This window comes from Gopherus flavomarginatus, chromosome 1 (assembly GCF_025201925.1).
Source record: "Gopherus flavomarginatus isolate rGopFla2 chromosome 1, rGopFla2.mat.asm, whole genome shotgun sequence".
Taxonomy (NCBI): Eukaryota; Metazoa; Chordata; order Testudines; family Testudinidae; genus Gopherus; species Gopherus flavomarginatus.
The window spans coordinates 343,545,064-343,689,242 of NC_066617.1; the positions used below are offsets into that span (position 1 = coordinate 343,545,064).

The window sequence follows — 144,179 nt, forward strand, 5'->3', positions numbered from 1 at the left end:
AACTTCAATATAGTTATATTATTCCGATTATGAACATTGATAAGTTACAAGCTTACAACAGGGACCTTACATGTTATCATTTATGGACAAATAGCCTATAAGCAATGTATTTAATGCAGTGAGTTTGTCAGGTCTAAGAAGAGAGTTATTTCAAAGAATAGGGGACCCTTTGCCAAGGGGCCATTGTGTCACAGTCTCACATATCCCTGGTCTTCTAGCATGAAGATTTCAGCTGAGATGATTTATCTTAGATGGAGAATAACTGAGCAGTCCTTTCTGTGTTTGGCAGCCAAAGATGGCACCTTGAATGCCAAACATTCTGGTTCCAGATACAGGGCTACATGGTGGTTGGACATTAGCCCAAAAAGGTATGCAGTGTAGATCTGCTACTTCTCTCACATCCATGTCCAGGTCTGCACACTAGGATCAGTGACATTCAGATCTGAGTGGCAGGTAGAGGTGGAATAATTAGCGTTGCTCTATTTGGGTATGTCTACACAGAGATAAAAAAACCTATAGCTGGCACAAGTCAGCTGACTTGAGTTTACAAGGCTCGGGTTCCAGGGCTGAAAAATCACTGTGTAGTTCATGGAGGATAGGCCATCAATGGTTATCAGCCAGGATGACAGGGATGGTGTCCCTAGCCTCTGTTTGCCAAAAGCCAGGAATGGGTGACACGGGGTAAAGCACTTGGTGATTGCCTGTTCTGTTCATTCCCTCTGAGGCTCCCGGAGTTAGCTGCTGTCAGAGGACAGGATGCTGGGCTGGATGGACCTTTGGTCTGACCCAGTATGGCCGTTCTTATATTCTTATTCAGACTTGCACTGAAAACCAAGCTCAGAACATATAAGGGAGATGGGTGCCAGACTAAGGCTCCAGCCTGAGCCCAAATATCTACACAGCAATTTTTAGCCCGGCAACCCAAGCCCTGTGAACCCTAGTCAGCTGAGCCAGGCCAGCTTCAGCTGTGATGTGGGTCTTTTATCTCTGTGTAGACATACCCTTTGTGCACACTGATTCACAGCCACTCAGATCTGCTCCTTGGATCTTCATGACAGAGGACTTTGCCCTAACTGCACCTCCGAGAAACAAGTCTGCTAAGATGATAGCAGAAGTAGGATGTTCCAGTTCATTGGATCTCTATTATTTAGAGGAAGCCACCAAGTCCTACAGCAACAAATCTCTGATTTTGAAATGCCATTATGCCAGAGTAATAAAGCAGACTCCTGTGAGAGAGCCTATGCTATGACAAGCAAAGTGTTGGAAGAAAAAGGACTTAGGTCAAATAAATTCCCCAAATGGATAAAGAAATATTAACAGTACCTCAACACCACAGTACTGTCCATGCCTCATGATACAGTAGAGGTGCTACTTATCAATTGTCTCCTATACTGGGGGATGTCACTCATTTTAGTTCAAAAGTCATCCGTGTTCCACACCAATTTGTCATCCCCTCATTTTTACTGTTGAGAATTATTCACGTCAGAAATTAAAGATACCTGGAATCAAGAGATAGTTACTATAGGAGAATGAATCCCAAAGTATTTCAAGTTTCCTACATGAATAATTTTTTTTAGTTCCTCATTTTGGGGTCTTTGTCACACCTTGTATCTCACCTTTTGGCTTGGCAAGTTGAGAGGTTTGTTTGAGATAAACTTAGGCTATGTCCACGCTTGGAGCTAGGGGTGTGATTTCCAGCTTGTGCAGACACACTTGTGCTAGCGCTCTCATTGACGTGTGCTGAAAATATCAGTGTAGTCGAGGCAGCATGGGCTTGCCTCCCCGAGTACATTCCCATGTGGTCCAGGTGGGGTTGCTCTCAGCATGGGTAGCCCAGGCTGCTGCTGCTTGCCACTGCAGTGCAGTCACAGCTACACTACTGTTTTTAACAAGCTAGCTCGAGGAGAGCTAGCACAAGTATGTCTTCGCGAGCTGGAAATCACAGCCCTAGTTCTCAGTGTAGATGTTGCTGCAGAAGAGGTAAACACACCATATAAACCTAAATCAACAGAAATGACAATTTTCTTGCATGTGTGTCTTTGCAAATCCAACATCTTGATGCTTCAATGGACATGTATGTATATAAATGCCCAATTTACATGCTTAAATGTGCATCTGAGTGTCCAAGGGCAGGATTTGGATGTGTTTAAGGTCTAAGGTTAGAAGTTGCCCCTATCAGGCCATTCATTTTGTGCAGAAAAAATCTTTTTCATTATTGTCCTGTACATTCCTATCTGACTTACAATTTTTTTGGTTACTTTTGTATTTAGCTGCAAAAAAGTTTAAAAGTAAATAGCTTGCCACAGAAATTATTTAATTCATACAAGAAGAAAAATGATCTATTACAAAAATTAAGTTACGTGTGATAATCCCCACATCATCTGGGCTTTTCAGATTTTCGGTGACATCATGGAGCATCAAGTAACTGGTTATTTTGACTTTTTGTGCAGATTTTTGAAAATGTTAGGGGAAAACTTTAAGAATAAAATCTAGCGGATGGTGTAAGTGAAACACAGAGAGAGCAAGTGATGAAGGATTGCATGGTAGGGATGAATAGTATAGACCTCTTATTTGTACATTTCCAGACATTCTATTGTCTGTGGGGGGCAGGTTGTAAAGACAATGTACTACTGGGTTTGGGTGGTAGCTGGGCTCCACTGAAACACGCTTTCATCCTTAGCTGTTTCCTAACAAAGTTTTTCTGTTTGTGACTATGTATAACTGTTGCTGCTTGACTGCCACAAAGCACCATACCAGCTCTCTTCCCCTAGGTTCCTTTGTTTTGTTGCACTTTTGAAGCCAGAATTCTATTTGGATGGGGAATTCAGAACAAACAAACTGTTGTGGAAGATACAACTTTTAGTAAGCAAAAATCACTGCAAGTATATTTTCTATGGAATAAAGCACCTAATTAACTACCCATAGCAGGTGACAATAAATATTTTATTCCAAACACTGGCTGATGATAATGTTGAAAGGAACACTTTCACCTTTACCTCCAGACTCATGTTGTTCCCTGCGGTGAAGTGTATTATTTGTTTTGCTGACAACAAACACTCAGGCATCTGACATTAGATCACTTTCAATTAAGTGTGATAGAACTGCAGACAGAAACTCTGGGGAAGAGACATTTTGACTTAATGCCAGTTAAGTATAGTCTGTCCTTACCCAGAAAAACCCAGGTGATTACAAAAAGGTTGCTTAGAGAGTCTAGGTCTTTCCAAACCAAAATTGTTTAAATCAGGCATTTTTCTTTTGGACTTCTTTATTGTGATACATGATTTTCCTTTTCTATTCCAAATTCCACAGATACAAACAGCAGGCTGAAACTATCAGTTTCAGTCTTAAAAATCACATTTAAGCAAACCCCTTTCAAATCTGCACCTAGCGAAAACATCTTTATTATCATAGGCAAAAAAAGAATATTTAGTAAAGATTAAAAGTGTCTCCATAAGCAGTATGTAGGATAATGCTATTAAATGTATATAGATACTTACCACACTGAATATCTTCATGGAACACATCACTGTACAGATTTTTGAACAAGGCAGAGCATGTGAGTGATTTTTTGGACAGTATGTGCGTAACCTTTAAAACTTTACAGAACTGGATGAGATGAAAGGCTGGTAGTAGGATGCAGAGCCTTTAAAAATGCTGAGCACCCAATTTAAGTCAATGGGTGCTGCTGGCACTAAGTATTTTTGGAAACCATACGCTTCTACCTCTGCACCACTGGTCTGAAGTACCCAAAATAGTTGGAAAATTTAGGACATTTAATTGAAAAGTAGAAACCAGATTTTCTCTGTGGTTTTCTCCTATATTCTTACAAGTTCTGTTTTCATGTAATGTTTTTCTCTGACCTACAGGTTGGGGGCCACACTTCAGATCACTGCCTTTTCAGCAGGGGTATATCTCTCAAAACATAACCAGCCTCTGTCATGAAATGAATGGGAGTGTATGGAGCTACAGGGTTCAGGAATACCAGGACCAAATGCTGCAGTCTTAACTTGGGCCAACCTATCGTTGAAATTAATGGGTGTTTTGCAGAGTCGGGACTGCAGGATCTAACCCACTGGCAGTGCGGTGTTGGGGAGTTTATACACTTACTGCCTTACCCGTAATCTGTAAATAAGAGGATGCATTTGTTCCTCAGTGCTGCTAATCTGTTACTGTCATGACCACAAACAATTGCTATTAAGAACGGTGAGTGAAATCCTAGCCCCACTGAAGTCAACGGCCAAACTCCTATTGATTTCAAAGGGGTCAGTATTTCACCCAGCATCTTTATCAAGTTTCTTTTCTTTGTTTTTGTTTTTTTCTGTGTTGTGATATATAGGTTTGTTCTTAAAGCTGAAATTAAATTATTGTGCCACTTTGAGTGAATAGTATTCCGTGGATAATTTTCTGATTGTATTTTAAGTGCACAGATTGTAAAACTAAGCAAAAATCTGGATTTAATTACTCTTCTGCCGACAAATCTGGTTTGTGTGTTTTAAATGAACAATCAATAGAAAGAATTTTTTTTCCTTTTAATACAAGGGTGCAGCAGCTTTCTGAAAAAGACATTATGCCGAATTAGCCAATATTAATAAAATTAAAATGGAAAACATCAAGAATCTGGTTCTCCTACCACAAATTAGAGAAAACTGCAAGTCATCAACCTGCAATGGAGTATTTGAAAGGCAGAATCCTAGTATTAGCTGGAGAGGTACAAGTACAAAAGAGGATAGAGAATGGGAAAAGCAGGGAGTTCTGTCCCAGAAGAAGCAACATCAGGTAAAAATAATGATTGTACATTATATCTTTTTCACCTACCTTTTATCATTCCTTACTCTTTTGATCCTAAGTATCAGAGGAATAGTCGTGTTAGATCTGGATCTCTTTGTCGCTAGTTTGGTCCTGATTGTGCAAGGTCTTATGTAAATATCTATCGATCTAAGATTCCCCCATCACCATAGTATCTGGGCATCTCACAGTCTTTAATTTATTTATCCTGACAACACCCCTTTGGATCGTAGTGATGCATTTTTTCAGATGAGGAACCAAGGCCCAGAGGAAGTAGGGGCTAGATCTTTAAAGGTATTTGGGAACTAAAGATGCTTATAGGCACCAATTGGGATTTTCAAGAGCTAATGTGATGCTAGGATACATAAACAGAGGAATCTCAAGTAAGAAAAGAGAGGTCATTTTACATCTGTATTTAGCACTGGTATGACCGCTGCTAGAATACTGTGTCCAGTTCTACGGCCCACAATTCAGCAAGAATGTTGATAAATTGGAGAGTGTTCAGAGAAGAGCCATGGAAATGATTAAAGAATTAGATAGCATGCCTTATGGTGATAGACTCAAGGAGCTCAATCTATTTAGCTTAACAAAGAGAAGATTAAGGTTTTTCTAAAAGATATGCTCTAGGAATTATTTTGGGGACTTTCTATGGCTTGTACTATATGGAAGGTCAAACTAGATGATCATAATGCTCCCTTCTGGTCTTGGAATCTATAAAAAAGCATTTAAGATACCTAACACTTATTGATTTAATGGGAGTTGGGCACCCAGATGCTTTTTAAAATTATACTAGGTGATTATCCGCATATTTAGGCACCAATTACTAGAGCTGAGCAAAATTTGGAATTTCCATCCCCCAGGAAATTCCAAAAGTTCAACATTTGAACTGAAATGTCAAACAGGACAAAAAATTGAAATGTCAACATTTTCTACAGAAGATAAATTTAAAAGAAAAATTATTTGGAAATGTCAGAACATTTCATTTCAAGGTTTTTGATTGAAATTAAACATTTTGACATTCCCAAAATAGAAATGTTTGTTGCTTCAATCTGTTGAAGTGCATTTCAACATTAAACTGACTTTGCCAACTCCCAAATGGTAGCTGAGGTTCCAGGCCCCATTCTCGCCTATGAGCCATGCACCTATGAGCCATCTCCTGTAATGCATCCACAGTCAGTGACTCCCATAAGGTACCACACCGATAAAATGTATTATAAGAGATGTAGTCCTCCAGGGAGCCCATCCCTGGAGAGAATCGGTGCTGGAACTACAAATCCTGTAAGGATAAATAAATACAATTTTTTAACTGATTCAAAACTAAACATTTTGAGTCCATTCAAAAAATGAAAATCCAGTTCAGTTAGAAAGCTTGTCTCTTTTACCAAAATAAGTTGGTCCAATAAAAGATATTTCCTCACTCACCTTGTCTCCCCAAAATTAAATATTTCATTTCAATTTTTCCAACAGAAGATAGAAGTGTTTCAGCAAAATCGCAACCAGCTCTACTAAATACCCTTGAAAATTTGGCACTGAGTGACTTGCCTAAGGTCATACAGGAAGTCTGTGGTACAACAGGGACTCGCACCCAAGTCTTCCGAGTCGCAGGCTTGTATCCTAATTTACTTGATTTCAATAGGACTAGTCAAATGTTAAACACATGTGTAAGCCTTTGTAGTATCAAGGTCCATATTTGTACAGTACAAAGCACAACAAGGCCTTGATCCTGATCTGGAATAACAAAAATGAATTATATAAAGGCCAACAGCAATATCCTTACTCTTAACATATAGTGCTTTACTTCACAAGTATTACCACTGATGTCAGTAGGACTACTCATATTGTGAGGTACTATTCACTGTGAGTAAAAGTATCACAATCTGGCACAAGTATTGCAAAACCATGGAACAGTTTTTATTTTAAAGCTTGAATATAGGTAAGACTAAGGTTAATGCTGTCGCTGGGTAAAAGCTTTTCAGATTTGAAGGACCGTGGCAGTGTTTCAATTCAACTAGGTTTTCCTCTAAATCTTGAGGAAAAAATTCAAGGTTATCTTTTATAGTCCTGAAAATGCAATTACATTAACGTAAACATTTAATTGGATCAGCATAGACTGACAAAAGGAGACAATGTAAGAATTTAATGTTTCATAATCAAAAGAAATATTATTGAACCAATTAAAAAGGAGTTTCTTTGTTTTGTCACAAAATAACATTAAATTAATACTAATAATATTTCACCAGATAACTTTTTTCATCTCAAGCTCCTGAAGTATTTGCACTCTTTAATAATTTAAATTTCAAAGTTACAATCCCATGATGGTAGGTGGGTAATATTATCCATATTCTAAGGTGGGGGAGACACTTCTGCTTGCTCTCATCAAGGGGTGAATTTAACCCTATCTGATTTTGGGAACTCAGCGAGTCTCCATGAAGGCATAGGAGCATGCCAATGAACAACTGATTGCAAAACTGGGGCCACGTGCACAATTTAGACTTGCTCTTTCCCACTGTACAAGGGTGTAGTTCAGTCATGGATCAATCCCTAGTGCACAGGGTGCAAAGGGTCCTAAAATGTAGGACCCACATAGGGCAAGGTGGGAGGAAGTAGCTGCTACATTTCTTTCTGCACAGGGAATGGGTGTGACTGGGAGAAATCTTGGCTCCGCCTCAATGTCCTAGCTAGGAAATCAGAGCAAGTGCACAGGGGGAAGTTAATATATCAGCAAATGGGCACAAGTGGGAAGCAGAGTCCATATTATATAACTCGTAATCTGGCTTCTGCACTTCTCCTGGGACATTGCCTCTACAGATTGTCCCTTACTTGAACTGAATTATAGATTAAAATCTAGCCCTTACTGAGTCCTAAATCCTGGCCAAACCAGGAGTGGAACCGCATAACTTGACTCCTCCTCCCCTCCTCTCACCACTGAATAGAGCTCCCTCCCACCTTTTTCACAAAGCTTTTTAGAAATCTCGCTCTCTCTCTCTCACGTGTTCAACTACATTGCTTTGAAAAAAATGAAGGCGGGGAAGAAAAGCATACCCTTTGTTTAACCTTTGCTGAGAAGAAAGTGCTTCAAAGGTTTTTCCTTCTTTTTAAATCTGTAAACAATATCTGATCACTGAAAGGAAGAAAGGGGTCATGTGGCCAATTATCCTTGAATGAAAACGTGCTTTACCACTTGTTGTACGAATAACAACTCTGACATGTTAGCAAAAACCTTTTTCAGATAACTCTGGGGCTACCACACATATCTTAAAATAGTCACATGCAAACCCTTAAGTCTGCTCCCAAATGTTTTCTCAGGAGAAAAAGCCGTTGTATTTGTGCACCATTTAACAAAAAGTCATGGAAAACTCAAGAGACTATAGAGTTTGGGAAGAAATGGGCCCCAGTTCTGCAAAACCATTTAATCACATGCTTAACTTTAAGGGACTTCAGTATGTTTGTAAAATTAAGCACCTGGTTAAGCACTGTGATTAATCAGAGTTATAGTGCACACATTTGAAGTTTCATATCAGCAAAGGTTTTGACAAACTAAAATTATCTTGATGATACGTGGATGAAAATAATTCATTCTGCAATCAAACACACCTGATCTTATGTGTGTTTAACCATTTTTGTTTGTCAAAACTAAAATCTAAACACTTTCCTATTGATTCCTGTTAAAGTTATTTTGATTAAAATTCCAAATGTTTGTATATTTTTTAACTTTACATTTTCAGTACATGCCTTTTGAGCGTAGTAACTGCTGTTCAGCGTAGAAATCTGTCAAGTTTATCTCATCCACAACATTAATTGCCTAGTTTCTCCACAATATAATCAACATTTGGGCTATGATAAATCTGACTGATATAGCAAAAATAGCTTTACATTGTATTTCATAATCCAGCTCATAAATTTTTCAACTCTTTTTTCATTCAGTTAAGTGAAGCTTGACAGGTTTTGAGTATAGTTAGTGTAGAAACAATGTATTTCTTGTTTTACAGGGGATCTTTTCCAAACTCCTTCCCTGTTCTAAGCTTTTTTCTCAATAAGTGTGTCAGAGTAACATCTGAAGATGCACAAGGAACAGAAATGTTCAAACCAGAGCAACCCCCATTCTACTGGATTTCTCTTCAGTAACAATTCAGGCTCAGGTTTTCACTGAAAAACCTGGGACAAGAAATTCAGTAAACCAATAGAAATAACAACATGTTACATACAACTGAATAATAATCTAATCTGGCTAGGTTCTTAGACCTCTTTCCTTAGTTTAGTATCTGAGCAACTTCTAGTAGTGCATTAAGCGATGAGACTAACATCTGCCATGTGTGGTTTGTTCTTTCTCTTGTCTACTTGGCGGGGGAGAATTGTGTGTGGGTGTGGAGGGTAGTGTTTTGTTTGGTAGGGTTTTGTTTTGGGGGGATTTGTTTGTTTAAATGTATACATTACTGTGTGTTTGTCAGAGAAGGACAGGTTGAAAGAGTGCACCTCATACGTGTAACAGAAGGTGAGGAGGTTTGAGATGGATCTTAGTTCCTATGGGAATTCATTTTTCATATTAATTAGTATTTCTAGTAGCCCCTTCTGAGGCTCTTGAAGCACCTTATAAACATTAAAGCAGCTTCTGTCATCTGGTGGGGTAAATAAGTATTACACCCATTTCACTGGTAATCAAATAGGATAAGTGACTTTCCCAGTGCAAGGTACCAAGTGAGCGACCGAGCCTGTATCCAAACAGTGGAGTTCTGGGTCCCAGGCTGCTGCTTCAGTCACCAGACTACACTTCCTTTCAAACTCCTCTTCAATTAGAGCAACTGAAGGAAGGCCAAATGGTGCCTTTTAAAGACCCCCATAGTGGCACATATAGAAATCGAAGCAGAACGGAACATTTGTACCAAACTATAAAGAAAACAAAGATTCTGCGGTTTGCTTACAATTCTATTAGTATCTGAATTATATGATATTTTAATATTCTGTATTCAGAATGTGAGGAAACCTTGTCATAATACTAATATTTTGTCTCTACAGACTAACATACAAAGCACTTTGCAAAAATCAGTGACAACAAGTGTCATCAAAATAACATAAGATCATAAGAACAGCCATACTGGATCAGATCAATAGTCCATCTAGCCCAGTATCTTGTCTTCCGCCAGTGGCCAATGCCAGACGCTTCAGAGGGAATGAACAGAACATGCAATCATTGAATGATCCATCCCGTGTCATCCACTCCCAGCAAATAAATACCTATAAATAAAACAAATAAATGTTCACATCATACTGCAAGGTATGTTAGTATTATTGTGTCTATTTTATAGCCGGTAGGCCAGATCCTGATTTCTGTTACACTGTGTAAATTCAGAGAAAATCCACTGAAGTCAGTGAATTTATTATCAAATTATATCAGGCTAAAACAAAGCAGTGTTTAAAAAACAATAGGACTTTTCACATTAGTAAGTATAAGGGTTCCACAACCTGGTCCTCAGACTCTGAAAGCACTAGAAAACAATGCATAGGGATCAGCCCTGCACTGGAAGGGGAGTGGTTGGGTGATCTCATCGATCTTTTCCATCTCTAGTTTTTTTCATTTGCTCATGGGCACAGAAAGTGGTATTGTCAGAGAACTACATTCTGCGGTGTCTGGAAGTGACAGAGTAAATTATGCATCATCAAATCAGTGTACATAGATCTAAACTGGAATGTGTGTAAGGGTGAGTGAGTGTTACACGAGTGCCTGGGAGGAAAAAGGGCAGACTTGTAGCAAGAAAAACAAAGTAAAACAAAGATAAATGTCTTTTGGTTTACATATTTTAGCTTGCCAAAGCCCCGAGGCCCCAACTGAGTAGGGGCTGGAGCAGGTGATAACCCAGTACCTCTCCACCTCCCCTGCTCACAGTAACCGGACATTGGGTGTCCGGTCATTAGTCTGACTGGACATTGTCAAGTTCCCTTTTTGACGGGAAATTTTGGTCGAAAACTGGGCACCTGGCCACCCTGTTTATGACAGAGGTTCTCAACCAGGGGTATGTGGGTATGCAGAGGTCTTCCAGGAGGTACATCAACTTCTCTAGATTTTGCCTAGTTTTATAACAGCCCACATAAAAAGCATTAGTGAAATTAGTACAAACTAAAATTTAATACAATGACTTGTTTATACTTCTTTATATACTATACACTGAAATGTAAGCACAATATTTGTATTGCAATTGATTTATTTTATAATTATATGGTAAAAATGAGAAAGGAGGCAATTTTTCAGTAATAGTGCGCTGTGACACTTTTGTATTTTTATGTCTGATTTTGTGAGCAAGTAGTTTTAAAGTGAGGTGAAACTTGTGGGTACACAAGACAAATCAGACTCCTGAAAGGGTACAGTAGCCTGAAAGGTTGAAAGCCACTCCTTCATGGTATCTTAAAGTGACTAACACAGTCTTGGCACTATGCATGTAGGGCCAGATACTTAGCCCCTTACCCATCTTCAGCAGGACCTTACGCAAAGAGCAGCCCTATTGAAATGAATGGAACTAAATCTAGACCAACATACTACTTCTGATAAGAATGGTGGAAGAAGTGGTCTCTTTTCTTAAAAAAAATAAAACTCATCAACTTTTGTGTTGTTTGCAAATTGACTACACTGATCTTTGCAGAACATTACTGCTGCTTAATTATTTCTAGCCCACTGCAGCCAATTGAGATCTGTTGAGATCAGTTAGCTTCATGTGTCACCTTTAAACAACAGCAGCAGCAGAAACTGTGGTGTCTTTGTCTGTGGTGTAATTGTGATGTGGTTTTTCTGGGGTTTTCTTGGTTTTTTTTTTTTTGGCCTTGGAATATTAGAATTCACTTTAAATGTGCCCTGTTCACAGATGTGATTCTATAATGTTTTGCTCTCCCCAGCAGCCTGTCAGCATGTACTTGATGGGTTTTAATTGGTTATCTTCAAATCTGCACAAAGTGGGAAGGTTTCCAGGCTCTTCTATCTCACACCAAGCTTTTAATAGAACATACTTAGCAAAGGAATGAAAGCCACAAAGATCCTTTTCTCTGCATGTCAAGCCGATTTGTAGAGCAAAAAGCTCAGTGCAGGCCTTAATTATCGTCACTAGTTTTGTAGCAGTCACTGGCTGGAGCATGGAAATGTCTGTACAACACCAACCTACCCTCCGTGCGTGATGCAAAGATCAATTAGCTACTGTTTGTATAGTACATTAAAAATGCAACACTTCCATGAGTCTTTCAGATTTATTAGTAGTTTTGGAAACTTTTCTGAAGTTTAAAGTTGCAGCACATTGTCATAAACAGATAGCTAAGGGTTAATGTTCTTTTACCTGTAAAGGGGTAACACCAGTAACCTGAAACACCTGACCAGAGGACCAATCAGGAAACAAGACTTTTTCAAATCTGGGTGGAGGGAAGTTTGTGTGTGAGTTCTTTGTTCTTTGTCTTGTGTCTGACCCTCTCGGCTCTGAGAGTGATTTTTCTGTCTCCTAGCTTTCTAATCTCTGTTTCCAAGTTGTAAATACAAGAATAGTAAGACAATAATAGGTTTATATTGTTTTCTTTTGTATTTACATGTGTGTAGTTGCTGGAATGTTTAAATTGTATTCTTTTTTGGATAAGGCTGTTTATTCATTTTTTTTCTTTTAAGCAAATGACCCTGTATTTGTCACCTTAATACAGAGAGACCATTTTTATGTATTTTTCTTTCTTTTATAAAGCTTTCTTTTTAAGACCTGTTGGAGTTTTTCTTTAGTGGGGACTCCAGGGAATTGAGTCTGCAGCTCACCAGGGAATTGGTGGGAGGAAGAAGTCAGGGGGAAAATCTCTTTGTGTTAGATTTACTAAGCCTGACTTTGCATACCCTCTGGGTAAGGGGGAAGGGAGATTAGCTATCTCGGTACTTGTGTTTTCCAGGACCGGAAACCGAGAGGGTGGAGTCCCTCTGTTTAGATTCACGGAGCTTGCTTCTGTATATCTCTCCAGGAACCCAGGGAGAGAACACCTGGAGGGGAGGAAGGGGAAGGGAAATGGTTTATTCCCCTTTGTTGTGAGACTCAAGGAATCTGAGTCTGGGGGTCCCCCAGGGAAGGTTTTGGGGAGACCACAGTGCGCTAGGCACTGTATAGATTCCTGGCTGGTGGCAGCTTTACCAGGTCCAAGCTGGTAACTAAGCTTGGAAGTTTTCATACTAACATCCATATTTTGGACGCTAAGGTCCAGATCTGGGAAAAATGTTATGACACACATGTAATTGCAAAGCCTCCCTAGAAGCATTCAGTATGCCCATGCATTCTAGTTTGTCCTCAGAATTTAGACACCAACTGGGGTGTGAAATGGGTAAACAGATAATCCCAACTTGTCTATACATTTCTATATTCAGGACATCCACAGCAGGTAGTTTTAGAACTACAGTAGTTGATCTTGCTATGGTTTCACTGTAGATAGCAATCGTGAAGAAAAGATAGGCTGCTTCCTTACATGTCACTTCCCACAATGCATTTCCAATCCACAGCTGTTTCAGAGCTGTGTCAGCATCTAAGCGCTGGGAACAAACTGAAAGATTTGTGTTGTGCTTGCAGATGCTCTGAGTCTTTTTCTGACTTACTTGCAAGGCAGAACTGTGACAGGCTTCACCCTCTTTTAGAATCCTGCACTTCAGATATAAAAAAAATGCCTTAATCCCGTAGAAATTAGTGAGACTATTCGTACAGTAAAGTGCGACTCAAACCAAGTAATGGTATGAGAATCTAGCCCTTCAATTTTTTATTCTGAGCTGCAGATTATGCCCCTTTTTCTAAACACCTGAAAGAAAATAACTCTTCAGGGAGAATCAAATCCTACACTGCACTAACAATGACAGGAGAACAGTTTAACAACTAGAATCCTCCCTCCTTTTTTTTTTTTTTTTTTTTTTTTTGCATAGATATAGCTGTTTACATTCCTTGTTTACGTGAATGAGAAAAGGTGATTTGTCAGCATAAGATCCTGGATTTGGGCTCAGTTCACAGCTCGGCCACAGACCCGCTATCTGACCTTGAGGAAGTCACTGTTGCCTTGACTGCATTCGAGGTACTCCACTCAAACTAGCCACACGGCAAAGATTAATTTGAGCCATCCTTGAGTCACTGCATGTTCACTGCTGCAGCACTGGCTCAAGTGAAGGTACTTACCTTCTGGGGCATTGTCACAGGTTGGTCCCCCTGTGAGTCTCTCTCACCTTGGATACAGACCACGCTCACTCCAGGCAGCTTTTACTACCACTGTGCTGTGTTCTAGTGTTCTGTCAGGCTACTTCTGGTCATACTGTTTACATCTATACAAGTCCCAGTCAGCTCCCCTCTTACTTCTGGGGGGAAAAGAAGCAGTACTAGCAGCAATCAGCTCTGCCTTCTTTCAGGCTCTGCACCCCCATTTCCAGGGATTACTTTCTCTGTAGTTATCTCCTCCCAGCTCCTGGGGATGCTTCTCCCTCTAATTAGCCCTTCAACTGTGGCCCTACTTATTAATTGGTCTTCCCTTTAGAGCCCAATTAACCTATATTGGTGGGAATTGGAGTGATGGGTACTGAGTCAGTTCCTGACTCAGAACCTCTGTCACAGGCATAGCCCTTGGTTCCTAGGGCTCCGCTATTCTAAACTTCCTGAGCGTCTCTCAGGAAAACTTTTTTGTCTGTTCCAGTCATGTGAATGGAAGTGATGCTCTCCGAGTAACTCACTGCAGTACATCACTTCCACTTGTGTTCATTGTCTGCATGCTGGTGAAAGTCATGGCTCCTGCTGTGAATGATGAGCTTGGTGAAATGTGACATTAGTAAAGCTGTTATTTTGGAGACAGAAGCCATGTCCAGAGTCTGAGTCTTTCAGCAGTGACTTGCCACCCTGAGATGGCCACAACATGCTTCCCTGAAGAGATCACACCAGCTGCTTGCGGACATGTTGGAGTTGCACAATGCAGACATACATAGCTTTTCAAACTCCTGGAAGATCTGGAATAGGACACAAGCACTGAGTAGGATTGCTTTGTAATACAGACTTGAGATGAACAGCAGTGGGCCCAGAATTTCTGCATGAAGAAGGCCACCTTCCTGGAACTACACAATAAAGGTTCCTCAGCCTTTCAGCACTATGCCACACAGATGAGGCTCGCCCTATCAGTTCAGAAGTGGGTCACTGTTGTCATCCGGAAGCTGGGTAACTAACTGTTAAAGGTCAGTGGCTAGTCAGTTTGGAATCGGCACATCAACTGTAGGTGCTTGGTGATGGAGTGTACATGGCATTAATTACTGTGGCTCACCCACAGATAGTGAAGGTTACTAAGGTACTTGAGATGGTAGTGTATTATAAGTACATGGGCTTCCTGAACTATGCTGGGCTATTTGCAGCACATACTTGCCCCACCTACCCACTAGGAACACATGTTAATCACGAACGGTATGAATGACTCCATTGTCCTGCAGGTCTTGTTAGAACATGAAGGGTCACTGAGAACTTTCTGAGATGCTTAGGCAGAGTGCATGATGCCAAGGCTTTCTGAAAATCAGGCCTTTTTGAATTGGGACAAACAGAAACTTGATTCCCTGCCAATAATAATGCCCATTGCTATTTTGGAAGACCCAGCCTACCCTGTGCTGGTCAGGGTCATGAAGGTGTACCCTAAGCTGCCTACAGACCGGTTTGAACTGCAACCATCCATGGGGCATGCTGTGCTATCTGGCATGTGTGAGAAGGGGGAATATTTTGGACCAGAGTGGGGAGATGATGATGCTTTCTTTACAGACCCAGTTCAGGAAGCCAGAATGCCTTCCGGCTGCGGTGGGGTGCCTGAAGAGCTAAAATATTGAAAGGATGCCTTGCGTTCCTATACCCTTGCCTTGGAGGGAGAAATGAAGGAAGGGGAAAATGAAATTATCTGAGCAACCTATTGCTCCACAACAGTGTAACTACACAGGAAAACCTCCTCTGAATATGCATTTACTATGAAGGTGATGCTGAAGGAAAACGCTGTTTAGTTTTCCTCCCTCTCTTCTGCTGTTTGAGCAGATTACTGCTGGTGTGAAGGAGGGTCCAGCTTCCTGGAAGCTGGTCCTTTTCCCCTACTCAGCTCCTGGTGTCCCTACCAGGAGGCAGCTGCTGTGCTGTGTATCAGTGTTAACGATATCAGAAAGCCTTCTCTGACTGTGTTTTTGTTGTGATGGTGATGCTGAAATAAAATAGTGTTGTTTAGTTTCCCTCACTCTCTGTTTCAGTCAAAACAGTCAGAGAAACAAGGGGATTGAACAAAAAAGCATTTATTCCAAATAAATACCACTAACGGTGCAGCTGCTTTAAGTATTTAAACAGTAGGGTATGGCCCTGTCAGAACAGTTGGTTTAAGCAATTAGCAGTGCAACAGTGAACAGTCATAGCCATCCTGATTCTTTAATCATTTAACACTGACACAGTGAACAATAGTACCCGTCCAGCTGCTTAGCTAGGGCATAATACTGTGCCATATGTATGGGACGTGCACAGGGTCTGGGTACAAGTCAACACTCCACCATGCCAGCTAGGGATGGAGATCTAATCATGACATTTCCTTCCATGGACTAGCTAGCCCCCCATCCAGAGGTCATGGGCTGCAGCTCATGGTAGTGTGGAGGAGAGCTCATAGCTGCAGGATGAGGCTGGACCTGAACCTGGGCTAGTGCAGGGGGGCTGGCACCTGCTGGCTATATTGCCCAGAAGGCATTCAGACATAGCCGCATGCTGCTGGCTCTCCCCACACTGCTGTGGGCAGTCCTGTTCTTGCACAGCATAGTCATGGGTAAAGTACTCAGCCAAAGTCCCTATGCATCTCCACTAGACCCTGCCATGTCTCCTTCCTTCTCCTTCTCTGGGTCTGGGCTCTGGCACTGACTGTCAGTGGCCTTCTGGGCGAGTGCTTGGGATACACTTGTGCAGACGAACCTGTAAGCAAAGAAACAGTACGGATAGGTCCTACAAAGGCAATGACAGGCCCCTGATGCCACTTCCGCCTTAACCATAACAACAACAGTGACTGGAGTCCTCACCTGGCGATGGTGTTTCAGCTGCTGCTTCCTCCCTGTCCTTTTGCTCTCTGGTTTGTTGCTCAATCTCCTTCACAGAGTTCTAGGCAAGCAGTGGTGTAATCCCAAACAGCAAAGTCTGGAATGGGAGAGAGCCCTGCCTGCCTGGCCCTTTAACCCCACCCCCGCCACACTGCTCTCTATCCCCTCCCCTATGCTGTTCCCTAATCCTGCCCCCATGTACATGCAGCCAGATGCGGCCTTGAGCCAGAAGTGGTGAGCTGAGGAGGGCTGGGTGGGGCGGAGGGGGCATGCTGTGGAGGGCAGGGTGGGAGTTGAAGGCCAGGGGCCATGGCACGCAGCAGATAGCACCGGAACGGTGTTCTGAAGCATTCCAGCTCCACCACACCACTGTCAAGATGAGAGCAGAGTGGCTGTGGCCCCCAAAGCTCTGTCTCACAAAAGACCCCTGTGGCTGGCGAAGCCCCTGCCTTCGGATTGTCCTCAGGGTCCTCTGCTGGGGGTGGTGCACAGATTTCCCCAAGGACCCTTAATTTGCCCAGGGCATGGACAGAATCTGTACTGGGGGTGCTAGTGAGCAACCAGTTGTAGTATGGTGAGCTTGTCAGGGTTTCACCAAATGAGGGGTTGTGGACCTGTGCCAGGTGTTACAGCATCCTCAGGGATTTGAGCTTCTCCTGGTACTGGTGGCCAGTCCGGTGGGTCCCTTCCTCAGACAGTTTGGATGCTCTCTCATCCTAAGCCTGCTGATTTTGAGTCTTGGACATGAAATCATAAGTCCAACTGGCATCATAACACAATTGCACAAGCAGTTCAGTGTCAGCCTCATGCCAGCTAGCCACAGGCTGGGAGAACAGATTCCCCCCACTGAAGCTATCTGGCAGTACAAGCATACTACATATGCTATAGGTGCGAGTTCATCCATATTTCAGTGATAAGGATTTAAAACTACAGGCACATTAACTTACTTTGCTTAATAATATACAATTTAAAGAGTTACACCTGGACCAGCTAATTGTTTCTAGCTGATTACATACTTAATTGTCCATATATGGTAGGTTGAGGTTGGTTGACCTGTCTGCTTTTCCTTTTCCTGATGCTGAGGGGTTTCTTCACTGTGCACTAATATCTTCTGATGTCTTTGGTCTCTAGGCTGCACCCTTGAATAGCTTAAGTTGGTTAACATAATACTGTTTTTGCTTATTTGCTTTACATTTCTCATTTTCAGTAACCCAGATTTAACATACCAGTTAATTTGGTTTATTTTCACTGTAATGGGACCAAGTGTTTTTTAACACAAACTTATATTTTTGTTCTGATTTCCCCAGTTCTTTAGCACAAATATACCTATTGTAGATGCTCTTACAGTTGTTGCCTCGACATTCATTGTAATTAACATATATATTACTTATTTTATACTAAATATAGTGCTTAGCTGCTAAAATAGATGCTCACAATCTTCTGTGAGAAGGTGTATTGCTCTCACCTGCTGAGCACTCTATTTTAGCAAAAGAGTTAGTAACAGGATTTTTACACAAGCTTTAAGGTAATCTGGTTGTGATACCAATTCAACTTTTGTTAGCTGTATGAAAGCGCAAACTTTAACAACCAGTACTTCCTTTTAACATAACATAAAAGAAAATAGTATAAAAATTAAACCAAAATAAATTTTAAACACAAGTCTGTGCAAACATTTTGAGGATATTAAACTTTCATGACACATGGTGGTGTTTGGGAAACAGAATTGGAAACCTATTTAGATTATTTGGTTAGCTTTAACATTTTGCAGCATAACCAGACATAGTATATTTTGACATTTTTGCTATAACAATCATAACTATATTTTAATATTTAATAAAGGCACAAAGTTTATAACTACCCTCAAAAAAGAAACTAACATTTTGTTAATATTACTTTGGCATTAATGTTGAGGTTTCCCTGTCCACTTTTTCCTTTAAATAAAAAAATGTGGTTAATAAAAGACATTTTTTTTGTTTGCAATTGCATTATTTATTGAGGCAAAAAATTACATACCTATATTTATAACAGAGGTGTTTTTGAGCTTTGCAAAAAATTAATTGGCATTGTGGTGGTTATACCCCAACCATAATATTAAAATAGTGTGGTATCACTTATATTTTTAAAAGTATAAAATTGACTTTTGTTGCATCAAAATTAAAACAAAAAAGTAGTCACGTGACACACACAACACACGACACAGGACAACATACAAGACATACAGGATAAACTTACTATTAAAGATGATTGGTGCCAGAATTATATGTATAATTATACAAGATAAGGCATTAAGAGCTTAAAGATATTAAAGGAATGCATTTTAGAAAACAAACAGGTAACCAAAAGAGTTAAATATTTAAATAAGCAAGTTATTTCCTTTTCAAAACTTTTAATATTAAGTTTAACAATTAATATTTGCCTGCTTTGTTGTATTAATTTATCACTGCTGTTAATTTATCAATTTAGATCATTTCAGATTAATTGAATGCATTTAAATATTCACATAAATATTTCTTCTGCAACTTCATAATGGTAAAGCTCCTTTGTTATTTCATCAACAACCCAACCCCCAGACTTTCATTCCAAAGTGTATGCTAACATTAATAAGGGTTTCTGCTAGTTTGACAAACAAATGTGTTGGAGGACAAAATTTTTAGGAGTTCTGGTTGAAACACCTTAATAAGGTGTGATTGTCAGATCATGCTGATAATCTGCCCTCCGAAAAGCAGGACTTCATTGTAGCTACGCAGATTTGCACCAGCTGAGGGTATGGTCAGTTGCTTAGCAAGACAGTTTCCTGGGAAGGCTATTCCATAGTCTTATTCAGTAGATCTCACCATCAGGAAGATTTTCCTGAGTTATCCTTCCCTTGATTCCATACCATTACCTCTGGTTATACTGCCTTTGTTTCATGCTACACAGCTCATTTCCATCTTCATTATCTTTCAAGTAGTTGTAGATGATCATACCCCTCAGAAATTGCCTTACCAATCTATCAGGTCAAATCCTCTTCTGGAGGAAATCAAAGGAGCTGCTCTCATTTACAAAAATGGAAGATGTGGGCCACTTTGCTCTTTAAAATTTTCTCCATAGGTCAGTCTTTCTGCCCCCTTAATTACTGTGGTCACTCTTCTCTGAACTTCCTTCATCTTGCCTACATCTTTGTGTGCAGCATCGCCAGAGCCATGAAATCTGGGAAGTCAGGGTTTTGCATATAGACCTTCATTTTGTTTAGTAACTGCAGCTGATCTAAAAGTGTTCTTTTAATAAATTAGCATATTGCAGGAACAGATAATGAGACAAAACCTGATATCAGGATTTGATTCACTGTCCTATAAGGTCAAATATATAGAGCATCTTAAGAGAGACAGATCAGATTCTTAGACATTTTGGAGACTGTAGCTGCTCCTTTTAACATAATTTTTTGTTCAAGATGTGAGACAATCAATTGCAACGGAACCCAGTGAAGTCTGTTAGACAGCTATATGTTTCTTCTGTCATTTCAGGAATTTCTTCGGAGTATATATTTCTAACTATTGCAGTATCACACTAGTAAGGGGAATTTGCCATCACCTGCTGTGTGCCAGACTTCTTATATCCAAGCTATCACACATTCAAGGATTGTACACACTACCCTTACAATAGTATCATGCTGACCAGACACACTGACTTGCAGCAGCAATTGGGAACACAGAGCCTCTCCTATTGAGTAGACTTAGAGTGCTGCACAAAGAACGCTTAAAATCCTACAGGTTGGTCTATATGGAGGGCCGTGAATTATTGATGTGATTAAATGTGTGCATTTGCAAAGAGACTGTAAAGTACCCAAAATGTTTAAAAAGAGACTTCATCCATTTTACTCAGCCCAGCAGCCTGATCCTTCAGAGAAAAAAAGGAAAAATTTCCATCATAGAAAAACAACAAAGAGGGTTGGAGAACAAAGGGCTGAGTTTAGCCCTGCTTTAAGCAGCTGCCACTCCAGTCGATTTCCCCTAGGAGTCACCTAGGGCTGAGTTTAGTTCAGAGTTTTAAAACACAGTTGGTGTGTTTGATCCTATTCCTGGCCACAGCTATTACAATGAAGAGTGAAGTCATGCAACACGATCTGCCATGCCTCCACCTTTCCCTTCACCAAGCCCTTCTTTCAGCTCAAAGTTAGAAAACCTTGTCCACCCCTCAAAGAAGTGATAATAACATGGGAAAACTGCCAAGGTTTTCAAAGACACAAAGGGCACTTAAGGCATTCAGTTGGAGTTGGGCACCTGACCCTCTTGTTAGCACCTTTGTTAGCACTAACTTCACTGCTCAATCACTTGCTTTTTGCTAATCCTGTCCTCTCATCCCTTACATTTGTTGTCTTTTTACTGGATTGTAGGTCTTCAGGACAGGTTTGTCTGCAGCGTTCCCTGTGAACTGCCTGGTACACGTTAATTTAGGACCAGAAGAAAGCTATAAGCCCATCACATCTTGGAAAATTTGATAATGGCTCATCATTTTTTCCCCTCACAGAACAACTTCATTTAGTAGAGGGTCCTTATATAATCATGAATGAAATCTGCACATTGAAGCAATTATAGATTTCCATTATTATAAGCTGAGTTTATATTAGATTTAACTATACACAGGTTGTACTCTAATTTTCTACAGACAGAACTGAGTTTCCAGGCCTAGTAGACATCCAGTAGTCCTGTCCTTCCACATTACTATGTACAAGGGATATTGCAGCAGCTCTTGATTTTTCAAGTGTCCACGATCACTAGCAAGATGGTTTTCAACCTGTGTTTAGTACAGAGTAATGGCTACAGGCAGGACTGGTGCCAGGGTTTCTTGCACCCTAGGCACATGGCCATTTCGCCACCCCGCGCGCCTCTCCCGCAGCTCCGGTGGAGCTGCCGCAGCCACTTCTGCGGAGGGTCTATTGGTCCGCGGCTCCGGTGGAGCTGCTGCAGCCGTGCCTGCGGGAGGTCCACCGGAGCCGCGGGAGCAGCGGACCGTCCGCAGACACGATTGCGGCAGGTCCACCGGAGCCGCGGACCAACGGACCCTCCGCAGACACAACTGCGGCAGGTCCACTGGAGCCGCCTGCCACCCCCTCTGGTAAAATGCCGCCCCCTAATAATGCTGGCGCCCTAGGCGATTGCCTAAGCCGCCTAAATGCAAGCGCCAGCCCTGGCTACAGGTTAAGTGCCTATGGTGATTTTGCTAGATCCATCAGTAGACTTACTCCACAAGGTTTGGTTGATTCCAGGCATCCCTTCAGTAGGTTTACTGTTTTCTCTCTAAGTGATGGCCAGAAGATGATCCGCACAATACACTTCTTTTGGAACGTACATACTATAAAATACATAGGATGTGCATTGTAACTGATTTAGGTCATAATCCTGCAATCTGGTGTGTGGATGGAACCCTGTACACATAATGAGCCATTCTGATTTCATAGGCTCCACACAAGCCTAAGTGTCTGTCCATGCAGATCAGCTTGCAGGATCAGTATCCAAAAGCTGTTGTTGGAAACCTAACATTTACATTTCATGGATTTTTGTGATATTAATTGTGCAACTTTCACGTATAATTAACACCCAGGGAAAAAAACCATTAGTCCAGGCAGACAGTGAAGTGCAGTTTTAATAAATGATTTGTTTGTATTTCCATCATGCAAAAATTTTAAAAATATTTTTAATAATAATTGTGAATCTTTAGCTATCAGGACTTTATGATTTCAGTTATGAGATTTCATGTCTAGAAGAAGCTTTATCATTGCCAATGAAGGGGTTAAAATAATTGATATTGATGGGGTTCCAATCATTAATATATTTCGGTTTATTTTAAAGAGGCAAAATTCCCTCCAGAGCAAATTTTCAAAAGTCAGAAAATTATATTGTCTAAGAGCCAAATGGAGCATTTAGAAATATTTCTATGTAAAATTTCAATTTTTCAACCAGTGAACTGAAAGCCTCAGTCTCTTTAATGATACCTCCTCACATCTGTGCTCTCCTGCCATGCAACCCAGCATGGCTTCACAGTCTTAACTGAGTTATTACCATCACTTTCAGTTTTTAGTTACTAATTAGGTTCAGATTTCAGAGTGGTAGCTATGTTACTCTGAATCAGCAAAAACAATGAGGAGTCCTTGTGGCGCTTTAGAGACTAACACATTTATTTGGGCATAAGCTTTCATGGGCTAAAACCCACTTCATCAAATACATGGAGTAGAGCATACAGTATGGAGGTATAAATACACAGCATATGAAAAGATGGGAGTTGCCTTACCAAGTGGGAGGTCAGTGCTAAAAAGAAAACTCAATGTAAGCTGGAAGTAGGCAATTCTCAACAGTTGACAAGAAGGAGTGAAAATCCCTTCTGTAGTGTTAATGAGGCCAATTTAAACAAGGTGGTCCATTTCAAACAGTTGACAAGAAGGTGTGAGTATTTAGCATGCCCCTACTCTACTTGCACTACATTGATGACATCTTCATCATCTGGACCCATGGGAAGGAGGCCCTTGAGGAATTCCACCAGGATTTCAATAATTTCTACCCCACCATCAATCTCAGCCTGGACCAGTCCACACAAGAGATCCACTTCCTAGACACTACAGTGCTAATAAACGATGGTCACATAAACACCACCCTATTCCGGAAACCTACTGATCACTATACTTACCTACATGCCTCCAGCTTTCATCCAGACCACATCATGCGATCCATTGTCTACAGCCAAGCTCTAAGATACAACCGCATTTGCCCCAATCCCTCAGACAGAGAAAAACACCTACAGGATCTTTATCAAGTGTTCTTAAAACTACGATACCCACCTGGTGAAGTGAAGAAACAGATTGACAGAGCCAAAAGTGTACCCAGAAGTCACCTACAAGACAGGGCCAACAAAGAAAGTAACAGAATGCCACTAGCTGTCACCTACAACCCCCAACTAAAACTCTCCAGTGCATTATCAAGGATCTACAACCGATCCTGAAGGATGATCCTCGCTCTCACAGACCTTGGGAGACAGGCCAGTCCTCACTTACAGACAGCTCCCCAACCTGAAGGAAATACTCACCAGCAACTATACACCACGTAACAAAAACATTAACCTAGGAACCAAACCCTGCAACAAACCCCGGTGCCAACTATGTCCGCATATCTATTCAAGGGACACCATCATAGGACCTAACCACATCAGCCACACCATTGGGGCTTGTTCACCTGTACATCTACCAATGTGATATATGCCATCATGGGCCAGTAATGCCCCTCTGCCATGTACATTGGCCAAACCGGACAGTCTCTATGCAAAAGAATAAATAGACACAAATCTGACATCAGGAATTATAACATTCAAAAACCAGTAGGAGAACACTTCAATCTCTCTGGACACTCCATAACAGACTTAAAAGTGGCAGTTCTTCAACAAAAAAACTTCAAGAACAGACTCCAACAAGAAACCGCAGAACTGGAATTAATTTGCAAACTGGACACCATCAGATTAGGCCTGAATAGAGACTGGGAGTGGACGGGTGACTACAGAAACTAAAACAATTTGTTAGTCTCTAAGGCGCCACAAGTACTTCTCGTTGTTTTTACAAAAACTAATTTCCCCTTACTAAATACTCACACCTTCTTGTCAACTGTTTGAAATGGGCCACCTTGTTTAAACTGACCTCATTAACCCTACAAAAGTGATTTCTACTCCTTCTTGTCCACTGTTGAGGATTGCCTACTTCCAAATTAAATTGAATTGGCTCGTTAGCACTGACCCCCCCACACTTGGTAAGGCAACTCCCATCTTTTCATATGCTGTGTATTTATATCTCCCTATTGTATGTTCTACTCCATGCATCTGATGAAGTGGGTTTTAGCTTATGAAAGCTTATGCTCAAATAAATGTGTTAGTCTCTAAAGTGCCACAAGGACTCCTCGTTGTTTTTGCTAATTAGCTTCAGTGCATATTTAATTTCCTATTTTTGATGGAAGTTATCATTTTTATCCATTTCAGTTTATTTCTTTTTATTTAAAAATGATAATATAAAATAATAACTGAATAATTGAGATAGGGATGGATTAGATATTCTATAGTCAAGTGCACACAAGGATTTCTCTGACCCAAAACCTTAAAGTCCAATGTATTGGGGACCAGAAAGAGTTTTCCCAGCTGCTCTGCTGCAGAATCCAGTAAAAGTGTAGAACTGGGGGGAAAACAGGCTGCCTGCTCCTTAAGGATGCCTTAGACCAGCATGAAAGAGACCTACTCTCACAATCTTGAGGTTTATTTATGTAGGTATTACAGCATCAACCTTATATCAAAAGAATTTCATAGACAATATTCACTACACAATTAAGATCCTTGACAAACTTTTTAAGGTGCTAATGAACCAATGTTAATACAAACCCATCTGATCACCAGAATAATGAACCCAAGTCTAGCATCCCATAAGTTACGCATCAGTCTAGCCATCTGTCTCAGATTTACCAGGTCTGTACTAAGCCCTGGCCTTTAAACAGTCTCCTGGAAGTAACCCTTTTAGTGTGCCACTCCTCCCCCCATGATCCATACAGTTTCCAGGGCAGGTCATGTGCTCTCATAACACCATAACTCATCCTTCAAGCTCACATACCTCCTGTTTCTCACTGTGGCTCTCTGCTGCAACTGCAGCTGAAGTCAGGCTTTTGGGAGAGACTTTACCTTGTTAGGGAGCAATGCAAACAGTAAGTATCTGCAGAGCCATAGGGCAGCCTTTTAAAAGCAAGGTAGCATTTATTAGTCATGTGGAATACAGCACGAAAAGTTCCATAGGTTAGCATGGTAAAGCCAAGCTTAAATCAGAATGCATTGTGTCAGCAGCAATGGCCTCAGGATGTCATGGTCTTTTGAGATCCACAGTGGCTCACAATCTCTTTGTTTCTCTGTCTGTCTTGCACACTGTCTGCTCACAGCAGCGCCCTTTAACAACAGTCTCTTTACACCTGTCTTTTTTCTCTTGCTGGAGTCATGCTGTTGTTAGCGTTTCCCCGAGAGTTCTACTCGGTTCCCCAAAAACTTAGTTTGAATTCACTCTCGTCACTTAGATTCCTGTATTTGGCATACAGCAAAGCTACACTAAGGTGATCACACTCAACTGTACATGGTGGCTATAGGGCAGTGGTGGGCAACCTGCGGCCCGCATGCGGCCCATCAGGGTGACCTGATTGCAGGCTACGAGACATTTTGCTGACATTGACTGCATGCAGGCATGGCCCCCGCAGCTCCCAGTGGCCGTGGTTCACCGTTCCCAGCCAATGGGAGCTGCAAGAAGCAGTAGGTGCAGGAACATGCTGGTATAGGGCGTGCCATAGCAAATCTCTTCCTTTAGCTACAGCTACACATTACATTGCATTTACTATACATTGCATCACACATTTTGGAATTGGCTTGGTCATTCATAGTAACCAATTCCCATACAACCTGCACTGTCCATGCATGATTTACTCTTTACTTCATCTTATGTTTATTTTAAGATTATCTTATCCATTGTTATTTTGTCCATTCTAAATGGCTCCCTGGACATTTCCCCTTATCTTAGCTAGTACAGAGCGTCTGTGCCTAGCCTGTTGATCCATCTACCTCCCTAATCTTGTGTCCCGAGAAACGAGGCCTCACCCATCTCCAATTATTGAAGTCAAGCCAGTGTTGTTCACGTGTTCAGCCTGCTTTGGCTTTCCTGTCGTTAAATCCTAATGTACAGTCACTGGGGCTCCCATTCGATATCTTTGGGATTCACCATTCATACGTGCTAGTTCTTGTTAAAGTAATTGGTTTCCACCTGGCAGCATGTCTGCCATGTGGCGAGGCCTCATTCCTTTTTACATTCAGTTTATAGCAGTACATAGTGAGCAGGGTAAACTGAGGCACACGCGTGCCTCAGAAAAAATATTAATAGAAATTCCCATAGTTGTCACACCGTCCAGTGCACAGGGAAAGCTAGCAAACCCTGGCCACTCACAGACCAACAGAAGCATTCATGGAGAACATCCTGCTAAGAAGCCCCTTGCCATTTAAAACCATGAGGGCTCTAGCTTGAATGCTTCCACTGCCCACAATGGCAATCACTCTCTGTGCGGTGAGAGGGGCAGGATTTTTACCATTGGAAACCAATGCTCAGCTCTTTTAAAAACCAAACCAAAAACAAACCTGCTCTACAGTTTTTGCTTAAGTCTTTGATATAGACAGGCAGCAAGTAACTTGCATATTAGTTACCTAACAGGAATCACTGCACCAGATTATCCCCTGGCACCTAAAGAGAGGCCAATGCAAGGCTAATATAACTGAGACGAGTCTCAGGTCCTTTATCTTCTACTGCGGTAAATACAATCAAGCATTTATTTATACAGTAGACAGTTTAAAATATGAATTATTTACCTGATGGACCAAGATGGCTTCTGAGGAGCTATATTGTCTGTCATGCTAATACATTTTGATTGTATGTATAGTAAAAAAAAAAAGGCAGGAAAAAGAAAAAGCAGCTTATGAAATTTTTATACTGCCTATGCAAATTAGCTAATTTTCAAAGTAAAAATTTCCAGCCATTTTCCTCAAAATACCAAAATCCATTATACTCGCCCAGGGGCAATGTTACATGTCAAGTATCTGTTGACACTTATGTTTGAAACATACCGAAAGTCTCTTTTACATTCTATCCCCCACAGTAATGTTGTTCAAACAGTTTGAGCATGAACATTTCTAAAGTGTATATATTAACTTCCAGTATTTCCCGCATGTATAAGAAACTGAAGATGTTCTCACATAGTTTGATATCAACCTCTGCCAATTCTAACATTGTCTAAGACAGAAAACAGGTGATTAAAATTAATAAAGTCTTTACTCTAACATATGTGTTAACTGTTCGTTTTCACTGCGTTTTGCCACTAATTATAAGAAATCAATTGTGCTTTCACTTCAGTGTATATCATTAATCTAATTAGCTAAAAATAGACAAATTGGTATAATAATTAGCTTATTCAGTGCTACAACGCTGTATTTTGAAAAGTTAAGCGCCTACAAAACATCTTGTTAATTTGACACGTGAATGATTTAGAAATAATTGTACATACTTAAAATAATTAACCTTTTTTGAATTCAATCTTCAGGTTGGGATGAATCACAAATAGATTATTGAAGTTTGCCACTAGTTTGTTATAATAATATTTATGTGCAAAAGCAGAGTTTCAATAACATAAATGGGGAGTTTCAATAACATAAATATCTGATGGGAAAAGATAAGGATAAGGGTCCAGATTCCGTTCTCACTTACACTGTTTTTTTTTTTTTTACCTATATAACTGTATTGTCCTCAATGGAGTTATTCCCAATTCTGAGTGTGAAATCAGAATTAGGAATAAGAGCACCAAATGAAGCAGAATGATTTACTACTAAACAAAGAGATAAAGGGTGTTTGTAAACATAGCAAAGGATAACGTATCACAAGGGTAGTAAAAGAAATAGGTAGGAGATTGAATTAATGCAGACACAAAAATGGCTCAGATTCTGACCCCTTTAAAAAATCTCTCTTTAACAAGAGAACTTGTCTAGGCAATTACAAAATTAGTGAACTTTATAAAAATAGACAATGATAAAAAGCAAAGTAGGGAATTGTTGGAAAAGGTGACCATCAATGAATCGTTTGGCTCAGACTATATGGACCATTGGATATAACCTGGAGAGCTTGCTGAATCCCTATCACTGGAGATTTTTAAGAACATGTTAGACAAATGTCTGTGGGGGATGGTCTAGGTATATGTAATTCTGCCTCAGTGTAGGGGGATGGACTAGAGGACCTCTTGAGGTCCCTTTCAGACTTACATTTCTGAGTCAAGTTAGGGAATTAGCAAAAGAGCTTTCTGGCAATTTTAGAGAAGTCATTCCAAGAAAAAATTAACCCACTGTCCCAGGGCCGGCGTTTCCATTTAGGCGGCCTAGGCAATCGCCTAGGGCGCCAGGATTATTGGGGGGCAGCATTTTGCCGGGGGGGGCGGCAGGCGGCTCCGGTTGACCTGCTGCAGTCGTGCCTGCGGAGGGTCTGCTGGTCCCGCGGCTCCAGTGGAGCTGCCGCAGGCATTTCTGCGGACGGTCCAGTGCTCCCGCAGCTCCGGTGGACCTCCCGCAGGCACAACTGCGGCAGCTCCACCGGAGCCGCGGGACCAGCGCATGGGGCGGCGAAATGGCCATGCGCCTAGGGCGCTAAAAATACAAGCGCCGGTCGTGCACTGTCCAGGTTCTCTAAAGTGACTACTGATTTTGGATGCACAATTTGAGGCACCTTTATAAAACCAGATTACAAAAGGTGCTGAGCATCTACACTTTGAAAATCTAGCCCCAGTAAACTGTCTCAAGTTGGGCACTGAAAAATAGTGGCATCCAAAATCACTAATCACTTTTGAAAATCTTGGCTCAGACATATTACTGAATTTTTAAAAAGAGATTTGAGGGGGGCAGAAAGTGGGACCCTGATAATTACATTCTCATAAGTCTAACTTCTATCCCATATAAAATAATGGAATAATATTAGTAAAAGACAATCACTGACCATCTAGAAGATAACAGAACCGTAAACATTAAATAGCATGGTCTACAAAAACAAGACTAGGTCAAAGAGTAAGGCAAACCTGCAGATACAATATACTTGGATTTGAAACTTTTTTCTTTCAACCATCAAATCTGCCAATCTGTGACACAAGCAATCAAAATGTGTTACAAGTACCTGTTTTCTTGTGCATCGTGCCATGATTGGCAAATTATAATTTTTTTTAATTACACAACCTAAAATAAGAATATTCCGTCACTGTTTGACTAAAATATACCAATGGTATCTTTTTAAAGAAAACTGGAAAAAAATAATTTCCATCATGTGAATCCATAGGGAGTCCTTATCTGAATTCTCAGAAGAGCTGGCCGGGAAACTGAAGTACGGCTATGGAAAAATCTGAGTTATCAAAAAAAATTTCATCTTTAAAGCCAAAAAATTTCATGGAACATAAATCTCACAATATTTCATTTCTGAAACACAGCTGTCACTTTTTCACTCGCTGAACATCTTCACGGGATTGTTTGGCTAGCAGATACAGCTCATGAATATGCAATCTATTAATACATAGGTAGCAGGGTTACAAATGCTTTTGTCTTTATGGCAGGAACTCTCATAACGTCTTTTAATTTAAAGTTTCATCTCTCTTATTCTGCCTCTCTTTCTGAGATATCCCTTTAATTCCATCAGGATTGAAATTCAGTTTGAAATGCATCCAAACACTGTTTCCTAAGGCCTTTTGGCTCCCAAAATAGTCTTTTTCAAACTTAAATAATTCTTAACATGAGTCTTTAAATTTAAACAGTCAAGGTGGTTATTATTCTTTCTTCTTACCAATCCTTGAGGAAGTAACACCTGGCTTTCTGAATTTGCTGAAGATTGGTTTAAGAATTGACAGATTAATTAAATTTCCCAATTAATATAAATATGTCTATGCTTAAATGGCTTCTTCATTAATAACCAGTTATAGGATCAAATGATAATTAAAACATCTAATTATTTACATAACAATGGTATCAAGAAGTCTTATATGAAGGCTTGAATTTAGATACAAAATATTTGCAAATTTGCATCTCAAGAGAGATTTAGGTTGGATATTAGGAAAAACTGTTGAACTATAAGAACAGCTAAGCACTGGAGCAGGTTACCTAGGGAGGCTGTGGTATCCTTGTCAGTGGAGATTTTTAAAAACAGATTAGACAACATCCATCAGGGATGGTTTAAAACAGTGAGCCAGATCTTTTACTGATGTAAATTAGCATAGCTTTATTGACTTCACTGGAGCTGGTATACCAGTTAACACCATCTGCAGCTGGCTGGTCACGAGGCATATGCACACCAGTATAGGATTAAAAATTAATTCTTCCATTTCTTTAATTGAGCCCTCAACTTTGCATTAATGTTCTCTTGACAACTGATTTTTACCCAGTGTATTTTGTATATTGAATTTGTATGAGCCACATTAATTAATATGAAAGTGGTCTCTTGTAAATATCACTGTGCAGCAACATATGCAATATATAAAAAGAATGTACACTCTCTCACATTTGTCCTTTCCACGTGGGCATAGATGCTTAACTACTCCCACCACCTAAGAAATTCCTTTCATTACTTGTCCTGCTCCCATCCTTACCCTCTGATGTAATTCAAGTCTACACTATATGTGAAAAGCCCTCTCTATTGTATTGATATATGCAGATTGCATTAAAAAAATCTTCCATGAGTTAAAGATATTTCATGGAGACAATTGTAATGCTACTGTCTCTGTCTAGCATTTTCAGATACTTCTTTTACTTGGGTCCAATCTATTGCCCCCTTTCACCGCTCAGGCTAGCTTCTAAGTCACATTGCTGTTCTCTCTGCATTTACTCCAAAGGGTTGTCTTTATCCTGTCTAAAAAATTAAATGACTAGAAAAGTGAAAAACATTTGCCTCACAGTGCTATAACTTTATTTTTTTGCTCAATTACACTAACACTTGGCAAAAGCAAAGCTAATCCTAATTTTTCAGTTAACACATTTTATTTGAAAATGGGAACGATTAATCATTTATTGCTCGACCCCACAAGGCTGTGGATGAACATCAGCAGATAGCATCTCTGAGCTACTCAGCCACTACTGAGCTTGTGGCTTTCATACGGTCCAACAAAATGAGGCAGATTTTGTAGCTCCTCGGCTCTTTGGGACAGAGATTAGGTCTTCTCCTATGTCTTGTACAGCAGTGAGCACACTGCTGCATTTAACAAATTATAAATAATACCCCCAGGACGTTGTTACTGCAGGCAGGCAAGAATGCTGTGCCCAACATATGTGATAAGGCATTGAGCCGCTGGCTGGGAGAGATACTGTTCCATTGCAACATATCTGTGAGGCAGGGCCACTCGGCCCACAACATTTTGGCACCTGAGGCAGGGAGCTCAAATGATGCCCCCATGGCCTGTTGCTTGGGCCAAAACCAGGGGTGAAAGTGGAAATGGGGACTTACCAGTATGGGACCTGCTAGGACCCTCAGGCCCTTTAAATTGCCACATGGGGAAACCAGACTCTCCTGATACGGCACACCGGCTCTTGCCGGTACACCGTACCGGGACGTACCAGCTTACTTTCACTTCTGGCCAAAACTTTGAAAGGTCTCAATTCTGGGTTCTAGTGGCACCCCCTTTCTCCTCCACAGTCTGACACCAGATGCGGCCACCTCAGTTCACCTCACAGTAAGGCCAGCCCTGCTGTCAGGGGCTGCTTGATCCAGGATGTGTGTTTGGTGAGCACTTCCCATAAGCAATGACAACATCCAAACAAATAATCCCCCCCAAATTCTTCTTCCTTCTCCAGTGTTTAATCTCACCTCAAAGTCCTCCCATTTCTAGGCTAAAAAGCAGGGGGAGCTCCCCAACACACAGTCCTGCCCATTTGTAGGAGCTCACCGCACAAGCCATCTGTGCCTCAGATTGAAACAAGCAAGGCCAACAATGGGCCACTGGCTCACTAATCTGGATTTGGCTATTTGAATGTTGTTAAACACCTCTCTTGCCATACAAAATTAAAAAAAAAAAATTAGCCACAACGTTCCTCTTCCTTCTTTTTTATACCTGGCTGCTGAGCTCTGTGGTTTAATGCGCCCAGCTACATCTCTTCTCTAGCCATTTTAATCCTGGTAGACCTGATAAGAAAACTGGGACAGATTTGGCTCTACCTGGGTGACTATGGCAAAGCAATATGAGGCTTCCTGAAACTTGGATGGATAGCCTACTACACCTCTACCCTGATATAACGCAACCTGGTATAACACAAATTTGGGTATAATGAGGTAAAGCAGTGCTCTGGTGGGGGTGGGGCTGCGCACTCCAGCAGATCAAAGCAAGTTCGATATAACGTGGTTTCACCTATAACACGGTAAGATTTTTTGACTTCCAAGGACAGCGTTATATCGGGGTAGAGGGGTACCTCACACTGCCCCAGTTCTCGTTTCCTAAGTACCACTGGTAAGCATGCGAAAGAGGAGCACTTACTCCTGACTAGGAACAGAAGTAACTGAACTACAGAACTAGGTAGGAAACAGAAGTTCTGTCTCATCGAACATTCTGTGATTTTGAAATTTGTTTTCATCCCAGCTCCAAAAACCAAACAGTTTTTGAAATTTCCCACAAAATGAAAGTTTGGGTCAATCAAAATATTCCATTCCAATAACATGGAAATGTTCCATTCCGGTTCTGACTTTTTAATTTTATGTGTATCATATAATATAAAAATAAATATCAAAAACAAACATTGTTTCAAAATAAAAAATGGAAACATTTCATTCTGACAAGGTTGGTTTCAACTTTTTTCCCCAAATCATCAAAATCAATATGTTATTTTTGAAAATGTCATTTCCAATGAAATGGCATTATTTTGTGGGGAAATGTTCTGTTGGAAATTTTCTAACCAGCGCTACTGAAATCCTTAAAATGGCTGCTATACACCTCATGCACATTCACTAGTCTGCATTCAGCCTCCTTGGGCCACATTCAGCTGGTATAAATTGGCTTAACTCTATTGACTTCAGTAAGGATTTGGCTCCTTATACGCTGGCTGTGTCCTGTCTCTGCCCCATCATACCAATATTTGTCCCTAATCACCAGTGATCTGTTCAATGCAGCTGTTGGGGTTTTCTCACCATACTGAGCACTCACTGCATTTCCCTGCACTATGCAGAAACCTCTGTACACAATCTAAGCCCAGCCACAGGTTTTCCAGACCTTACAGCCTGCACGATTATTATTAAGGACCCAATAGTCCTGCCATCAGATACGGTAACTTCCATACATACTCATTCAGTGGTGGAAGAATAGGACCCTACGTTGATTTGTTGTTAACAACCCTCTAAAGTATGCTAGGCACTTTCCCAAATAAATAAAAAGATACAGGACCTGCCCGCAGGAGCTTATTGAGCCTACAGTGGATAAAGAGCATACTTAGTCCAAGTCATCTTGTATCCCAAGTATTTTTCAGAGCATTACATCAATGTAAATCCTCTAGGTGAGGAATTAATAAGGATTAGATAAATTTACTAAACTATATAATCTTCAGAAAGTGATAACATTGTTTAGCTCTCTAGCTTTTTATACCAGTAATCTCTTTATCCAACTAACAGTAACTGCCAAAGTTTCTATTACCATACAGCTCAATCCTGAAGTCCTTCCTCATGCAAAACTCCTGTTGAAATGGATGTCAGAGAAAGGGAGTGGGACCAGAGAGTAAAATGTATTTGAACCATTATATCCCAAAGGCTTAAGTGAGATTTAAACAGAACATAGGCCATGACCTAGCTCTCTCCACCATGGGGGGCGCAATTTCACCCATAGCGAATGGCATCGGTGATAAAGACAGCCCCGATGACTAAACACTCCCAAACCTTTCTAACAAAGTTGTATTTTTTATTCATTTTCACTCTAGCCACAGATAGGAATTCAACAGTTTTCACCAATTAAAAAATACAAGTCCAAAATTAATTTGCTTTGATTGCCAAAACTAAAATCCTACAGAACATGGTCAAATGCCTTTCCAACAACTAGTAACAAATGGCTGATGCTATTGAAGACTAAAGAAATAATATTAAAAATCTTAACAATATTCAAGGTTTTTTTTCCTGGAACACTAGCTGGTTGATCTAGATATATAAGACCCCACCATTTTTCATAACTTTTTGCTCAAACCTTGATTAAACCATTCAAGTCAACATTCAGCGAAGATATTGGCCTGGAATATATGACGTTCTTTTACATGTTTTCTCAGTTTCACAATAATCTCTAATGTTCTCATCATATACTTTATTATCATCAAATGATGGTGGTTGGAGATGATGATGGTCGTTCAGGGGTCATGAAATCCAGTGAGCTTCACGGACACTACATAGGAGGATTCTAATCAGAACAGTGACACTGCAAACCTCACTTTTCAGAGTTACTTCTTTAGGGCTTCATCCTGCAAAGACTTTACCCCATGAGTAAATTTTACACATGTAAGTAATGCCATTGAGCAAGCAGTTCTCCACTGGGGGGTCTATGGCCCCGGGGGGGAGGGACATGAGCATTTCAGGAAGTCCCCAAACCCCAGAACCCCACAAGGTTAAAGCCCCAAGCCCACCCCCATCCAGCAGCTGAAGTCCGGAGACCCGAGCCCCCCCTCCCCTGCTGGGCCCTGGAATTTTTATAGCATGTTGGGGGGGCCTCAGAAGGTCAAGAGCCCCTGCTATTGAGGGCATTAAGCCTTCTCACAAGTACAGTTATACATGTGTTTGTGTGTCATGTGTAGGAAATGGGTAGTATTCCTTTAATTAGCTTGGGACCCCTCTAGTGGATGTCACTTACTTCTGTTGCAGAAACCCTTAAACCTAGTGGAGTAGCAGTGAATATGTGTAGCTAGACATTATGGTTTTTATAGTGAGTAAATACAGTTATTTGTAATCAAACTGTGGCTTTGTAGTTTTTCCATATTCTCAGTACTGTGCAGAGTACAGAGACACAACAAAGTGTTTAGAAGATCATTCCCTTAATCTCTTCCAATCACTTCCATATCCAGAGTATGCACTTTAGAAACTAATAGCAAATGATTTTTTCCAAGGACCAGTGCTGCAAACCAAACCATGGATCTGAAAACTCAAGCTGATTTTATTCTGACTGTTACATCAAACTGTTGTAACAACCATGACCAGTAAGGATTATGAAATCAGATTTCAGTTGACAATTCTATTGCTAATGCGTGAGCCAGATTGGAATGTAGCTCATGCTTCCATAGCTGCACTGTCTCTGCAATGCTAACAGGAGTAAAATTTTATTTTGGTCAGTAAACTTAGCAGAAATCTTGAATAGGAAAGACTATACCATGTTCACTTAGTTTCTTGTTGAACTATAACTGCCCTTTAAGGTTGATTGTGTTTGGCCTTGTGAGAATTGCAAACATGTCTAGTTTCCACTGTTGTTTAACACAGAAAACAGTTCAAACAGCTCAAGTATACATGAGTTATTTCCTGACTTCCACATCTGTGGTTGAAAGCGCCACCCACTGGCCAGTAGGAATATATATATTTATAATTTAAGCAAACAACCAACCGTGTTCTTTACAGCGATCGACTGAAATTCCCAGACTAGTAGAGGTTTTTAACCATTGCGTACTACAGAAGATATTATATTTCTGTTAATATGTTCTTACAATATTTGTTAAATACATTCATACAGGAGCAATATCTTAATCAATTTACTTGTAAAACTGAAGAGATTATTAATTGCATTCCTTCATCAGTATAGGGACTCCAGGGCCGGTGCAACCATTAGGCAAACTGGGTAGCCGCCTAGGGCGCCAAGATTTGAGGGCACCAAAAAGCGGTGCCCAAAATGTCTGGGATGCTCACTTGGCGCTGCGGCTTTGATCAGCTCCGGCTGGCCGGGAAGTGATGTCATTCCCTCTCTGGCCACTGGGAGCACTGCGCTGCTCCCTGCTGCTCTGGCTCTTCTCCAGGGCCCCCGCCACTGCTCAGCCCCACTCCGCCCCCACTCCCCTGAGCTCTGCAGCAGGGCCGGGCCTGTACTCACCAGCGGGGGGAAGTGCAGAGACCTGGCCCCAACCGCACTGCCAGTGAGTGCTGGGGGGTGGTTCACTCCTGCCCCCAAGCCAGCCCCCCCAGAGGCCTGCCCCCCATGCCTCCAGCCTCCAGCCAGCCCCACACCCCGTCTCCAGCCAGCCCCTGCTGCACCCCCTGCCCTGTCTCCAGCCAACCCCACACCCCCTGTCCTACCCGCAGCCAGCCCTGCACCCCGTCTCCAGCCAGCCCCTGCTGCACCCCCTCCCCTGCCTCCAGCCAGCCCCACACCCCGTCTCCAGCCAGCCCCTGCCACACACCCCTCCCCTGCCTCCAGCCTGCCCCACACCCCCTGTCTCCAGCCAGCCCCTGCTTCACCCCCTGCCCTGTCTCTAGCCAACCCCGCACCCCCAGTCTCCAGCCAACTGCACGCCCCCTGCCCTGCCTCCAGCCAGCCCCACACCCCCTGTCTCTAGCCAACCCCACACCCTCTGCCCTGCCCGCAGCCAGCCCTGCACCCCGTCTCCAGCCAGCCCCTGCTGCACCCCCTCCCCTGCCTCCAGCCAGCCCCACACCCCGTCTCCAGCCAGCCCCTGCCACACACCCCTCCCCTGCCTCCAGCCTGCCCCACACCCCCTGTCTCCAGCCAGCCCCTGCTTCACTCCCTGCCCTGTCTCTAGCCAACCCCGCACCCCCAGTCTCCAGCCAACTGCACGCCCCCTGCCCTGCCTCCAGCCAGCCCCACACCCCCTGTCTCCAGCCAACCCCACTCCCTCTGCCCTGCCCGCAGCCAGCCCCACACCCCCTGTCTCTAGCCAACCCCTGCTGCACCCCCTCCTCTGCCTCCAGCCAACCCGTCGCACCCCCCTGCCCGAAGCCAACCAGTCCCACACCCTGTCAGGTTATTCATTTATTTTCATTAAATATGTAGACTAAATAATGAAATTAATACATTTTCAAGCCAAAGTGTATTAATTCTAATGAACTATGCCATATTATGCAGTATTCATTTTTGAAAGTTTATAATCAATGCTCTGGGGAGAGGGGAGAGGGAGGGCACTAGTTGGAAGTTTCACCTAGGGCGCAAAGTATCCTTGCACCAGCCCTGATAGGGAGAGGGGTTTCTTGATGTCACAGTGATAGTAAAATTAATAGTTAAAAAATATGAGAGAGCTAGAGTAAAATCTGACAGCAAAATACCTCAGAAAACATTAGCCTTTCAAACTGTCTGTACATAAGCCCAGTCCTGCAAAATATCATCACCAACATCATTATGGCAAATCCCAGAGGAATACAGCCTCCTTATAGATCCTCCTTTCAAAATTTTTATGCATGTGCTTTACCATGCACACATGAATAGCACATGAAGTTAGTGGGACTATTCATGCATGTAAAGTTAAGCACATGTATAAGTGTTTGCAGGCTCTTGCAGCAGATATGTCAAATTTGCAATCGCAATACCCTGGTGCATTTCCTATAGTTATCATACAATTCCCTCAAAGGCAGACAAACAGTTTGAGACCCGTCATGGTGATATAAAAAGGGAAATAAGCAGTTATTTAGAAGGAACACATGGAGGAGATTAAGGAAAGCATTCTGTACAGCTCTGTGACTTGCTCAGCTACCAGTGGTTCATCTTTTATTGCTTTTTTCATGTTTGATCTCTCCGAGGATCCAATCAAATCCTCTCACTTACGTTTCTGCTAAAAGAAGATGAATTGCACCTTCTTCATTCATTTCCTAGGAGGAGAAATAACTCTAACTTAAGTTGAACAAATGTAACTTTTTGGTCTCATATAAGACAAAAAAAATTAAGCAGAGAGATTGTGAATGCCTATGGTTAATGAGGAGATATTGATTGGCTGCTGAAGGCTCATTAACTATTAATCAGAAACTCTTTACGTCCTTTATACAGCAAAGATCTGTTATTTTAAGTATATGGGTATGGAAGGCATTTTACAGCCAATTAAACAGTGACAGTTCTCTGTGCTGAGGAGTAAGCAGTCTGTGGCCCCCAGGCTTCTAACATTTGCCTGAAATCTCGGCCCTGTTGAAGTCAATTGAATAAACTCCCAGTGATGTCAATAAGGCGAGGATTTCGCCCTTATGCTTTTGAATGCCCAATTCACATGTGCAGTTACTTACTTGCATAAATGCTGGCAGGACCAGAGCCTAAATTAGACATTCTTTAGACAGTAAACTCTTTGGAGCAGGGATCTTTATATGCTATATGTTCGTGCAGCACCTGGCACAATGACATCCTGATTTGCTTGGCCTCCAGGCACCACAACAAATAAAAATGTCTGTCACTATATCTATTGATTCAGAGATCAAAAGGGAATATTAACATTCAGATGAATCTTGGGTAAAATAATGTTATTGTCTAATGTCTCTTGAAAGTTTGTGATAAACTGCTTAACGGATAAATTACCTTATGTTAATCCATGTAGTAATTACCGGTGATGTTTAGGAAATAGAACGATATTTCAAAAGCCTATTGTTCACCCAGGACTGTATGGTCAAGAGGCTGCCAGAAAACTGTATAAAAGCTCTTGGGACCTGATCCTTTCATCTCAGATCTGTGTGATGCTTTATGTCAGGGAAGCTTGAGTCATAAGACTTAGATCTCCAGTCCCATCTGGATCACCCTGGATATGAACATTGGACTATATAACCTATAGACAAATTCTGAAAGAACTCTTTGCAAGTGCAAAGCTCACCATTTCTACTATGAAACTGATTGCAAAACTATACTCATGTCTGTATATATCCTGATCTTTTAGCCAATACACACTCTCTCTTTTCTTTTTTTAATAAATTCTAGTTTAGTTAATAAGAATTGGCTATAAATGCGTATTTGGGTAAGATCTGGAATATTCATTAACTTGAGAGGTAATGTGTCTGATCCTTTGGGATTGGCAGAACTTGCATAGTTGACTGGGCTGTCTGGGAGGGAGCCCAAAGGCTGGATTACTTTTAAGGGAACTATGTTTTGGCTTTAGGTAACCAGTAAGGTATTACAGAAACTGTTTTGTGCTGTCTTGGTAAATTTAAGCATTGGAATATCCATCAGCTTTGGGGATTGTCTGCCCCATTCTTTGCAGTTTGTCCTAATTGAATCCTGTGGCACCTTATAGACTAACAGATGTTTTGGAGCATGAGCTTTCGTGGGTGAATATCCACTTCCTCAGATGCATGTAGTGGAAATTTCCAGGGGCAGGTATATATATGCTAGCAAGCAAGCTAGAGATAACGAGGTCAGTTCAATCAGGGAGGATGAGGCCCTGTTCTAGCAGTTGAGGTGTGAAAACCAAGAGAGGAGAAACTGGTTCTGTAGTTGGCAAGCCATTCACAGTCTTTGTTCAATCCTGAGCTGATGGTGTCAAATTTGCAGATGAACTGAAGCTCAGCAGTTTCTCTTTGAAGTCTGGTCCTGACTTTTTTTTGCTGCAGGATGGCCACCTTAAGGTCTGCTATAGTGTGACCAGACTTCAAAGAGAAACTGCTGAGCAAACAAAAGCCTGATGTAAATAATTATGATTGGGATCAAGTAGCAAGAAAACTGTATATGAAATATCAACTTATTTGTTGAGAGTGAGCTATGCTTAATACATATGCATGTGAAGTTGAGACTAGCAAGAACACCAAAGCCACTGATTTATCTCAAATATGTCATCTAGTCCTTCCTTTGTTTATGCCATACCCCTATCGGTCTGTTTCTTCCTTCTTTTAATAAATTCGAGACTGTGAGCTCTCTGGGGCAGGGACTGCATATGCTTCCTCATTTGTACAACACTTACCGCAATAGGGCCCTGACCATTTTCGGAGTGAAGGGGAACAGGCTCTGCAGAAATATAAATACATTTGTAATAATATTTTTAAAATATTTCCAGAACAAAAACACTCCACTGCATACTCATCTTCCCTGGGGAGAGGAGGAGAGAACGAACAGATGATAGATGTTAGCCATGATGCTTAATGTAGTATTGAAGGTGCTCAGATATTGTGGTGATGAGCATTGTGCAAGAACCTGTACAGACTAGAACAATGTTAATCATTTTGTCTAAAGAATATAGCTAAGAAATATCTTTAGAAATATGTTCTGCGTATAGCAAATAAATGAAGAGTCGGAAGGTTGTTCATTTCAGGCTGCTGAGATAGTAGCTACTTTGCTGTTGAGACTAATGTCCAAGATTTTCAGCAGCGGCTAGTGTCTCTCTAGTAAATGCCACTCCGATATAGATACAACCACAAACTGAATGGGAATTCTTGGACGAGGGACATTTGAAGCAGTCCATATGGTCATCAGTGGAGGGCAGGCTACCATCTTGTTGTTTGGTATGCCTAAAAGCTTCATACCAGAATCCTTGCTTCCAAGAATGACATTGCATTTGGGGGCAAGACTCCTGCGTTGGCATTATGTCATTTTCAGAATGGCATCCTGCAGAGTGGCAACTCCAAGACTGAGTTTGCAGCAGTTAAAACGTAAGCGGTGCCACCACAGACCTTCTCAATGCCCATTGATGTACCTAGTGTTAGGGATGACACTTCAGGATCTTGTGGGTGCTATTTGACAGCAACAGTCTCCAGCAACAGAACAAAGCCTAACCTTGCAGGATTACAGTTCATGTTCCCCATCCTGCCCATGTTAAAGTTAATGCATAAATTCCCTGGAGGGATAGAACCTCATGTTGCTTAAGAGTCCTCCAATCTTTTAGGTAGAGTTTATTTCACCACCAACTCAGTAGAATTCAATGAAATTCACTGTGCAGGGCAAGTGGTCTTTTAAGAAGCCAAGATGATGGGCCTGATTCTCCTCTCACTTATACCAGTGTAAATCTAATTAACTCCACTGACTTCAGTGGAGTTACTCTGATATACACAGATGTAACAGATCAGATTCAGATCCTGTGTCTTTGGAATGATTTCTTGTGTTCATTTAGCACTCTGCCTACCCATCCTTCCCCTCCAGTCACAAGGACATATATATTGATGAGCCTGTTGCAACCTTTGTGAGAACAACCTGGTAGCACAGGAAGTAAAAGCTCCTGCTTTTTAAATCCAGAGCTCCTAGGTTCAATCCCTGCTGATGCACCCAGAGGATCAGTATTATACTAGTATCTGAAGAGAGGAAGGAATCAAAGCAAAACCATTATGTCCAGATCCACAACTGATGTAAACTGACATACAATCCTGGAAGATTAGGGGTGGAAGAGACCTCAGGAGGTCATCTAGTCCAACCTCCTGCTCAAAGAAGGACCAACCTCAACTAAATCATCCCAGCCAGGGCTTTGTCAAGCCAGGATCCAAAACCTCTAAGGATGGTGATTCCACCATCTCCCTAGGTAACCCATTCCAGTGCTTCACCACCCTTCTCCTGAAATAGTGTTTCCTAATATCCAGCCTAGACCTTCCCCACTGCAACTTGAGACCATTGCACCTTGTTCTGTCATCTGCCACCACTGAGAACAGGCGAGTGCTATCCTCTTTGGAACCCCCATTCAGGGAGTTGAAGGCTTCTGTCAAATCCCCCCTCACTCTTCTCTCCTGCAGACTTAATAACCCCAGTAGCCTCAGCCTTTCCTCGTAAGTCATGTGCCCCAGCCCCCTGATCATTTTCTTTGCCCTCCACTGGACTGTCTCCAATTTGTCCACATCCTTTCTGAAGTGGGGGGCCCCAAAACTGGATGCAATATTGCAGATGTGGCCTCACCAGTGCCAAATAAAAGGGAATAATCACTTCCCTCGATCTGCTGGCAGTGCTCCAACAAATGCAGCCCAATATGCCATTAGCCTTCTTGGCAACAAGGGCACACTGCTGACTCATATCCATCTTCTCATCCACTGTAATCCCCAGGTCCTTTTCTGCAGAACTACCGCTTAGCCAATCGGTCCCCAGCAGTACATGGGATTCTTTCGTCCTAAGTGCAGGACACTGCACTTGTCCTTGTTGAACCTCATCAGATTTATTTTAACCCAATACTCCAATTTGTCTAGGTCACTCTGGACCCTATCCCTACCTTCCAATGTATCTACCTCTCCCCCCAGCTTAGTGTCATCCGCTAACCTGCTGAGGGTGCAATCCATCCCATCATCCTGATCATTAATGAAGATGTTTAACAAAACCAGCCCCAGGACCGACCCCTGGAGCACTCCGCTTGATACTGATTGCCAGCTAGACATCGAGCCGTTGATCACTACCCATGGAGCCAGACAATCAAACCAGCTTTCTATCCACCTTATAGTCCATTCATCCAATCCATACTTTTTTAACTTGCTGGCAAGAATACTGGGGGAGACTGTAAAAAAAGCTTTGCTAAAGTCAAGATATATCACATCCACCACTTTCCCCATATCCATAGAGCCAATTATCTAATCACAGAAGGCAATCAGGTTGGTGCCAGGCATGACTTGCCCTTGGTGAATCCATGTTGACTGTGCCTGATCACCTTCCTCGCCTCCAAGTGCTTCAAAATGGTTTCCTTGAGGACCCGCTCCATGATTTTTCCAGGGACTGAGATGAGGCTGTCCAGTCTGTAGTTCCCCAGGTTCTCCTTCTTCCCTTTTTTAAAGATGGGCACTTTATTTGCCTGTTTCCATCATCTGGGACTTCCCCCAGTCGCCACAAGTTTTCAAAGATAATGGCCAATGGCTCTGCAATCACATCAGCCAATTCCCTTAGCACCCTTGGATGCATTAGATCTGGACCCCGGGACTTGTGCATGTCCAGCTTTTCTAAATATCTTCATTTATTTCAGTGGAGCTATACCAATTACAGGCTCTGGCCCTCGTGATGTAAATCTACACTACAGACTTATATCTGTATAACTATGTCACTCAGGGTATGTAAAAGCCATACTACCGAGCAATGTACTTTTAGCAACCTAACACCACCCCACATGTAGACAGCACTATCTGAATGGGAGAACTTCTACTGTCAACATAGCTACTGCTTCTTGAAAATGTAGATTAACTACACCGACGCGAGAAACTCTCCCATTGGCGTAGGACAGGGGTCGGCAACCTCTGGCACCAGCTCGCCAGGGTAAGCACCGGGCCAGTTTGTTTACCTGCCGCATCGGCAGGTTCGGCCGACCACAGCTCCCACTGGCTGCGGTTTGCCATCCCAGGCCAATGGGGACTGCGGGACATGGTGTGGGCTGAGGGATGTGCTGGCCGCAGCTTCCCACAGCCCCCATTGGCTGGAACAGCGAACCGCAGCCAGTGGGAGCTGCGATCGGCTGAAGCTGCTGTCGTGGCAGGTAAACAAACTGGCCCGGCCTGCCAGGGTGCTTATCCTGGTGAGCCGCGTGCCTGAGGTTGCCGACCCCTGGCGTAGGAGCATCTTCACTTTAAGCACTACAGCGGTGCGGATGCAGTGTTTTAAGTGTAGACCTGACTTCAGAGGGCCAAATCCTGCTTATCTATTTAAATCAACTGGTTGCTTTTGGTTGCTCCATGTTTATCGGAGTAACAGAACAGAATAGACCCCAATTAGTTCAGTATCTGAGTAAGGAGAGCAGCAAATGGCCCAACATGAAGATAAATAGAAGGAGGCAGAATCTTAGCGAGTGTAAAGCAGTATAGCTCATTTGGAGGCAATTATTGCCAGTTCTCCCCAGCTGATGATGTGGAACAAGACCTCTTAGACTATTTCTTCAAAAGCATTTTATCATAGTGTACAAAGACATGTCATAGACTCATAGACTCATAGACTCTAGGACTGGAAGGGACCTCGAGAGGTCATCGAGTCCAGTCCCCTGCCATCATGGCAGGACCAAATACTGTCTAGACCATCCCTGATAGACATTTATCTAACCTACTCTTAAATATCTCCAGAGATGGAGATTCCACAACTTCCCTAGGCAATCTATTCCAGTGTTTAACTACCCTGACAGTTAGGAACTTTTTCCTAATGTCCAACCTAAATCTCCCTTGCTGCAGTTTAAGCCCATTGCTTCTTGTTCTATCATTGGAGGCTAAGGTGAACAAGTTTTCTCCCTCCTCCTGATGACACCCTTTTAGATACCTGAAAACTGCTATCATGTCCCCTCTCAGTCTTCTCTTTTCCAAACTAAACAAACCCAATTCCTTCAGCCTTCCTTCATAGGTCATGTTCTCAAGACCTTTAATCATTCTTGTTGCTCTTCTCTGGACCCTCTCCAATTTCTCCACATCTTTCTTGAAATGCGGTGCCCAGAACAGGACACAATACTCCAGTTGAGGCCTAACCAGCGCAGAGTAAAGCGGAAGAATGACTTCTCGTGTCTTGTTTACAACACACCTGTTAATGCATCCCAGAATCACGTTTGCTTTTTTTGCAACAGTATCACACTGTTGACTCATATTAAGCTTGTGGTCCACTACGACCCCTAGATCTCTTTCTGCCATACTCCTTCCTAGACAGTCTCTTCCCATTCTGTATGTGTGAAACTGATTGTTCCTTCCTAAGTGGAGCACTTTGCATTTATCTTTATTGAACTTCATCCTGTTTACCTCAGACCATTTCTCCAACTTGTCCAGATCATTTTGAATTTTGACCCTGTCCTCCAAAGCAGTTGCAATCCCTCCCAGTTTGGTATCGTCCGCAAACTTAATAAGCGTACTTTCTATGCCAACATCTAAATCGTTGCTGAAGATATTGAACAGAACCGGTCCCAAAACAGAACCCTGCGGAACCCCACTTGTTATACCTTTCCAGCAGGATTGGGAGCCATTAACAACTACTCTCTGAGTACGGTTATCCAGCCAGTTATGCACCCACCTTATAGTAGCCCCATCTAAATTGTACTTTCCTAGCTTATCTATAAGAATATCATGCGAGACTGTATCACATCCACCGCTTCTCCCTTATCCACAAGGCACGTTATCCTATCAAAGAACGTTATCAGATTAGTTTGACACGATTTGTTCTTTACAAATCCATGCTGGCTATTCCCTATCACCTTACCACCTTCCAAGTGTTTGCAGATGATTTCTTTGATTACCTGCTCCATTATCTTCCCTGGCACAGAAGTTAAACTAACTGGTCTGTAGTTTCCTGGGTTGTTTTTATTTCCCTTTTTATAGATGGGCACTATATTTGCCCCCTTCCAGTCTTCTGGAATCTCCCCCATCTCCCATGATTTCCCAAAGATAATAGCTAGAGGCTCAGATACCTCTTCTATTAACTCCTTGAGTATTCTAGGATGCATTTCATCAGGCCCTGGTGACTTGCAGGCATCTAACTTTTCTAAGTGATATTTAACTTGCTCTTTCCTTATTTTCTCTTCTAAATCTACCCTCTTCCCGTAAGCATTCACTATACTAGACATTCCTTCAGACTTCTCAGTGAAGACCGAAACAAAGAAGTCATTAAGCATCTCTGCCATTTCCAAGTCTCCCGTTACTGTTACCCCCTCCTCATTGAGCAGTGGGCCTACCCTGTCCTTAGTCTTCCTCTTGCTTCTAATGTATTGATAAAAAGTCTTCTTGTTTCCCTTTATTCCCATAGCTAGTTTGAGTTCATTTTGTGCCTTTGCTTTTCTAATCTTGCCTCTGCATTCCTGTGTTATTTGCCTATATTCATCCTTCGTGATCTCACCTAGTTTCCATTTTTTATATGACGCCTTTTTATTTTGTAGGTCACGCAAGATCTCAAGGGTAAGCCAAGGTGGTCTTTTGCCACATTTTCTATCTTTCCTAACCATCGGAATAACTTGCTTTTGAGCCCTTAATAGCGTCCCTTTGAAAAACTGCCAACTTTCCTCAGTTGTTTTTCCGCTCAGTCTTAATTCCCATGGGACCTTGCCTATCAGCTCTCTGAGCTTACCAAAATCCGCCTTCCTGAAATCCATTGTCTCTATTCTGCTGTACTCCCTTCTACCCTTCCTTAGAATTGCAAATTCTATGATTTCATGATCACTTTCACCCAAGCTTCCTTCTACTTTCAAATTCTCAACAAGTTCCTCCCTATTTGTTAAAATCAAGTCTAGAACAGCTTCCCCCCTAGTAGCTTTTTCAACTTTCTGAAACAAAAAGTTGTCTGCAATGCAGTCCAGGAACTTATTGGATAGTCTGTGCCCCGCGGTGTTATTGTCCCAACATATATCTGGATAGTTGAAGTCCCCCATCACCACCAAATCTTGGGCTTTGGATGATTTTGTTAGTTGTTTGAAAAAAGCCTCATCCACCTCTTCCGCCTGATTAGGTGGCCTGTAGTAGACTCCCAGCACGACATCACCTGTGTTTTTTACCCCTTTTAGCCTAACCCAGAGACTCTCCACCCTTACGTCTCCTATGTCCATCTCCACCTCAGTCCAAGTGTGTACATTTTTAATATATAAGGCAACACCTCCTCCCTTTTTCCCCTGTCTATCCTTCCTGAGCAAACTATACCCATCCACACCAACATTCCAGTCGTGTGTATTATCCCACCAAGTTTCAGTAATGCCAATAATGTCATAGTTGTATTTATTTATTAGCACTTCCAGTTCTTCCTGCTTATTACCCATACTTCTTGCATTTGTATAAAGGCATCTAAGATACTGGTTTGATTTTGCCTCCCAGCTTTGCCCTGACCCTCCTTCCTCTCTGCCATTATAGCCCGTGCTCCCTCCTGTTTCCAACCCATCTCCCAGGTCTTGTTCCCCACTTACCTGTGGGCTTTGCTCACCTGTCCCCGTCGAACCTAGTTTAAAGCCCTCCTTACCAGGTTAGCCAGTCTGTGCGCAAATAAGGCCTTTCCCCTCTTCGAAAGGTGAATGCCATCTGTTCCTAGCAGTCCTTCCTCAAGTAGCATCCCGTGGTCGAGGAAGCCAAAGCCCTCCTGGCGACACCATCTTCGCAGCCAGGCATTCACCTCCACGATGCATCTGTCTCTGCCCGGACCCCTACCTTCAACAGGAAGAATTGAAGAGAATACCACCTGCGCTCCAAACTCCTTAACCCGTACTCCCAGAGCCCTGTAGTCACTCTTGATCTGCTCAGCGTCACACCTCGCAGTATCATTTGTGCCCACATGGATGAGTAGCATGGGATAGTAGTCAGAAGGCCGGATAATCCTCGACAAAGCCTCTGTAACATCTCGGATACGGGCCCCTGGCAGGCAGCATACCTCCCGGGATGAACGGTCAGGGCGACAGATGGGTGTCTCTGTCCCCCTCAGCAAAGAGTCTCCAACCACCACTACCCTACGTTTCTTATCAGTGGTGGCAGCAAACCTCCCAGCCTTAGGGGTACGAGGCTTCACCCCCTTAACTGTTGGGGGTGATTTCTTCTCTCCTGTATCTTTTACCACAACAGGAGGGTTTGCAGCAGCGGTGGAGCACTGCCCGCTGCTAGAAGTAATCAGCTGGCTGTGTCCACCCTGAGCCTCCTCCTCCACTGGTGTGTCAGGTACACCCTGAGGCATCTCCTCTTCCACTGGAGTGTCAGTAGTCCTGTCAACTGGGACAGCACCATCAGCTATCTCCACATGGATACTGTCCAGGAATTGCTCATGGACATGGATGTTCCTCAGCCTGGCCACCTCCTCCTGTAGCTCTCCCACCTCTTGCCTGAGAGATTCCACCAGTAGGCACCTTTCACATTGGATGCCACCCCCAGCCTGGATATCAGTAAGTGGAAATTGCAAATTACAGTCTTTGCAAGCCCACACCAGAATCTGGGTAAAAGCATCCATGCTTTGGTGCTCTGTCTGGCTACAGGCGCAGGTGGAGGAGACAGAAGCAGTGCTGGCACAGGTGTTGCGGGTCCTCCTCACCATTGTATGCCTCCCTCTGTCAAACTCTCAAATTCCCGTCTACAGCTCTCTGTCCACTCCTCTTTGCTGTAAACAGAAAGGTTTTTGATGTGGCTCAGGTTATGAGTTCAGGGGACCAATGGGTCACAGATGAGACCGACAAGGGACGCCCTCTCCCTTCCTACTCCCCTTCCAAACTCCCTTGCAAAACTCCCTGTTAGCAGCTCCTGTTCGCTAAGCTCCCTGGTCGCTTGTGCGCAGCTTTATAAAGCCCTGGCCTGTCAATTTAGTATAATAAATAAAAACTGCTGCACCAAAATTTTATCCAACATTGACATCTTAAGCTATCAGGGTAATAATTCTAGTGCAATCTCTCCTTGTCTGTGGGCAGAAATCCAGAACAAGCAAAGAAAACACAAGGAATTTTTTTTTTCTTTTTAAACACTTCCTTAGGCATGAGAGAGACCGTTATCAAGGGAATGGCAGTGTCAGATCCTATCTGCATCTCAAAACTGTAGGGAAATGTATACTTAACTAGGCAGGTGTGGGAAAAAATTGTGTGGAAGAAAAAAACAGAAAATGTGTTAATGACCAAGATAAATCAGAAGTGTATAATGTGTGCCAACCAGCCATGAAAGAGAGACATACACTTACTTCTGTGCTGGGAAATACATACAGTTTGCAGCTAGCAACTACTCACCTTTCCCTGTTAGTCATTCACTACAGCCTCCGGGCTAATATTGTATATACTGTGTAATTAAAGTCCAGCCACATTAAAGTGGTATGAAATAAAATAGAGACAGGTTGTAGCTGAACCCTCTATGGGTACATGTGAGGGAGATGGGGACACAGCATTCACTTCACTGAGGAGCTCAAGGGAGGCTGTGCCCTCTGACCAGCATGGGGAAGGCTCTCCCTTGTGCTCCCATACAGGGGCAAGATCCTATGCTGCTCTGAAGAGCAGGGGCTGCTCCCCGTTTGTGACCAAGTGTGTGCGAACTGCCTGGAAAGGGGGTGAGTGAGCAAGTGGCCATGACCTCAGCCCCTGTTCCTACCCCACACGTTCTGGCTAGCAGAGATGTCTGACTACACTTTCTCATGTGACGGAAGCATCTACAGAGTCCCCCTAATGGAGAATTCCCCCAAGGGAGAGCTTTGCTTCACAGTAGCTCTGGCTCACAGCACTCTCCCCAACACTCGGTTCTCCAGCAACACAGCTGGATTAACAGCAGGCTCATGCCTTTGCCAAGGGCCCAAAGCTGGGCCTGCTCTAGGGAGGGATTGTTTTGGTTTTAAACCAATACAGATTTGCACGTGAAAAGACGGTTACTCACCTTGTAACTGGTGTTCTTCGAGATGTGTTGCTCATATCCATTCCAGGTAGGTGTGCGCGCCGCGCGTGCACGTTTGCCGGAAACTTTTTTACCCTAGCAACTCCAGTGGGCCGGCAGGTTGCCCCCTAGAGTGGCGCCACTATGGCACTTGATATATACCCCTGCCGGCCCGCCCGCTCCTCAGTTCCTTCTTGCCGGCTACTCCGACAGTGGGGAAGGAGGGCGGGTGTGGAATGGATATGAGCAACACATCTCGAAGAACACCAGTTACAAGATGAGTAACCGTCTTTTCTTCTTCGAGTAATTGCTCATATCCATTCCAGGTAGGTGAATCCCAAGCCTTACCTAGGCGGTGGGGTCGGAGTGAGAAGTCGCGACCTGGAGCACTGCAGAGCCAAAGGCCGCATCATCTCTGGACTGCTGAACCAGGGCGTAATGGGAAGCGAATGTGTGGACCGATGACCAGGTCGCCGCTCTACAAATGTCTTGGATCGGCACGCGGGCAAGGAAAGCCAGCGATGACGCCTGTGCTCTGGTGGAGTGAGCAGTCACACGGCCCGTCGGAACGTGGGCCAGGTCATAACAGGTCCTGATACAGGAGGTAACCCAGGAAGATACCCTCTGCGAGGAAATCAGTAGTCCCTTGACCCGGTCCGCTACCGCCACGAATAACTGGGGGGACTTGCAGAATGGTTTGGTCCTGTCCACATAAAATGCTAGCGCCCGACGGACATCTAGCGAGTGGAGCTGTTGCTCCCTGCGGGACGAATGGGGCTTTGGGAAAAAGATGGGGAGGAAGTTCTCCTGGTTAATGTGGAAAGCTGAGACCACCTTGGGAAGAAAGGCAGGGTGTGGTCTCAGCTGCACCTTGTCTTTATGGAAGACCGTATACGGGGGATCTACTGTGAGGGCAACTGGGTTGGCTACTGAGAGGTCCAGCAACATGGGGTACCAATGTTGTCTGGCCCATGCTGGAGCTATCAGAATCACATGAGCTCTGTCTCTGCGCACCTTGAGGAGGACCCTGTGTATCAGCGGAATGGGAGGGAAGGCGTAAAACAGGTGGGTCGCCCATGGGATCAGGAAGGCATCCACTATAGACCCGGGCTCCCGACTCTGAAAGGAGCAGAATGTTCGACATTTCCTGTTCTCCTTGGACGCGAAGAGGTCCATCCGGGGACGACCCCACCTCTGGAAGAGTGAGAGGGCAACGTCTGGGCGGAGGGACCACTTGTGCGAGCGGAAGGACCTGCTCAGTCGATCCGCTAGAGTGTTTCGTACTCCCGGGAGATAGGAGGCGGAAAGGTGAACGGCATGGACTATACAAAACTCCCAGAGACGCATCGCCTTGAGACATAGGGGAGAGGACCTGGTGCTGCCCTGCTTGTTGATGTAGAACATGGTCGTTGTGTTGTCGGTGAACACCGTGACACAACGACCTTGAAGGTGATGGACGAATGCTTGACAAGCAAGACGGACCACTCTCAACTCCCGTATGTTGATGTGGAGGTCCAGCTCCTGAAGGGTCCACAGGCCCTGAGTTCTTCGGGCGCCGCAGTGCGCCCCCCAGCCCAGATCTGAGGCGTCCGTGGTCAGGGATGCCGAGGGCTGGTGTGGATGGAACGGGAGCCCCGCACAGACTACGGACTGGTCCAGCCACCACCGAAGGGAGTCCAGTATCCTTTGGGGAACGGTGACAACTGTGTCCAATGAATGTCTGGCCGGCCGGTACTGCACGATGAGCCAAGATTGAAGAGGCCTCATGCGGAGTCGGGCATACGCTGTCACGAACGTACAAGGCCGCCATATGTCCCAGGAGGGCCAGACATGTTCTTAGAGAGGTCAGCGGGGCCGCCTGCAAGCACAGAATGATGGCCGACAGCGACTGGAACCTGGGCAAGGGTAGCAAGGCCCTGGCTAGAGTAGAGTCCAGAACGGCCCCGATGAACTCTATCCTCTGCGTGGGGAGCAGAGTAGACTTGTCCACGTTGATCACGAGGCCTAGGGCAGCAAAGAGGCTGCTGATCCTGCGGACGTGGTCACGGACCTGCAGCTCCGATGTGCCCCGGATCAGCCAGTCGTCGAGGTAGGGGAACACGTGAATGCAGCCGCGCCGAAGGTATGCGACGACGACTGCCATGCATTTCGTGAACACCCTCGGGGCCATAGAGAAGCCAAACGGGAGGACCGCAAATTGATAATGTTGGTGGTTGACCACAAAGCGGAGGAAACGCCTGTGCTGGGGGGATATGGCGATATGGAAGTAAGCGTCCTGCATGTCGAGGGCGGCGTACCAGTCTCCGGGATCCAGGGATGGGATGATGGTTCCAAGGGATACCATACGGAACTTCAACTTTACCATATACTTGTTGAGTTCCCGCAGGTCGAGGATAGGCCTGAGGCCCCCCTTGGACTTGGGGATTAGAAAGTAGCGGGAATAAAACCCCTTGCCCTTCTCGCTCTCTGGAACCTCCTCTATGGCTCCCTTGACGAGGAGCATCTGCACCTCCTGACGGAGGAATTGCTCGTGAGAGGGGTCCCTGAAGAGGGACGAGGGTGGTGGGTGGGGGGGGGCGATGAAAACTGCAGGCGATAACCGACCTGCACAGTGCGCAAGACCCAACGGTCCGATGTTATTTGGGTCCACGCTGGGAGGAAAAATGAAAGATGGTTGGAAAACTGCGGGGAAGGATCCGGAGGGGAAACTGGTACTGCGCCCTCGGGCACACCTTCAAAATAAAGGCTTGGGTCCAGGAGGGGCCTTGGTGGAGCCTTGGTTTTGCCCCGTTTGGCCACCCGACTGTCTGCGTCGTTTGTTCCTGCCGCGGCGCCTAGTGAGGTCCTGCCGCGGACGGAACTGAGGATACGGCCGACGCTGCTGTTGTTGGTTCTGCTGCCGGAATGGCCTGCGCTGTGTCGCAGGCATATGCATCCCCAAAGACCGTATTATGACCCTATTGTCTTTAAGGTCCTTTTAGTCTGGGGTCTGTCTTAGCAGAAAACAGGCCCTGGCCTTCAAAGGGGAGGTCCTGGATAGTATGCTGGAGCTCTGGCGGAAGGCCAGAGACCTGAAGCCAGGAAATGTGGCGCATCGTAAGCCCCGAGGCAAGGGTCCGAACGGCCGAGTCCACAGCATCTAAGGAGGCTTGTAGCGAGGTCCTCGCTACCTTTTTGCCCTCATCCAGAATGGTGGTAAACTCCTGACGGGCATCCTGCGGTAACAGCTCTGCAAATTTTCCCGCCGCTACCCAAGAGTTAAAGGAGTAGCGGCTAAGGAGGGCCTGCTGGTTCGAGACCCTGAGCTGTAGCGCTCCCGCTGAATAGACCTTGCGGCCCAGGAGGTCCATCCGCCTCGCCTCCTTAGACTTGGGCGCCGGGGCCTCTTGACCATGGCGCTCCCTGTCGTTCACCGACTGGACCACAAGGGAGCAGGGTGTCGGGTGAACGTGCAGGTATTCATAGCCCTTCGAGGGGGCCATGTACTTCCTTTCCACTCCTCGAGCGGTCGGAGGGATGGAGGCCGGTGACTGCCAGATAGTAGCGGCGTTGGCCTGAATAGTCTTGATGAAAGGCAAGGCCACTCTGGTGGGCGCATCGGCGGAGAGGATGCTCACCACAGGGTCCTTGATTTCAGAGACCTCCTCTGCTTGAATGTCCAGGTTTTGTGCAACGCGTCAGAGGAGGTCCTGGTGTGCCCTAAGATCTAGAGGGGGAGGGCTGGAGGACAAGGTACCCGCCACTGCCTCATCAGGGGAAGACGACGAGGAAACCCCTGGCAACAGAGCGTCCACGGGGGGTTCTGTCTGGGGCTGCACCTCCGTCACTGGAGGGAGCTCTGGGTCCTGGTGGCTGGACCTGTCTTCTGCTTCCGGGGAGGGAGGGGGTCTAGACACCGTTGCCTCTGGTGGCCTGCGTTCCGCAGCAGGGCGGGGAGTGATATGTTGCGGACCCTGGGCTTGGCGGTACGCCCATGGGGTCCAAAACCCCCACTGTTGAGGCCCTCGTTCCTGAGGTGGAGGGTCCTGAAACAGGGCCGAGTGTCTGTCCTGGCCCAGCGTATAGGCACTCTCTGCCTGAGAGGACACGGATGGTTCCCTTGAAGGCCACGGAGGCGCTGAGCCAGTTTGATAGACCTCTCTATATGCCGATGCCAACGATCTCCTCGGTGCCGAGGATCAGTACCGCAAGCCGTACCGGTGCCGGGATCGGGACCGGGAACGGCGTGGTAGTCGGTGCCGGGATCCGGATCGGGATCTGCCTCGAGGTCGGTGCCGAGAGCAGGACCGCGATCTTCGTTCAGCGTGGTGCCGGGATGGCAGTGGGGACCGGGACCTGCCACCGACGCGGTGCCGGGAGGTCGACTGGGATCGGGACCTACCACCAGCTCGGTGCTGGGAGGTCGACCGAGGAGCTGAACGCCGAGGTGAACGGCTCCTAGAGTCTCGGTGCCAGTGGTAAGAGGAGCCAGACCAGGACCGTGCAGATGCTGATCGGCACCGCAAGTGCGACCGGTACCGCCGAGGAGAACGGTGCCGGGACTGCGAGCGGCGCCCTGAATGCGAGCGTTCACGTCTCCGGGGCAATCGGTGCCTGGACTCCGGAGACAGCACTCTCAGCATCGGTTTGCCTCTGGAGGTTACCCGTCCCGGGGGTGCCGTGGTTTGAGGCTGCGATGGCTCCGTGAGCGCTATCAAGTCCCGTGCCGAGGCAAAGGTCTCCGGCATAGATGGGACTAACAGCTCGACCCCTGATCTCAAGGGGGAGCTAGGAGGGGCTGGACTCGACGGACCTTCCGGACCCGGAGTCGACAGCAGCCCTGCAGGCGGTGCCGCGGCCAAGGTAGGTGCCGGGCGTTCCACTCAAGCCTGCCTAGATGGTGTTGCAGACGTCGAGGGTCTTGGATCTGCTCCCAGTGCCGGGGATGGACAGTGCCGGGAAGTCTTGCCAGTGCCAGCGCGGTCCGGTGCTGGAGTAGAAGTGGCCGGTTGCGCCGCCGGTACCGGAGTCAGTGCCGCTTCCATTAGGAGAGCGCAGAGTCTTTGATCCCTCTCCTTCTTTGTGCGAGGCTTAAAGGCCTTGCATATACGACACTTCTCAATGATGTGCGATTCCCCCAGGCACTTGAGGCATGCGTCGTGGGGATCACTAGTCGGCATCGGCTTCTTGCATGCCGAGCACTCCTTGAAGCCCGGCGAACCAGGCATGAGCCCGGTGCCGGGCGCTGGGAAGGGCAACGGCCCACCCGCGAACAAGTTATATAAGTATATACAATAAACAACTAACTAATATACTACTTTAAACTGTCTGTAAAACTATTTACAACTACGACTACGAACACTGTACAAGAGAGCTAGGTACGTGGAGGACAGCAAGCCACACTCCACAGTTCCAGCAACCGACACGGCGGTAAGAAGGAACTGAGGAGCGGGCGGGCCGGCAGGGGTATATATCAAGTGCCATAGTGGCGCCACTCTAGGGGGCGACCTGCCGGCCCACTGGAGTTGCTAGGGTAAAAAAGTTTCCGGCAAACGTGCACGCGCGGCGCACGTACCTACCTGGAATGGATATGAGCAGTCACTCAACGAAGAACTGAAAGAATCTGGCTCACTTAAATCAGCAGCATTGCAACCTGCCATGCACGGTCACACTCACAATGTCACTCAAATTTGGCCAGGCCAACCCTCCATTGTGATGGTAAAATTTGAGTGATATTGCAGCCCTGTGTGCCAGACAGCAATGCCACTCATTCAAGTGATGAGTGGGAAGAGATAGGTCTCACTCACTGCTGAGGCACACTTTGCCATTCCCAGCAGACTGCAGGACAGACCCCTGGGTAAAGAAACTGCTTCCTTCTTCAACAGCAGTAAGTGACCAGGATGGGATGGGAACTGACTGCACAGGCATGTATGGGAGGGAACATCACTGAAGTGTATTTTTCCTCCTTCTTTCCATTTATCAGCTGTTTGATATTTACATTAGAAGGGCCCAGAAGTGTATGTTTGCCTAAGGCCCAGTGATGGGTTAATCCAGCCCTGCCTAGCAGCACAGTTCCAATGCAGCTGTGCTACGGCACTCCACTTAAACACAGCTGCTCTGCAGTCACTTGAGAAAGGGGTGGAGGAAGCCTGGAAACTTAATAGTTCTACGCTGTATTCTCTTTTCTAGGCAAGCTCCATTGGGAAAAAGATGTGTGCCCATCAAATTTCTGGCCCAGTGTATATCCCTCAAATTTCTGGCCACATTCCTCTCCCCCGCCCCACCTTATGAATCCCCAGACCAGCAGAGAAGCCTCCACAGGCTGCAGGAAAAGAGGGTCTCAACCCAACCCTGAGCAGTAGCAGTACGGTTGCCAACTTTCTAATCGCACAAAACTGAACACTCCTGCCCTGCCCCTGCCCTGGGGCCCAGCCCCTTCTCCAAGGCCCTGTCCCAACTTGCTCCATCCCACTCTCCCTCTGTTGCTCACTTTCCCCCACCCTCACTCACTTTCACCGGGATGAGGCAGAGGGCTGGGGTGCAGGAGGGGAGTGAGGGCTCCGGCTGGGGGTGTGAGCTCTGGGATGGGGCCGGGGATGAGGGGTTTGGGGTGTGAAAGAGGGCTCCAGGCTGGGGTAGTGGGTTGGGGTATGGGGTGTATAGGCTCTGGGCTGTGGGGTACAGGCTCCAAGTGGGGCCAGAAATTAGGGGTTCAGACTGGGACAGGGAGTTAGGATGTGGAGGGGGGTGAGGACTCAAGCTGGGCGTGTAGGTTCTGGAGTGGGGCCAGGGATGAGAGGTTTGGGGTGCAGGAGGGAGTTCCAGGCTGGAGCAGGGGATTGGGGTGCAAAGGGGTGAGGGCTCTAGCTGGAGGTGCAGGCCCCCACTGTGCCACCAACTGGAATTTTAATGGCCCAGTCGCCAAGGTCCTTTTTTTAACTGGGCATTCCAGTAGAAAACCGGATGCCTAGCAACCCTAAGTAGCAGATTTCAGCTTTGCAGATCAGTTTCCTGTTGAAGAAGCCCTCAGTGATGTAGAGTCTGGGAATGTTCTAAACCCAGTTTGCTTTATTTACCCCTTTACACATGCCTTGGAGCAAAAGAAGATACGAACAGCACATAGGCAATCCTTTCTTACTGGGAGCTCTGCACAAACACCGAATCCCAGTTCCCATGGACACCTTTGCCTCAAGAACTGACTCTTGTTCTGGAGACAGAGGCAGAAAGTGAACTCACTTGATACATGCAACAGCTCCCCCAGTAATGACTTTACAAAACCAACACCACTACAGAATTCCTTCCAAGACTAAAAGCTTACTCACATGTTAAGGGAAAACATGTGTTACACTATGAGTAACAGCGCCATCTGGTGACTCCTGCTATAACAGGGGACAATGCTGCATTGGCAGCTGACCTTGCCTTCTGAAGAGCAACAGGAGGAGTTGAGATTCTCCTGGAATAGATCCTAACTATGTTCATATGTGAGGGGCTTGATCACTCTGAATTCCTTGAGTTCCCAAGAAAAAAATCTGGCTGTCTCAGCTAGCATTCCTTCTCCTAGGGACTCAGGCTGTATGTACCCTCCCATGTGCTCATATACAGCGGATGTGTAAGCTACTCAGCGCATCTTCTCTATCCATACATGCTCCCTCCAGAGCCATAAGCCCAGGCAGCAGTGTAGGTGGCAATACAAGCTACTCTTTCCCCCTCTCCTAGCCCCAACAAATATCCCAGCATTTGCAGCTAATTTATGAATCATTAGACAAGGGAAGAGGAACCCTATGTTCTGCCCCTCTTCTATCACATCACTGTAGAGCCATGTATGAGCTGGCCCCACATTTCTAAAGTCTGATAATACAGAAAGAGGCCTTCCCTCCCCCACCTCAAAAAACATGAGCTACTGAGAGAAGGAATTGCCATCTACCCTCTTTTCTTCACAATCAGCTAATTCTAATGACAAGAAATGCTTTCAAATTCCCAGTACCTATTTGAGTAGCACACAGAAGAATAAGCCCTTTAAAAATGAAAGGCATTACCTTGCTTGGGAAAAAAAAATTACTCACTGTCTTCATATCTATGCATATGTCATCAGAGAGACCTGAGGACATGATTCATATGATAATAATATAGTAATGTAGCTTGGCGCAGAGAGGGATAGCTCAATGGTTTGAGCATTAGCCTGCTAAACCCAGGATTATAGAATTCAATCCTTGAGGGGGCATTTAGGGATCTGGGGCAAAAATCTGTTTGGGGATGGGTCCTGCTCTGAGCAGGGGGTTGGACTAGATGACCTCCTGAGGTCCCTTCCAACCCTGATATTCTATAAGTGCTCACAATGTCAAGGGCACTGTGATTTCTTCTTTTTAATATATATATATGTTTCCATCACACACACTGTTGTGCTAGAGCTTTGCAATTGCCCAGAGTCTAAGCTGGTGTCTGGGGGCAGGAAAGAAAGAAAGAAAGAAAGAGGTGGAGTTAAAAAGCAGCTGATATTTGCACAAGAAGACTGCATTTACCCAATTACAAAATCCTTTCGTCACTAGGCTTTGCCTGGTCTTTCCTCTTCCCTTCTTCAGTTTAAAGAGTTAGAGTGCATTTTTCATGTCCTGATTCTTCACCCTCTTTGGGAGAATGACCTCCTCATTAATTATTACTGTATCTTCTCCTCCAGGCCTTCCCTCCTTGCTAAAAAGTATTATGCAGATTAAGTTGATCACTATCTCTAGGACAGCATAGTACAAACAAGCCTGTCCAGCTGCCAGAAGAATTTATTTGAAAAGAGCATTTTATTCTAGGGATAGGTGAAACTCAAGGATCCAGAGCCTCAGTTCAGATAAGCAGCAAGCAGCTCAGGAAAGGCAGTGTGGTCTGGTGGATAATATGTGGAGTGGGGAGATCTGCATTTCCAGTTATAATAATAAATGGAGATATGCCTATCTCATAGAGCTGGAAGGGACCCTGGATCCAGCCCCCTGCCTTCATTAGCAGGACTAAATACTGATTTTGTCCAAGATCCCCAGGTGCCCCCCTCAAGGATTGAACTTATAACCCTGGGTTTAGCAAGCCACCAAGTTATCCTCACCTCCAGTTCTGCCACTGGCTGACCTTAGATAAATAACTTGTCCTCTTTGCCTCAGTTGCCCATCTGTAAAAATGGCTACACTGATGCTGACAAAAAGTGCTGCACAAGTGATAGGGATTTATTTGTTTGTTTGTTGGAAGGTCCTCTTTATCCAAACCCTCTGAATTGGAAATCCCATGAGGGCAAGTTCTCTCATACAATTTCTGGTGATTACTGAGTCTTAACCAGATGCAAATAACATTAACCAGGTTTCTAGCCACCCAGAGCAGCTCCACTGATGAAAGCTCTATGAATGCTGTGAAACATTTTTTGTCTTGCATATACTTGCCACATTTTTTTTAAAATTCTACCTGTAAACTATATATTGTAAACAATAATCCTGAGAAACATACTGTCACTAGTGTTTAGTTCATTTCCTTTTAGGTATTTAAGGTATACAGCTCTTCTGTTGTGTTTCATCCTTCCTCTGAGGTGCGTACACAATCCGATCCAGCAAAGCACTTATGTATGGGGTTAACTTGAAGCATGGACACAATCCCATTGACCTCAGTGGAGCTAATCAGGCTTAAGAGCTGTGCTGGATCAGGACCAGGAGGAACGGCGCACTTATGGGTTCATCTTCTGTGCAAAGCAACATGCCCAGCTCTTAAGCAGACTCCAGCACTGATGCCTCTGCTGAGCTCCCATTGCAGGCCCTGAAGCGAAGCAGCTCAGTAAAGCAGCTGGCTCAAAGCAAGATTCAACCCTTCCACACAGGCTACTGATCTCAGATTTCAGCTGGTGTGGGTGAAAGCTATGGCCAACATTTTCAAAAGGAAGCACACAGAGGTCACACTGACGCCAATGGAGTGGAAAGTGCTCAGCACCTTTGAAAACCGCGTCCTGAGGTATATCAAAAATTGGACAATCAAAATTAGTGGATACTTGTGAACTGTTTGGTCTAAAGTTCTCCTATGCTCCCAGGATTCTACCTCTGTGGGGCAGCAGCAGGAGGGACCCTGGGACCTGAAAAACTCCTCTCCTGTCCTAAGATGTTGTCCATATGAACATGGGGTGCAGCAGTAAGTAATTGGCTTTGGTGATTTCATCTTGATCCTTAATGGACACGGGCATTTATTCATGCTGCAAAATAACCACTGAATATGAATATGAATGGTTCAGAGTCATTCAGAATTAGAACAGCATGTGTGGCGTATCTCTCCCTCTTCCAGCAAGGCCCTGGGGGTGGGGGTTCAGCCACAGATGATGTCATGGTCCAACCTGAGGGTTTCTGCCTGAGGGCTATTTTAATTAATGACCTGCATTCAACAGGACTTCTATCAGTGGAGACTGCGGAGGGGATGTAATGAACTGGCCCCTCTTCACAGACAGTACCACTCGTTTCTGGTATGAGGATGGACTTTTCCCCTAGTATGAGGATGGACTTTCCGGCTCAGATGCTTTCCACCAAGGTTTATGCTGGTGAATTTGGTACTAGGATTGCACATCAGAATTCTATGGCAAAGTTTGCCTATATATTTTTTGCATAATGGCTCACCAGCATGTTTCCCTTGGCTGACCCAGTTTCTCCAACAGTTTTCCTGATGCTCAGTTGTTCACCCAATCCAATTTCTTTCATCCTCAGACTGGTTCACCAGCTCAGACCTTCCCGCACTACCATTAGTAAAGCTGGCCCCAGATCTGCTCCACCCTTGCTATTTTAATTTTGGATGTCTCTGAATAGTCCATACTCAGTTTTGTGTATTGTTATTTTGTGACATGAATAAATGTCTATATCCACTAAAAAAATATAATAAATGCACCAAACTCAAATTACTCTTGTAACCTAACCCAGATCAGAAGACCTATGACTTTCTATCAGTAGGCTGCACAAAACTGGTCACTTGAATCAGGGCTGGCTTTAGGCCTATTCCATCAATTCCCCTGAATCGGGCTCCGCGCCTAGGAGGGCCCCGCGCCCAGTGAGAATCCCTTCCCTGGCTAGAGGTGCCTTCTTAATTTTTACTCACCTTGCAGCACTCCCAGTTTTTAGCGGCACGGCGGCGGCGGGTCCTTTGGTCGCTCCGGATCTTCAGCAGCACTTCGGCGGCGGATCCTTCAGTGCCGCTGAATACCTGGAGAAAGTGAAGGACCCGCCACCAAAGAGCCACCAAAGCCTAGGACCACCACCCGGTGAGTACAAGCCCAACATGTTTTTTTACATGTTTTTGTTTTTTTTAAGTCATCCCTGCTGGGGCCTGTTGAAACTGTTTGAATTGGGCCTCACACTTCCTAAAGCCGACCCTGACTTGGATCATTGGTAAATTCTTGAGAAATTCAATTGGCACTCTTCAGAAAGTAGATATTTTCTCACCAGATGTGTCCTGTAGAATGCGGAAGAGAGTCTGTGCAACATAAGAGAGCAGATGAAGATCTAAGTCATAAACACACACACATAAAACTTAGGGAAAAATTAAACTTATTGTGGACTGTTCATTTGCCTTACAAAATTAAAAGATCTTCAGGAACATAATAAAGTAGGAAAAACAGACATCATTTTTAAATTATATTTTTGCTGGCTAATAGAGCTGACCAGAAATGCTGATTTGCTGAAATCGACACTTGCCGTGGGAACATGTTGATTCCAATGAAATTCCAGTCCAAACCACACAGGTTTCAAAACCTGGTTTCCAGCTCGCTCTCCCGCGTGGCTCCTCAGCAACTCTAGCTCCTGGGCTCATGGCTCCTTAGCACCCTGGTCTCCAAGAGCTTCCAAGCTCCTGGATCTGGAACTGATCACCAGGTGGGCTATTCGGAGCAGGGCTACCAGGTCCCTGTGCTCCAGGGCAGTGCACCAGGGGGATATCGCAAGCCAGGACTCCCAGGGCTTCCAGATTTCCTGGCTCCTTGGCCCCCAGCTAAGCGACTGCTCAGATCCCTGACTCCCTGAAATGCCCTCCCATCATCAGTCTGGGAATTACCCCATCCATTATCAGTCTGGGGGTCTTCTACCCCAGGTGCAGCACAGGCAGACAAGGAGAAATGGAACAGGTGGCTGCAGCACTTTTATGTTCCCAAATTGGAATATTTCCTTTCACGGGATATTTTGGGGGTTGAGCTTCTGTTCTGATTCATAACAAAACAAAATCTCAAAGAGTTGGAATTTCCCATGGCACATACCTTCAACTGTCTGGACAGCTCTATTCACTAGGCCTAAGATAAATCTTTGCAAGAGTAAAGTTATACATTAAGAAATAGATATTGCTAGCCCTTTTGACCCTACCAATACTTCTCCCAAAAAGGTCTTTCTGTAGGCTCTCTACCACGCCCAGTGCTTTTCTTGCTATCTGCTTAGCTTTTTTGACTGCTTCTCTGTGTGTTCTCTGGCGGCTTCTGCTCACACACATCTCCATCAAACTTTGTCTGCTGAAACCCTTCTGCCTGCGTAGCTCAGTTTCTGACTGGCTTTGCACATGGCCTGTGATTCAGATGGTGACTCTTATTGTTTTACCTCAGGAGTTTAACTGCTTTTTTACATTTATCCTGAAATGAAGGGCAACTGTCATGCCCACAAGCTTCATCCAGGTTTCATCCAACCTCCATAGTAACAATATCAATGGGGAAGCTATTGCAGATTTTATCAACTAAAATGATCATTTATCTCATTACTTGCCTAGTAGTACCTTGCAGTAAAATATTTCATTTATAAATTTGGAGGATTAAAAGAGAAAAAATTGCTAAAGACCCTCAATCCTGCAAGGTGCTGAGCATCCTAGGAGGTGCTGCACTTTTTCAGCTTCAATGTCAATTCCTGGAGGCAGGAACTGCGGGCCAAAATCCTAACAATAAGTTTAACTGTGTTAACATCAGGACCAAACTGGATGATCTTGTGTTCCCGCTGGCCTTAAACTCTATGAATGGGTCTAAGAGAGATCAGAACATGCCCCAGAGTCTTTGATTTGTTTGCAGAATATCGTCTACACCTTTGACACTGTATACAGAAGTAAAGTAAATAATAATTCTTACAACATTCCTAACACGGAATAACACAGAATATAACAACAGCAATAATATCCCTCAGGAATGGATCACCTTGTAGGATTGAGCCCTAACTAAAAAGCAGCAACCAGACTTTTTTTAAAAAAGAATTGTTATGTCAAATTAAGAGAAATCACATTAATAAAATAAAGATTTTGCTCAAAAAGACTCTTCATAGTTAAATTCTTACCTAGATAAGAGAGATCCAATCTAAGATAGGGATGATAGAAATAACTTTAGAAGATAAGGCTTTGCTGTCAGTCAAATGCTACATCAATTATACATTTCATGTGAAAGATTCCTCTTGGCTGTAGCCTCCTCTTGCCTTAGTCCAATAATATAACCAAGCACAGAGCAAATTATTTCATTAAAGAACAATCCAAATCACACTGTTTCATTTATTATCTCAGAATGAAGATGGTGCCACAATAGTGCTAAGATGAAATGGACATAAAAGCAGGTCAACTTCATTTTGCGGGGTTTCTCAGTACAATCAGATGCATTCTTTCTTGTACACCTATGTATCCCCTTTTCTTTCTAGCTGGAATGCTGAAACTGTGCTGTGGTTCCATATACATATGACAATTTCACGCGAAACTATTCCAGGATGTTTTCATATTCAGAAATTATAACAGAATTTCCCAGAGGGAAAAAAGAGATTGAAGATTTTTGGGCTATTTCTTAACAAGTCTACTTACTCAATAAAAATGAATTAAAAGGTTTTCTTCCCTGAAACTAGAATAAAAGTGTAGATCAGTTGGCCAGATTCTGAACCTTGTTATAGCAGAGCATATCCAGAGTAGCTCCATCTATTTCAGTAGACTTACTCCAAAATGCCCATAGCATAATTGTGATGAGAGTTAGGTTCTTATTTGTAAACATCTCTAACATAGCTGATGCCACTTAACCTGTTTGGAACAAGACACAGAAAAATATAGAGCATCAAAACAGCAAAACTGTATAAAATATCACTGATCTACATGGAATTAGATGAGGCATTTTGTTGGCAATAACAAATCAAAGGCTAATTCAAAAGCAGGGAACCTGCTTCAACTACTGTGCTCATATCACATCAATCAACCAGTTATGGACAGGTCAGACATATTACTCAGTCAGGCCGTACATTCACCAACCTTAACCTCACCTGAAATACCATTCTGCTGCTATGTTCACAATTACACACTTTCTGCCTGTACTCCACACACCAATGAACTAAAAGTCTCTCAGAGCTGTTTAATACCTTAATTGTCACGTACTAAATAAAGCTTCAGATCTGTACTAGTGCTGTGAAGCTCATTTACTGTAGAAAGGGTAAAGTTTGTCCCCTGTGTGTGCACGAGGCCTGCAAAGTGAGGAAGCCCTCCATGTTCTGCTTCATATGGGCAGTATGCAGAGCCAGGAGGTTCCAGATAATGGACCCCATGGCCCATATTTAGGGGCCTTCATTTTTGGTTTTTATTTTATTTAATGTTTCCTGGGGATTTATTGGCATTTATTACTACAACAAAAACAGGTGAATATTGGTGGAAAAAACTATTAATTTTTTGGGGTAAATATTGGGGTTTATTTTGGTGGATGGAAGGACCAGGGTAGGGGGGAGTATTATTTATTTCATGCAACGTATTGTAGTTTCCTAATAAAACAAGTTTTTTATATATATTTAAATGATACAAAAGTAGGGTGAAAATCAGAAAAAAATGAATAATACTTTTTGTAAAAACCAGGATTTTTTCAGTAAAAATTGGTTTAAACTGAAAATGAAGCAGCTTACCCATACTGTACATCATAAACCAGTACTCTGTTCAAGTTATCTCTACAGTGGTAGGATGGGAAGGCAGCAGAGGACAGGACTGTGGGAAGTATCCAAGGTGGGACATTGGGTCTGTGACTTACTGTCATCTCAGCAGCCTGCCCCTAACAAGGCACTTTCTAGTCTGGGGGAGGTGGCCTCCCTCACCATGTACTCCTTAAATGTTTCAGTATCACCCACTCCCTATCACCACAAGTAAATTCTAGGAGGCTGCTCTGAGCTTCATCAGGCTGCCAACTCGCCAGCCCAGAGGGCACCTCCCATAGATGGTGCAGGTTGGGGAACTGGGACCTGCTCACTGACCTCTCCTCTGAGTCTCCCAAGATCACCTACACAAATCACTGCAGGGGAAGTTCCCAGCCTTGGCTTGGTTACTTTAAATCTCAGCTGCCATCTAAGCAGCCCAATCTGTCACCCACCCAGAGATGCTACAGGTCATTGATAGGGGGACCCAATTCACTGGCCACTCCTCTGAATCAGTTGCTCAACTTCCCCAGCTCATAGGTTCTAAGGCCAAGAGGACCACTGTGATCACCTAATCTGACCTCCTGCATAACACAGGCCATAGAATGTTTCCAAAATAATTCCTAGATTTCAGCTGCCTTTACATCCCCTCTAAACCAGGTTTGTTTTTTTACCCAACACAGCTTCTTTCTCAATTGTGGGATTGTGGTTGAGCATCTAATAAGGTGTTCATAAATTAGTCCCAATTACCATTCACTAACTGCAGGCTTATATCAGTAGAGAGAATAAATCCTTTGGGAACATGGGGAGTTTAGGTTGAAGACTGCACCAGAGAAGCACGGGTTATTCAGGAACACATCCTAAAGCAACATAAATAATCCAGACCCACCAAGTTAGGTTTAGGATCTGATCCATAACCAGTGACATCCATGGAATCTTTTCATCAGCATTAATGGACTCTGGCTCTGGCCCTTAATCAGTCAGACCCGATTCCTTTGTAATAGTTTGGAAGAGCCAAACTCACACTCACTTTTACCTTCCTCTCTGAGTAGTCCAACTGAAATAAATTTGACTACTTGAAGAGTACGGTACTACCACCCATGAATAAACATATCACAGTATGAGCATTTGTGATCTCACCTATATGCCATGGAAATGTATGGTGATATCATCTTCGACCAACATAGAAGAGGTTGCACAAGGTGGAAAGAGTAGTCTATGGAAACAGCAAACTTTTTTACATAAAAGAAATCAAATCACTACATTATAATAAAGACAGAGAAATCTTATAATAAGGTTACTGCCTTCTTAGACCATCTTTGATCTGCTGGTTACTCACATGGACTGTCACCTAATACTGATATTCCAGAAAATGTATTTTATGGGATCCTTATCAGGAGCACCGTAAAAAAACTTGTAAACATTATCCAGTAAGGGGTTCAGTTTGCAATTCTGTCATCTACCAAAGAAAATATGAAGAGATGAAACAAGAGATTTCAAAAACCCTAGACAATCAAACCATTCTGTCACTGGTTTGCATTTATCTAATTTATTTTTATTTTCTGATGTATCTGCTGATATCTACTAAACTTCAGCTCTTTGTTGGAAAACATACACCTTCCCCCCCACCCCTACCCCTACTCTTGGCTTTTATACATCATGGTAGACAATAAATTAGGGAGTCATGTGACATTAGTGAAGGGAGATGATGATGTCTTGCTAAGTCTCTGTTCTTGAAGTTAATCATACAGTGACTATATATTGCATAAATAACAGAATATACATGAACAGGTAGTTAACAGATCACAGCATGGCCACAAGATTCATAAAGTACCCTGGGGCACAGCACTTAAGTTAAAAACAGAAACTACCCTCTCTCCAGCCCAAGATTTAAGTCCCGAAAGAAGCCTAGATAGCTGCTTGTGGCTCAGTGGAATGAGATTGTTGGCCCAACTCATCCTTGACGTAAACCCAGTGAATTGCTTGGCATTACACCAGAGATGAATATGGCTCTACACATTTATACGGTGAGGCAGAGGAGAGGTTCATCTATATTTATCTCAAATTTAGCATCCTGTGATCAGCACTACAGGGAAAGCATGGCTTGCCTGATCATATGATTAAGATTCCATCTGCTACTACACAAAGAGTCTGTCTTCTGGGGAGACTTGGCATTCCTAATTGAGGTTGAACCAATACATTTTGGAATAAATTGATAGAAATTGGAATTTTAACAATCTAACTTAACCAGACTTGTATCCTCAAAACACTGGAGGAAATGCAACACTGTTAATCTAGTCAGACTGCTATTCTGGCAGTAGCAGTAGCAGAGGCATCTGAACACACATTACAGCACGTCTAAGGGTATGTCTACATACAGATCGGTGGGTAGTGATCGATCTATCGGGGATCGATGAATTGTGTGATACATCAATCCCCGAACGTGCTCCCCATCTACTCTGGAATTCCACCAGGGTGAGAGGTGGAAGCAGAGTCGACGGGGGAGTTGCCGCCATCGATCCCATGCTGCAAGGACGTGAAGTAAGTCAATCTAAGTCAATCTAAGATACATCAGATACGCTATTCTTGTAGCTGAAGTTGCGTATCTTAGATCGATCCCCCCACCCTAGTGTAGACCAGGCCTTAGGCTGCTCTAACATGTTGGTTCTTCTTCGAGTGCTTGCTCATATCCATTCCAGTTAGATATGTGTGCGCCGCGTGCACGTTTGTCGGAGATTTTTACCCTAGCAACACTCAGTGGGCCGGCAGGGCGCCCCCTGGAGTGGCACCGCTATGGTGCCGGATAAATACCCCTGCCGGCCCCTCCCCTCCTCAGTTCCTTCTTACCACCCGTGTCGGTCGTTGGAACAGTGGAGCGCAGCTTAGCTGACCTCCACCTCCCTGACAATCCCTTCATCTGACAGCATGGCGGCTGTCTGGTTGAACCAATCTAAATTGTGTGGTTCCACTTCTGTGCAACAGGTGCTGCTGGGAAGCAGAAAGCCTTCCACGCGGGCAACATATCTCGCCAAGTGGAAGTGCTTCTCCCACTGGTGTGCCCAGCATGACTTTATTCCCGAAGGTGTATCGGTCCCCATTATCTTGGACTATTTATGGTCCCTCAGGGAGCAGGGCCTGGCGATCTCTTCTATAAGGGTGCATCTTGCAGCTATTTCCACCTTCCATCTTGGGGAAACTGGCAGTTCGATCTTCTCTCACCCTATAGTTTCCAGATTCCTCAAGGACTTGGAGCGGCTCTACCCTCAGGTCAAGCGCCCATCCTCTACCTGGGATCTCAACCTCATATTAGCTAGGCTCATGGGCCCCTCCTTTGAGCCTTTAGCCACATGCTCACTGCTGTCCCTGTCCTGGAAGACAGCCTTCCTCATCGCTATCACCTCGGCTAGACGAGTATCGGAACTTCGCGCTTTGATTGTGAATATACGGTATTCCACAAGGACAAGGTACAGCTGAGACCGCACCCGGCATTCCTCCCTAAGGTGGTCTCTGCCTTCCACGTTAATCAAGACATCTTTCAACCAATCTTTTTCCCGAAGCTGCACTCATCGCGCAGGGAACAACAGCTGCATACCCTGGATGTCCGCCGGGCTCTCGCCTTTTACATCCAGAGGACCAAACCTTTCAGACGTTTGCCTCAGCTATTTGTAGCAGTCGCAGAGTGCATGAAGGCCATGCCAATCTCCCCCCAAGGGATCTCATCTTGGGTGACATCCTGTATCCGGACATGCTACGACTTGGCCCACATTCCAACTGGCCGTCTCACTGCCCATTCTACTCGGGCTCAAGCCTCATCTGCCGCTTTCCTGGCCCATGTTCCCATATAGGAAACATGTCGCGTGGCTACCTGGTCTTCCATCCACACCTTTGCATCACACTATGCATTGGTCCAGCACTCCAGAGACAATGCCGCCTTTGGCTCAGTGGTCTTACATTCTGCAACGTCTTGCTCCGACCCCACCGCCTAGGTAAGGCTTGGGAATCACCTAACTGGAATGGATATGAGCAATCACTCGAAGAAGAAAAGACGGTTACTCACCTTTGTAACTGTTGTTCTTCGAGATGTGTTGCTCATATCCATTCTAAACCCGCCCTCCTTCCCCACTGTCGGACTAGCCGGCAAGAAGGAACTGAGGAGCGGAGGGGCCGGCAGGGGTATATATCCAGCACCATAGCGGCGCCACTCCAGGGGGCGCCCAGCCAACCCTCCGAGTGTTGCTAGGGTAAAAATCTCTGACGAATGCGCACGCGACGCGTGCACACCTAACTGGAATGGATATGAGCAACACATCTCGAAGAACAGCAGTTACAAAGGTGAGTAACCGTCTTTTACCGGTGCATCCCTCAGCCACCCCAGGCTCAGGGAAGCATAGAGTTGCCCCCACCCCACCCCCGCCTCCAGGCTCATGTCATAATGGAATATCTCCTCCCTTGTCTCTTACCACATTCCTCACTGCAAAAGTCAGCACCTTTTGACATTGCTTTTCTTATTCCCTCTTCCATCCCTTTCTAAGGAGCGTACTGTATGCATGGGGTGACCTCCACAGCCTATTTGTGAAGCTCCTCCCATCATTTAAACCCATCCTTTACGCTTTCTTTAGCTGTACCACCTTAGATCAATTCATTATTAGAACACAAGCAACAATATAAGGCCTTGCTCGATTGTACAATTAAAAGAAACTGCTTTGGAGTCTCTCAGTTGCACTTAAAATAGCCCAGCAACCCACTACACAGAGCTCTCTATGTCTCTGTGTCTTTTTCCTTGATGCAGTAGTTCCTTTAATCCCTCCATACCTGTGTTTTTTCTTCTAGATCAACTTGGTCTGGCCAAAAAACAAGAATTTCTTTTCATGAAAATTTTTGAGGTTTCTACAATTATTTCATTCCAGTATGGAAGGAAACCAAGATTTTTTTAAAACATTTTTTGGTGAAAAACAGAGCCAGAAAGACCACCCCAAAAATCACCAGGGGGTTAGGGCACATATCTGTGACATTGGAGACTCCCACATGAGTCCCGTAAGCAGTGGGCTGTTGTGGCAGAGATTCCAATCTGAATCTAGCAAACCTTTCAGACAAAAATTTCATTGAAGCTGCAACATTTCCACAAAAATGTCTGATTTCACTAGTCAGCATTTTCAGATGAAAAAACATTTACTCAAAAAGTTCTCAACTATCCCCATTTTTCTATTTTACCCTTTTATTTTCTTTCAGTCTTTGCTAAGAAATTATCATTGTTTATATAAAAACAACCAGAAATACAATTTATTTTTAAAATTCCATTTTATTTCTCAACTGTGCTTGAAATTCTCCGCTCCATCTCTGCAACAGAAGAAGAAGTGCAAAGAAATGACATCTTCATAGGACCAAGTGGCTTTTCCATTCTCTTTACAGTTCTTATTTATTATTATTTCATTATTTATTTTTATTATTATTTATTACCATAGTGTTTAGGAGCCCTTGGTCATGGACCAGGACCCCATTGTGCCATTTTTTTCCAACAATCACTGCAGGTTGTCTGTAAAACATTTGATTGATATTGTCATCTGTAAAAAAACAGAAGTAGCTTCCAATTTTGGCTTCACTAGCAGAAACTTTTGATTCAAATTCAGCTATAGATCTGAAATATGAAATGTAAACCACCTGTCATCAATATGTATAGTACTTTCTTCATGAACTTTTGAAATGGCTGACTACCAAACTGGGTAAGAGATCTTTTAAATAGTAGGAGTCAGAACAATATCTGCTTTGCTTAAACTGTGCTGTTCTCCAAACTCACACACACAGCCTTTTGCTGTACTAGTCAGCCCTTACCTGCACTAGATCAAATTTTGTGCCCATCCCACAGGAAGTGGAAGGAGGACAGCCGTTTGCATGGCACACTACTTCCTTACTCCAGCCACTGCAGATGGTTCACTGCAGGGCTTTTATCCACACTGGGGGACAAGGCAGGCTGGGAATAGGGACTGGATAGCTTTGTTGTGGGTGAGGGTGGTGCTGGGAGAAGATACGTCATCTCCCTCACAAGACCTGTGGTGATCCTCTGTGAAAGATAATACAGCTCTTACCTTTCCTTTGAAACCCCTTCCATGGGGAGTTCCCTTGTTATACGAGGCTCCAGGAGCAGGCAAGAGGAGTCCTTGGTCATGACATTTGATTGAGGCCAAGCTGCCAGAAAGTGATGAGGATATTAGGGGCAGGCACAGAGCCAATCTGGAAGCTCAGATCTGCCTTCTTGCAGATACCTCTGTCCTCTGCAGAGTTCCTGGGCAGCATGCACAGCCTGCCCTGTAGGGGGCAAACCACACCTCCAAACAGGATGAGGTGAGAGAAAGATCTCAAAGGGGATCCTCACAGACATGTCAACCCCCATAGTTCTCTACTGTTGGTTTTACCACAGGAATGGAAAGCCCAACCCTCTGGAAGTCTGTGTATCTCAGGCGATAGGACACCAGCATGGGAGTCTGAAAACCTGGGTTCCTTTCCTAGCTCTTCCTTTGACTCACTGTGTGAGATCAAAAAGGAGTGACAAAAGGGAATGATGGTCCAATAGTTAGGATGTTAGCCTGGAATTTGAGAGTCACAGGTTCAATTCCCTCCTCTACAACAGACTTCCTGTATGAGTGCAAGCAAAACACTTAGTGTCAATGTGCCCAAGCTCCCCATTTGTAAAATGGAGATAATAGCACCTCTCCGGGGTGTTGCAAGGATAAATTCATCAAAAGGATTATGAGTTACTAGATACTACAGCTGTATTAGCCTGTCTATACCTCAGGTTCCCCATATGTAAAATGGACATAATAAAAATAATAGTCACTCAAATACCATGGTAAGGAATGTGGTATAAAAGCCTCGCTCAGCATTAAATAGCAGTGAAGGTGGTGCTGGGAGAAGATACATCATCTCCCTCACAAGACCTGTGGTGATCCTCCGTGAAAGATAATACAGCTCTTACCTTTCCTTTCAAACCCCTTCCATGGGGAGTTCCCCTGTTATAGGAGGCTGGAGTATAGATGTTGACTGGAGTATAGATATGACTGGAGTATAGATATTGAAGGCTATGTGCTGTTTAGGAAAGACAGAAATAAAGGCAAAGGTGGTGGAGTAGCATTGTATATCAATGATGAGGTTAACTGTAAAGAAATAAGAAGTGATGGAATGGATAAGACAGTGTCCTCTGTCTGGGCAAAAATCACACTGGGAAAGAAAGCTACTAGAGCCTCCCCTGAGATAGTGCTTGGGGTGTGCTACAGACCGCCGGGATCTGATTTGGATATGGATAGAGACCTTTTTAATGTTTTTAATGAAGTAAACACTAATGGGAATTGTGTGATCATGGGAGACTTTAACTTCCTAGATATAGACTGGAGGACAAGTGCTAGTAAGAATAATAGGGCTCAGATTTTTCTGGATGGGATAGCTGATGGATTTCTTCACCAAGTAGTTGAAGAACCAACAAGAGGGGATGCCATTTTAGATTTGGTTTTGATGAGTAGTGAGGACCTCATAGAAGAAATGGTTGTTGGGGACAAACTTGGTTTGAGTGATCATGAGCTAATTCAATTCAAAGTAGATGGAAGGATAAACAAAAATAGATCAGGGACTAGGGTTTTTGATTTCAAAAGGGCTAACTTTAAAGAATTAAGGAAATTAGTTAGAGAAATGGATTGGACTGAAGAACTTGTAGATCTAAAGGCAGAGGAGGCCTGGAATTACTTTAAGTCGAAGCTGCAGAAACTATCAATCAGAAGCCTGCATCCCAAGAAAGGGGGAAAAAACCATAGGCAGGAGTTGCAGACCAAGCTGGATGAGCAAGCATCTCAGAGAGGTGATGAAGAAAAAGCAGAAAGCCTACAAGGAGTGGAAGATGGGCAGGATTAGAAAGGAAAGCTACCTTAGGGAGGTCAGAACATATAGGGATAAAGTGAAAAAGGCTAAAAGCCATGTAGAGTTGGACCTTGCAAAGGGAATTAAAACCAATAGTAAAAGATTCTATAGCCATATAAATAAGAAGAAAACAAAGAAAGAAGAAGTGGGATCGCTAAACACTGAGGATGGAATGGAGGTTAAGGATAACCTAGGCATGGCCCAATATCTAAATAAATACTTTGCCTCAGTCTTTAATGAGGCTAATGAGGAGCTTAGGGATAATGGAAGGATGACAAATGGGAATGAGGATATGGAGGTGGATATTACCACATCTGAGGTAGAAGCCAAACTTGAACAGCTTAATGGCACAAAATCAGAGGGCCCAGATAATCTTCACCCAAGAATATTAAAGTAACTGGCACATGAAATTGCAAGCCCATTAGCAAGAATTTTTAATGAATCGGTAAATTCAGGGGTTGTACCGTACGACTGAAGAATTGCTAACTTAGTTCCTATTTTTAAGAAAGGGAAAAAAAAGTGATCAGAGTAACTATAGGCCTGTTAGTTTGACATCTGCAGTATGTAAGGTCTTGGAAAAAATTTTGAAGGAGAAAGTAGTTAAGGACATTGAGGTCAATGGTAATTGGGACATATTACAACACGGTTTTACAAAAGGTAGATCATGCCAAACCAACCTGATCTCCTTCTTTGAGAAGGTAACAGATTATTTAGACAAAGGAAATGCAGTAGATCTAATTTACCTCGATTTCAGTAAGGCATTTGACACGGTTCCACATGTGGAATTATTAGTTAAATTGGAAAAGATGGGGATCAATATGAAAATTGAAAGGTGGATAAAGAACTGGTTAAAGGGGAGACTACAATGGGTCGTACTGAAGGTTGAACTGTCAGGCTGGAAGGAGGTTACTAGTGGAGTTCCTCAGGAATCAGTTTTGGGACCAATCTTATTTAACCTTTTTATTACTGACCTTGGCACAAAAAGCGGGAACGTGCTAATAAAGTTTGCGGATGACACAAAGCTGTGAGGTATTGCTAACACAGAGAAGGACCGGGATATCATACAGGAAGATCTGGATGACCTTGTAAACTGGAGTAATAGTAATAGGATGAAATTTAATAGTGAAAAGTGCAAGATCATGCATTTAGGGATTAATAATAAGAATTTTAGTTATAAATTGGGGACACATCAGTTGGAAGTGACAGAGGAGGAGAAGGACCTTGGAGTATTGGTTGATCACAGGATGACTATGAGCCGCCAATGTGATATGGCCATTAAAAAAGCTAATGCAGTTTTAGGATGCATCAGGCGAGGTATTTCCAGCAAAGATATGGAGGTGTTAGTACCGTTATATAAGGCACTGGTGAGACCTCATCTGGAATACTGTGTGCAGTTCTGGTCTCCCATGTTTAAGAAGGATGAATTCAAACTGGAACAGGTTCAGAGATGGGCTACTAGGATGATCTCAGGAATGGAAAACCTGTCCTATGAAAGGAGACTCAAAGAGCTTGGCTTGTTTAGCCTAACCAAAAGAAGGTTGAGGGGGGATATGCTGGCTCTTTATAAATATATCAGAGGGATTAATATTAGGGAGGGAGAGGAATTATTTAAGCTTAGTACCAATGTGGACACAAGAACAAATGGATATAAACTGGACACTACGAAGTTTAGACTCAATATTAGACGAAGGTTTCTAACCATTAGAGGAGTGAAGTACTGGAACAGCCTTCCAAGGGGAGTAGTGGGGGCAAAAGACATATCTGGCTTTAAGACTAAGCTTGATAAGTTTATGGAATGGATGGTATGATGAGATAGCCTTATTTTGGCAATGAATTTTGGCAATTGATCTTTGATTATCAGCAGGTAAGTATGCCCAGTGGTCTGTGATGGGATGTTATATGGGATGGGATCTGAGTTACTGCAGAGAATTCTTTCCTGGGTGCTGGCTGGTGAGTCTTGCCCACATGCTCAGGGTTTAGCTGATCACCATAATTGTAGTCAGGAAGGAATTTTCCTCTGGGGCAGATTGGCAGAGGCCCTGGAGGTTTTTCGCCTTCCTCTGCAGCGTAGGGCATGAGTCACTTGCTGGAGGATTCTCTGCAGCTTGAGGTCTTCAGACCACAATTTGAAGACTTCAATAACTCAGACATAGGTTAGGAGTTTGTTATAGAAGTGGATGGGTAGGATTCTGTGGCCTGCTTTGTGCAGGGGGTCAGACTGGATGATCATAATGGTCCCTTCTGACCTTAAAGTCTATGAGTCTCTGAGAAGTCCCACTGGCTTCAGTGGAAAGTCTCACATGATTACACTCAGGCCTGTGCTCAAGTACCTTGCTGAATCAGGATCTTTTAGGACATTGAAGGATCCTCTGTGGGGTCCTTTTGACATGACAAACAGAAATGTGTTTAGACTGCGAGAGCCAGAACATCTTGCACTCATCATATAAAATTGCTGGCCTAGAAATTTATTCTTGAAAAGTAAGTTTGTTTGCTTGTTTGTTTTGGGTGCTCATGGCTTTTGAAAACCCAAAGGTGACACAGAACAAACTCATAATGAGAATCTGATCTCTCAGAGAGACTGCAGGTGTCAGTAGAAGACATCACAAGTAGAAAGGGTGAATTATGGATTTTTCTCATTACTGGCAATTACAAAAAATCTGGAGGGAAAAAATTATATTGAGTTGAACCTAAAATGAAATTTTTGGGAAATGGAACAGTGAAAAAAATAAATTTGATTTGGACAAAATATTTATTTTCCACAGTCAAAATGTCTTAGTTTTAACCATTTTTAATAAAATTAAAGAAATTTGGAAACAAAAAGCATTTTGAACCACAAAAATGGAATATTTTATTTTAAAAATGTAAAAGTAACACATTTTGATTTCTTTCACGGTTTTTTTTAGGGTTTTTTTCTTTTGTTTTGTTTTTCTGGTGAAACAACTATTTGATGAAATCAACATGAATTCATGAAATGGTTCAGGGTTGCCAAATCTGTATTTTTAGACAAAAAGAGTTGTGTGTGAAAAATGTCACCCAGTGGGAGTCCTGGGGAAGTGAAAAGACAGTGGGGTTGATTCTCCATTGCACTGTACTTGTGTAGTCATTTACATACGTGCAGAGGGGGTGTAAAAAGACTACTGCTCTGATTTCATAGTCTGTCACAGCCACTTTTCACTGGTGTAAATAAGGCTACCTGGTGCAGGGCATGGAGAAGCAGGCCCAAGGGGTTATCTTGCAAAGGTATCTTCCACCCAAAATTGTGAATTTCAGTCTCAGGGAGTGATTTGAATATTTAAATATTGCTCATGAAACCACAATGCTTCATTGACTTTTTGAAAGCTAGCAAATAAATAAGATAGATGTAACAGCAAGCCAGGAAAAAGCTAAGCAGTCAAAGTTTCTCCCATTCATTTGTAAAGTTTATAGCTTTGGATAACACAGATCATAGAAGGTGTAAATGGCTCCTTATGAGAATTTACTAACCTGGAAGGAAAAGGGTGAGAAAACAAACACCCACACTGTTAATAAAACTGGTAGCAGAGACACTCTTGTCTGCCAGCTATCTGAGTCATTTTATGGTGGTTCAGCACATCCTGGCTAAACAGTTTATTGACCTATGTTATATAATTAAAGGCGCTGTCTATGAAAAGCTGCTTTCTTTGCAGTGATAACTTCAGCTAGACATAGCACTTTCATAATGCCATTTTAGGGCTACATTCTGACAGGCCATGCAAGGGTGTGTGGCAAGAAGGGTAGAAAGAGAGTGCAGGGAGTCACTTCTACCCCTTTAGCACCAATGCAAACTCCAAGCAATATGCTGTTGCTAGCCCTCCTGGGGCTGGCTAGCATGCCCAGCAGTCATTCAAGGATTCAACAGACATGTCTACCCTGGTGAAGGTGCAACCAGGGCCCCACCACCCTTTGCTGGTGTCTAGCAGTGGGTTCAGGGGAGTTCATATTATTCAGACCTGTACAAGGAATAAGGATGATTGCTGAGTCATTTGGAGACTTGAGCCCTTTGACTTACACAGCAGAATGAGTTGGGGTACTGCTACTTGACTGCTATGGATCTACAGGCAATTACAGACCTGTTAGTCTGACCTCAGTAGTATGCAAGTTTTAGAGCAAGTTGTGAAAGAAAGAATAATTAAATTCATACAGATAAATGGTACAGGGGCTGAAATGTAACATGGGTTCACGTAAGGTAGATCATGCCAGACTAACTTGATTTCTTTCTTTGAGAAAATAACTGTGGTGTTTTTTTTAGATAACGGAAATGCAGTAGATCTAATATATTTGGACTTTAGTAAAGCATTTGACACAGTACCACATGGGAAATTATTAGTTAAATTAGGGAAGATGGGGATCAGGAAAAGCATTATAAGGTGGATAGGAAATTGGCAGCAAAGAAGAAGGAAACAGGTAGTGCTGAAAGGTGAATTACACTGCTCGACAGCCAAAATGCTTCTGAAATAAATGTAGTCCAACTTTACTAATTCTGGGTCACTGAGAATGAAAATGATGCTTAAAATTGTTGATTGGCTCTAGTTTTCAAGATATGCTATTGGGTCAGTATATACGACCCTTGACTTGGGAATGGCGGAGGACAAGTGAGTTATAAAGGGAAGGGATCTCAATTTAAACCAGAAATGACTAAAATACATCTTTGACTGGATCTATGAATAAATCTATGACTGGGTTTGGACAGTACTTGCTTTTTAGGCAAAACAATGAATGATGCAATCTGAAGCTGGTATTGCGTCATACATGATATGAATTGCATCATGTTATTCCTAGAAGTCATGGATGATGCAATCATAACGAAGCTTACATCACTCTGCTGAACGAATTGCCCTAGATCAGCTCTAGAAATCATACAGTGTCGTGCTCTCTTATTTGTCAGTGTTTGATTTTGCAAAGGGACACATTTCTGTTGAGCCAAAGTGAGCAGAGATGCCTCGTACTTGTGTGAACAGTGCAGATAACTTCTGCTATGTTTGTGGTGAAGTGACTTTTGCATCACAAAAGCGCAGTCTAACCACTATGGTTAAGAAAGCCTATCACCTTTCTTTTGGCTGCAAAATTGGAGATCAGGACAAGAGGTGGACCCCGCACATATGCTGCAACACTTGTGCAAAAAATCTTTGCCAGTGGTTGAACAGGAAAAGGAAATCTATGCCTTTTGCAGTGCCAATGATTTGGAGAGAGCCAACAGATCATACCAGCAATTGTTACTTCTGCATGGTGCCTCCAGTTGGGAAAAGTGTGTCAAAGAAGAAAAAGTGGACTGTGCATTATCCAAACATTCCATCAGCTATACGCCCAGTACCCCACGGAGAAGGACTGCCGGTTCCTGATGCACCAGAATCATTCTCACTTGAGTCAGACAAGGAAGAGGAAGAGGATGAAACTTCTGGTCCTGAAATATCAATGTCACAGGACCCACATTTTCTCCCATCCTCTTCCTCTGAACCACACCTCATAACACAAGGTGAACTGAATGACCTTGTCAGGGATTTGGAACTACCCAAGAGTAAGGCAGAGCTGTTGGGCTCCAGACTACAGCAGTGGAATCTCCTGGCAGGCTATCAGGGCAAATGGAGCCCATCAATGCTTGCAGACTATTGCTGGACAGTGACAAGAGATGCTCCATGAAATGAATACAAGAGACAAGCCAAGAAGCGCCGAGTAGACACTGAATAGGACTAAACTATGTACAGAATAGTTTTTTGCCTTTTGTTTCATAATACATTTTATTTATATAACCCTTTTGCTGATTTTTAAAGTGTTACATAAACAGGACAGGTGAAATATTATCATGTAAAGCAACCATAAACACATGAAAAGACCTAGGTTTACAATTTATGATTAAAACTCTACTGTCTACACAATATACATAGACATAAAATGTAAAAACTTAAATATCTTAGAAACAGTAGCCAATCAGTTGTTTTAATTGTCATATTTGAATTCAGCACATCAAAATACATAATAAATATCACATTTTATCTCTGAAGCAGACGACTTCTCAAAAATTGTAGACCAGTGTTATTGGACTGGAGAGAGGTTATTAATGGAGTTCCAGGTCTCTGGACCAATCTTATTCAATATTTATATTAATGACCCTGGCACAAAAAGTAGGAGTGCACTAATTAAATTTGTTGATGTTACAAAGCTGGAAGGCATTCTGAATACAGAAGGGGATCAGAACATTATAAAGGAAGATCTGGATGACACTGAAGACGAGAGTGACAGAAATGGGATGAAATTCAATAGTACAAAGTGCAAGGTCATGAACTTAGAGTCTAATAATAAGATTTCTGCTACAAGTTGAGGGCTTTTCAATTGGAAGCGACAAAGGAGGAGAGAGACCTGGGTGTGTGGGCTGATCACAGGATGACTATGAGCCACCAATATGATGTGGCTGTGAAAAGGGCAAATGCAATCCTAGGATGTATTAGGCGAGGCATTTGCAGTAGAGAAAGAGAGAATCATGGAATCACAGAAGTGTGAGACTCGATGGGAGCACTATAGGTCATCTGGTCCAGTCCCCTTCAGGCAGGACTAAGTAATAACTAGACCATTCCTGACAGGTGTTTGTCTAACCTGTTCTTAAAAACCTCCAGTGATGGAGATTCCACAACCTCCCTAGGCAATTTATTCCAGTGCTTAACCACTCTGACAGTTAGGAAGTTTCTCCTAATATCCAACCTAATCCACCCTTGCTGCAATTTAAGCCCATTGCTTCTTGTCCTCTCCTCAGAGGTGAACAAGAACAATTTTTCACCCTCCTCCTTGTAATAGCCTTATCATGTCCCCCCTCAGTCTTCTCTTCTCCATAATAAACAATTACAATATTACAGTAGTGTCTAGTGGCCCCCATTGTGGTAAGTTCTGTACACACATAGTAAGAGACCATCCCTGCTTACAATCTAAATAGGCGAGACAGACAAAGAAACCTTTGCTAGCCTCTTTTTGCAGATGGGAAACCAAGGCACAGAGATCAGGTGACTTGTCCATAGTCAAATAGGGAGCATGGGAGCTGGGATTTGCACTCAGATCTTCTAAATGCCAGTCAAATGCCTTAACCACAAAACCATTTTGTCAAATTACTGTAGCTAAAGATCAATCCAGTTTCAACTGTAATTGCTCTATTCCCACCATCACGAAGTTGTAGCTCATATCATAAGAAATATCCTTCATACCCACTAGTCTGAAGAGCAAGAGGTCAAAAATAACCCTCCTATTCTAACGACCCTAGTAAAGACATTTAATAGTTTATTTTTTTGCAATCAGAATAATGCCATAACTGCTAATTATTTTTCCATTAAAACAGAGCATTGCAGTTAATAGCATACACCTCCGCCAATGCGTGTTTTCTTCAGCTTTACATAAACTTTTCACTTATTGCTATGCATACTGTGCTGTGTGTTATGTCAATAACTACTCTTCTACACAGGTGAAATGTGATATAATTGCCTTACATTCTTCTTTGCATGAATAAATATACATGTGATAGAGTGATCCAGCTTCAGGGCACATAATATCCAGTTAAGATGAGTGGAAAGTGAAAATTGGGATGGTTTGTTAATATAGATGAAAGGCCAGACTATATCTGAGGGCCTATCATGGTATAATTCCCCACTCTGAACCTTAGCATCCAAAAGATGGGGTACCAGCATGAATTCCTCTAAGCTCAATTACCAGCTTAGTACTTGTAGCACTGCCACCAACCAAGAATTCCAGTGCCTGGTACACTCTGATCCCCCCAAAACCTTGCCTAGGGACCCCCAAGACCCAGTACCTCTGGATCTTAACACAAGGAAAGTAAACCCTTTCTCTCACCGTTGCCTCTCCCAGGCTTCCCCGCCTGGGTTACCCTGGAAGATCACTGTGATTCAAACTCCTTGAATCTTAAAAAGAGAGGAAAAATCACCTTCCCCCCTCCTTCTCTCTCCGGCTCCCAGACTCTCCCTGAGAGAGAAAGTAATCCTAACACAGAGAGAAAATTAACCTTTCTCTCCCCCTTCCCTCCTTTCTCCCCACCAATTCCCTGGTGATTCCAGACCCAGTCCCCTGAGGTCTCACCAGAATAAAAAAACAATCAGGTTCTTAAACAAGAAAAGCTTTTAATTAAAGAAAGAAAAAAACAGTAAAAATTATCTTTGTAAATTTAAAATGGAATAGGTACAGGGTCTTTCAGCTATAGACACTGGGAATACCCTCCCAGACTAAGTATTCAAGTACAAATTAAAATCCTTTCAGCAAAATATAAATTTGAACTCCTTCCAGCCAAATACACATTTGCAAATAAAGAAAAACAACCATAAGCCTAACTCGCTTTATCTACCTAGTACTCACTATTCTGAACTTATAAGAGCCTGTATCGGAAAGATCAGAGGGAAACCTGGTTGCACGTCTGAGCCCTCTGAGCCCCCAGAGTGAACAACAACCAAAAACTAACAGCACACACACAAACTTCCCTCCCTCAAGATTTGAAAGTATCCTGTCCCCTGATTGGTCCTCTGGTCAGGTGACAGCCAGGCTTACTGATCTTGTTAACCCTTTACAGGCAAAAGAGATATAAAGTACTTCTGTTCTATTAACTCCTACTATTTGTTTATGACAGGGCCAAAAAAGGAAGCTTTTAGTCTGGTGAACCACGCCTATTTTTGAAATATGGCAGCCCACCAACAGACCTATATCCTTACCCCCATAGTCTTCTCTATGCCTCAGAGCAGCATAACTACTACCTGTACCACAGTTTATCCAAGAAACAGAGTTCTAACTTAATGCTAAAAACTTTACTCAGATTGACAATGAAACACAAAAGGGGGCATTTTAATATAGCTGTCTATTTTAGAAAATATAAAGTATCCTAGCATATACTATTCATGCATTCCCAGATGCTACCTTCATTATTCTTAATTTATCTGCAATTAAGCAGTATAAATTAACAATACAATCAGGAGATGTTAGTCCTGAATTGGTTTAGCCTTATAAACTTCCAAATTAGGGGCCTGATCCTACAACCTTTACTCAGGTAAATTGTCTTATTGATGACTGAGTGAGGCTTTCAGGAGAGGGCCCTAAAGTTGGGATTTTTCAGACAGCCTAAGGGAGTTCCCAGCTCCCATTGAATGTTGGTGGTATTTGGGTATCTAACTCCCTTGGACTCCATCAGAATAACAGGCACAGCAAACTGATGACTCTGGGCTCAGTCATGTTTACTAGACACTGGTTCGCCTTTAGGGCAGTGTACAGCCCAGCATATGTTTCAGAAACATTATTGTACCTCAGAAAGGCCCGATTCATAGATTCATAGACTCTAGGACTGGAAGGGACCTTGAGAGGTCGAGTCCAGTCCCCTGCCCTCATGGCAGGACCAAATACTGTCTAGACCATCCCTGATAGATATTTATCTAACCTACTCTTAAATATCTCCAGAGATGGAGATTCCACAACATCCCTAGGCAATTTATTCCAGTGTTTTAACTACCCTGACAGTTAGGAACTTTTTCCTAATGTCCAACCTAAATCTCCCCTGCTGCAGTTTAAGCCCATTGCTTCTTGTTCTATCATTAGAGGCTAAGGTGTACAAATTTTCTCCCTCCTCCTGATGACACCCTTTTAGATACCTGATATTTAGATATATTCTCTCCAAACTACACAATACACAAGCACTGGGCCTACTGATGTGCTTCTAAAAGTAGCACAGTCCCTCTCTAAGGCTGGCCAGCTCCAATAGCTAGTATAGTGGGTAGATTCATGGCCCTGCCTCCTCCCCACATATTTTGGTGTGGTTAGCACCCACAGGAATACTAATAAGGAGCAGACTTTGAGTTTAGGTTAGTGCAAAGACTACAGGAGTAATTGGGCCCTGAACATAACACAGACACAACAACAAAGGAGTTGTCACGGGGATGGTGATAGTTATGTTCATAGCATGCAAATAGAGAACTTATATAACACTTTTTCTGGAAGGGTGCAATGTCACACAGCTTTATTTCTTAAAATCCAGAACCTGAATACACAAGAAACAAAAAGAGAGAGAGACAAAGCAAGCAGCTCCCTAAGGGAGAAAGCTACAGCTCACCCCACCTTGATGTAGGCTGGCTTTTTGCAGACTGACTGCTGCTAGACTCAAATTGTATGCTTCCCTACAGAGCCCTCCTAGACTGCAAGCAGGACCAGGAAAATTCCTGAGAATGCAAAATGCTAGATTACTATTTTAACAGTTTTTATATATCACAGTGATGTCATCAGGACCAGAAAAAAAGAAGGCCCAGTAGGGAGATTATGAGCACCTATGGCCTGATATCAGTCCTCTGCACCTTGCACTGTCATTTATATCAATCCAAAGTGGTTGTAAAATTCCACAAGCTCCAAAAAAGTATTGTTTTATATACACTTTTTACAGGCATAAATGACTACACAAGGTGCAGAGTAACTGGAGAATCAGCCCAGACATAACATAGCTGCCACAGATCTGAAACTCTGCATCTGAAGGTTGCTCTTATTTAAGCCAACAGCCCTAAGAGGCTGTAATGACAGCCAGAGTTTGTTGGGATTAAGGGACATGCCAGCCATGCCCCTATGCTGATGACCAGAGGGAGTGATGGTTGATGGTGCTGGAGCTGCTACAGTGATCCAGCACCACTGGAGGAGCTCTGCAAACCTGGGGATCCTCCTGTGGCTGATAGCTTTTTACAAGACAGCACAGTTTAGCACAAAGCAGAGTGTGATACAGCATGGCCAGAGAGCAGCAGGAGAGGATTAGAAGGGAGCCTTATTCCCTGTAAGGGGAATAAAGTTTGCTATAGATTAATTAGAGCACCTGAAGCCAGTCACATGATAAACCCCCCCTGCTTCAATCAGACAGTGTGGGAGTTGGAGCAGAGGACAGTTTGGAGAAGTGCTGCGGTGAGCTAAGAAGTCCAAGACCCTAGGTAAAGGGGCACCTGGCTTGTACAGAGAGAGGGCAGGAAGCCCCCCCCCCCCCCCCACAAGCTGAAGGGCAGGAGAGGGAAGTAGCCCAGGGGAAGGAAGTGTCAGTTCAAGTGATTTACCACTATCCTCAGGGCCCCTGGGCTGGGACCTGGAGTAGAGGGCAGGCCCAGGTCCTTCCCTCTCCACTCCCTCCTCTAGGACACTAGTGGGGCAGTTAACATTCCACTGCAGGGGCAAGAAATAGTGCCCTGAACCCTCCCCAAAAAAGAGAAAGCATGAGACCCATCAAAACAGTGCTGGCAATTTGCCACAAGCCTTAACAAGGGGAAGTCACTCAGGCCCAACATGAAATGTTAGTTTTGCTCAATCAAGGGGGGGAGGTTTCTTTAGCATTTACTCAGCTTGATTTTTATCCTCATGATCAAAACTTGGAGCTGTTGAAACAAATGGCAATGTTTTCAATTCATTTTTCCCCCTAAAATGTTACCAGCCAAGGAACTCAGTGATCATCACACAGTTTGAAACCACATTTCACTAAAAGGCTGAAACAGGATGAAAGAGAGTGAGAATGATGTAGGAAAATTAAGAAGCAGCAGCACTCCAGATGGCAAAGGCAGCACAATAATTAAAAGGGGGAAGGAACCAGAAATCTGGAGGAAAGCAGCAAGGAAAGGATCAGAAGAATAAATAGTAAAGAAATGCAAGCAGGGGTGTGGGGGGGGATTATAAGAAAAGTAAGCGCTAAGAAAGAACAAACAAACACAAATGTAATAAATTGAAATTTGTGAGAGAAAAATCAGACAGGGACTGAAAAGAAGACAATTTATAAAAAGGGATGGAGAAAGAGCCATTCAACGTACAAAATAAAATGCTAGAGATGTGAGAAAAGAAATGAAGAACTCATCATTCTATAGCACCCACTCACTCATTTGGATGGCGTTACGTACCATTCTGTGCATGCCACCGGGTTAGTAAGCAGTTATGTTTGACTCCATGGAAATCCATCTGGACGGCTGAGGAGAAGACTTTCTGAGATGCGTTGCTGTGGTTGACAGATTGACATGGTGTAGGTATGTACAGTGCACCATACAGAGCTAGCAGCATGGGGCTAAATTCATTCCTTGAACTAAATAAAGTAGCCCATGCACTGTAGAGTGTTTTAGTTACCAAGCACGGAGAAAAGACCTGACAAGTGAAGCTAATTTTGGTCTTCCAACAGAGCAGGAAGTGGCTGAGTGCACTCGATCACTTATGAGGTGACTGGTCTGCTCTCTTCTAGTGAAGAGTTTGCCTTCACTATGAGGAAAACAAACAGGTTTTGTTGTTGATGTTTTGGTTTGTTTTTTTATCCTAATCTTTTCTTAGTGTTCAATGGTTAAAGGTTCCTATAACACACTAGATCGACTGGCGCCACATTGTTTCTGTGACTAGGGAGCTAGTAAGCACCCAACAACCACTCACATAGTCTTTTCCCCTGCACAACATACATGGGAATGCGGTTTCTGGAAAACATTTGTAAAGGGGATGAATCAAACAGAGAAATTATCATGGGTTAATTTAACAAGTGGCAGGTGGATCTTCAGTATAATTGTCATGTCTGGTGCTTGGGCAGTCATGCCTAGCAGTCAGGTCCAGTGCCAGAATCCAGGGGTCTGGGTCAGAACCGAGGTCAGAGCCTCAGAGCAGTAGTCTAAGTTTGGGACTGGGGTAAGTCCTAGTACAGATGCTGGGAGGAGCATGGGGCATGGTTCAAGAGGTCTAGACAGGGTCCATAGACAGAATCAGAGTCCAAGAACCAAAGCCAGGCAGAGGAAATCCCTTTCACAGATGCAATGTACCTTAATGGTGCAAGATTAAACCCTAACTACCTGTCTAGTGGTAATACAGTGTTCCCACACAGGTTCCTTTTCTCACTGAGCAGTCAGGAGACTGGGCAGGCAGGCAAGTCCTCCCTGGGGATCACTGGAAAGGGACTAGCCACCCTGCTCCCTTCTGGAACGATGTTGACAGTGTTTAAAGCTTGGAACCTGTGGGTTCAGCTGTAAGCAGGTTAGGTCTCCAGATCCAAACTCCTGGCTCCAGTGCAGACTGCTGCAGGGCCAGCAGGTGGTGGCAGGAGAGCCAGGCTGTTTCCTCCTGTTGCTCGCAGACTGGGGGCAGGAGGAGTGGATTATCCCCTCTTGAGGCTCTTCTGTAGGCTGAGGTCACAGACTGGCCAGTTGCTGGGCCCAGAGGTGCTGTGCAGGCCGGCTGCAAGGAGACCTCTCTCCCCTCCACTCCCAATGTAATAGTGATTTACATAAAGAGGCAGAATAGTAACCCTGAGCTGGGTCTGCACCATGCCATGGCATATCTCTATTGTCATGAACATGACATTGTTTAAGGTGGCTCCAAGGACACCACACTGCAGACCACTGCTATGTTCTTTACTGCATCTGAAAGTCTGTCTTTTGTGGGAGTTATATTTACCTGAACTATAAAAAGAGCACAAACCTGTGACAATGAGGTTACAGGAATTTGTGATGGGGGCGTAGCAAAATCACTCCTGCACATCAATGGACAGTTATGTTGGTCTTTCACTAGTAGTTTGCTCTGATTCAAGATCTTTCAGTGAACTACAGGCTGAACATATCAAGTCTGCCATTAAAAATATTTTGTCAACTCCTTTCCTAGACACTGACAGGCAGACCGATTTCTTTTCCTAGTAATATGCAAGTTTACTTTTTGGCTGACAGTAATGATTGAAATAGGAAAAAAAATTGAAAATAATATCCTATTGTTGCCTGCTATTTTCAGCCATCATCAGGAACAATACAAAACACTTCATTTGGACTTCAAAAGATAAAAGACAGCTAGCTCAATTTCAGATATTACAGAAGTATGGCTCAAGAAACATAGTTTGAATTCTTCATAGGTAATGATCCATGCAGCTCACAAACCAACTGAACTATTCCCTGTTCTGATTATTTCAAGTGGGAAATACAGTAGCTCTCAACTTATTAAATGAGTAAAATGCTTGCTTTCTCAGATTTGCAGAGTTACTCCAGCTATACTTATTTTGTGCAAATTTGAATGATCAAAGATACATTTTTCACTCACTCACAAAACTCAAGAGCACAATTAAAATAAAGGCTTAATAGGCAGATGAAGGGGCACGATTCTCCTTTCACTTACGTCAGTGCAAGGCAGGTTTGCAAAAGCTTGTAAGTTTACCTGAGGACACGTTGACAGCTTGAGGGCTTTTATCTAGCATCTTCCAGGATTTTATGGATTTATCCTCACAACACCACCATTGCAAATGTGGTCAGCATTATCCCGTTTACAGATGGAGAGTTGAGGCCTAAAGAGATATAAAGCAACTTGGCCAATGTCACAAAAAAGTCTGTAGACAAGCTACGAAGTGATCCCAGATCTCGAGTGCCATCCTAGTACCTTACATAAGACCTTTCCTCCAGCTGCACACCTTTGGGGCCTTTTGGAGTCAACAGGAGTCTTTCCATTGACTTAAATGGGCATTGGATCAAGGCCCCAGAACAGGTGGCTCAGGGTTCCTAATACTTTGGGGTGCACATGGCAGCTCATGTCTCACTAGGTTGGGGGAAGGCAGTGAGGGTGGGAGAACCAAGTGCTATAAAGAATGGGTTCCAGCTCTTGTCCTCTGGATGAGGGTTGGTGTTGAAGGAAAGGGGATCCTGATGGTGCAGAGCTTCTGGTTCCTCAACACCATGTAAGAATCGATGGAGTTTTTCTCCCTTCATTCTCCCTTCAATCTGTTCCTCCATCATATTATAAGATGAGGGGGGAAAGGGATAGAGAATGGATTGGGTGGTAAAAGCGGATAATGTGGGTGTGTAGGTACCGAGACAGACAGCCACCATAAGGACACCACCATGAATAATGTCCAGCCAGGGTGAGGTTAATTCCTCCTCCCCACAAAGCTCTTTTTGTAAGGGCACAGACTCAGAACATACAAGAGGATAACAAATCCTAGGAACAAAGTAAAACCATCTTGCCCATAAGATACCTGTAGTCTTCAGGATTAACTGAATCCCTCATTTCTGCTTGTTGCAGCATCTTTCTCAATCCCTTAAATCACAAGTGTAGTACATGCCATTCCTAGATACACTGCAATGCACACCACATATCCAAAGGCAGGTCTGAGTCCTAAATCAATGACAAACATTATGTTTTTTCATCAGGTTCAGGTTCTGGAGAGTATGATTTAGCTGAGAGATATTTTTTATACTTTGTAGAGTGGCTCTGAGAATACAACCGCTGGGGAAAGGGTGGAGTGAGGTCAGGAAGAGAACATGCAATGATTTCCTATTTGTTATCTTAGCCCACAGCAACAGTTTTCTGTAATCTCTGGTTCTTTAATGACAGTATTTACATCCAAATTTAGATCAAAGGTTGTGCCTTTATGTCAAGTTGAATTTGTGTATTGTACCAGTTGGAGTTTATTATTACCACTTCATAAAATAAGAAGGATGAACAGCTTGTGCCGATACATTATGAGAAGAAAGCAACATCTGTAATGTTATAACCTGTCAGAAGAGCACATTTTAAAGATCAATATTTTGGTTTATTGTTAGGTTCTAAGGCATAGGACATACACATCTTGATCCAAAATAGTGGTTCTCAGTTCCATATCTGTACTTTTTTTTTCTATATTAAGATCACTCTCACTTCTAGCAAGGATCCTCTCCCCATTCAGCAATATAAAAGGGGCAAACTGAATATGACCTTCTGTCACCTATTATATTCTATTCTTATTCCATGCTCATCACCACAGTATCTGAGCACCTTTCAATGGTACATTAAGCAATGTGACTAACATCTGTCAGATATTGTTTGTTCCCTCCCCACTAACATGCAGTGGAGTGTGTTGTAATAATGTTTGTGCAAAATATGCCTGTGAGGTATCGTTTGAAAACTAATAACTCACTGGCCAATAATATCATGATGAACTGTGTGTAGGAACATTATATTTAAAGTTATAAACATAGGCTGAAATTGAATCTGAAATATGTTTACCAGACAAGTCTGGGTAAACCAGTTTCCCAAGACAAAGGACAAGCTGGTGCCTCTAGTCAGGTGTCATCAAAGTTGGTGGGCCAACACCTATCAAGTGGCCACTCTTTGGCAAGGAAGCAGGGTGGGAACAAACTGATCTGCATTTTAGAAAACTATAGCGTTGAATCTCTTTCACCACAAGATTCCATGACTCCATCCTCTCAGCAGGAACTAACTTTATCTAGAGGTAACCCTCAGGAAACTGCATTTCAAAGGGGAACTTCACTTACTAAAGTGAGGAGTAAAAACATCCAGAGGTCTCTCTCCCCAACCATCTCTCTCTCTCTTTCACTAAAAATGACAAAAGATACAGCCTTGGGACTTTGGGAGGAGATCCCTGAGAGTTTGGTCAGCAATGTTACTGGGAACATGGTAAGGATTTCACCTCAAACCAAGTCTAGTTTGTTAAGTTTTAGTACTAAGAAGTATTTTATCTTTATTTGTCTTGTAAGCATTTCTGACTTTAATGTCTTTTACTTGTAACCACTTAAAATCTTTGTAGTTAAATAAACTTGTTTTAATCTTTAATCAAAATTAATCCTGTGTTGTGAATTGTTTGGGTCACTCCCTTTAAGGTAACAAACCCTTCTATATTGTTCCCTTACAGAGGCTGGAGAGTGCGGAGCACATGTTTTTGAGGGAAAATCCGGGACTGGGACTATGTTGGGATCACCCTGCAAGTAGTAACCGAGGCTGGTGTAAGCCAGAGTGTGATGTGAGTTTTGGTGACAGACTGCAGCTATACACAGACACTCATGCTGTGACCTGCAGGCTGTTTGTGAGGGGCCCAGGTTGAGAGTTACAATAACAAAGCATTGTAAGGCACCCAAGGTTGCAAGGCAGGTGCTGACACAGCCCCTCACTCATCTCTAATTAAAGCCAACAGACCTGCTGATAAGCCAAGATGAGAAGGCTGACTCCTGGAGGATTGCCTAAGAGACATTTGGATTTCCCTTCTCTCATAAGGGAAAGAGAGAGAAAACAGTCTTTCTTTTATTTGTTTTGCTTAGAGAACCTCTCATATGCTACAAAGTGGGGGAGGGCATTACATACAACTTAAAGTGGGGACAGGCACTTATGTGGGATGTGTGAGACCCACATTTCAAGTCCGTACGCTACAAATCAAGCAGAGCAGGGAGCATCAGAATGAAAATGAACTTCAAAACCTCTAGCCAGCCCAACTGAGTACCTCACGTGACTGGCCCCATGATACGAGAATTTCAAGCATTCCTAGAAAGTGGCATTCAGTTAGAAAGATAGTGGTATAAATCTGAAATATCGGGCTAGTATTTTTAATGATCTCCAGCAGCAAGTGGGAAGTAAAGGCACTTAGCTAAGATCTTCCCCCACATGACTATCAAGAAATCAGTCTACAATACTCATAGACTCATAGACTTTAAGGTCAGAAGGACTTTAAGGACTAGATCTACTAGTATGACCTCCTGCATAACTCAGGCCACAGAATCTCATCCACCCACTCCTGTAACAAACCCCAACCTATGTCTGAGCTACTGAAGTCCTCAACTTGTGGTTTAAAGATTTCAAGATGCAGAGAATCCTCCAGCAAGTGACCCATGCCTCACACTGCAGAGGAAGGTGAAAAAAACCCAGGACCTCTGCCAATCTGTCCTGGAGGAAAATTCCTTCCCAACCCCAAATATGGCGATCAGCTAAACCCTGAGCATGTGGGCAAGACTCACCAGTCAGACACCCAGGAAAGAATTCTCTGTAGTAACTCAGATCCTACCCTCTCTAGTGTTCCATCACAGCCAGCCATTGGGCATATTTACCTCTAATAGTCCAAAATCAATTAATTGCCAAAAACTCCCATCATACTATCCCTTCCATAAACTTATCAAGCTTAGTCTTGAAGCCAGATATGTCTTTTTCCCCTACTACTCCCCTTGGAAGGCTGTTCCAGAACTTCACTCCTCTGATGGTTAGAAACCTTCATCTAATTTCAAGTCTAAACTTCCTGATAGCCATTTTATATCCATTTGTTCTTTTGTCCACATTGGTACTGAGCTTAAATAAGTCCTCTCCCTCTCTGATATTTATCCTTTTGATAGATTTATAAAGAGCAATCATATCTCCCCTAAGCCTTCTTTTGGTTAGCTACACAAGCCAAGCTCTTTGAGTTTCCTTTCATAAGAAAGGTTTTCCATTTCTTGGATCATCGTAGTAGCCCTTCTCTGTACCTGTTCCAGTATGAGTTCATCCTTCTTAAACATGGGAGACCAGAACTGCACACAGTATTACAGATGAGATCTCACCAGTGCTTTGTATAACGGTATTAACACCTCCTTATCTCTACTGGAAATACCTCACCTGATGCATCCCAAGACACATTAGCTTTTTTCACAGCCATATCACGTTGGCAGCTCATAGTCATCCTGTGATCAACCAATACTCCAAGGTCCTTCTCCTCCTCTGACCTGCTCCTGGAAATTTCCACTACATGCATCTGACGAAGTGGGTATTCACCCACGAAAGCTCATTCTCCAAAACATCTGTTAGTCTATAAGGTGCCACAGGATTCTTTGCTGCTTTCTCCTCCTCTGTTACTTCCAACTGATGAATCCCCAGTTTATAACAAACATTCTTGTTATTAATCCCTAAATGCATGACCCTGCACTTTTCACTATTAAATTTCATCCTATTATTATTACTCCAGTTTACAAGGTCATACAGATCTTCCTGTAGGATATCCCGGTCCCTCTCTGTATTGGCAATACCTCATCCGCAAACTTTATTAGCACATTCCCACTTTTTGTGCCAAGGTCAGTAATAAAAAGATTGGTCCCAAAACCAATCCCTGAGGAACTCCGCTAGTAACCTCCTTCCAGTCTGACAGTTCTCCTTTCAGTATGTCCCATTGTAATCTTCCCTTTAACGAGTTCCTTATCCACCTTTCAATTTACATATTGATCCCCATCTTTTCCAATTTAGTTAATACTTCCCCATGTGGAACTATATCAAATGCCTTACTGAAATCAAGGTAAATTAGATCCACTGCATTTCGTTTGTCTAAAAAAATCTGTTACCTTCTCAAAGAAAGAAATCAGGTTGGTTTGGCACGATCTACTTTTTATAAAACCAAGTTGTATTTTGTCCCATTTACCATTGACCTCAACGTCCTTAACTACTTTCTCCTTGAAAAATTTTTCCAAGACCTTACATACTACACATGTCAAACTAACAGGCCTGTAGTTACCCAGATCACATTTTCCCCTTTCTTAAAAATAGGAACTATGTTAGCAATTCTCCAGTCATACAGTACAGATTCATTACAGATGTGTTTACAGATTCATTACAAATTCTTGCTAATGGACTTGCAATTTCATGTGCCAGTTCCTTTAGTATTCTTGGATGAAGATTATCTGGACCCCCTGATTTAGTCTCATTAAACTGTTTAAGTTCAAGTTTGGCTTCTAGCTCAGATGTGGTAATATCTACGTCCATATCATACAAGTGACTTTAGAACCTTTTTGTATGAAGGACTGACACCTGCTCCTATTAAAGACAATAGCAAAACTGAATCAGTGGTAGCAGGAGCTGTCCCATAATGGCTCAAATCCGGAGAGGCATTGAGCATTTGCTCCTGCTGAAGCCAACGGATGTTTTCCTGAGTAAATAATAAGTAAGGACTTCAAGGTTCATAATTAGTCTATGTATTGTTTACATTACACTCTCACCAAGATATTTTGACTTAGGATCATAGATTATTAGGGTTGGAAGGGACCTCAGGAGATCATCTAGTCCAACCTCCTGCTCAAAGCAGGACCAATCCCCAACTAAATCCCCAAATGGCCCTCTCAAGGATTGAACTCACAATCCTGGGTTTAGCAGGTCAATGCTCAAACCTGGTGCCTGCCTCCAGCCCAATAACAGGGGAAGGCACTAACACAAATGCAGCCCCTCTCTCCTCCTGGTGCCCCATATGGATACTCTGTCCCTGGGTCTGAGCACCTCTTTGGCAGTGTGTGTGAGGGGGGGAGAGAGATGGCCCTTGCCCCTCTCAACATTAGATTGTGATCCTGTCGATGCTCCTATGTAGGGGGCAATGGGGTGTAAGGAACTCCCTTCTAGTTTCCTGCACCCATATCACAAGCAGTATCATAGGATGGCGTTGCCAGAGGTGGGGGAGTAGAGCAGTGGCCTTATTCCTGCAGGAGGTGGGTAGGGAGTGGGTGGCTGAGGGCTTGGTAATAGGTAAAGCCTTGGCTTTGCTTCACAGTGTACATGCCAGTGTGTTGAACCACACAAAGGAGGAAAGATGTTGTGCCAGGAGGAAGGCTGTCCCAGATTTCTTTCTCCGTGAAGCAAAGGGGAAACAGAGACACAACACAGTCCCTGCTCTGCTCCTGGGTCAAGGCAGCTATGTGCTACCCTGTTCTTGGGGTGGGAAAATTCAAGGTGCTTAGCCAGTGCATAATAAGAGACAGTCCCTGCTAACAGTCAAGACAGACACTTTACAGAGAACAGGAAAGATCGTGATCCCTATTTCACAGATGGGGAATTTGAGGTGTAGAGAGATTAAATGACTTGTCCAATGACACACAAGAAGTCTGTGAAACAGCCAGAAATTGAACCCACATCTCCAGAGGTTCAGGCCGGTGCCTTAACTATAAGAGCATCCTTTCTCTTTGAGGTGGGTTGGTGTTATTAATGCCCCACCAGAAGGCACAGTGAGATCTACAGAAAGCTATTCAGTGCGCAGAGTAAAGCTATGTTTCAGAATTTATTTTCTTTTCAAATGTAATTATTCTTTCACATAAAAGATACCAAAGACGATAAATGGAAACTTGGATGAAAGCAACTGGGAAGTAAATCTGATTGAACTATAAGAAAAAAGTAGTGAATGGAACAAATAATTTCCTTTTATAATGATGAAGACGAAGAAGAAGAAGAAATGGGAATAAAGCAATATTTGTCTTTTAAATATTTGTCTTTCTAATCTGAGCAAGACCATAGAGCTGAAAACTAATGTATTAAAATAGATATCTGATTTCACTGGAGTAACAGATGCTCAGCTAATTCATGATATCAACAAGGATGTGAAAACAATAGGACATAAAGTCACCCCGTGATGTGTCAAAGCTGGGAAATTTTAAGATGCAGTTCACTGAGTCACTGGTTTAATGTGTGAACTGCTGTTACTTTTAAAATTTGATTTTAAAAACTTTATTTCAGCCCCCTGTTCTGCACCCACAGAACAGGTGCTGAATCTACTGGTGGTAATTTTATCGCTCCCATTACTGTAGTCCAAGTGTCTCAATCTTCTGACAGTTCTGTCCTAGACAGAGGAAAAATATGTCATCTGATTGGACATTATATCCCTTTTTCTCACTCTTTACTTTTCCTATTTAGGTCTCAGTCCTCTGTATGCTTATCTATCTAAGATGCTACTATATTACATCTGCGCACACATACCCTGAAACCCTTAATGTATTTTACCTTGTCAACTCCCCTAAGAGAAAAGGGAGAGCTATTTTCCTCATTTTATAGATGGGGAAGTGAGGTACAAAGAGGCTACAAGACTTGTCCAAGGTCAGATGAGAAGGCTGCAGTGGGCAAGTAGTTAAACCCAGGCCTCTCAAGTTGTAGGCCACTAGCCTAACCCTGGACCATTCCTCCTCTCAGTCAAGTGCCTTAGCTCATGGTTCAGTAGGCCTAAATGATCACTGACGTACCAATGAGCAATGGAAACATGGACAATAGTCAGAATGAGAGTAACCACCAGCTTATGGGCAGGAGAGGTAATAAATTTTGGTGGTAGACACACTCTTTATCCCCAGTGGTGATATATGTCCCATGTATCATTACATGCAGTTAATAGTTCAGCATATGTGGGGGTGACTTTCATCCTTCTACAGAGGGCTAGCATAAGGCCAATACACCACTAAACCTGCATCCGGTTGCAGCTTGGATGCATGCAGAGAAGTCAATGGTTACAGTCCTGAGTGACAGCAGGAGAGGAGGTGTTATTAGAGAAGGGGAAGGTTGGAAGGGCTTCAGAGGGGGCTGCCCTGCTCTGATCCCTTTGAACTACTCTAGTGACCTCAAATTAGCTGAAATTGGGGATGTCCAGCCAATTCCTATGGATCCCCTGCTCCCCGCACCGGAGGAGAAGAGAGGTGGCCAAAGCACACTGTGTTCCTGCAATTACCAGTTCACACATGATTGCATGGGGTTCACTGGCAGTGGACGCATATTAGTGCAGCTCCTACAGTGCCCCAACCTGTGCTTGAGTCCAGCACCAGGCAGAGAATCAGGGAGCTGTGACAGCTCCTTGACAGTCTTCTTCTGCTGCACCCAAAGGAAGCAGGATGAAGCAGAGAATATGACGCAAGCAGTTCAGTTGGGGCCATGTTAAAGTTGATGACCAGACATATCAGAGGAGATGGCAGCAAGACAGGCTGAAATGTACGACCGGATGGAGGGAAAGCAAAGGAGGAGAGGATTCAATCCATGTGATCAGATGAGACCACCTAGGGAAGGGGCTAAGTACCGAGCCCAGGGGTACCACTGTTGAGAGTGAGAGAGAGTAGGAAGAAGGATCACTGAAGGAGAGGCCAGTGAGGTTAGAGGAGGACCAGAGAGTATATGATCACCAAATCCAAGGGAGGACAGGATATCATAAAGGAGGTTATGACTGATGGTATCAAAAGCAGCAGAAAAGTCAAGGAGGAAAAAATAGAGCTTTGTCTCCAACCCTAACCCTTCTGACTGGCATACTGCAAAGAAAGCACATAACTCAGGCTGCCCGGTTTTCTTCATGACCATTTTGTGCTTCACTCTGAAACCATTTGAATATTTTAGTTCCATGCCTTTGGTATGCCAGCTAATCAAATTCTATTAGCTTCAAAATCTCGATCCTGCCAAATTAATACCTTCTCACTTGTCAATCATAGTTCAATCCTCCGGCTTAACAAGAGCAATGGCATGTAAATTTATGTGATTTACAACCCTTATCACTCTATGCCATTAATTTCTTCTTCTCCAATTTCAGATGCTGGCTCATGCCCAATTTCTTCTAACTAAATTGTGATAAGATGAATATCTTATTTCTAGGTTCTCATTATTTCTTAAAGCTGTTTCCTACCTTTCAACCTTTACATGATGGATACAGCTGTCAAAAACCTGGGCATGATCCCAGATCTGGATATTTCTTATATGAATTACATTAGATACCTAGTTGGGACCTCTTTGCAGTTACTGTAGTGAAGGTCACTTTATGCTCTTTCAAATACATCACCAATTTTACAGATATTATAATAAAGTATAACTGGGGTAATATGCTATTTGCCACCCGTTTGGCCTTACATTAACCTATATTTGGTTCCACATGCCAATTAAATTTCCCTTAATATGAAGGAGCTCAAATTTCCACCTTATAGAGTCATGCACGTGGTCAAGGCCAATGGTTAATTACCCTCACTGTTAAAAATGTACACCTTATTTCAAATCTGAATTTATCTAGCTTCATCTTCCAGACACTGGACCTTGTTATACCTTTCTCTGCTAAATTGAAGAGCTTGTTATCAAATTTTTGTTTCCCACACACAGACTGTGATCAAGTCTCCTCTTAACTTTTACCAAAACAAAGGGAAAGTCAGGTTCTGTGAACCAAGGGTCTTATAATCTAAATCAGAAAAAGATGCACCATTCAGTGAAGCTCACCACAGGGCATCATGAAACCAGCTGGTTCTTAAGGGAGAAGGTAGGAAGCTGTTCCATGATATATGACAAGGTTCCAAAGTTTAGAGAAGGGGAAAAACAACAGTTAGGAGGAAAGATAAAGAGTGAGAGGGAATATGTGATGAAATCATGCAGAAATGTAGAGAGGAGCAAAATAATGCTAGCATAAAATTTTACAATGGATAAATAGATAGAGCAGGGGACAATAAGGAGCTTAAAGTGTGGCTTTTACTCTGAAGAGTGACTAGTAAACCTAGTACCTTCTTCCACAACAGATTTATGCTTATGCTTCTACTCATCCTAATATTGCAGAACCAACACAGATAAGAGGATATGAGTTGGGTGTTATTTCTTCTTGTGCATTATCAAGAGAATTGTTAATTAAATCCCAGTTAGTGGCACGTGGAGCTGGTTGAAAAACAGTGAGTAAAAACACTATTTTGCACCCAAATTTTGATCAGTTCTAGTGACCCCTTTGCAAGTTCACTGAAATCCATGAGACTGCACCGGTGACCCTGAGGGAATATTTGAACATAACAGAATTGTACAAGGGTGATTGAAGACCTAATTTAATTGGCAGAACCTTTGTAACTGGTGATGCATAAGACGATAAGAAGAACTCAGCTTGACTCTCAAATCCCAGAAGTTTCAAATAAAAATATTGGGGGAAGGGAGGATGGTGAAATTGCCCACCGCAAAGGGAATGGAGGAGAGGAGCAAGCTTCTCTACAGTAATGAACCCAGTTTTAGAGATGCTGAGTGATGAAACATTTGAGAAGAAACTACAAAGAGACAGAGAAGCAAAACTGGACTGAAGGTGAAAGGTCCAAAGTGAAGAGGGAGATCTGGACATCATGGGTGTATCAGTGGAGGCTGAACCCCTGGGATCTTGCGTGACCTACAAAATAAAAAGGCGTCATATAAAAAATGGAAACTAGGTCAGATTACAAAGGATGAATATAGGCAAATAACACAGGAATGCAGAGGCAAGATTAGAAAGGCAAAGGCACAAAATGAGCTCAAGCTAGCTATGGGAATAAAGGGAAACAAGAAGACTTTTTATCAATACATTAGAAGCAAGAGGAAGACCAAGGACAGGGTAGGCCCACTGCTCAGTGAGGAGTGGGAAACAGTAACGGGAGACTTGGAAATGGCAGAGATGCTTAATGACTTCTTTGTTTCGGTCTTCACTGAGAAGTCTGAAGGAATATCCAATATAGTGAATGCTTATGGGAAGAGGGTAGGTTTAGAAGATAAAATGAAAAAAGAGCAAGTAAAAAATCACTTAGAAAAGTTAGATGCCTGCAAGTCACCAGGGCCTGATGAAATGCATCCTAGAATACTCAAGGAGTTAATAGAGGAGGTATCTGAGCCTCTAGCTATTATCTTTGGGAAATCATGGGAGACGGAGGAGATTCCAGAAGACTGGAAAAGGGCAAATATAGTGCCCATCTATAAAAAGGGAAATAAAAACAACCCAGGAAACTACAGTCCAGTTAGTTTAACTTCTGTGCCAGGAAAAATAATGGAGCAAGTAATTAAAGAAATCATCTGCAAACACTTGGAAGGTGGTAGGGAATAGCCAGCATGGATTTGTAAAGAACAAATCATGTCAAACTAATCTGATAGCTTTCTTTGATAGGATAACGAGCCTTGTGGATAAGGGAGAAGCGGTGGATGTGATATACCTAGACTTTAGTAAGGCATTTGATATGATCTCGCATGATATTCTTATAGATAAACTAGGAAAGTACAATTTAGATGGGGCTACTATAAGGTGGGTGCATAACTGGCTGGATAACCGTACTCAGAGAGTAGTTATTAATGGCTCCCAATCCTGCTGGAAAGGTATAACAAGTGGGGTTCCGCAGGGGTCTGTTTTGGGACCGGCTCTGTTCAATATCTTCATCAACGATTTAGATGTTGGCATAGAAAGTACGCTTATTAAGTTTGCGGACGATACCAAACTGGGAGGGATTGCAACTGCTTTGGAGGACAAGGTCAAAATTCAAAATGATCTGAACAAATTGGAGAAATGGTCTGAGGTAAACAGGATGAAGTTCAATAAAGATAAATGCAAAGTGCTCCACTTAGGAACGAACAATCAGTTTCACACATACAGAATGGGAAGAGACTGTCTAGGAAGGAGTATGGCAGAAAGAGATCTGGGGTCATAGTGGACCACAAACTTAATATGAGTCAACAGTGTGATACTGTTGCAAAAAAAGCAAACGTGATTCTGGGATGCATTAACAGGTGTGTTGTAAACAAGACACGAGAAGTCATTCTTCCGCTTTACTCTGCACTGGTTAGGCCTCAGCTGGAGTATTGTGTCCAGTTCTGGGCACCGCATTTCAAGAAAGATGTGGAGAAATTGGAGAGGGTCCAGAGAAAAGCAACAAGAATGATTAAAATGTCTTGAGAACATGACCTATGAAGGAAGGCTGAAGGAATTGGGTTTGTTTAGTTTGGAAAAGAGAAGACTGAGAGGGGACATGATAGCAGTTTTCAGGTATCTAAAAGGGTGTTATCAGGAGGAGGGAGAAAACTTGTTCACCTTAGCCTCCAATGATAGAACAAGAAGCAATGGGCTTAAACTGCAGCAAGGGAGATTTAGGCTGGACATTAGGAAAAAGTTCCTAACTGTCAGGGTAGTTAAACACTGGAATAGATTGCCTAGAGAAGTAGTGGAATCTCTATCTCTGGAGACATTTAAGAGTAGGTTAGATAAATGTCTATTAGGGATGGTCTAGACAGTATTTGGTCCTGCCATGAGGGCAGGGGACTGGACTCGATGACCTCTCGAGGTCCCTTCCAGTCCTAGAGTCTATAAGGGTATGTCTACATCTGCAATTTTGCAGCGCTGGTTGTTACAGCTGTGTTAGTACAGCTGTATAGGGCCAGCGCTGCAGAGTGGCCACACTTACAGCAACCAGCGCTGCAAGTGATGTTAGATGTTGCCACGCTGCAGCGCTGTTGGGAGTGGTGCATTGTGGGAGGCTATCCCACAGAGCACCTCGTCCCATATCAGCGCTGTGGCTTGTGGGAAGGGGAAGGAAGTGTGAGTGTCTTTCTGCTTCCTGTTCCTGTTCCAACGCCCAGCGGTGCTTTGTTACACATGCGGAGCAGTGTGGCAGCATTGTGACTGTACAGCGCTTTTTCTGCGAATTTTTTAAAAAATGGATCCTCAGCAATTGACGACCTTATTGATGAATGTTGCCAGCACATCGCGCTTGGCAGTGGAGCTATTCCTTCACCTGCAAAAAGTGAGTGATAGTGAGAGTGACAGTGAGTCAGACGATGATATTGAATTCCCTCACTGTGAAGACAGTACATTGCTTGTGGCAGTAACAGACGTGCTCAGCTCCCTGGACCGGCGCGTTTGGGCTCAGGAAACCAGCACTCAGTGGTGGGATCAAATCGTCCTGCAATCCTGGGATGACGAGCAGTGGCTGCAGAACTTTCGGATGAGAAAAGCCACTTTCATGGCACTGTGTGCTGAGCTCGCCCCTACCCTGCGGCGCAGGGACACGAGATTTAGAGCTGCCCTGCCTGTGGAGAAGCGGGTGGCTATTGCAATCTGGAAGCTGGCAACTCCAGACTGCTTCAGATCGGTGGCAAACCAGTTTGGAGTGGGGAAGTCTACCGTTGGAATGGTGCTGATGCAAGTTTGCAGGGCCATTAATCGCACCCTGCTAAGAAGAACCGTGACTCTTGGGAACGTGCAGGACATTGTGGATGGCTTTGCAGAAATGGGATTCCCTAACTGTGGAGGGGCAATAGATGGGACGCATATTCCTATTCTGTCACCACCCCACCTGGCATCAGAGTATGTTAATCGCAAGGGTTATTTCTCCGTGGTTCTGCAAACGCTTGTGGATCACCGTGGGCGTTTCACTGACATTTACTCAGGATGGCCTGGAAAGGTGCACGATGCACACATATTTCGGAACAGTGCCCTGTTCAGGAGGCTGAGGGCCGGGACTTTTTTCCCAGACCGCAAGATCACAGTAGGGAACGTAGAAATGCCCACTGTGATCCTTGGAGACCCCGCTTACCCCTTAATGCCATGGATCATGAAACCATATACAGGGAAGCTTGACAGGAGCAAGGACCGGTTCAACTACAGGCTGAGCCGGTGCAGAATGACTGTGGAGTGTGCTTTTGGCCGTTTGAAAGCTCGCTGGAGGTGTCTTTATGGGAAGCTAGATTTGATGGAAAGCAGCATCACCACTGTTATATCCACGTGCTGCACCCTCCATAATATTTGTGAAGGGAAGGGTGAAAGATTCAGTGAGGAATGGACCTCCGAGGTTAGACACCTGGAGAATGAGTTTGCTCAGCCAGAGAGCAGGGCTAATAGGGAGGCCCAGGAAAGGGCTTCAAGGATTAGGGATGCTTTAAGGGAGCAATTTGATGCTGAGAGCCAGCAGTAATGTTTGATGCATTTGATGTGCTTTGCTCTACCTCATTGTGTATTATTTACCACTTCCAGCAGCAATAAAACGTAGTGAAAGAAATAGAAAAAAAAAACTTTATTCAACATACAGTACAAAACATGCAAGGGGGTAGGGGTGGTTGACAGTACATTTACAGGTTTTACTATGTCCTATTTTGATCAATATTCACTGTCTGTTGCACTTCAGCATTACTATGCTGCAGAATGATGGGGGTGGAGTGAACAGGGTAAGAATTATAGTTATCAGGGATAGTAGGTGATCTTATAGGTGTTGGGGGCAGCTGGGGATAATAAGGAACTGGCTGCTGGAGAAAGTTGTTTTGTGAATATACATGGTGACAAGGAAGAGGGTTTTGGGAGGGCTGTGGGTTAGCACGGTACATATTTGTCTGCATGGCTACAAGAGACTCGAAAGACTCAGTTTGGCGAGACAGGAGGCTTATCATCTGCTTTGTTGTTTTTTTGGCAGACAATTCCTTTCTCCTGCTTTCTGTTTGCCTACACAATTCCTTTCTCCTGCTTTCTGTTTGCCTCCATTCATGTACAGTCTTTCTCCACTCCTGTACACTGCTTCTCCATTCCTCTGTCTTCCTACTTTCCCTGTTGTAGTGGCTCAGAACAGACTTGATCAAATCCTCTTTTGATTTCCTAGGATTGCGTCTCAAGTTCTGCAACCTACGTGAGGGCGGTGATACAGCTGCAGTAGTCAAGGTCCCTAGAAAACAGAGAGATAGAAACATGTAATACACAGAGGCATCATTGTTTATTATCAAATTTTGAAGGACTTTTGAGACTTTAGGTAGCATCCTTCTCACATACTTCACATAACACAGAGAGGGCAAGCAAGCTAAGTCATGGCGAGCAATGGGGTGAGTGTTTTTAGCAAAAATTACCCCTTGGGAGTGGGAATTGACCACTGGGTCGCTGGGGTTTATCAGCAGTGGGTACAGGGGGTAGCTGGTGTCCTGAAGAAGGGACAGTAGTGAACAGGAAGGTGGTGAGCTAGGTGCTTGGGGGGTTGGGGTTTTTTTTGGTCCGCTTTCAACCTGTCCTGATACTGAGGGGGGGGGGGGTGGAAACGCGGTGCTGGATGCCTGCACACCGCGTGGCTCCCTCCGTGCTGGGAGGGTGGCTGGGGAACACGGCAGCACACCGCAGGGCTGGATGCCTGCTTGGGGGCGGGGGTGGGGAACACCAGAGCAAACCGCGGGGAAGGATACCTGCTTGGAGGGTGGCTGGGGAACACGGCAGCACACCGCGGGGCTGGATGCCTGCTTGGAGGGGGGGTGGGGAACACCAGAGCAAACCGCGGGGAAGGATACCTGCTTGGAGAGGGGGTTCGGGGGACACCAGAGAAAACCGCGGGGAAGGATACCTGCTTGGAGGGTGGCTGGGGAACACGGCAGCACACCGCGGGGCTGGATGCCTGCTTGGAGGGGGGGTGGGGAACACGGCAGCACACCGCGGGGCTGGATGCCTGCTTGGAGGGGGGGTGGGGAACACCAGAGCACACCGTGTGGCTGGATGCCTGCTTGGAGGGTGGCTGGTAAACAGGGCAGCAAACCGCGGGGCTGGATGCCTGCTTGTAGGGGGGGTGGGGAACACGGCAGCACACCACGGGGCTGGATGCCTGCTTGGAGGGGGGGTGGGGAACACCAGAGCAAACCGCGGGGAAGGATACCTGCTTGGAGAGGGGGTTCGGGGGACAACAGAGCAAACCGCAGGGAAGGATACCTGCTTGGAGGGTGGCTGGGAAACACGGCAGCACACCGCGGGGCTGGATGCCTGCTTGGAGGGGGGGTGGGGAACACCAGAGCACACTGCGTGGCTGCCTCCGTGCTGGGAGGGTGGCCGGTAAACAGGGCAGCAAACCGCGGGGCTGGATGCCTGCTTGTAGGGGGGGTGGGGAACACCAGAGCAAACCGCGGGGAAGGATACCTGCTTGGAGGGGAGGTGGGGAACACCAGAGCAAACCGCGGGGAAGGATACCTGCTTGGAGAGGGGGTTCGGGGGACACCAGAGCAAACCGCGGGAAAGGATAGATCAAATCAATGGGCTATTCCACGTTTAGGCATGCATGCAGGCAGCCATAACCAAAATCCTCCTCTCCCAAAACATTGAAATCTACTTACCACGAGCACGATCCTCAGCTTCCTCCTCACCGTCAGCTTCCAGCTGCTGCGACTGGCTAGTCTCCTCCAGGCTGGAGAAGAGATCCTGGCTGCATGTGTCCTGGGACTCTGGGGTGTCTCCCTCCACGCCAGTAGCCTCACTGTCTCCGTCCTCTACACCATCCCCCACTTCTCCCTGCTGTGAACTCTCCATTGTGGTCCTCGGATTGGCAGTGCGGTCACACCCAAGTATGGCATCCAGCTCCTTGTAAAACCTGCAGGTTGTGGGGGCAGCTCCTGAGCGGCGATTTCCCTCACGGGCTTTGCAGTACGCACTCCTCAGCTCCTTAATTTTTACTCTGCACTGCAAGGCGTCCCGTTCATGGCCCCTTCTCATCAAGGACTGCGATATCTGACCATACGTATCATAATTTCTCCTTCTGGAGCGCAGCTGTGTTTGCACAGCCTCTTCTCCCCACACACTAATGAGGTCCTGCAGCTCTGCATTGGTCCATGCTGGGGCTCGTTTGGTGCGTGGAGGCATGGTCGCTGAGTGATTGATAGATTAATTGCACTCCACACCTGGCTGAGCAAACAGGAAGGGGATTTTTAAATTTCCCGGGTCATTTAAAGGAGGGGTCAGGTGAGCACAGGGCAGTGGAGTTTGCTTGATTACCAGAGAGGCTTCCTCAGGTATGCTGGGATACCTGCTTATTCCACGGAGGTCAACAAAAACGCTGGTGAGTGTCTACACCTGATGACCAGCGCTGGTGATCCAGCACTGGATCCTCTACACCCGAGGTTTGACCGGGTGTACGGCCAGCGCTGCAAACAGGGAGTTGCAGCGCTGGTAATGCCCTGCAGGTGTGTACACCTCCTAAGTTGCAGCGCTGTAACCCCCTCACCAGCACTGCAACTTTGTGGTGTAGACAAGGCCTAAGTAACTGTTTTAAATTTCACCACTAAGAGGCAGGTGTATTAACCACTGAAACTGATAAAGAGTTAGTGTAATGCTGACAAACAGAATTGAACCAGGAACCTCTGGAGCTTAGTGCATGAGCCTCTACCACATGAGCTAAAAGCCAACTGGCTGTTAGCTAAGGCTGTAGAGCAGACTCGTTAATTGCTCTCTCTCTCTCGCTCACTCGTTACCACTAGATGGGACAGAACACCACACCCAGGAGGTGTGTGGGTTACATTAGCACATAATTAGTCACACCTAGCCTGATTCTCCACTCACATCAGGGTAAGTCAGTGATGTTACATTGCTTTTACACCTTTCTAAGTAAGAAAAGAATCAGGCCCATCAACTATGCACTTTAATGAGCTCTCTCTTGCTTGCTTATGTGGAGAACAATATGACCTGGAGCAGTAAGTGCAATACATGCACAGATGGACCAGCGTAGCACATGGCTCCCTCTTCACAGAAAGCATATGCTGTGCAGACTAGGCACACAATCCTGATGCCCATGGAACCACAACAACAATGGCAGAGTCTGCACCTCTACTACAAGGTGTAGCCATGCTAGCATGCATTCTGGGAACCAAAATTTAAGGAAAGTGGTGTACAAATTGTAAAGAGTTCAGAGGAGAGCAACAAAAATGATAAATTGTTTAGAAAACCTGACCTATGAGGTAGGGTTAAAAAAAATGGGCTTGTTTAATCTTGAGAAAAGAAGACTTGGGGGGAACCTGATAACAGTCTTCAACATGTAAAGGGATGATATAAAGAGGACTGTAATCAATTTTTCTCCATGACCACTGAAGGTAAAACAAGAAATAATGGTCTCAATCTGCAGCATGAGAGATTTAGGTTAGATATAAGGAAAAACTTTCTATTAGGGTAGATAAGATCTGGAATAGGTTTCCAAGGGAGGTTGTAAAATCCCCATCACTGGAGGTTTTTTAAAAAAAAAGTTGGACAAATACCTGTCAGGGAAGGTCTACTTGGGCCAGGTCTACACTAATATGTTAGATCACCCCAGCTATGTCACCCAAGGTGTGAAAAATCCACACCCATGAGTGTCGTAGTTAAGAAAATCTGACCCCCGGTGTAGGCAATACTAGGTCAATGGACGAATTCTTTCAACAGCCTAGCTATTGCCTCTCGTAGAGGTGGATAAACGACAGTGACGGCAGAACTGCTTCTATTGCAGTAGTGAGTGTCTACACTGACGCGTTACAGTGGCACTGCTGGAGCATTTCTAGTGAAGACATAGTCTTGGTCCTGCCACAGCACAGGGGGCTGGATTTGATGGCTTCTCAATATTCCTCCTCATCCTCCATTTTTATGATCCTTTGTGTTAAATTTAAAGATACAACATTTGTAACTCACCAGCAACCTTATAACCGTTAATCTAATGTCTTCTATTTCCATTCATAGAGTGCCAGTTTGACTGCTCACCAGCATGATATTAGAATACCTAGCATTAGTCTGATAATAAAAAGGCAAACAAGCAAGCAATGCACCTGCATCTACTTACATACAAGGACTACAGTTCTCACTTTAAAAGTCTCAATGGAACCAATATGTTGGTAGGGGTTTAAAAAGAAAGCATTTATCTTCTGCTTGTGAAAAGGAGTAACGTCAATATATCATTGACTACCAGGTAGCTGCAATACAATCATGACATAGCAAATGCAGCCACTAGGACCGAGGTTTTCAAACTGGGGGTCAGGACCCCCAGGGGGTTGTGAGGTTATTACAGGGGGGGTCGTGAGCTGTCAGCCTCCACCCCAAACGCTGCTTTGCCTCCAGCATTTATAATGGTGTTAAATGTATAAAAAGTGTTTTTAATTTATAAGGGGAGGTCGCACTCAGAGGCTTGCTGTGTGAAAGGGCTCACCAGTACAAAAGTTTGAGAACACTGCACTGGGACAATTATAGCTTGGTAATTATGGCATCCTATCTTGATGAGTTGTTGATAAAATGGTCCAACATATGAGCAGAGAGATGGCTGGTTTGACTTCTCTAAAGCACTGAACTAATAGCATTGGTTTAAGGGTGGGGGGAGTCTCAGGGTTTCTTAAACTTTACTAAAGAATAATGGCGTTCCTGGCCAAGGCAATGTCTCAGGAGGGAGCCCTTGTTCTGAAAGGAACAATCAAAATTTAAACTGCATTTAGCAACAAACAATCAGGACTCCACAGGAGGGATACCCCACTATGGAAGTGTATAATCTGTGATATTAGGAGCTGTGCCTTTAAGAGCTAAATTCCCAGAAATAGTCTGGGCAGGGCAGGTTGTTATGCACAGCCAGTCAGAACTCAGACACTGAATGAAGCAGATCTCTGTCAGATTCCTTGATTTGGAATGATTAGTAAACACTGGTGAGGGTCAGTTAAGTTCCCTTCTGTGCCAGTCTATGGAGAATGTAAGTTTTTACAGCCACCAATTACAGAGAGCTGATTGCTTAGCTCAAGCTACAGCAATTCGTACTTTTAAGTTCCGGAGTCCTGGGTGCAACAATGATGTCTCAGCTAAGGAGGAGGGTGGCTGTCGTGACATGAACTCAGTAAAATGACATGAACTCAGTAAAACAGAATCTGAGCTGTAGCTAATTGGATGAACAAAATACTGTTCAGATGCTTTATTTTTGTTTGTGTCCTGCAGACTGCCCTGGCAATGGATGGTAAATGAATAGTAACTAAACACAACTGTAGGGCCTGAGGCCAGAGCTGCAGCTCTACTTCTAAACACTCCTTTTCAGTAGAGTCCTGAGTGGGAGTGGATTTGTGCAGGGTTTAGGGAAGGATTAATGTCTTATGGGCTGAGTATGTGGTGGCAGCAGGGAGAAAAGTGATCAGTGTTTGGAATGGCGAAACAGCTTCTGCATGGCGATATTTGGAGCAGGAGAGTTGTGAGGGAGAGTGCAGGAGATTTGGTCTGGGAGGGGCACATCCTTGTGAACAGATGCCCACTTATTAAGAACAGTGACCCTCCTCAGGCAGCCATTCTCCAGGCATTCAGCACTTTACAGAACTGAGGCCTTCGTGTCAGCACTTACGGGTGCAATCTTAGGTCAGATATTTTGGCCTCTAAATGCCAGTGGCCAAGTGTTCTCCATTTAAAATCTCCTGTGCGGGATGCCCAAGCTACATCCCTCCTGCCAGGGGCAACTTTTTCAGCCACATCTCATGAGTATCCCATTGTGCCTCCCTTTGAACATGATTCTCAGGTGCAGACATGAATTGCTCCTCTGTACTGAGGAAACAAAGGCCTGATTTAGTGGTGACACACCCTTTGGAAACTAAGGGCCAGATTCTCTCTCCTTCTTCTGACCCCTTGGTACCACAGGGACTAGACCTGGCTGCAGCTGCCCAGCTCAGTCATCTTGCAGGGTGGGAAAGATCTTACCTAGCATAAAACTGGTGGAACTAATGGAGCAGGGGTTTCTCTGCCAAATGCCCCTTCCCTCCTGCCCCCCCGACTCAGGGGTTATGTTGGAGCATTAAGGGATGTATCATCTTCATGTTGGTAGACAAGGCAGGGAACAGCTGCGGTTCACAAAATCTCAGACAGCATAGGGCCCTTAAGGATAATTGGTATCCCCTAGCCTAGGCCATTATAACTTATGACAAAGTCAGAGAATCGGGGGCTGGTTCACTGATGGCCCCTTCACTGGCCATGACATCCCATGTTGAGTAGATCCTGATGCAGAAGAGAATCTGGGGTTTAACTATCAACATCCAGTTACGGACAAGGAAGGCACCTTGTTGCTTCACCGATGTGCTCTGAGACTGTCTTCTGAGTCCCATCTGGTGACTTTAGTGATTACAGAAATGTTTAACTTTTTCTTCTGAGCCCTGCAGAGCTAGCACAGCTATGGAAGAAGGATTTGGAGGTTATCCTGACATTAGCATCAACCTCAGAATGTGGGAACATAGAAATTACATATCACATCAGACAAGTAGTCTAGGTAAGTGCCCTGTTCAGAGTGGCCACTATAAGCTGCTTCAGAGGAAGGGTACTAGTTTCATTAGGAGACGCTTCTTCCTAAACCCCATATGCCATGAACATAATCTAAGCTCTTGTGTGTGAAGTCTGATGATCTTATCTAAAGTAACCAACAGAACTGTTAGCTAAGGGCTTATCTACACTGACAGGAAAGCTTCTCCTGTCAGGATGGTTACTCCACCTCCCCGAGAGGCGGTAGCTATGTCAAAGGGAGAAGCTCTCCCATTGACACAGTGCTGTCTACACTAAGGGTTAGGTCTATATAACTTCATTGCTTGGGTGTATGGAAAATCCTTAGTTATGATTTAGTTATACCGACATACATTTGTAGTGTACAATAGGGCTAAACTAACATTGTATACCATCAAGTTACACATATAAATTGGTCTGTAGAGTCTTTGTTACGGATGATGGTATACAAAAGTGTAAAACAAATTCCAGTCATTGGAAATTGAAGCTAAAAAAAACCCCTCCAAATTGAAATAAAGCAAAAAAAAAATGAGTGGAAATAACCCTTGTTATTGGTTATTGAGGGATTTTCTATCATTGGAAATATTTCAAATCAAGGTTGGATATTTTTCTTACAGATATGGTGTAGTTCAACCACAGCTATTGGACATGAAGCAACAATTAGTTCAGAAAAGTTCTATGGCCTGTGTTATGCAGGAGGTCAAACTAGATGATCACAGTGGTCACTTCTGGCCTTAAAATTCTAGGAAACCGAAAAGAAATCTAAATTTCCTACCATGGGGTGAATTAGGGACGTCACCAGCTTTAAAACCTTGTATTATAAACTGAACAAATTTTACCTGAAAGTAACTAAATGTCTGACATGGAAGCATGATGCCATTTTTCACAGTATTTTCAGTTTCAAAACCTGACACACCGCTTTTAAAAATGCTTCCCTACTAGAGACCTTATGCAAAAGTTGACACTATGCACTTGTCAGCTTATTCACCTACTGTCAGCTTCTCTGCACAGAGTCCACCAGAAAACATCCTGCCAGTCTTGGGGTCATTCGTTTCTCATTCCTGGCTTAATAAATGACGGTTATTGAATTCTACTTGCTGGAGCGAGTGCAGAGTGTGCATGGATGAACTTTCTGAGAAAGAATCTCATCCCTGTTTTAGGTTCTCGCAAACTATTAACTTTTTACTCAACTTTCATATAAGAATACAAGAATATCCAACAGCAAGAAGAGAACAAAACTGGGAGGGGAGCTCTCGTGAACCACTCACCACCAGTGACAGCTCAATAATACTTGATTCATCCCCTAAACCAGATGTGTCAAGAAGAGGCCTCTCTGATGGTAGATAGGATATACAAGATATTCAAGAGAGCTAGAGATGAGGAATGATCTCCATAAATAAAAGCAGTGAGACCTGGAGAAGGTGCCTTGTATACATCTGTCATGCCTCTGGCTTGTTCTTGATTGCAAAACTGTTCCTTCTAAGTTCAGCTTGATGCTGGTTTTAAAGCTGTAATCTGTTTCCAATTCTAATTCAAATATTTTGAACCAGAAGAATTAAAGATTCACCCAGTGTTATGTTAAACTATTTGTCTGTCCCTTCCCCCTTCACTATTCAGGTTATGAGATGCAGTAACTGGGAAAGATCACGCAAAAGTCAGGTTACCACAGATAAATCACTGGGCTGGATTCTCCTGTCACTTACAATTACTTAAAATAGGAGCAACCCCACAGAAGCGAATGGTGTTATGTAGTTGTAAGTGACATAAAAAACAGATCCAGAGACTGTAAAAAGAACTGCATTTGATACCACTCTTGTAGCCCCTGATTCACATGGTTACTGTAGCCAGTTTGGCTCTCACACAAGTTAGAGCAGCCTCAGGACTACTCTATCCTGTGATATCTAGTAAGGACCTAAAAAGGCCAGGCTGGAGATTGCTGGAATGCGGCAGTGCTCCTCTCCCTAGCATGTTCCCACACATATCCTCTCCTTAGCATGTCCCCAACACACCTTCTCTACTGTGGAGTCCAGGAGGGGTGCCATACAGTCATTTACATTGACTCCTTAGCAGTCAGGGATGTCAGTATGCCAAGGGAATCCTCAGCTCCCCAATTAGGGTTGATGCATGTGGAGCAGTGTAAATGGGCTAAAGAGAGTCTAGCCTAATCCACGTCTACACATTTGAGAGTTAGCCAGATTCATAAAAATACAACTATATTTCGCCAGTACCTTTCCCTGCCCTTACACCTGTCTGTCCAAAGGCTTGTTCTGCAGACATTAAATCAGCTTGGCAGATAGCAGCATTTGAGAATTTTTCCTCCACAGTTCATTTCCTGTACAACTGTTTTTCGTGAGACAAACTTAGCATGTAAATGGGGATTTATCAACAATAACTGCATAGTTCAGAGATTTTTCCACTTCACCTGGCTAGGCAGATGTAGTCAGTCATAGCACTGTTCATTAAATAAAGCTACAAGTTACCCATGTGTCACATAGACTGATGGGTGATCCTACTCATGCAAATGTAGCATATCTTACTTGTTATCAGATCATCTGTTTCTTGCTTCATCTCCCTATTCTCATTCAAATTTCTAGATTGCTTATACTGACTAATTTTGTTTCCTTGCTTATATTTGAAAATTCAAGTTGGTTTGATTTTTATGTTTTGCTTTCAAATTCAGTATTACCTTGTCCTACTCTCACCTGCCAGACTTTGGATCCTTCTACTTCCCACATTCTATTATTTTCATGATTCATTGTATCCTTTTCTTCTGTCTTTGTTGGTCAAAAAAATCATTATTGTATAATGAGTCCTGAATGGTGATACTCCCATTCAGCAATGATGCACATTTTTAGTGCTTTTAAAAGAAGATATTGAGCTGATCGTCCTTGTCTCACTTTACCTTTTCTCTCTTTTGTAGGGTGCTAATCAGTGGATATATAACCCGGGGGCTCAGAGGTGTCATTTGGGCTGCTGGACAGTGCAGAGCCTCTATGAAGCACAATAAGTCTGAGCAATCAACCATGCCAAAGCAGTGTGCGTACCTTAGGATGATGCAGCTTGATCCCTTGTTTCACCTGTCCAGCTCTACATGCTGGTGCTGGGATATGGAGAGCCCACCCCAGCCCACTTGGGAGTAATTTGTGCCCTTGCACAAAGAAAGCCGAACTATCATTCTAGAAGTGCAAGGACTGCAATTGTCCCCAGATGTCTTGCTCCCTCTCTAATGAACCCACATAAAGACCAGGGACAATCAAGTCCTGGTGGTTAGACAATCCCCAGCTAGTTTCTTTTTCCCCCTCATATTTAGCCTAAAATTTGGCCAGGTTATTTCCCAAATTAGCAGTTCATTTCCTGTCATATAGACATGATACAATACCAGAAAAGATAATTATAATTGGAAAAAGAGGCCATTTCTAATGCACAAAGACCTACTTGGCACAAACGAGTCATGCTCTTCAAAACTTGGAAAATCTTTTGGGGAGGGTAACCTCGTCATCATAAATGGATCTTACATGTTTTGGAAGTTCAGTTGGGTTTGAATAAGCACCCAGAGCACAAATGCTTAATCTAAACTATTAGAACTTCCTGAGCTTGCAACACTGGTGCCAGAACTCTCACAAGAACAGGGTGTTTCACACAAGAATTTCAGTACTTCCAAGTAGGATGGACGATGTTACAACAAACTTTTTCTTCAGCTGCTTCTGCACTTCTGCTTCTACTGATCCCACCTGAAAACAAGGTGTTCAAAGGGAATGCGAAAAACAAAACAAAAATAACAAAAAAATTCAAACCGCAGACGGATTTGATTTGGTGCAGAAGACTCGAGCAATTTCTTCTTTGATCCAAACAAAACCTGTCCATAGCAGCAGATGATTAAACTAAAAGAATCCAAGATCTTCACAATTCTGATGCTTCAATTTCTGGGTGCCCAACTAAAAATTTGCTCCCTTTAATTTTTTCAAGAGTAAGAAGAGATTTGGGTCAGTTGACTGAGGCACCCAAATTAACTAGTCTCTTGGAAATCCTAGCTATGTCACCTGGTTTTTAACACAATCTGATGATGCTGGGTTTGCATTCTGCTTTGGAAAGTCTGTGAAACAAGGGAACAACTAGTTTCTCTTTTTCCCTTCATCGCATTAATGTATACTTTGACCACTTGATTATTTCCTAAATTAGATGTCTACTTCCTCTAATACAGTGGAGATGCAACACAGGGGAAGACAATTATAGTGAGTAAAACAGGTCCTACCCATGCTGAAGGCACAAAGACCTAATGGGTACAAATGAACCATGCTCTTCAAAACTTGGAAATCATTAATCTTCTTGAGAGGTTAACCTCATTATCACATATGAGCATTGGGTCTTAGATGACATCAGCCTATTGGTAAAGAACAGCTGGCTGAAGATGAATTTGAGCAAGACAGAGGTGATGTTGGTGGGCAGAGGAAAGTATTTTGACAATTTTGGTTGTAGCTTCAAATCCACAACTGATCAATTCAGTCCGTCGTCTAGAAGTACTCTTGGATTCCTCACTGACACTTAACTCTCACATAGAAACATCCACAAGTAATGCTTTTTCTGCCATCTTCACTTGGCTACAAGATTCTGTTCCATCCTGGCAGATGAAGACCTGGCCTCAGTTATTTATGCCATCATCACCTCTCAGATGGATTACAGCAATGCAATTTACCTGGGCATGATGAAGCCTTCAGTGCTTAGGTAACTTCAGCTACTACAAAACATTGCAGCACATCTCAGCAACTCAGGTTATCACGAACACATCAGATTTGTCCTCTGCTCTGTACTCTGGTTTCTCACAGAATATTGAGTCAAGTTTAAGTCTTGGTCCTTATCCTGAAGGCGCTCCATGGCCTGAGTCCAGGATATCTAAAAGATCATCCAGAGCAGTGGCTCTCAGCCTTTTTGGGCTCAGAACCCATTTGTAAATGTTTATGGCCTGTCACAACCCAGTAAATAGTTTTGGGTGGAGTCCCTGGGGCGGGGTTTGGTCAGATCCTGCCTCCCAGAGAAGTTGGGTCCTGCTGTCCCACAGTGGAAGCTCCAGCAGCTCCTGTGCTGTGGGGCTGGCTGGGCTTGGAGCTCCACTCCGGGCATTGCAACCTCTGGGGTTGCAGTGCCACTTAGGTTTGGCCCTGCCCCCATGACTGGACCAAATTTGTGTGAGGAGTTGTGACCTGGCTCATGGTGTTGCAATGCCATTCACTCAAATGTAGCCTACCTGGACGCCCATCATCATGATGGCTGGGCCAAACCTGAGTGGTGCTAAGACCCCCAGAGATTGTAGTGCATGGAATAGGGAGATGAGCCCAGCCAGCCCTGCAGGACAAGAGCCACAGGAGCTGCCATATGACCCTTTGAAATATTCTGGTGACCCAATTTTGGGTCCCAAGCCACAGGTTGAGAAATCCGGTCTACAGCTCCAGGACAAAGCCCATGGTTGACAGCTCCCTCATCTGACACAATGGAACTTTTAAACAATAAGAGTAAAGCTTGTCTGTGTGGGAGACTGTCTGGGGGCTGGTTGGAGATGGTGTAATGAACTTCCCCAGAATTTGAGGACCATTCCAAACCTCGTCACTTTTCTCTCCAAGTGCAAGCCACATTTCTTTGACCTTGCCTTCTCGCATATAAACATATAGCAATAAAACAAGCAAACAGAAAAACCCTACCAAAACAAGACACTCCATTGCACATGCTTCTCACTGTGGGGAGAGGATGAAAGAACAAACAGCATCTGACAAATGTTAGTTATGTTGCTTAATGCACTACTGGAAGGTGCTTAGACACTACAGTGATGAGTGTGGTATAAAACCTATATAGAATAGAACAGAGAGAGGAAGAGAGTAAAATGATAATGAAAAAAAATAAACACAGGACACATACAGGGTATATGAGTCCCTCTCGGGCCAGTCTAGCTTTTTGGAGGAGTAAAGAGGGCTCTTCTCAAGATTACAGATTTCTCTTAAGCTAGAAAATAATATTTTTACTCTTGAGAGAAACCACAGAAATAAAAGGCTTGTGACTCCACTAGTTTTGTGAAACTTGTAAATTCAAGGAGATAACTTATCAGTTTTGTGAATACTTACCCTCCACAATCCTGACCCATCTGCTCAATCCCATTAAAATCCCTCTTCTCTCCTGAAACTGTTAAGCTATTAGCCAGCATACTGTCAAAGGACCTTCATTTGTATCCTTGGTTCTGGCACTGTGGTGTATGCATCCCATTCCTGTGATGAATACCTATTCTGACATTCCTTCTCAGCAAATAGATTGTGTTGCAAACTATCCCATTATTGATTTTGTTGTAAGCTGAGTAAATCCTAAACCCTGAATAAGGCTTGGTGGTTATATTTCACTGCTCCCGTACCTGATTGGCATTCAGATTTTGCTAACCCCTATAAAAATAGTTTTGTTGCAGTATGAAGCACAAATACATTTTTTAATATTATACTTGTTCCAACACAGCCCATTATTTTAATGTTTCCATACAAGGAATAAAAAAATATTTCAATGTTTGTTTCAGCTGCTGCTTTTTAAGCTAAACGACGCTCTATATTCTGTGCAAAATGCACTTCATTTGTGACAAATTTAGGAAGCCAGCCAATTTAGGGTGAGGGAAGGTGGCTTACAAGTTTACAGGCATGAAGAGCATTTGTGCCCTTTTAATTAGATGTGGCATATTGTTGGGTTTGACACATTTCATTTCATAAAGCAGGCAGTGGCAGATTTTACCAAAATATATTTATATAGTTGAGTAGTTTTTATCCACTTCTTTGACTTAAACTGCTGCTCTGCATGTTAATAGTGAGTGTTTGATCCTGTCTGGGGTTTTGGTTGTTGTCTGGGGCTTTTTTGAGCCCTTATGAATTGCAAAAATATTAAATTGTTTCCTACTGTTTCCAAGGTGCAGCCACGTTTGAACAACAGGACTTTGAGCAATCACTTGGTTATAAGTCGATTTTCCAGTACTAAACATTACAAGGCACATAGCACATCAACCTTTATTGTCAAAGTGTTAGAGACCACAGAGCACACATGAGAAAGTTTGGGGATCACTAAGTATAAAGGTACCTGCCAATTACACTTTCACTAATATTTGAATATCACTTACCATTTTATACCACTTCACAGTGCTGTTCAAATCCCAACTATTTCATCCACACAGCCCCTGCACAGGGTAAATACCTTTAATCCCATTCTACAAAATGAGTAAACTAAGGCACAGATAGGTAAAGGCACTTGCACTAGTTCACATAGGGAATTGAGAACAGAATAGAGATTACTCTTCAGGTGCTGGAATTCCTAATTTACACACCTGGTCCATATCTGACTCTCACAACTGCTTCTCTTTACATAGAGCTAGATGGGGAGTTGGCCTGCATAGGGATGTGAGTGGGTTCGGGCATGCAGGAGGAAGCAGGCATTGCTTGTTAGCTACTCCCACCCCAGAGTTAGAGATTGAGGAATAAGCAGGCATGGGTGGGCAGTGGGTGGAATCTTGGCTGGGTCTCCCAATATGTCAACAAGCTCAGCTGAGCCAGCATGGGGATGCTGTAATTTGCCACTGCTAGTAGGCGGTCAGCAATTTACTCCTCCTTCACCTCAGAATAAGGGGGAGAAAGGGCAGGAACTGTGCCTCCGAGGGGTATTTCTAAGGCACAGTGCCTCCTTCAGCTACTCGTGGGAGGATAGATTGCATTAAAAAATAATTGGGGCCAGCAGTCAATGTGATAGGCCAGCTGACAGTTTGACTTTCATTTCACTAGGTGGCATGCTACAGATCAGAAAACATTACATCTCTTGCTGCAAAAAGAAAAAAAAAAGTTGCAGTGCAGACGGTTCAGGTATATTAATAGTGTTAGTACTGGATATTTTGTTTCTTTCTTTCCTGATCAGGTATATGCTCAGAGGTTGGCTAAACTGCTTGGAGTTTACTATTTCACCAAAACATTGCTTATTCCTTCTATAACACTGATATTTCTCTGTACTATGTCTTTGTAAGGGATGGGTGAGATCAGGGCCGGCACTACCATTTAGGCAGCCTAGGCAATCGCCTAGGGTGCCAGAATAATTGGTGGGCGCCATTTTGCCAGAGGGGGCAGCAGGCGGCTCCGGTGGAGCTGCCTCAGTGTTGCCTGCGGAGGGTCCGCTGGTCCGCGGCTGCGGTGGAGCTGCCGCAGTCATGCCTGTGGACGGTCGGCTGCTCGCACGGCTCCGGTGGACCGCCCGCAGGCACGACTGCAGCAGCTCCACTGGAGCCGCGGAGCACCGAACCCTCCGCAGCCACCACTGCGGCAGCCCCACCGGAGCCGCGGGACCAGAGCGTGGGGCAGCAAAATTGCCGTGCGCCTAGGGCACTCAAACCCCTAGCGCCGGTCCTGGGTGAGGTGCATGTTCTGGACTGAGCAGCCAAAATTATCAGCATGGCAGATTAAAAAACAAAAACAAAACAAACAGGAACACAGATTTCATATAAGGCATGCTTGGGTGGGGCTAAACAGCATATAATACCGTATTGTCAGAAATGCAGAACTGGAAACCTCAGCCCCAGACAGGCCCACATACACAGAGCACGGGGCAGCTCCAGGTACCAGCATGCCAAGCGCATGCCTGGGGCGGCAAGCCACGGGGGGCACTTTGCTGGTCGCCGCAAGGGCGGCAGACAAGTTGCCTTTGGCAGCATGCCTGCAGAGGGTTTGCTGGTCCCGTGGCTTCGGTGGACCTCCCGCAGGCTGCCGCTGAATCTGCGGGACTGGGGACCTCCCGCAGGCAAGCAGCTGAAGGCAGCCTGCCTGCCGTGCTTGGGGCAGCAAAATACCTAGAGCCACCCCTGACAGAGCCATAGAAATCCAAGGGTGGAATCTGCCACTCATTCCACAGCAGACAGCCACTAACTTGAGTTAAAGGTATAACCCTTCAGAAGGTTAGAATGTCGCCCTCAGCACACAGCAGCCCTCATCATGCAAACCATTGATTCAGTGATGGCCATTCCAAATATGGCACCCTGATTTATGCCATAGATGGCCCTTTAAAGGAAGAAAGCATGAAAAGAACTACAGAAGGTTCACTTGTGGTTGTTTTCCCCACACTTCTATTGCTATAGTGGGACCATGTTGGAGAGAGCTGCTCCTGCTAAGAGCCATTGCTTTTGTATTTATTATACATATCCCTTGCCCTATTTAAATGTCTTTATCTCTATTATGGATTTTTATCCAGGGTGTAGGTAACTTTTCTTTCCGGACAGCTGGATACGTGGAAAGTGAACTAAAGGTTATTTATAGCCTTCAGGACCTGAGAAAGGCTGTGTGAGAAAGTGGAATAGAAAAGCTTTTGGCACAAAATCATCCTAGTGCAGTGTTCTATATCTGTCTATGTGATCTATGGCCTGACTTTCAACTGGTGTAAATTGACCTAGCTCCATTGACTTCAATGCAGCTAGGTCAATTTAGGCCAGCTGAATATCTGGCCCAAAGTCTGTAAAGTAACTACTAGGCACATGATATATTATTTCTAGCACTTGCTTGTTTCTGTGTGTTATAGATTCTGCTCTCTGACTCATCATTATTACACGACATAGTGGATATTTTGGAAAGGAGTACACTACTCCAAATACTTTATTGATACTTAAATTATAGAAACATCTGCAGCATGATATTTCTAATTTGACTATTGTGGTATGCCTTGCATTAAAAAAAATTGCATCAATAGAATTAATGACAATTCAAGAAGAGGTAAACAAAATTATTATCATTGACCATCCCTTCAGAGTGTACACATTGCTATATAATGCTGTTTCCCTCAATCCCAGGAGCTGGTTCTTATGAGGAGTATATTACAGCAGAATGGACACATCTCAAGAACGTAAGTACACTATAGCGGAATAACAGATAACTTTGCTTATCCAAAAGAAAAAAGTGAGATATTAGTTAAACAGCCAGTTTTGTGCTCATTTTTTTAAAGTTGAGAGGTGATTTCTCTTGGAAATTAAAAATTGAAAGACAAATGATCATTTTCAAAGTAGCTTTCCTATAGCTTAATATTTTAAGGGTTCCAGAATGTCTCATTGCAGAGCAGCCGAGAGATGAACTATTTATCAAGGCAGTGAAGTTTGGCTTTATGGTCAGAGTAGGCATCATTCTGCAATGGATGACAAACATATACATTTCCATCAACATGAGATTTGCTGTTTAAAGATCTGGAGTGGATACTTTTGAGCAGGCAGTTTTAAAAAAAAATAAAACATTGTCACCAACGTAAAACTCACTTTTTCAAAGGCAAGATAAAAATTGGCTCAGTTGTTTTTATTGGTGAAAGAAAACAAACAATGATATGCTTTTAAATTTAAGATGTCTCTTTGCTTTAAATAGCTCTAATAAGCTTGAGTGAAGTTAAAGTGGCTGGTTTTGATACTGATTATTACTTTAAAAAAGTAGAAATTTTAAAAAAGTAGAGAGTTCCTACATACTGGAGGACAATTTTATAGGTCACCATTTGGGGAACAATGTTCCATTTTATGAATAACGTGTGGAGTAAACTTGCCCAACATTTGCTCTACTTACACCATACCTACTCTGGAAGACCTACTCTCTTTTGTTTACACTGCATATACTAATTTTTTAACAGCGCAAAGATTTCACAAATGGCAAAGGCCCTATCACTGCAAAGGGATCTACCTGCATGGACTCTGATGTTGGTGCTGAGGTCTATCCTTGGCAGGATCCAGACAATAGTTACCACACTCTAGCATCTATATACTTCCTGTGAGTAGGGTTGCCAAATTTCTAATCGCACAAAACCGAACACCCTAGCTCTGCCCCTTCCCCACCCCTTCCCTGAGGCCCCACCCTGCTCACTACATTCCCCGCTCCCTCAGTGGCTCGCTCTCCCCCACCCTCACTCACTTTCACTGGGCTGGGGCAGGGGTTGGGGTGCAGGAGGGGAATCCTGGCTGTGAGGTGGGACTGAAGATTTGGAATGTGCGGGGGGCTGCAAGTTGAGGTAGGGGGCTGGGATGTGGGAGGGGGGAGGGGCTCTGGGATGGGGCTGGGTATGAGGGGTTTGGGGTGTAGGAGGGGGCTCCAGGCTGGGGGATGGGGCCAAGGGATTTGGAGTGTGGGAGGGGTGTGTGGATTGTGGCAGGGGGTTGGGGTGTGGGAGGAGGTGACGACTCCAGGCTGGGGGCGCGGGCTCTGGGGTGGGGCCAGGGATGAGGGGCTTGGGGTGCAGGAGCGGGTCTGGGAGAGCAGGGGGTTGGGGCTCGGGGTTGGTGCACAGACTTACCTCGCATGGCTCCCAGTCAGCGGCGCAATGGGGCTAAGGCAAGCTCCCCCCCAGTCCTGGCTCCACACTGCCCCCTGGATGCAGCCAACAAGTCTGGCTCCTAGGCCGGGGCGGGGGCAGGAGGCTCTGCATGCTGCTCTTGCCTGCAGGCATCCCTCCCCCCAGTTCCCATTGGCTGTGGTTCCCGGCCAATGGGAGTGCAGAGCCGTGCTCAGGGCGGGGGCAGCGTGCTGAGCCCCATGCCTCCCCACCCCTCGTCTAGGAGCCAAACCTGCTGGCTGCTTCCAGGGCACAGTGTGGTGCCAGGAGAGGTAGGGACTAGCCTCTCTTATCCCTGCAGCACCGCCAACCAGAGTTTTAACTGTCCAGTTGGCAGTACTGACCGGAGCAGTCAGGGTCCCTTTTTGACCAGGCGTTCTGGTCGAAAACCAGACACCTGGCAACCCTACCTGTGGCAAAGAATGCAGATCTATGGCTGTGACATTACCCAGGGTACATTCTGCACTGTTGGACAGCTGTGTCCCCTCAGTTCTCCAACCTGGGGTGCCTTTTACACTGCTTCACTGTGAGAGAAACCACCATTTCATGACTTGTCTTTGGGAGGCAGGAGAGGAAGTGGGAGAGAAGTTCTGCATGGCTTGAGAGGCTCATGTTGGAAGAAAAACACATCTTTCCTTTGCATAAACCTGACATATCTCACAGTTTTAGATACTCAATCCCAAGTTAAAACTTTGCCAATGATAATACCAAGTTCCATCTCAAAGTGCATACAGCACACTTATGAATTCCTGGAAATAAAGTATATAAGGGAAATACAGAGGCAGCCTATCCTATACCAATGGTGTTGCTTTAATGTTGTTTAGAATTTTGGCCGGAGGCATCGAGAACATCAACTTTTTAATGAAAACTCAAAGCGTCTATGGCAGTGTGAAAATTCTAACATTATTCTATTCCCATACTGCTTTTTAACAGCTTGAAGGGAGAAAAACTTTCATTTTAAATGATTCTTGGTTAATTTACAGAGAAATTAGTGGGAAGAAAACTTGCAGAAAGTAATAGAGCGGCATTACTTGCCCAAGTCACACAACATCAAGTCTAGAAAAGTCATCTGAAGTATTTCTTATGCAAGAGTTAACCTGTTCCTTTCACTGTTATTTATACCAAAGTAGCCTGTGCTAGGATTTAAGTAGAGGTAAAACATATGGGGTCAGATACTCAGCTGATGTAAATTGATTTGTTTTCACCAGCTGAGAATCTGGCCTGCAGGTATCATCCTGGAAGAAAATAGCCACAAGAACAAAACTCAGAATTGGAATACATATATATCCCAAAATTGTGCTCCTGCAACACTCTGAGATGCCTCAGCTCCTAGCAGGGGCGGCTCAAGGTATTTCCCCCCCCAAGTATAGCAGGCAGGCTGCCTTCGACGGGTCCCGCAGATTCGGCGGCATGCCTGCAGGAGGTCCGCCAAAGCCGCGGGACTAGCAGACCTTCCGCAGGCATGCCGCCGAAGGCAACCTGCCTGCCGCCCTCACTGCAACTGGCAGAGCGCCCCCTGTGGCTTGCCGCCCTAGGCACGGGCTTGGCATGCTGGTGCCTGGAGTCGCCCCTGGCTCCTAGTAACTCTAAACAAGGGTAAGGCTTTCAGCATTTATCCCATTACATTTAGTTTAGGGGCGGAGGGGACATTGAAAAGCTTGAACAGGAGTTGAAGATGTGCAGCATCTCAATGGAGTGGCTTTGCACCTTACAGAGTTGGGCTGCCAAACAAGGGTTTGAGATATGTCTGTGATCTCTGTGAAATACTTACTGAGAGTGAGGGAGAGAGAGACAGAGATATGTGTCTGTCTTTCTCCATTCCAATGATTTTTGTTGCTGCTGTTGCTAATCCAAGATCACCTCTTTTCTGATAAAAAACCACAGCAGCTGAAAGGAGGCATTGCCTTAAAAAGATTGAGTGCTTTTCCCATTACCCACCCTCCAATCCCCTCAGAGCAGATTAATTGCTTGGACAACACAATTTTATCTACTGTCGTCCATACATGCTATATCCCAAAATGTTTTACAGGGCAAAACAATGAAGTTAGAAATGGAAAATAAATGAAGGGAGAGAGAAGGTAGTGAGAAAAGTTCCCAGCAACAATTTGAATGCAGATGGAGAGCTGTTGGGACAGAGAGAGGTGGGACTGTTGTTTCAGGTGCTATATGGAAGACATCTCTTGCCATACAGTGTTGAGTTTGTGTACAAGATCAGAGGGGGAGTTGTGTTAGACTCATGCAGGGAACAGTGCAAGACAGTTCTGAAAGGCTGGCTGGAACAAGGACATGGAAGGTTTTAAAATCATAGAGGGCAATCCTGACTCCTGAAATGCTTGGGAAGAAATGGGAGTTAATTCAAAGATAGACTGATGCAACTTGGGCTTTTCTGTATAGTTGATTGATAGATTTTTAAGGCCAGAGGGACCATTATGACCGCCTAGTCTGACCTTCTACATAGCACTGGGCAAAGAACTTCACCCAATAATTTCTGCATCAACTTCATAACTCCTGTTTGAGCTATCATCTACTGTTTAAAAAGACCCCAGTCTTGGAAAAGTGAACAGCAGCTGTATTCAACAGGTCTGGGTACTGGAGATACGGACATTGGGATAACCAGAGAAAGGAACTGGAATAGTATTTCTGTCACTGATCCATTCCTCCCACCCAGCACCCTCCATTTGTTACACCCATTTATTATGACTTGTCTCAACTGAGACTGTAAACTCTCTGGAGCAGAGACTCTTACTATGTATCTACTGGGCCTGGCACAATGGGACCACAATCAATTTGGGGCCACTGGTCATCACAGTAATTAGGGTGGGCTCCATTGTTAATTCTGTGTTTGGAGGGTGCCTAACAACAAACTGCTTGTGGCCTTTACATTCCCTTGTAATGCCAGTGTTAAATAATAATCATAAAGAAGGATGGAGGAGGACATGGAATATTGCCCAAGTGAAATACCATTGTGTGAGATGTTTAGCAGATGGAAATTGAGAAGAAGCAGTTACCAACTAAAGAGCTGTGAATTTTAACATTAAACTTTGGTATGACAAAAAATATTGCCAGATTCCAAAAGAAGATGTAGTCACAAAAAAAATGGGCAAGATTGAAGCAAAAATGTAAAAATTCAAGTAAAAGATATTGGAGGGAAATAACTAGGATAAAGAAAGATAGATACAGTAAGTGAATATCTTCGTTACATCCCATCATGAGCTCAAGTACCATATGCCGGGGATGGCTTGTTCAGTCTTACCTTTTTGACCCTGACCCCTTACCCTACTGTACCCGCTCAATTTGTCATGTGTTACTTGAGGTAAGCCAGTATTATCCTCATGTTATAGATAGGGAGAGGGGTGTGTGCTGGCTTGACTTCCCTAGGTCACACAGTGAGTAATAAGTGGGAAAGGAACCCAAGAGTCCTTACTCTTGGCATTGAACACGAGTCACAAGACCATCCTTCTCCTATTAGTCACCCATGTGTTTTCTCTGCCTCTTAGTTACAGACTCTTTCCTCCTTTATTCACCAATGCCTCTCTCTCTCTCTCTCTCTCTCTCTCTGTGCTTACTGTTCAGCACTTTCCCCCTGCTTTTCCACTAAATCTCCTCCACAGCAATCCAGTTCAGTCTATCTCCCTACTTTTCCAAATTTTTCTTTGTAACCTCTCTGGACCTGTCTCCTTCACACGGTGCCCACCTCCTGGGGATTCAGTGTGCTTCTCCTCACAGCCAAGGGCAGAACTGAGAGGAGAAGAGGAGGAAGCCCTGGCTGCCTGTTCAGAAGCCCCAGGAGCTGCTCCTAGTAGCTGAGGAGGAACTCTAGTGGAAAATTCATTCATTGCTATAACCTGGCTTATGAGCAACACCTTTGTTGGCATGTGAGAGGGAGCAACAGCTGGGGTTCATTTGTATGACTGTCACTCCGCAGGAGTGACACTGATAAGGTATGATAGTATTTCTGTGCCCATCTCACTGTGTCAGTGAGACAGGTACCACATTGGCCACAATAAACCAGGGACCTCCACAGAAGAAAGTCTGACTTCCTACAGCTTGAGCTAAAGAACTATACCCTCAACCAGAGCTGTGAGAGATTTGCATCATCTATGGCTCAGCACAGAGGGGGACATGTAACATACTCTGCCCTGTGACATTTTAATCAAACAAAGTCACTTTCAACCACCATGTCAGCTCTTATGTAGCATAGTCCAATATGGCGATTTATTTGCTTATTCCCAAATGTTGCCTTCAGTAATTCACACCCAAGTTTCATTTGGCCTTTAGAGATTTTTTTTTTAATTTGGTCCAGAGTCTAGCACAACAGAAATGTCAGCATTCAACTCCTTTTCTAATGGCTGAAGTGTTGTCTTCCGAACAATACTACTCTGTGTGGGGCCATGCTGTCCCATTAAAGATAACCCAGTTGCTCTGCTCCTCTGAAGTCTGAGCAGAACACCACTCTTATCACATGCCTCACACTTTAAAAAAAAGAATAAAGAGCACAACAGCTCCTTTTCCCTTTTCTTTTCTTTTCTCATTGTACAGGTTTTGTTATTCAATCATCTTCATGAAACTGCCAAACATTTCACCACTCCATCCTTTCTTAAGTGTACTGCAGAAGCTTGGAATGAGCCTCATGAGGAAGCTTTGAAGCAGGCTAGAATGCCACATTCTGGCAGTCTCATAAAGGAGAGGAGAAAATATGGACATACTTAGGCATAACTTGGAGTTAGGAATAACATTTAGTCTTTGCAAACAATGGCATCCAAAACTGGTTTCAGTACCCCATTGCATTTTTCACTAAAAGTTTTTCAGTATTCAAGGGCTCAGTGAATTACATCTTATTCCCACGCCCTCTCCCCTGAAAAAAGTAACTGCCCAGTTCATTGAAAAGTTATTTCACACTTTACTCCATATTTAAATAGTAGTCCTCTGTAGTCTCTGATTTGCGGTACCTGATCTAGACAGGAGCAAGGAATATTCTACTTCCAAGCAGATAAATTTAGGTAGAATTATATATCTCATCTCACTGTAATGCCTATGAAAAACAAAATGACAATTCCTATGCTTCATATGTTTCATGAATATGTGCATGAATAGATTTATTGTGCTGCTGGTTTTACAGATGTAAAGCAGGCTTAAACAGTACAAAAGCAAGAAGCAAAGACCATACAGCTTTGCCGTATCATCTCAAGACTGATTCACTGATCCAAGTACCTTTCACATAAACACACTTCCAAGATTTAAACCAAAACCAAAAAAACAGGCGCCTAAAGTTAGGGTCCTTAATCCATACTTAGACACCCTGTAGCCAGATACACAAATGTATTTAGGCAACTTAGTCTCAGGTTTAGGTGCCTAAATCCCAGTTTTAGGCTCCACCATGATCCACAAAATGGCCACTGAACCATACAACTGCCTAAACTCACTCAGTGCCTATATTCTCAGGGTAAAGGTCCATCAGCACCTACATTGCTGCCTTTGTGCATGTGCACTGCTGCCCCACTCTAGGCATCTGGACACCATCTCCTGTCTGAGCCCCCAGAGCAATCCACGAACTGAGGGAAGATAGTTGTACAAATGCCTAACTTGCATGTGCGGCCCAATCCATTAGGCATGCTCGGAGGCTGCATACCAAACCAGGTCCCCTTCAAAATCTGGTTGGAGGAGGAAATGGTGGTGCCTGCCTTATAAGTTTTAGCCCAATGGTTAGGGCAATGCCTCACTTGGGACATGGGAGGACCAGGTTCAGTTTCCCACTCTCTGCCAGAGGCAAAGAAAAGATTGGAACAAGGGTCTCTCAGCTCTTAGGAAACTGCGCTAACTCTGAGCTATAGGATATTTTGAGGTGGGGCTCCCTCTGTCTCGCCTGTTGAAGATGTCCCTGTTTGAATTAAACAATTAGAGAGTCTAAGGGGACTAGACTAGGTCTTCCACCCTGAGGCTTGCACCACCATTCTTACTCTCTCTGGCCCAATGGCTCTTTCATTATTTATACAAAGTGGAACAACTTCAAAAGGTGAGACTGAGGGAGCCCCACATTAGAATATCATCCTCCCCTTCCTTCCCCCTCCCCACACCATTGTGTATGGAATGAAACAGGCACTGAATTCATTCTCAGAAGAAATAACTTAGGTGCTAAACTGCCTGACTCCAGGAGGAAGGGTTCCCATTCATGGACACATTCCTCTTCTTGGTATCATCCATTGTCTAGCTTAAGTGGGGATACAGCTAGCACATGGGCTTATGTGGATCACATTCTAAATCACCTTTCTCTCCCCATTCACTGTATACGTAGCCTAGGCACCTAACTCTGGCCTTGTGGATTGCAGTGTTGTTCCTGCAATTTTCTAGACACCTACACAATGCCTAAGTTTCTTGATGAATCCAGGCCCAAATATCTAAGCCGCTTTTCAAAGGTGCTGCTGAGCTCCCAGCACTCCCACTGACTCCATGTTGTCAGCTGTTTAAAATTGGAAAGTTATAATATATCCTGTGGTAGATAGATTAGTGGGCAGAGTGCAGGTAAGAGCAACAAAAACGTGACCATTTATTTCACTGCATGACTTTGCAGTTTATCACATGGAGATCATCTTTCCCTAAATGCCTCCTTCCCCCAAAATGCAATGCAGACAGATCTCAAAAGTTAATAACTTGTATTGCTTTGTGCACTTTTAATCTGCAAAAAGATAACAGAGCAATTGACAAAGCACCATGAGCTATCAAGCTGTGAATACGCTGAAGGGATCTGCAGTAATATGAGAGTGAAATTCAAGCAGATCTTCAGCTGGTGTAAATCACTGTGACTCCATTGATTTGATCTGGCCCCTTGCATTTACAGCCATGTCCTGTTTTCTTTACCTTATGAAATCCATTTTTCCCTTCTCTTTAATCTTTTCTCCTGCTTTTGTTTTAAAATGTCTAGATTTTCTCCCCTGCTGTTCTGAAACTGTGCCTTGTCATTGTTTTCAATCATGCTTATATGCTGCAATTTAGGCATTTAAAAGCTAGAGTTTCACACAGACTAGGAAATCAGAACACTTCTAACATGGAATTTATTCAGTTAGTATCTTTCTGTTTTCTCTTGACTACTAATGAATATATTTGTCTTTCCTCCTAACACAGCTTCCTGTGCAGTGAATTCATAATCTTGTATTACAGAAACATAGAGTTTAGAGATGGAAGAAACCAAGGCAAGATTGCTCTCTCCTTACTAGTGTTTTCTCAAGTCTTGTTTTAAATGATCCAAGCGATAAGACTTCAATCACTTCCCTTGGGACATTGCTTGACAGCCTAATACATTTTACAATCAGGAAATTTTTAGTGAAGTTCACTATAAAATTGTCTCTCTTAATTCCATCCTGTTGCTCCTAATTATAACCCTGTCTACTGCACTAAATAATATTTCTCACCCACATTGGTGTCAACACCCTTCGGATACTCATAGACTGTTATCCTGTCATCTCTTAATCATTACATTATACTCATTTAGCTAGTTTAATCTTTCCAAATAGGTCAGTTCTTCCAGACTCCCTTAATCATTTTCATTGCTCTTCTCTGAGCTCCCTTCAATTTGTCAGCATCTTTCTGGGGCTGTGATACCTGGAAACAAATGTACAAGGGATGATACAGATTATAGTACATAAATCCTATCAACTTCAACAGGATTCCTCACTTGCTTAAAGTTAAGTGCTAGTGTAGGGGCTTTTCTGGGATCGAAGTTTCAAAGTGGATTTCCGTTAAGTCTGATTCATTTGAACATTATCACACAAAAGTCCTTTGTTAACTTTCTATTTTAAAAACTGAATTCAGATTCCCTGTACTAACTAGTGAGTTACTGTAGCTTAGACTGGCAGCTCCTCACATCCGCATTTAACTGGATAAATAGGAATATAGATCATCCAGATGAACAGGACTGGCCAGCATAGCATCTCTAAGAGAAATTGTGCATCTCAATCACCAGCAATTCTTTGAGTGTATCAGCATAATAGTGGATGGAAGAGAATCATTTATTATGTTTTATAGCTGAGATTTCTGTTTTTCTCCTAAGCTGTAGTTACTTTCATTGTTACCTCATTTTACCACCACTAACACCGTCCTTTTCATTCACTTGGTGTGACCTGCCTAGCTTATAAACCGTCTAGGGCAGGGACTTTCTCTGGTACTTGTCTGTGCCATGTCTAGCACAATGGAGACCTGATCCCGGACTGGAGTTCTTAGGGTGCTACCATAATAGTAATAATAATAATATTTTGATTTTCAAAAAGCCTGTGACAAAGACAGTCCCAAAAAACTATTAAATAAATCATGAAGCCAAGTGGGGGAAAGAGGTGAGAGGTACGGTCGTGGATCAGAAACCAGCTAAGACACCCAAAAAAGAGTAGGAACAGGGAGGTCAGTTTTCATTTATGATGATCATGTCGTCATATATTGAGGCGAGGAGCTTGCATATTTCAGCTTGGCAATATGACCCACCAATGCGCTCTACAGACCCCGTCTCAAATCTGCTTTTATTGAGCTCCTGCAAGGAACAATCGTCCCCTGACAGTAGGATGGACAAGATGACAAGGAGATCTTTTCCAGCTTTCATCTCTGATTTATTCACCCTTCAGGCATTTCATAAGCTTTTCATCATCATTTAGGAATTATCCAGCTATCAGCATTAGTTTCAAACAACCTCACAAGGTGCCCAATACTTTTCTGTACAGGTTGAACTTCTGCTTCATGTCACTAACTGTCTTTATTGATTGAGCATAACAGACAAGACATAATAGCTTGCCATTCTCCATCCAGAATCTTCAATAAAGCCTCATGAAGTGTCTCTTTAACTGGCAGATATGAAAGCATTTGTCCCCATTTTATGACAGGTACATGTCTGCAAAAAGACACTGTTGCATATATATTCACCATAGGTCAGAATTCAAGAGACATAAACTGTGTTTTTATATGTATAATATGAATAATATCTCTGGTTCCTCAAGCATTTCATTAGTCAATCTATTTTCTTCATGAATATGTAGTACTGAATATGCATGGCTTTGTGCAAAGCATTTCCTGGAGCCTTCTTCTCTAAGTGCTGGAAATTTGTCAGAATAAACAAAAAAAACAACAACACTTTCTTCCATACTTCTTAGCATAAGAAAGAGGAAAAAGTGAAAGCGAGCAGGGCAGGTGAGCTGTAGTGTGGGCAATGCAGCTAGAGGTTAGAGCATAGATGTGGTCGTCCTGAGACGTGCATTCTAGACCAGCATTGCCTTGGACTTCCTGTATGAGCTTGGACAAGTCACACATTCCTAAATTTTCAGCAATGGCCACAATTTGAGTGCTACAAGCGTGAAACAATAAGGATCTGGGCTTCAGAGCTGCAGAGCACCCATAATATAATAACTAGATACCTCGCTCTTATATAGTACTTTTCAGCAGTAGAGCTCAAAGAATTTAAACAAAGGTCAGCATCATTATCTCCATTTTATAGATGGGAAAACTGAGGCATGGGGCACAACATCCTGCAGGCCAGTGGCAGAGCTGGGAATAGAACCCAAGGTCCCTGAGTCCTAGTCCACTGCTATAGCCACATGGCAATGTTGCCCTTGTTGGGCCACAGCTGGAAATGGTCTGTGCTCAGCACCTCTGAAAACCAACCCCATGGCATGCAAAAGGTTAGGATGAAAAAAAATCACTAACCACCTCTGAAAATTTGAACCTTAGCCCTTTTTTCTGAGAAACAGATTCCCCCATCTGTACAACTGAACAATACCCTGTAAAGTCTTCGATCTGTGGATGAAAAGGAGCTCTATACATGGAGCATGTAATTTGCAGTAGCTTTATTTTACAACAATCTACCTCATAAAGCCTCGGTGTGTATGGTAGAGTGTGTGTGTGTCTCTCTCTCCTCTGTCTACTCACTTCACATTCTATCAGAGTCAGTGGGGCTCCACGCAGGAGTAAGAGGGCCACTCATGCCAGTCTGGTTACAGGCTTGTTCCCTAGGGAGACAAGGCAAGTCAGAGACTCAGTGTGGTGAGCAATCAGAAGATGGGTTTGAGACAATGATGTGGGACTGATTTCTTTGCTTTTCAGTAAGGACGTATAGCAATGCTTCTTAGCCTGCAGGAGGAGGAGTTAAGTAGGTTTAACATAATAAATATAATTTTCGGAGGGAGGTGAAGGATGTAAAAAGATGCTTGGTGCGCCAGATGAAGGAGCTCATTCTAGGCAGGGAGGAAATCATGAACACAAGCATGTGAAGCAGGGCTTTGGAGCGGAGCCCAGAGCTGGAGCGAGGAGCAGCTCCGGAGCAGTGGAGCTGCGGGTTTTTGCCTGGAGCTGGAACACAGCTCCAAAGCCCTGATGTGAAGAGAAAGAGGGCATGGTGAGGTAGGAAGCTTGAACAGGTTGCATGGAAGGAGAGGAGAGCAGAAATCATTATTCTCCATTGCTGTTACAGTAGGGCCTCAATGCCCAGTGTTGGGGTCCCATTTTGCTGGGTGTAGTGCAAACCCAGATGGATATAGGCTCTGCCCCGGAGAACTTACAGTGTGAAAGAGAACAATGGATGAAGGGCTCACGACATGAATATAACATGGAAAAAGTGAATAAGCTGGCAACTGGCACAGTTTTGTTGGTTACCTGTTTTGTTGTCATTGGGTTGCTTAGGGTGTACTGTATGTTTTTATTTTATTTGTAAGTGACATTGGAGGTAAGGCAAGTGGCATAGGTGTATATGTGAGAGTAAAGGAGAAGTTAAATGATGAGGGGTGAAAGGACAGTCATAGCTCATCACCTATCTATGGTCAGCAGGGAAGCTTCTGAAGGATTCATAATAGAGAGAAGCCCTACTGGGAGTGACAAGGTAGGAAGATGAGCTTCACATCATCATTTTGAATGGACATGAGGGTGTCACGGTTGTTGTAGCTAAGGCCAGAGGGAGGAAGAGCTTGCAGTAGTCAAGACGCAGAACGATGAGGGCCTCTAAAAGAATTTTGGTGATATGGAGAGAAAGGAAAGGCCAGAGCTTAACAGTACTATATAAGAAGCTGCACAATTTAAACACTGCCTGGATTTATGGATCTAGAGAGAGGGCAAAATCAAAGATGACACCCAAATTCTGGATGACAGGCAGACATGGGTTTCAGTGGAGAGAGAGATGGGCCCAAAGTGGAAAGAGAGATTGAAGAGTCATCTGGGTACAGTTGGTAGCCCACGTTATGCAAGTGGATACGATTATTTGCTGGTAGGAGGTAGAAGCAGAATGTCCTGAGAAAACTGAAGAAGAGATGAGGACAGTTGAATACCGAAGGTGTAATTAGAGAGGTAAGTGGAGAAATAGCAGAGGATGGTGTCACAAAAGCTATGGGAAGACAAGATTTCAAGAAGAAATGCATGATCAGTGACATTCAAAGCAGCTGATTCACAATGGAGGCTGAGAATGAAATACAGGCCCTTAGATGTGGCTAGGAAGAAAGCATTAGAAATTTTGTTGTGAGCAATTTTAGCTGAGTATAGATGGCAAATGCCAGATTGGAGAGGATCTAGGAAAGAATTGGAAGAGAGGACTCCAGACACTGGAAGTAGACAGCATGTTCTAATAGTTAGATGAAGGGCAGAAGAGAAATGTAACAACAGTTGGAGAATGAGGCAGGGGCCGAAGGTGATTTGCTCTGATATAGAGGAGATGTAAGCAGGGACAGAGTTGTGAAGACTGTAGAAGATGTAGATGAGATTACAATTAGTATATGCAGAGAGAAAGACAAGCGGTAGTCAATGAGACACTGAGCAGAAGTAGACCCTGTTTGCAAGATCAGGCCATTAGAGTCTTATTTCTTTATGGCAGGTATCTTACCTTCCTGTATGTTCTCTATAGCAATAAGCATGTTGTCGGTGCTCAGAAAATAATAACAAAGCAACATGTACTTATTTCAGGTTATATAAAATGTTGATGTTTTATGAAAAGTCTGTGGTTCATTTCTAAAACACTGAAATTTTATATATAAGCATCATTTGTACTGGTTCATCTCTGTACTTGCAACTTCTAATTCAAAGAAGGTATAAAAGGAAACTATAAATAGATGCTTGTGCGATTCTGTCCCTGAACACTGGAGACCATTACCTCTAACAACCACTGTTTACAGTCCACAATTGAGCCCATCATAAGAAACGAAATGTATCAAAAGAAAAAGCAAACACTGTGAACAGCACACAAAGAGAGTGAAAATAAAGGCAACTGCTTCTTGTTGGAAAATCTGTTGATGATTAGAAGTGTTAGGCAATTTTGCTACTGTGCAAACAGCCTCTGTTTTACTGAGTTTCATTTAAAAGATACAAGTATTATTAGAATTCAGTTCAATCATGTGAAGTCTGTAGTGTGTATTTCCTGTCTTATTTCATGTAAATGTGTCTCTTTCTGTACCTCCTGATAAGAATATAACCCTGCAAAATACAATGTAGTTTGAGAGAAATCATTTTGAAGTCGAGTTCATGAAAGGTAATCTACTGACAGCACTGGAAAATGCACCACTCTATTTATCCACAGAACAGGTACACCATATATAGTAGCAGTATAAGCTTTCTGACACCACTTTGCCAATGAGCCTGATATGAAGTGACCACATCTGAGTGGGAGAAGTTAGTTTAGGCTTTGACTTTAGCTTAGGATGGAGTTGCTAGTACAAACCATCTGAATCTGAATTAAACTCAGCCATTTCCCCTAGTCAATGCAGTATAACTCTGATAACTGGTTTTAGCATGTTAAGTTATATAGTCCAGGCTCCACTTCCACTCTGGTTTGTTTATACATTTCAACTGAAGTTACTCATTTCTTCAGGCTTGGTCCTGCAGTTCAATAAAACACATACTTAACTTTAAGCACGTGGTTAAGGGCTTGCCTGGGTTAAGGCCAGAGTGCACAGCCGTCAGTTAAAATACTAAAGTTGATAGACATACAGAGAAGGTTTCAAATAAGAGAGTAGTGAAGTAGTAAAGAAACAGCTATTTGGAATTGAATGCAAATTAAATTATTATAGCCCTTACAAATACAGCATATAATGAAGCTCTTAGCAATAGCAGATTGTACGGTTAGTTTTTCATGTATTTCAGATATTGGATCTTGAACTATTTTCAAGATGCTCTGCAAGGGACATATACATTGTAATACTGACTAGCACAAATTAATTTTGAGGGGCTTTTTGTTTATATTCTAAAATGAACTGTTGTGTAGTTTAAACTGGCACTTTATTTGAAGTTTTCCTTTAAAAATAAATCTTGGTTGACAGAGATTTATATGTTAGTGCCTTTCTTTTAACCTCCAGATCTATTATTTTCATGTTACTTTGGGTGTTTCTGAATTTTTAAAGTGTCAAACCACATACATTTCAAATGTCCCTTTAAGCCATTTAGACATTTCTCTCATGACTAAAGATGAGTCAAAATCATTTTTGGAGGGAGTAGTAATATGGATTTATCTCTCTCATTTGCCCTGGATATAAGTTTGTCTATAAAAATGGGAATGTAACAATGATGCAGATGTGCCAGACATTTGCCAGTTATTACTGTGTGGGTTTTTTAAAACTTGTGTGCTAAGGGCTATGAGGATTTAACACTCCAAACCCGCAGTAAAATGATACCTCTTGCCAACATATATGGAGCAGTATATCCAGGGGGGTACTAGAACTTCCATAATATTTCTGAAAGCTTAAAGTGTCATGCTGGTTCTGTTACTGCTGTAGATTACTTGTGCTTATATCCCTTATTATTCATTCAGTCCTTTAACTTCGCCTCCTAGGCAAAAGTGCAGGACTATGGCACCAATTCAGGAAAGTCCCATTCAAGTCAGTGGGTTGCTTAAATGCTTTCCTGCATCAGGGCCTAAATCACCTCCATCTCAGGGATGTAACATCCAGATGTTTCTAAAAGCAACACTAACGACTTCAATCTGATATTGCCATGCACTGCTACATGCCAGAGCTATTTATCAAGTCTGAGCTACAGACTTCATAAATAATGAAAGAGACTGAGAACTCTATTGCCTAAGTAACTTACAATAAGAAAGTATTAAGCCCAAACAGACACATATGGACTGTGGCTAGTTCACATACATAACAAACAGTATCTGGTTGTGGTTGTTCTAGAGAGGCTACCAGCATAATATTTAAGCTGCATGTGTCCCCATTACACAGTATTGTCTTGTGATTATGACCTTCAAGATAAATTAGAAATACAAACTGAAGAACAATTTAAGTAATGGGCTTAAATTGCAGCAAAGGCGGTTTAGGTTAGAGATTACAAAAAACTTCCTAACCGTCAGGGTGGTTAAGCACTGGAGTAAATTGCCTAGGGAGGTTGTGGAATCTCCATCAGTGGAGATTTTTAGGAACAGGTTAGACAAACACCTGTCAGGGATGATATATTATTTAGTCCTGCCATGAGTATAGGGTACTGCACTATATGACCTCTTGAGGTCCCTTCCACTCCTATGATTCTATGAACATATTTTCCCCAAATCATTCAAAAGTAAATTCAAGGAGTTAGTGTATTTCACTTAGGATCTGATTCTGTTCCTATTGACCTCAATAGCAAAAACTACCATTAATGGGAGCAGGATTATTCCTTTAATGAGCCATATCTAAATGTATGGAGTTTTAAAAAGGCATTTAAACAATGGTTTGTCTGATTAGCAATGAAATTACATGGGATAAACAGAAGACAAAGGGAGTTTTGGATCCACAAGGATTGCATGACTGGACTCCTCTCCCGGATCCCATTTTGTACAACTCTCTCAATGTCACACAGCAAAGGGTGTAACTAAGGCAACCGGCTTCACATCTGGTGAAGCTGCTCAAATAAAAGCCTCATGATCCAGACTGAACTAATCGATTATCTTTACTGAGGCAAATGTAGGCAGCTGCAATGCTGTAATGCCAAAGAAAAGATGGTTCAGCGTGAGTCACTGGTATTTACATAATCCATTTTTCCAGTAATAGTAAGTTGCTCTGGCATTTATGGACAGTAGCAGTAGGTTACCAAGTTGTCTTTTACATCGATATAGCTCAGAAAGTTTCACTGAGGGTTGGTGGTTGGTGTATATGAAATAAGAATATATAAACAGAAAGAAAGGGTTTCAGTCCTAAAAATCTTTGGGTTTGTTTTTTTGGTTTTTTTCTAATCCAGTTTGCTGTCAGAAAGCAGATTAAACCAAAATATTGCCATTTCCATTTCTGAGAGAGAATCCAAGATGCTTTCTTGATAATACAAATATGAGCAGAGTCTTTTGTTGCCAATAAAGAATACAACACAGCTGCCTTTCTATAACAGTAATTAATTAAATTATTTTATGTACACCAGCCTGTAGTTCAGCAACCAAAAGAGAAGCAAGAAGGGGAAAATCTGTTTCAAGTGGAATACATTATATTTTGGTTTCCATTTGTCGCGTGGATTAATTTTCATTCATTTGGCATCTTTTCTTCTGCAGCCACCAGGAAATATTCCAACCATTGAATTAACAAAAATGATTGCCTTTGTTCGTGTCAAATAGCAGATACAGAAACACTTTGCTTACAGTTTTTGTGGCCAGCAATTCACATTATACCAAACCAGATCTCTGGTTTCCAAAAGATGCACATTTTAAATAGATTATATCTGCATACTAGTCCTGCATTTCAAAAGGAGAGCCCTTTTATTGCTGTTTCTTTATGTTTGATAGACTTTATTTCTCTGAAAATAAGGCCTGATCCAAAGCCCAGTAAAGTCATTGGAAAGATTCACATTAACATCTGGACAATATGAGAGATTTTCCTTTGTTCTGCTCAAGTCATAAACTGGAAGTTCTCCTGGTTCAATTCTCTGCTCCCCCACAAACTTGAGCAAGCAACTTAGTCTCTCTCTCCTCAGTTCCCCAGCTGTAAAATGGGGATAATGGTACTCCCCTACCCCTTAGGGATTTTGTGAGCGTAAAAACATTAACAATTGTGAGCCAGATACTGTGGTAATGGGGGCCAGGTAAATACCTAGAAGTGCTAGATATTGGGAAGGATTACAGGCCACATTTTCAAAAGTGGCCCACCTGTGGCACACACTAGAGGCAGTTTCTTAAATCCATGCTTAGCCATAGTTCAGAATTGCATGTCAGAAATTAAACTTTGGCGGTGGGAACTACACTGTTCTTCAGTTCCAGCCATACTAGTCAGTATTCTACTGTCCAGCTGTTAGCACTATGCACTTATTGTGGCATCATATCTTTCAAAAATAGCCCTTATTTTGTGTCAAAAAAGGTTATGGTTATAGAATCTAGAGAGAACAGCTAGAAAATATCCAGCATGAACACAGACAGATAGCCGTCAGCCATCTTTATTCAGCTGCTTCCTACCTATCTGCTCCACATGAGTTAGAACAGCAACACACACTGTGATGAATGGATTAATGTGTACCACTGCCCTTTACTGGGTGTAATGAAGAAGATATACTCCTGGGTTAGATCAGTGCCCTCTGCTGCACAAATTAAATAATACGTTTCTCTTCTAGCCCAACAGGGAAACACCAAGGATTTCTGAGCTAAAGATCATGAATTTGATTAGAGTGAAAAGTCACTTTAGCTGCTAAAGGCCTTATAATGGGGGGTGAAGGGCATGAACAGTTTGGGTGTGGTAGGACAGTTCACTGAACTTCTTCAACTTTAATAAAAGTACATTTTGGACTGAGCTTTGGGCAAACTTTGGGTCAAGTCACTCAGCTGTAGTTCTGACATCTCCCCACCCTTCCCCTTACTATATCTATAAGAACAAATACCTGATGAATCTGTAATGGTACCTTGGGCAGTCAAAGCTGTGTTCTGCTCTGATTCCATCCTGTTCTTCCCTTCACTCTCTGTGATCCACCCACGTCTCCTCCTTTGTCTCCTTCTATTCTTGTTTTGGGGCCTTCTTTCTACTTCTCAAACAGCCTCTCAATTCCTGTCCTACAATCACTCTCTCCCTTTCTTCCATCACATCCCTCTGGTACTTTTTTAGCTTAGCCTTCGAGCCTTGACTTTGATGTTGATGTTGTCCCATCACTGTGTTCTCTGGATGGGCCTAATTCCAAATCAGAATGGTAGTGCGTGGTTTTGCATTCTCTTTGCACTGATGTAACGTGCTCAATTCACCATTGTCCTGCACTATGCTGAGTCACATTCTTGCTCAAAGTTACACTTGGTGTAACTCCATCAAATTCGATGGAGTGGCTCCAGATTTACACTGTTGTAAAAGAAAGCAGAATTTTGCCCATTATTTTCACAGGTATTGTATTTAATCAGAATCAAATTTTAAGCTCTTTAGACCGGAAAGTATGTTTTACATGCTTTTAAAGCATTGTGTACATGAACAGGGCTACATAAATAGTAATAATGTATGTGAACATTTCCTTTGAATTAAAAAGTCTGCAGAATGCTTTTTGATAATCGGCACCCATCTTATTTAGAAAGGACTTGCAGTCTTGATCAATTTTCAAGATTTGCTGGTTAAAAACTGGGGGTGCTATGCCAGCCTACTTACTCCATACAGAGCGACACCAACAGCCCTTCCATTCCTGAGTCTTCCCAAATATATCCCCCACAAGTCCTTAATCACCAGACACTTGGACTGTTCCTTTCTGATGCATCACCCGCAAAGGGATGAAAATAAAGAAAAAGTGTATTTAATAGAAAAAAACACAGATTCAAAGATGCAAGGATAAGAGAAAGCCAATTCATAAAAGTTACACAGCAAATAAATATAAAGATGCAACTTGACACTTTACTCCTCCATCTTAGATAAAATCACTTTTCTAATACAAGTTATCTGTTGCCTTAAAATAATTACTCAGCATACCCCCGTGACTACAGAAGGAATGCAGTGTTAACTGACAGCTTCCCATCTCGAGACTGTCTGTCAAGTGCTGGATAAAAAACTTCAGTTCCAAGCCTGCTTTTAAAAGGCTTTTTCCATTTTTTTCCTTCTCAGTCCATGGTGTCTCATGGTTATTTAGAGCAGGGAAATTCCCACTTGACTGGCGGTGCCAGGATATTCTTTTCAGTTTCACTTGTCTCAATGTCTTTCTGTTACCTCTAATGATCCATCATTGTCTTTTCCTGGGGTGGACAATGGATAGTTTTTTGAAGCCAGTTTCATGTCAACATGAAGGAGAACTAAAATTTATTTGCAAATTTAACACCATTAATTTGGGCTTGAATAAGGATGGGGAGTGGCTGGTTCATTACAGAAGCAATTTTTTCTCTCCTAGAATTGGCACCTCCTTATCTATTATTGGGAATGAACTACATCCACGCTGATTGTATTGGCCCTGTCAACACTGGTTCTCCACTTGTGAGGTAACTCCCTTCTCTTCATATGTCAGTATAACAATGCTTGCATCTGTAATTTTCACTCCATACATCTGAAGAAGTAGGTTTTTTCAAACCCAGAACCCCTTCCTGCATCCCAAACCCCTCATCCCTGCCCCCACCCCAGAGCCCACACCCAAGCACCCATTGTTTCTAACCCAACTATCCTACCGAGAAGCTGCGAGGAAAGTGAAAAAACCCATAAGAACGGCCACACTGGGTAAGACCAATGGTCCATCTAGCCCAGTATCCTGTCTTCCAACAGCAGCCAGTGCTAGATGCTTCAAAGGGAGTGGCAATTATCAAGTGATCCATCCCCTGTTGTCAAGTCCCAGCTTCTGTTAGTCAGAGGTTTAGGGACACCCAGAGCATGGGGCTGCATCCCTGATCATCTTATTTAATAGCCATTAATGGACCTATCCTCCATGAACTTTTCTAATTCATTTTTGAACCCAGTTATACATTTAGCCTTCACAACATTCCCTGGCAACAAGTTCCAGGGCTTGACTGTGCATTGTGTGAAGTACTTCCTTACGTTAGTTTAAAACCTGCTGCCTATTAATTTCATTGGGTGACCCCTTATTCTTGTGGTGTGTGAAGAGGAAAATAACACTTCCCTATTCAATTTCTCCACACCATTCTTGATTTTATAGACCCCTATCATAAACCTCTTAGTCATCTCTTTTCCAAACTGAACAGACCCAATCTTTTTAACCTCTCCCCAGACAGAAGCTTTTCCATAGCCCTAATCATTTTTGTTTCCCTTCTCTGTACCTTTTCCAATTCTTATATATTTTTGAGATGGGTAACCAGAACCGCATGCAGTATTCAAGGTGTGGGTGTACCATGGATTTATATTGTGACATTATGATGTTTTCTATCTTATTGTCTATCCCGTGTCTAACATTCTGTTAGCTTTTTTGACTGTCACTGCACATTGAGCAGATGTTTTGAGAGAACTAGCCACAATGACTCCAATAGCCCTTTCTTGGGTGGTAACAGTTAATTTAGACCCCATCGTTTTGTATGGACATTGGGATTATGTTTTCCAATGTGCATTGCTTTGAATTTATCAACACTGAAATTCATCTGCCATTTTGTTGCCCAATCATCCAGTTTTGTGAGATCCCTTTGTAAATCTTTGCAGTCAGCTTCAGACTTAGCTCTCTTGAGTAATTTTGTACCATCTGCAAACTTTGCCATCTCTCTGTTTACCCCTTTTTCCAGATCATTTATGAATATGTTGAACAGCATCAGTCCAATACAGATCCTTGGGAAACCCTGTTATTTACCTCTCTCCACTGCAAAAACTGACCATTTATTCCTACCATGTTTCCTAGCTTTCAACCAGTTACTGATCAATGAGAGGACCTTCCCTCTCATCCCATCACTTCTTACTTTGCTTAAGAGCCTTTAATGAGGGATTTCATCAAAGGCTTGCTGAAAGTCCAAGTATGCTTATCTACTTGTCCACATGTTTGTTGATACCCTGAAAGAATTCTAATCAGTTGGTGAGGCATGATTTCTCTTCTCAAAAGCTGTACTGACTCTTCCCCAACCTATTGTATTCATTTAGGTGTCTGATAATTCTGTTCTTTAGTATAGTTTCAACCAATTTGCCTGGTACTGAAGTTAGGCTTTCCAGTCTGTAGTTACCAGGATTGCCCGCGGAGCCTTTTTTTAAAATTGGCATTGCATTAGCAATCCACTGTTACCTGAGGTTTTCAGAACCCAAAATGGTGGTAATTTAACCTGTTTTTCCCTAAGTGGTGTCAGAAATAAATCAATGGAAACGCAGCTCCTCTGTCTGATAAATGATTGATTGATACAAACAAGAGTGCTTTCACCCAATGCTTCGTCTTTACTGAGTCTCAAGCACACATACACACGCCATAGCAATAATTTTAGAGCACCCCAGATTATAGTTACCCAACATCTGAGATGGTTTCGAGTGATCAACAGCTGGATCTCCAGGGGCTCTCCTTCCATGCAACCGCTGGGGAGAAGATGTCAGTCTCTACTTAAAGAAAAGCTCCCTTGAACAGCTTCAAAATGTATTCTTTTACTTAATCTTTTATAGCTAACTTCACAAAGCACATAACTCACAGTGACTCCTAGTGAGTCACCAGAGTAAGCTGCAGTGGGTCACTACTATCCCTACACTCCCTTTCATTCTCCTGGTACATTAACTCTCTGTCTCATCCTCCCATTCTGTTTAGCAAAACTGCAACAATGCAGTTGTTTGTCCTTGCCTCTCAGAGTCCTAACAATTATTCCTGAACTATGTGGTATTTGGCTTTCAGCTAATAGTGGCTGGAGACACAAAATGACTGCAGTTATAGAATCATAGGACTGGACAGGACCTTGAGAGATCATCTAGTCCAGTCCCTTGCACTCATAGCAGGACTAAGTATTACCTGGACCATTCCTGAAAGGTGTTTGTTTAACCTGCTCTTAAAAACCTCCAGTGATGGAGATTCCACAATCTCCCTATGCAATTTATCTCAGGGCCTAACCACCCTGACAGTTAGGATTTTTTTCCTAATGTCCAACCTAAAACTCCTTTGCTGCAATTTAAGCCCATTGCTTCTTGTCCTGTCCTCAGAGGTTAAAAAGAACAATTTTTCTCCCTTTTCCTTGTAACAACCTTTCATGAGATGTCCCCTCTCATCTTCTCTTTTCCAGATTAAACAAACCCATTTTTTTTTCAATCTTCCCTCATGGGTCATGCTTTCTAGACTTTTAATAATTTTTTGTTGCTCCTCTCTGGATTTTCTCCAATTTGTCCACATCTTTCCTGAAATGTGACACCCATAACTGGACACAATACTCCAGTGGAGGACTAATCAGAGCAGAGTAGAGCAAAAGAGTTACTTCTTGTGTCTTACTTACAACACGCCTGCTAATACGTCCCAGAATGATCACTTTTTTTGGAACAATGTCATACTGTTGACTCATATTTAGCTTGTGATCCACTATGACCCTGAGATCTCTTTCTGCAGTACTCCTTCCTAGGCAGTAATTTCCCATTTTGTATGTGTGCAACTGATTGTTCCTTCCTAAATGGAGTACTTTGCATTTGTCCTTATTGAATTTCATCCTATTTACTTCAGACCATTTTTCAAGTCTGTCTTGAAAATTTTGAATTTTAATCCTATCCTCCAATGCACTTGCAACCCCTCCCAGCGTGGTATCATTATGTCAAATTCAATTCTCCCACACCGCCACCAGTCATCTGGTGCAGAGGCTGATTTAAGCGATAGGTTACATACCAGTTACTAGTTCTGCAATTTCATATTTGAATTCCTTCAGAACTCTTGGGTGGATACCATCTGGTCCTGGTGATTTATTTCTGTTTAATTTATCAATTTGTTCCAAATCCTCTTCTATTGACACCTCAATCTGGGACAATTCCTCAGTTTTGTCACGTAAAAAGAATGGTTCAAGTGTGGAAATCTCCCTCACATCCTCTGCAGTGAAGACCGAGGTAACGTATTCATTTAACTTCCCCATAATGCCCTTGTCTTCACTGAGTGCATCTTTAGCAGCACCATTGTCCAGTAGCCCCAGTGATTGTTTGGCAGGCTTCCTATTTCTGAAGTACTTTAAAAAAAAAGTGAGTTTTGTATGTTTTTCTATTTGCTCCTCAAATTCATTTTTTGACTAATTATACTTTTACATTTGACTTCCCAGAGTTTATGTTCCTTTCTATTTTCTGCAGTAGGATTTGACTTCCAATTTTTAACAGATGTATTTTGGTCTCTAACCCCACCTCTTACTCTGTTGTTTGGCCACTAATCCATTTTTTTTGGTCCTCTTACTGTTTTTGCTTTTTTTTATTTGAGATATACATATAGTTTGAGCCTCTATTAAAGTGCTTTTAAATAGTTTCCATGCAGTTTACAGGCATTCCACTCTTGTGGCTATTCCTTTTAATTTCCATTTAAGTAGCCTCCTCATTGTTTGTATTGTTCCCCTTTTTGATGCTAAATGCTACTGTGGTGGGTTTCTTTGGCATAACCCTCCCCCTCCTCCCCCAAAGGGATGTTACATTTAATATAATTATGGTCACTATTACCAAGTGGTTCAGCTATAGTCACCTCTTGGAGCAGATCCTGTGCATCACTTAGGATTGCCTCTCCCCTTGTGGGTTCCAGGACTAGCTTCTCCAAGAAACAGTCATTCAAAGTGTCTAGAAATTTTATCTCTGCATCCCGTCCTGAGGAGACGTGTTCACCGTCAATATGGGGGTTGTTGAAATCCCTTTATTACTGAGTTTTCTGTTTTTTGTAGCCTCTCCAATCTCCCTGAGAATTTCACAATCACCATTACTATCTTGGTCAAGTGGTTAGTAGTATATTTCTACTGCTATACTCTCATTATTCAAGCCTTGCATTTCTGTCCATACAGATTCTATGGTACTGTTTGATTTTTTTACTATATTTGACTATATGCTTTATTTCACATACAGTGCCACTCCCCCAGCAGTCTGACCTACTCTGTAATTCCTATATATTTTGTACCTTGGTATTACCATGTCCCATTGATTATCATCATTCCATTAAGTTTCTGTTTTGCCTTTTATATCAATAGCTGCATTTTATACCAGGCACTCAAATTCACCCACCAGCCTACATGCCAATTTGGCCCAATGGGAAAAATTCCTTCCTGACCCCTAGAATCAGGGGATCAGTCAGACCTGAACCATCATAAGCAGCACAGCTCCTAATCCGTGACTAAGGAGGTCAGGACAGCTAACCAGAGAGTAAGAGACTATTGCAAAACCCAGGCTTAGCTCAAATTGGCTGTGGTGCACCCTCCCCTTGCGTATCAGCTTAGTATCTAGTATCCCCATCCCCCTTTACCAAGCTAATGGCTAAGCAGGGACCCAAAGCATGACAGCCTCCCTCCTCTGACACCCATGTGTTTAGATGTCTCTCATTCCCTGCTGTCCAGTTAAAGGTCCTCCCACACTAAAGGTGGTATGAGGGTATTGCAAAAGACAAGGTCTGTGTCAACAAGGAAAATGAAATACACTGACGCTGGCCTTGAAAAGGACAGCATGGGAGCAAATGCAGGGCCCGAGCTTGCTTCGTGATCCACAAGGGTGGATGCATATGGAGCTCTGAGAGTTCCATGCATGTGCAGCAGTCTGCCCGACCAGGCTTTGATGCAGGTTCTGGGCCCCATCAAGGAGCCATAGAATCTGCCACTCTGAGGACCTAGGTACCTTATCATCTCACATGAATGATGTGGGTTAGGGAGCAGCCACTATGCCAGTGTGTAGGCTGGAGAATTCTCTGGAGTTTGCAGGGGACCAACATAAAGTCCAGTTACTCTGGTGTCAAGTGAGTGAAGATAAATTTACCCTTAACACAAGAGTTTAAATGGGATTAACTGGCATACAAGCGCATGTGGGAGGGTTTTGCAAAGGGACCAATGTCACTCTAGATCAGGGGTCGGCAACCTTTCAGAAGTGGTGTGCTGAGTCTTCATTTATTCACGCTGATTTAAGGTTTTGCGTGCCAGTAATACATTTTAATGTTTTTAGAAGGTCTCTTTCTATAAGTCTATAATATATAATGAAACTATTGTTGTATGTAAAGTAAATAAAGTTTTTAAAATATTTAAGAAGCTTCATTTAAAATTAAATTAAAATGCAGAGCCCCCCAGACCGGTGGCCAAAACCTGGGGCAGTGTGAGTGCCACTGAAAATCAGCTCGTGTGCCGCCTTTGGCACGCATGCCATAGGTTGTCTACCCTTGCCCTAGATAAACAGAGAGCACTGTGCCATAAGGCTGCCCATCCCTTCTAAGCGTACGTTCCATTAAAAAAAAATGCTTTCAAAAACACTAACCCTGCAAATAGCATATTTGCTCTAATGAGGTGTTTTCATATGATTTGTTAATTGATATTTTCAGAGAAGTTTCCAAATTTGGGGCCAGAGTGGGCCTCCATCCTGCAACCACACATGCTTCAGGAACGCAAGTAGTCCCTCTCCCGCATAATAGTTAAGTGCACAGGTAAACACTTGCAGGATTGGGTCCTTTACTTGTGATTGTAGTTGCTGAGATACTTGTCTCAGCACCAGCAATTTACATTTAAAAAAAAATTATCATATATGCAAAAAAGTGGTGTTAATAAAGGGAATCCTACTGGATGTGCCTTATATTTTAGGGTTGTTTAATTTGAATATGGACTGCAGAGAGTTCAGGGGTTATTTGCAATTCATGTTTGGTCTAGATAATAGCCATGAAAACATTTAAATCCTCAGTGTTCAGAAGAAACCTACTTTATAATTTGAGACCTTTCCTGCGGCACTAGCATTGGGAGAGGAGGAGGGAGAAAATATTTTTTGAACTGGTTACAGAAATGGTTTTAGTTCAGCCTCTTCTGATTCTTCTTTGATATCCTCTTGTTTAGCAATGCTGGTTTGGTGGAGGAACTGCTGTCGCTTAGTGATTTTATTTCATTTTTGTTTTTAAATCAAAAGCCTTTTTAAAAAATCAGAATAGCTGCTACTTCTCTCAGCCCTGCAGGCTGAGCTATAATAGAGAAACACCTTTGTCTTGTGAAAGGCTCAGTCAGTAGTAGGTAGCTTTGTAATGAATCCTCATCTTTAATTGGGGATAAGCTTTTAGCTTGTCTCTGTCTACAGTGTCTCCAGATGATTTATTGTCTGCAAAAGATGCCAGATTGATGGCTCTGGAGACTGAAATCCTCTGTTTATGACACAACAAACACAGCATGTGCAGAAGCAGTACAGCTCACATACTGCCTTGCTAATAAGTCCCAAATCTGACCTGTAAGGACCATCTCTAGGGCTAAGAAGATCCTGTTCTCCATGGCTATTCACCCCTCAACTGAGACAGCAAACCAGGGTACCAATTAGTACCAGCTGAGCTGGTGGTTTTGTGATGTGTTTATTCTGGATAATAGAAGCATTACTGAGCAGTGAGCAGAAAAATGCCATGTCTCAGGAAAATGCTTCTTGTCTTTCTTTGTTTGTTTCTCAT

At 43.4% G+C, this 144,179-nt stretch overlaps 1 protein-coding gene across 1 annotated transcript; it reads right to left on the reverse strand.

Annotated features, from left to right (window-relative positions):
- Window positions 1-16,594: 16,594 nt before the first annotated feature.
- Window positions 16,595-103,135, reverse strand: LOC127043843 (zinc finger and SCAN domain-containing protein 20-like). The gene is made up of 3 exons (XM_050938060.1): window positions 102,572-103,135; window positions 100,743-101,154; window positions 16,595-16,715 (listed from the first exon to the last, which is right to left on the reverse strand). Exons 1-3 carry the CDS (start codon window positions 103,092-103,094, stop codon window positions 16,595-16,597), a joined length of 1,056 nt encoding a protein of 351 aa, XP_050794017.1. The 5' UTR covers window positions 103,095-103,135.
- Between the last annotated feature and the right edge of the window lie 41,044 nt (window positions 103,136-144,179).

What these genes read in the sequence shown, in the direction of transcription:
- LOC127043843 (XM_050938060.1), bottom strand. Translation starts at nt 103,094, where the DNA reads ATGCCTCCACGCACCAAACGAGCCCCAGCATGGACCAATGCAGAGCTG. An exon ending in AGCTGAGGATCGTGCTCGTG is followed by an intron (nt 101,155 to 102,571) that starts GTAAGTAGATTT and finishes TCTGTTTTCTAG; the next exon opens with GGACCTTGACTACTGCAGCT. An exon ending in CAAAACAACTTTCTCCAGCA is followed by an intron (nt 16,716 to 100,742) that starts GCCAGTTCCTTA and finishes CTTTGCTTACAG; the next exon opens with GTTCGTCTGCACAAGTGTAT.